Raw genomic sequence first — 144179 nt, 5'->3', positions numbered from 1 at the left:
CGTTCCACTCTATAGCAAAGCTGTCATTAATAGTGTCTGTGGAAAAGAAGGCAGCTATAAAAGCTAATGCATTGGTTACCTATTTTTATGCATCAGCAACAATACTGATGCTTTGTGTTGCCCTTTTTGTGTGGTGATGTTGTGTTGCTGAAGGTCTGGTATTTGCTGTGAATATGGCAGGCGAGTTTGATTGCAGGGTTGAGGACAAGAAAGCCAGACTGAACTGCCATGAATTCTTTTAGTCTTCCCACCACAGACTGTAATTAAACTGTAAAACTCCACAGGAATGAAGTTGGTGCACACACTGGAGTGCTCTCCCACAGATTTTGTCACAATAAATACCTCAGGCCAATGAGAAATATAAAATAAAAGCAAATACAAAAGACACAGCAGTGTTAAATCAATGGGTTCTTTCATTTGTGCTGCATACACTTGGAAAATGGAAAGCTCTGTTTACAAATTTGTCTCCATGACCTTGTCATTTTACGGCAAAAATCTTCAAAGCGTCTTCCTTTTTTCTTCCTTCATTCTTCCTTATTCATTTTTTCGCCTTAATGCAGCACTAGTAAACAGTTGCTGTTATCCTACAGCTGTGTGTTAGTGCATGCATTTCAATTTATGCTAATGTTTGCTGTGCTTTCTTTCAATTGAGAGTGTATATACAAGTTTAATGATGAATTCATTTGCGTTAAAGTAGACTAGGAGAAACACTGTCACCAGTGTGCAGTTTGCAAATAAATGACCCATCCAGTTGAGAAATGTTTTTAAAGCAAAGGATTTAAAACAAAGAACCTGCAGCTTTGAGAGAGCTCAGATTGGTGTGTGTGTGTGTGTGTGTGTGTGTGTGTGTGTGTGTGTGTGTGTGTGTGTGTGTGTGTGTGTGTGTGTGTGTGTGTGTGTGTGTGTGTGTGTGTGTGTGTGTGTGTGTGTGTGTGTGTGTGTGTGTGTGTGTGTGTGTGTGTGTCTTTGATCACAAAAAAACACAAATTTTGTGAAATAAATTTGATTGGTTCTTAATTTTTTTTAAAGGAATTTGGACTCTATTGGGTCACTGAAAACCACTGTTGTAGACAGTCTTGATTAAACGGGTTAGTCGTTCATCTTGGTAAAGATAGTGAGCTAGTTAACCAGTTTGACCTCCTTATCTGGCTTGGTTGAAGCTGTGACTATTTCTGTCGCATTAGACACTGAAGTTTTTATCTGCTGTAGTCCAGGACATGTATTATATGGCAACCTCCAGACAGGAATGCTTGTTAAAGATGGACTTTGGAAGCTCATGAGGGCTGCACACACACAATATAAGGCAGAAGCGTGTCCCTAAGTGTGAAGGAGTAGGCGTGAGGCTTACGTCTCTTCCAGCCCTCCGCAGAAGTGAGCAGCCCCTCATTACACCCAGCTGGAGTTCTGACATGTCCGCTGAGCTGGAAAGAGATCTCCAAAGATCATGGCCGCCAACCTTTCAGCTGATCTCAGATCTTCTCTGAGACGGTCGAGGATAATACAGGCCGGGGGTGTCTGGGTTTGAGCTGTTTTTGGAACAGCAGTAGCAATGAGCCGTCCTCTCTGGTTGTTACCTTCAAGCTTACTCTAGCAGAAGCCTGACAGGTGCTGGACGTAAGGTCTGCCCGACACACAATGACCATAATAGAAGGGGGCAAATCTTGCAGACACTGGTTTAAAGGGCAAAAAAACAAACAAAGGGACAGCAGGGCAACAGGACAGTCTCACAATAAGACAGGAGAATCAGGACTGCTCAACGGCATCCAGCTGATTGAGTGACAGACCGATAGTTTGAGCTCAACCAATCACCTCCCTGCTAAAAAAAAAAACATACAGTATACAGTAGTTTCCCCATTGTTTTGTAATCTGGCAAAATGATTTAGGTGGTCTGTATTGATAGTTTTATGAGGGTTTGGGGCACTTGGGAGGTGGAATATGTTATGTTATGTTATGCAATTTGATATGATCCAGGACAAAATCGTTCTTTATTTTAGTAATTAAATATGCTAACTTTATTTGTTTGTTTGTTTATGTTTGTTTATTATATATATATATATATATATATATATATATATATATATATATATATATATATATTTAATTTAATTTACTATTTTGTGTCTGGTCAAAATGCTTCTCCACAGATAGGGTAGCTTAAATATGTTTCCTCAATCTAACATTACTATGAATTTCCAAGCCTAGCCAAGATGGTTAGGCTAGTCTGTTTTCACACTGTATTTTAATAGTGGTTTTGGGCACTTGTGAGCTAGTCTAGCTGGTCTCTCAGCCTGGCAGGTACCCAAAAACCCTGTGAAACCATCAAAATAGGCAAGCATGACCAGCTTGGCCAGGCTGAGGGACCAGCTAACCACCTTAGGCTGGCTTTGTCGCCAGGGATGTGACCAAGCGATTCCAGGGTTTTTCTTTTTTTTTTTGTTGCTTTTGTAGTGATGACATGTATCTGGCCGTATGTTTGATTCTCTGTGCGGTACTGACCTAAGCAGATGGATGCAGAAGTGTGAATTGCACCTGCAATTGCATGCCAACACTTTTCCCTCTCTCTTTCTCTCTCCGTCTCTGCGGTGGATGGAGCCTGCTGTGAGCACGTGCAGCCCTTTCAGCCTCAGCAGCTCTGAGTTAATGAGCCAAAACACCTAAAGCCAGTGTGCGCGTGTAGGTTTTTTTGGGAGGGGTAGACATTGCATTGAGAGAAGTGTGCGTGATAGAGAACAAGAGAAAAAAATAGTGTGTGTGTGTGTGTGTGTGTGTGTGTGTGTGTGTGTGTGTGTGTGTGTGTGTGTGTGTGTGTGTGTGTGTGTGTGTGTGTGTGTGTGTGTGTGTGTGTGTGTCTGTGTGTGTGTGTGTGTGTGTGTGTGTGTGTGTGTGTGTGTGTGTGTGTGTGTGTGTGTGTGTGTGTCATTGCGTGGGCACTTCTCTCACAGCATAGGTAGGACAGATGGAGACCTACACCAATTATCCGTCACCAGAACCGCTGAATTGCTTAAAGATCTTCACAGGCATAGAGAGGAGAGAGCATATGAGAGAACAATGACACTTGAGAAGGTGACGGCATTGTAGACCCTTCGTGTACAGCGATCTGGGGAGCCTAGCTTGATGCCAACCTCCGTTTAACATTGAGAGAACACTGCGGTACAAAGCATGTTTTTTCCAGCCACAGGGCTCATCTGTAGCCCAACTGCATGGATGAAAAAAACTCAGCTCTGTTTCCACTAACACTTCACAGCCCCCATGCTGGGACCCCACTGAAATTATCTTTCAATCTTCACACAGTGGAGTTTCTGTGTTTAAAATGCACATAATACTCTCATTCTGCATGTCTTCTTTGTCTAATGCTGTGTATTTGAGGAAAAGATCCATGGGAAGGTAGACGTAGTGCCCCCTAGAGACAAAGTGGGCCACCAGACATAGAAATTGACAGAAAGCAGTCAAGCATTAATGTTATTTATTACATTTTTACAATAGAAGAGTGCTGGCCATTAAAAAACAGGCTGGGCTGTAATCATAGACCACTCTATTTACAATAGAAAGTACTTTTTCAATCACACAGAGTCGCCTGGGCTTACATCATGTGCCCTATTCTCGCTCTCCTTTCCCTGTTTTTTCTTTTAATGTAAAACTTTTTTGCTGTGATTACAGGTAAAAGGGCCATGCATAATCGTCAAAAGCAATTATATTGTGGCAGGTCATTCGCTTTAGACCTGTCATTACTCAATGCCAATTCCAGAGCGCCCGTGACAGCCGTGAGTAATGACAGGGGAAAGAGACAAGGCTAGACTTTGAGATGTCCACCTCTAGCTACAGGTTTGAGGGGGTTCACAGAAACGGTAAAGAGGCAGTTAACAGTCGAGAAGATCTCAGTGACAAACCTTCAAGTGAATGGTTTGAAATGTTATGAGTGAATCTGTGATCTGCGGTGTAATGTGATGCAAGGTGTTATCCGTTCACATGGTGTATTTCTAGTATAACCTGTCAGTGCAATACATTTCAAGAGAACAGGTTTAGGTGACACTTTATTTCGATAGTCCACTTTAGACATTCTACTAACTATAAGTAACTTTTCAACTACATGTCAACTAACTCTCATTAGAGTATTAGTAGGCTGTAGTAGACTGTGAGTAGACTGTTAGGTTATGGTTAGGTGTTAGGGTTCAGGTTAGGAGAATAAGTTGACTTGTAGTTGCCAAGTTATTTATAGTCAGTAGAATGTCTGTTGGGGGACCAACAAAATAAAGGTTTAGCAGATATTAAGCAGAAAGTCTACTAATACTCTAATGACAGTTAGTTGACATGTAGCTGCAAAGTTACTTATAGTTAGTAGAATGTCTAAAGAGGACTATCGAAATAAAGTGTTACCCTGGTTTAGCCTGAACAATTTGTGATAATATGATAATGTTCTATAAAAAGTTTTTCTCGATTGCTTAAACACATTTCTTGAGACTATGCCTCGTATTCTCAAAACAGTAAACACAAATCCATAACGTCTCACCCAATTCCCCAAACATCCTATTTTCAGGTCAAAATGAAGGTCTACACTCAAAACCATTCATTCTTGCTGAAAACCTAAACGTTGCCCTCAGACATCACACACAAGTCCTCACAAACACACACACACACTACAACATAGTCTTACACACTGGTGCAATAAATTCTAAACAACATTTCCAAAACTGGTGTGTTACGTTGCTTGTGTTTCCCCCCCCTCACAAACCTTTTCACATGATTAACACAAAATACACAACCAATAGATACATTGGCACATTTTTTTATTCCTTAATGTACTGTACAGACCAAAAAATTATATATGTATATTGTGCCCCAGCATCCTGTCTTTGGTCTGGGACAGGCCAGATAATCTTGTCAGCGTCACAGGCTATATTGGCCCTAGCCAGGCAGCGGGGGTAAAACCTCTTGCATGCCTGTTCCCCGCTGGCCCGCATCAACTTAAAGGGACATTGTGTAGGAATTTCTCCCATCTAGCGGTGAAATTGTATTTTGCATTCAAACGAATTGTGCTCTCCAGCGCCTCGCTTTTTCAAATGCGTGTTGCATCTACGATAGCTGTTATGGACCAAAAAGCTATGACAGGATGTCTTCTAATAACACTTAATTGAGTTTTCCTTCAGGTGAACAGGTTTGTTATTTCAAACAAACTGCGACTTGACACAATGAACAAACGAATGTTACAGTATGAATTACTGACTGACTTGCCGGGGCAGTGAAGCGCCTCTCACTGCTCTGCTCTGCTCCTCCGTTTCTGCTGCTTTCAGTTACGTGACGCTGGCTCTGAACGAAAACGCGTTGTGGAAACGCGTTGGCCTAGTACTTTTTGACCCTCTCTGTTATTATTGTTTTTCAAGATGGCGGAACTACATGGAAGCCTCCGTGGACCTACCCATCACATGTATATAAAGATTATAAATTCTTTGTTTACGAGGATAAGTCAGATAATTGGCAGAGGTATTTGTACACCATTGAGGACATATTTATGAATAAAAATATTGATTTTAGATCATAAAATACCTAAAAAACTACACATTGTCCCTTTAAATATTTGGCAGGCTTGCTCAATTTCTTCGTCTCTGTGTCCTAGAAAAATAGAAGTACGGATTACTGTAACTGTAACGCATCCTTTTTACAAAATGGAAGCATTCAGAAAACTCTATTTGTATGTGAGGCAATTTGATGCATTTCTTTTTACGTATTACAGTAGAATAGGGCAACAGCTACAGTACATGTATGCGTTGTAACAGCACTGTGTACTGCACTCAAGAGTTACAGTAGAGAGCAGCCTGAAGTAAATCTACTGTCTGTTTTTCTCCATGATGGTTCTTATGATCGCGGAGCGACTCAGCGCGACTCGGCTGTACTCGTTGCCCAGGTTCCCTCATAGTGATACCATGGAAAAAGACATGGGCAACTAGTGGCAATCCTTGCCCTTCCCCTTCCTCTTCCTCCAGTCCCTACTTCTCTTCCTTCCTCCTCCACCTCCTACTTTTCCTCATCCTTCACCTCTTCCTCCACTCCTCATCCTTCACTCCAGTGTCCTCAACCTCTTCCTTCATGACTTTCTGGATCCATTGTTCCAAAACCCAATGAACTGACTCTTGCCCTTTTATATATCTTTTGAAGGTTCTGATTGGTGTGTGATCAATTTTGACTCTTATAGTGTTCCACTTGGGTAATTGTATGCTAGTGCTTTCTAAATGACAACATGGTGTAGGCAATGAGAAATGAAGGGATTTGTGTGTAGAGTTTTGCAGTGACAGTTCAACAAATCTAACTTATGTTTCAAAACAGGGGAATAGTGTTTATAGTTTAGGGAATTGGGTGTGCTTTTAAATAAATGGTATCATGGTTTTGACATTTTAGTTCAAAAGCCTGGTTATAGTGTTTTAAGCAATCAAGACAAACTGTAATGTTGCTTATTAATGCTACTATTTTCATTTAGCATTAGGGATTTTAACATAATCCTAAGTAGGGGTGTCACGAAATCCCGGTATTGACGATAACCGTGATATTTAACCATGTTAATTATGGTGTCGCAATACAGCATACTGGTATTGGTGTTGACCGTAATATTTCAAATGAATAGTACACGTATGATAATATGGAACATATTAGAAAGTCACATATGAGCAAAAAAGTCGGACTTGGGCCACATTTACCTGCAGTCTGAATGTAGCCTTTCTCTGATTAAACAAGAAGAGAATTAACACACCATTGCGATAATATTATGGTTTATCTGTGTTTTTCAAGTCATCCCGGGTATTTTCATAAGGATAATATATTTATAATGCAATGGCAATCGACTTAGCCTTTCAGTAGCAAACCTACTTTATCACTATATAACTAAAATAATTTAATTTCTTTTTAATTTCCATTTGACCTTTATTTTTTTTTTAAAGATTTCTAGATATCACAATATACCCTATCCTTATTGTGAATTCTTTTGGCTACGATAACCGTGTAGTAAAAAAATCCGTAATTTAACTTTTTCTGCATATGGCTTAGAGACAAATCTTTTAAGATTCTGAACCTTACTGCAATTTTAGCAGCTCCAGAGATTGACTTATCACTGCCGTAAATGCATTTTGGATTTCTTGTTGCTCCAAATGTCTTGCTAAACTGCTTTTTATCACATGCTCAGGAGACTGTTTCAGGTCAAAGAAACAGTTTTGTTACTGCGCTTTCAAGATAGCAGACTGTCTAAGTATACGGACAGGAGATACTGATATTGTTTTCCACAAAACAGGAACACAAGGAACATAACCCAAGACTGACCCGATATCTTTCTGCAGCTGAATCGCAGAAAGGAGATTACGAATGAACAATGCCGTTTTTCCTCAATTAACTGTCCGGTTAATTAGATTACACCGGTAATGAGTACTGTCTCACAAAGCTAAAGGAGGTCAGAGAGCAAAATAAATTTCATCTGACACTTTAATTAAGTTTCCTCACGAATCAGATGTCATAGTGGCTACGGTTACTTTTTTATTTTGATTAAAAAAAGCCTGTGAGCCTGTGTTCAGAACGTCACGTAGCTGTTGAGCTCTCTGTTTGTCCGTCAACCTTCTCATATTACAGTCACCAGAACCCTAATACCGCGGGCCTGCACTGCCAGGAATAATTGACAGCTACAAATGACCCAGTTTAAGACATGATGGTAAACATGATGGCACATCCTTTCATTTTGAAAATCAATAACACTCTGCAGAGCCTGACGGAAGAAGAGCATAACCGAAAATCCATGTTCCTGACCGTTCCCCTACGACCCTAAGATACACTGAGATTGCAAGGCATTTTGTGGGAGCTGAAAGGAACACCGGGTTTCAGTGAAGTGCTACATAATACTCTGCCAGCTTGGCCGTTTAGAAAAGGGGCAGGGGCCACAAATGTGGTCGCGGATTTGCTAATGGTCCCCGTGTTTCAGTGTGGATATCGCAGAGCGTTTATCAGTAACAGACACCCTTCAGGCCAGATCTTATCTTCTCCCGGAGGGACGATCGAATCCTCCGAACTCTCACTTTTGTCCTGCTCTTTCATATGGCACATCCCTCAAATGATTTTAGCACATCTGCTTTCATACTGTCCCCCATAAGTCATCTGTATATGATGCCTAATCTTTTGTCAAGGTATTGGGCCTGTCCTACTAATTCTGTGTATTAGGCTATATTTTTATCATATAAAATATATTAATTCATATTTATGTTAAAATATATTACTTTTAAGAATAAGATTAGACAGTAAAAGCCGTGTGCGTGCGAGCGTGCGTGTGTGTATATATTTGTATATATGCATGTGTTTGATGGATGGATGGATGGATGGATGAATGGATCAAATTTTAGACATCTGTTTCAAAGCCGTTATTCTAATCACTATAAAAGTATATTGCTCTATTTCTTTTCTTAAAGAGCTCAATCTTGCTTCTTTTTACATCTTGCTACTGTACCTTTATGCCCATCTGAATGAATGCAGTGGGATGTCAGATCGGGGCCTGATTAGATCCCACTGAGCATTTCGGCTGGCGGCCCGTCTCTGCCTTCGGCGTGCTGCGGCCAACAGCAGTGCTGCTGAATGGATTGATCTGTGCCCAGTCAAGCCAGGTCGAGATTGCACAGGGGGAAGAATGTATTCAGGCGTTAAGGTGGTGGCGGCCATTTCCCAACCTCCCTACCAGATCAGAACCGTCTCATTACCCGCCTGCTGTATGACTCCCAAAACCAGCAGCTATCTGGCACTTTTTGCACAGAGATGTTGAAAAAGAAATAAGTCATTGATTGGGGAAGAAAGGGGTGAGAGAAGGACTGCAACAACTGATTGGTAAAAAACAAAACAATAATAATCAAGAACTAATATTATCATTGATTAGTCAGTTCTTTGCAGTGTTTACTAAGAACTTTTGTGGAATACTTGACTTTAAAGTAATGAAAAACATTTCTTTGAAGTAAATTCACATTTGCTTGCAGTTTCTAATCTTATAATGTGAGGATTCCTGTTTTACAAAACAGCATGTAACATCAACCAAGTGATTAAATGTTGCTGTCTGCGTTAAGTTTCAAGTACTTCTTAAACAGTACAACAGAAAGGGAGCTCAATTATTTGAATTAAAACAATGTTTAACATTACATTAAAATCAAATATAGGTTTTAAACTCTCCATAATTAAAACATGAAATCATATTCAAAGTAAGTAATTGTATCACTTAGAAATAAAGTTATGTGCAGCCAGGGATGTTTCAGCGTGACTCATGAATATTAATTAGGTGATGTAACATTTGCCTTGTAGTGGTAATTTTTAGTTGAAAAGCAAATAAAGGGCTCTAGATAGATTAGAATGACCGCTTACAGATTGCACCTTTATTCGATCGATTGGATGCTGATGCAACATGTTGACAGAAGCTTGATATAGTCTTAAAGAGATAGTTCACCTGAAAATGACAATTATGTCATCGTTACTTACCCTCTTGTCATTCTAAAGCTATATGACCTTTTCTTCTGTCAGCAAAAAAGAAGATAATTGTATGTCTTAGTGTTTTTTATACAATGATAATCAGAGGGGTCCGGTGTTGTTTGTTTTGGACCCCATTGATTTTCATTGAATGGACTTTGAATGGAGTTTTTTAAAATATGTTATTTTGTGTTTCACCGAAGAAAGAGACCATACAGGTTTGGAACGACATGAGGACAAATAAATTATGACATTGTCTTAACTTCATAATCCAGACGAAAGAGGCTTGACACAGATGAACACCAGGAATGAAACAAAAATATCAAAAAACTTCAACAAAAGACCAAGAACAGAAGACAACTGAGGGTATAAATACACAGGATGATGAGGAACAGCTGAGACACTAATAAACATAGACACAGGGGAATTGTGATAGACATTTTGTCATTTTCAGGTGAACAATCCCTTTAAAGCCCATTATTTTACTAAGTCGTGCCATGTGGCTGAGCAAAACAAATACATTTAAGATGCCATAAGATGCTTTGTAATCTTTTCCATTAGTACGTAATGTATCTGTTTGTGCATGTATAAGATCTGCAAAGTTACAAAGCTCATAGTCTCCCACAAAAGGAATTTATTCTATCAAGCAGAGAACACTGCTCCATAGTCCAGTCTTGATTGAAGTATAGCTATTAATTATCTCATCCTCATTTTCAGAATCTGACTTGGGGACAAACTGATACAGTAAAACTGACAACATTATTAACTGTTTGTTTACAATTGCTTTAGATGTGTTTGGCCAATCACAGCGCACTTGGTCAGCTGGCCAATCAGAGCACTCTGTGCTTTTTGGATGGAGGTGCTTTGTAGAGCATTTCAGACACACTGAGAATAGATGTTTTGCAATAATGTACAGTATGTGAAAAAGCATGTTAACCTATTCTAGTACACCTTATAAACAAAAAATTAAACTTTTAAAATAGCATTATGTGGCCTCTTTAAAATATAATCATTGCCCAAAAGGTACAAGGATGAAGTTCGAAATTTCTAAAACCAGGAAGCACATGTTCCCCAGTGATCATGCTTGCTACACCCTTAGTCGCAGTACTAAGAGGGGCCTTGCCTTTCCCTGTGATTCATACGATAAATGCTTCTCTGTAAAAGTCGTGCTAGATCATTTTTCATCCACGATCTAGTTCGTGCTCTCTCGTTTTCTCTCTTCTTCAGCATTCTGCTTTCCATCTTTCTGTATTTCAGTGACCAGTGTGTCTATGTGACTATGATTGAGGAAGCAGTAGCTTGTGTCTATGAGAAATTGCCTGGTGTCGCTGAAGAGGCCGTAAATGAGCCTCCTGTGGGTCTTTTCAGACGGCCCTGTAATGGGGCCTTGTTCATATAGAATGGTTGGCACAGTACTTTTGACTGGAAGCGAGAGAAACCGTAATAGTCTACGCAATGAGCTCGGTGAATGGACGCCCAAAATCTGTGTGTGTGTGTGTGTGTGTGTGTGTGTGTGTGTGTGTGTGATTCAGAAGGATAATTCAGTAGAACAATTCAAAAGAATGATTAATTCACAAATTGTACATCACCACTTATGAAAGGCTTGTTCTTCACGCAGAGCTATCTTATAGCGTCAGACGACTTGGAATGTAGAGAATAGACACATATTTACCACAATACACTTTTGCATTCTTTTTGACAACTCTCATTAATTGTAATTGCATTGGGGAATTGTTGCACAGAAAAAAAATAAAGTCATAAAGATTTAGAACGACATGAGTGTCAGTAAATGATGACAGAATTTTAATTTCTATGGTGAACTGTCCCTTTAAGAGTGACCATATTGTTGAGTCAGTGAATTAAACTTGAGAACTGAATCAGATTTGTAAAAGAATCATTCAAATTGTTTTTGTGAACCAGATCAGATTGTTCATTAAGAGAATTATTCAGAAGAACAACTCAAAGGAATGATTCATTCATAAATAAATTTAGCCGCCTCAGTCCGCTTGCCACCAAGGGCGCCCTCCTGCGGCTCCCGCCCCTCCTGCTCGGCCCCAGCAGCAGCCTTCACCCGGGCCGCCAAACGCCAGGCGAAGCGTCGCTCCTGTTACAGGCAGCTCAGAGACGGGTTGCAGTTCTTCCCAGGAGGTGGTTCCAGGGCCACTCCTTCCCCCGGTGGAGGGCCAGGGGAGATTCTTTTCTAAAGGAACTGACAACCCCATCTCTGAGCCCCCAGAGCTCTCTGAAGCCCTGTCAGAGCAGGCCCCCCACGGAACGCTTGTCCTTCCCTGGTCAGGACGCAGCATATGACCGTGCCCCCACACCGGGACTCTCCCATACCACGTCATTCCACCTCGCTGCCCCATCATGGGTACGTCTGTGGTTCATATGACCCCGCTGGTTCAGTTCTTGGGAGCCTGGTTAGAGCTTTCCAACCTGTCCCGCTGGCTCGCGAGAACCATCACGCTCGGCTATGCGATTCAGTTCGCATGGTCTCCTCCCCGCTTCCGGGGAGTCCGCTATACCATGGTAGGTGGCAATGCCCCTGTCATGAGTGCAGAGGTCGCCACCCTACTGGCAAAGGGTGCGATCAAGACTGTCCCTCAAGCCAAAATGAAGTCTGGCTTCTACAGCCCCTACTTCATTGTAGCCAAGAAAACCAGTAGGTTACGATCAATCCTGGTCTGACATAACTGACATAACGTCTGACATAACTGACATAATGTCTCCGTTCTCTCCTCAGGGAACGAGGGTTACATACATAACCGAGATGTTCTTCACACAAAGCTATCATATATAGTTTCAGATGACTACGATTATATTGCACACTTTTCTCGCTGATCACTTTAATGATACTTTAATGGCACTTTTGTATTCTTTTTGCCAATTGCAATTGGAAAAAAATCAACAACTTCAATTTAAAAAAAAGATGTTTCACAGATAAGATGAGATGAAAAAATTATTACAAAATGGGTGAAATATCCCTTTAAGAACTTTTGATTCCAGTGGAAGTTTTCAGTGGCACCTCAACTCCAATGGTTCTCTGTGTATGTCTTAGTATAATGCTATCAGTTCTCAATAGCCGCCTTGTAGTATTTTGAACAACTATGTCAAGAATTCATTGCAATGTGTTTCGTATAAGGAATAGCGAGACCTGCTCACTCAAGTCTATGAGCCTTTTGTTCCGCTATAAAGAGCTCGTCAAGGTCACGTTTGCCTTGCCTTTGCCTTCTCACATGAGTCATATTCATATAAGCTTCTCACATGGTGCATGAATATTCTATGACCAAAGATCTTTCACACTTCAAGTTTACATGCTCCTGCCTGTCTACCCAGAATTCTTAGCTGCGGCTCTTCGATGAATGACATTACTCTTTGCTATTTTTACAGTATTTTAAGCATAATATTAACTTGAGCAAGCACAAGTTTTCTGTCATAATAATACTTGGCCTCTCGCTCAAAACTGCTTTGTTCTCTTTCCATTCGGATGTGTGTTTGGCTATAAAAATGGAATGAATAGCAAACTCTTGTCCCTCGGCAAATCTGCTTTTTAATGTTTCATGATGCATCGTTTGCACAGCAATCAAAACGTTTTGCACCAAACAATGTTTTGCTTGACTGATAACTTTTTTATATTATGGAGTCAAAATTGAAGGTTTGTGGCATTTGGTCCACATTACTGTTAAGGCTGATCTGTATGCTAATGCACTCCTAAACACTGGCAAAATAAGCAATGTAACAGCATATAAATATAACAGCAGATGTAGACACACATTTCTTTTTCCATGATAATGACTATAAATATTCACAATATTTTTGTCATGCCATTTTGATTAAATACCCCCTGCTTCTGACTAGCAATAGCTAGTAGAGGATTAGGTAACACTTTATTTTGATAGTCCACTTTAGACATTCTACTAAATGAAGCTCTAGCATAATTTCTGCCGGGAAGACTCAATTGTTATGTCACTCATTACCTTATCATCTATCCAATCGTGTTCTAATACTTGTGGTATAAAAGATAGGTACTTACACATGTCTGAGTTTGCAGATGCTGACACTTCCGTTTACCTCCATCCTCCCCACCACCACCGAGATGGTTCCTTCCCCTCCGTCCTCCCCACCACCACCAGGATGGTCCCTTCCCGTACCTCACAGGGGGTCGGCTGCGCCCCTGCCTTCGTCTTCAGGCAGGAAATTCAGAGTCCATACTCTCAGATTGCGAGCTACGGACGGGGCGTACGCCAAAGAACTTTATATCATAATATTGCTTGCTGGGCTGTTAATAAATGGTTAATTGTTACAGTATTATTCTCCCGAGTCTTTCTGGTACAACTATAAGTAACTTTGCAACTAACTCTCCTTAGATTATTAATAGACTGTTAGGTTAGGATTACGGTTTGTTGACATGTTACTTATGGCACTTTTCCACTGCATGGCTCACTTTACTAATGCTTTTGCACTGCAGTGTAGTACCGCTTCAAAGTGGGTGGGTTTATAGATCGCTATAGTTGCGCTGCCACCTGGTAAACTGACCACAATGCATTTAGTCATTTTTTTTCAAGTTGCATGCGACGGTCTTTAAAACAAGTCGTTTAAAAAAGTTGTGCGAACAAATGATTGTTCGTTCTGTTGCTGACTATTAAAATCTAGCAGGTTTGGTGTCTCGTGTCGCAAATCCAATGATACTGGTAGTGACAATTCTCTCTGACCAATCAGTGATCTGCAGTGTTTACTAATCACATTTTAGTATCGGTACAGCTCGCTTGAAACCTCGAACGATCTGGTACTAAAAAAAGGTACTAGCTGCCGGTACATTGGAAAACCCCCCAAAAGTGAGCCATACCAAGCCGTACCATGCAGAGGAAAACGGCCACTGTAGATGTCAGTAGAATGTCTGTTTGGGGAGCATCAAAATAAAGTGTTAGTGGATATTAAGCAGACAGTCTACTAATACTCTAATGACTGGTGAACCGAAGTTACTTTTAGTTAGTAGAATTTCTAAAGTGGACTGTCAAAATAAAGTGTTACTGAAGATTATGTTTGGCAGTGTGTGGTGATGCTAGTAGTTTTATCAAAAGAAATGTTACTGAAAGTGTTTTCATGTGGAAACAAAACATGCATGTCAAAACATTTTATGGTTTCAACCAATTCATTATATGTGTTTAGAAGTGTCTCTTTTCCTCATCTTTGCTCTTTTTCTCTGTCGGTAAGTCTTTTTTTCTTTCTTTCTCTGTTGGCGTCGCACTCACTTAGAGGTGTGATTTGACTGGTTCATTCTGTGTAACTGTTCCCAAAAATCATATCTGTCATTCACAGTTTTCAACTTATTTAAAAAAAAAAAATGTAAAAAAAAGATTTAATAATCTTGAAGCATCGTTTTTAACAGTAAACATTTTTTAAATAAAAAATAATAATAGTTTGTACTTAGCACCATGTTCAGGTCAGCGACCTTTTCCTCTTTCTCATTTGTTCCTTCTTTTTTGCTATTTTAATTGCCTAATTTGCATGATCTCCTTTTGTATCTGTCTCTGTGTAATTTTGCTCAACAGATCTCACCATAGAAACAGTTATTGGATTGTGTTTTGCTGTTCGGTCCTGGCAGATCTGGTTTCAATAAAGCCAAGTTATGATGGTATTATATAACTGGTAAATTGTATTGTATTAAGCAATTACGCATTTCAAAACAAAAAACTCTACAGAGTAAATTGTTCATGTAGCAGTGCCAGCTTGTGAGACATGACCCATGAACGCATGTAGGAAAACACATGTTTGGTTTTCTATATTGTGATCATTTGATTTTATAAATCAAATCTGAGCCCAACGGCAGTCTCTCGTTTGTCTTGTTTATCCATAAAGACATTTCCCACAGACATTTTTTGGAAAGGCCAATATTTCTCCATAAAAGGATGCATTCATAAACGCTTGCTCTTTTATTGAGAGCCGTACATTGTTGTGTGTGATTGCAGGGGCTGCTGAAAACCCCTCACGATAACAAGCTGTTTGAATAGGATTTTCATTTGCACAGATAATGCTGTGTTTACTGAGAGCTTCGGGTGTGTGTTGTGATAGAGAGATAGAGCGAGATATGTAGTGGCTAATGCTGCCTTCACGTGCTATTGGTATAATCGTAAATACTAGTTTCCTATAGTTAAAAATTGGGCATGAACACCCTGTCAAGTCGTATTTACCACTGGGAAGCTCGGTTGCTGCTGTGACATGGTATACTCGATTGCTTTTTTCTTCATAACAGCTACATCGCCTTATCTTGTCGTTAAAGTAGTGCATATTTACTAATATAAATAATCATCTGAAGCATATTGAAGCATATGTTTTATACATCAGCAAAAATAGCCTGCATTTGACTGAAATTCCAGAATCATCAGCAAGCTGATTGTCTTGATAGCACAGTGAATGTTTTATAAATGAATGGGAATTTTGGCTGTATTAAGATTTTCCAAATTAACAAATAAGAATAAACCTGGTGTCCTCCATGATTCCTTTTCTTTCCGACAACAAAGCACTTGAATGCGATGAGCATTACATAACGAGAATCACAATTTCCAATAGCATGTGAAGGCCGCATTAGTACAGTATGTGCAAGATTATCACTCAAATGTTTATTGCTTGTTCTGGTGGTTTAATCATTCCGCTCCAAATCTCTTCTTACTTTGCAGAATCTGATTCACAATATAATTATAATTAAAACAATGATTGAATGAACTCAATTGACTGTAGCTCCAGGTTAGGTCCTCTCAAAAATGCGCTAATAAATCCCTCCAACCTCTTCACTTTTCTTTTGGCAGCTTCTTTATTTTTGAGCCGAGGCCATGGCCCCAGAAACACCATAGCGACTCTCTCCGATCCTTTCTTCTCTTTTATCCATGGCTATTTCTTCTTTCCTCAGATTTTAGTCTTTAAACTTTTTTATGTCTGCTAGTTTTCCACTGAGCGTCATAGCTTTAGGCTATTTATACCTAAAATACTTTTATCGGTTCAACGTCCTATTAATATTTTTATTCTTTTCTGAAATTCATTTGACTATGTTGTCAGTTTTTAGAGACAGTCACCAAACACTGAAAGTGACAGCATTCAGACTGATTTCAAGTCTTCTGAAACCTATTTTTTTTCTTTTCATTTCAATGATTTACATTGACCTCTGAAACGAGTTATATAATCAGGTTTTTAGAATGGATAGTTTTCTCTTTTATATTCTGATTGGATGAGTCCACTACTGTATTTGCTTGGCGGAAGAACTGTTTGTTCTGATAATGAATATTAATTGATCTTACTATTTATTCAACATTGCTGTTGCCAACATCTTATTAAAGCAACAAGCCACTCAAACTTCCCTTACCCGGTAAAGTTACTGTAATACACAGCAGTATTGCATTGTTTTTATATTGAACTTTATTAGGTATATCATATGAGTATATACAGATACTGTAGTAGCTAAAGATTTGAGCCCTAAAAGGTTCACGCACCCTAAAGGGCAATCCATGAAACATATATTGCACACTTGAGCAAGGCACTTAACCCCAGCTTAGTCCAGTGGGACGTCTCTGTAACTTAAGATGGTGTGTGTGTGTGTGTGTGTGTGTGTGTGTGTGTGTGTGTGTGTGTGTGTGTGTGTGTGTGTGTGTGTGTGTGTGTGTGTGTGTGTGTGTGTGTGTGTGTGTGTGTGTGTGTGTGTGTGTGTGTGTAATATATAGCAATTCAGCTTTTTTTACAAACCATTAAATCCTAAATGTATGCCAGTTAATTTCCAAAAATGTCCTTTCTCTTTATGTACAAAACCACTTTAAATCCTCAAAACAAGAACAAATCACTTATACTTCTGGGTAAAGAAAAATTTCTCAGAACTCTTGAAATACATTTAGCAGTATTGTGTGCTGGATGGTGCACTTTAAAGCAATTATCATCTTTGAAGAACTTACCAGAAATCTCCACAAGTCAAAACAAAACGACTGTGAGACACCAGTGAGCAGAAAGTCTTCAAACTCTTTTGCAGCAATTAGTATGGAGGGAAAGGTCAGCCACAAGATGACATCACCTGCACCTCGACAAAATAGGTCACCACCCTAATTTGGATCCCTGAGTTGGTGAATGTAACTAGACAGGTTATGAGGTCACTGGCAAGGTGCTGGAAAATTATGGTAATTCTCAAATAGTGGCTATTTTTTTTTTAAAGTATTTCAAAGCATCATTACCCTAAAAATTTTTGTTTATAATAACTTCATAGCACCTATTCATTTATTTATACATTTCACTCACATGAAGAATACTTTCCTGTTTTGCCATCCTTAAACTGTAATTAAATGAATTAAATGAATCCGCATTTAATGGAGGTGGCTATTCACTTTCTAATTCTGTATTTTCCACCTCACACAGAGGTCTCCAGAGTGTGGATTGACTTCGGGTGAGACCAGACGGAAATACCATTATGCACAGAAATTGGATTTATTCAGTTTTGACCACTCAGTGCCCATTCAAGCAGCTATCCCCTGCAGGCTGTGGAAAAATGAGGGGACATAAGGGATGTTTGGAGAGGAGTGCACAACTTCAGCAATTAGAGAGAGAGACTGATAAAAGGTAAGAATTTTGCATGCAAGGATTGTTAATAATCTGATATTTCATATCTGGGCTCGGCAACAAGGATAGACAGTGTGGATTTTGACACAATATCTTAAAGGGTTAGTTCACCCTAAAATTAAAATCAAATCATAATTTACTCACTCTGGTTGTCTTAAATGCCGTAAGCCCTTATTTTTGTTTCAGACCACAAAAGGAGATTTGTTTTTTAATTGTCCCGCTCACGCTTGTCCATATAATGGCAGTGAATAGCAACCAGCATCAAGCTTTTAAAAATAAAAATACAGATTGTTTCAAAACAGCTTTACAGTGATAACAGCAGGCCCGGCGACACGAGGTTACAAATTAAATGTTTAACATTTTAATTCAATTCAATTCAATTCAAATTTATTTGTATAGCGCTTTTCACAATACACATTGTCTCAAAGCAGCTTTACAGAAATTGCATTTCGGAAATGTACATAGAAAAATACAGTTAGTTAATCAAGTATTAATTTATGGCATAACATATCGCCGGCTTTGAGTCGTCTCTTCACAGGCGTCGAGTCGTCTCTTCACAGGCGTTGGGGCATCTGAAGTCTCCGTGAGAGGCTGGATACAAACTGGAGCTGACGAACGCTATTTACCTCGGGACTAGCGTCCCGAGATAACAGCAGAAAGGCAGATGGGAAATAATTAGCATAGCTGATGTTCATAATGTTAATGCATTCGAACCGATTCAGCAGTATCAAAGGTTAAGCATTAAGTGAATGCTTGGTTAAAGAGATGCGTCTTTAATCTAGTTTTAAACTGGGACAGCGAGTCTGAGGCTCGTACAATATCAGGAAGGCTATTCCAGAGTTTAGGAGCTAAATGCGAGAACGCCCTCCCTCCTTTAGTGGACTTAGATATCCTAGGAATGACCAGAAGCCTCGAATTTAGTGATCTTAAAGAGCGCGATGGATTGTATGGCGATAGAAGGTCTGTTAAATACACAGGAGCTAAACCATTTAGGGCTTTATAGGTCAGTAGGAATACTTTGTAATTGATACGTAACTTAATAGGTAACCAGTGTAGAGATGATAAAATAGGTGTTATATGATCATATTTTCTTGATCTAGTAAGAACTCTAGCAGCTGCATTTTGCACTAACTGTAGCTTGTTAATTGAGGATGTAGGACAGCCAGCTAATAAAGCATTACAGTAATCTAGTCTCGAGGTCATGAAAGTATGAACTAACTTTTCTGCATCAGAAACAGATAGCATGTTGCGTAGCTTAGCAATGTTTCTAAGGTGGAAAAAGGCTGTTCTTGTAATATATGAAATATGATTTTCGAAAGTCAAGTTGCGGTCTAGTATAACACCCAGGTCTTTTACTGTAGTGGACAAAGTAACAGGACATCCTTCTAAATTAAAGTTGTATTGTAAGGGATTTTGTGGGTAGTTTTTTGGACCAATAAGTAATACCTCCGTTTTATCTGAATTTAATAGCAGGAAATTACACGTCATCCAGCATTTTATATCATTTAGACACTCTGTCAATTTAGATAAGTTAGTGTTTTCATCTGGTCGTGATGAGATATATAATTGAGTGTCATCAGCATAACAGTGGAAATTAATTCCATGTTTTCTTATAATATTACCAAGTGGCAGCATATATATTGAGAATAGCAGAGGGCCTAACACCGATCCTTGCGGCACTCCATAGTCTACTGACGTTATCTTTGATTTTTCCCCATTTAGACAGACAAAATGGTAACGGTCTGATAAGTAAGATCTAAACCAGCTTAATGCCTGTCCCTGAACACCAGTGTAGTTTTGTAGTCGATCCAGGAGTATTTTATGATCGATAGTGTCGAACGCAGCGCTTAGATCGAGTAGAACTAGTATTGAGATACAGCCTTGGTCAGAAGCTAAAAGTAAATCATTTGTAATTTTAACTAGCGCAGTTTCTGTGCTATGATGCGGTCTGAATCCCGACTGGAATTTTTCATAGATATCATTTTCTTGTAAGAAAGAGCACAATTGAGCGGACACAATTTTTTCTAGTATTTTAGACATAAATGGAAGATTTGAGATGGGTCTGTAATTTGCTAAGTTATTTGGATCTAATTGCGGTTTCTTAATGAGAGGTTTTATTACTGCCAGCTTGAATATTTTTGGAACATGACCTAAAAATAAAGACGAGTTAATAATATTAAGAAGAGGCTCTTCGACTACAGGTAACACTTCTTTCAGTAGTTTAGTGGGTATTGGATCTAATAAACATGTTGTTGGTTTCGATGCAATGATAAGTTTATTTAGCTCTTCCTGTCCTATAGTTGTAAATCGGTGTAGTTGTTCTAGAGGGGCCATAATTGAGGCTGAATCATAAGACATCATAGAGGATTGTATATTTACAATTGTGTTTCGGATGCTTTCTATTTTCTCATTGAAGTAATTCATAAAATCATTACTACTATATTGTAATGGAATATTTTGCTCTGGTGATGTTTGTTTATTTGTTAGTCTAGCCACGGTGTTGAATAAAAACCTTGGATTATTTTGGTTATTTTCTATTAGTTTGTGGAGATGCTCAGCCCTTGCTGCTTTTAGAGCCTTTTTATAACGTGACATACTGTCTTTCCACGCGATTCTAAAGACCTCTAAATTAGTTTGTTTCCATTTACGCTCTAAGTTACGAGTTTCTCTCTTGATTGCATGCGTAGCACTGTTGTACCATGGTGCTTTAGTTTTCTCTCTTACCTTTTTTAATCTAATTGGTGCAACAATATCTAGTGTACTAGAGAACATGGTGCTCAAACTGCTAGTCATTTCCTCTAGTTCATCTGTTTGTTTGGGTGCACTGCGCAGCTGAGATAGATCAGGTAAGCTATTTGAGAATCTATCTATAGTGGTTGGAAGGATTGTTCTGCCTGGTCGATAACGTTGCGCAACGTGACAAATTTCAGCAGTACGTATTATACAAGTTACCATGTAATGATCAGTGAGATCATCACTTTGCGGTATAATATTTAACATTTTAAACGGTATGGTCACATATATGGGATTTTTATTTCTGTGCCCCTGAGAGTATGGTCCCGCATATGGGATTTAGAATGTTCAGTGACATGTGCTATTCATATCAGACAAGCATAGTGGAAGTATAGTTTATCCTATTCTTCTTACAGTTCACCGGCCACTTTCTTACATGTATTTCCGGGAGAAACTGATGACTGACAGGACTCTCTGAACTGCGGCGCAAGGGAACATGGTGGCGCCCATCTCACGTATAGGTCAAGATCAAGATTATTTATAAAGGTATATAATAATATCAGATAGTGGATGACATGGTAAGCAAATTTGTGAATATTTTTAACAAAAAAAGAAAAATGTTAGCATCCTGCAGCTGGGCCTGGATAACAGATAATGCTTTAAAATAATCTTTTAACATGAATGTCCATTAGGGGCTGCTATGCTTCAACTTTTTGAACGTAGAAGTATGACATGCTATAAATTTTATGTGGATAAAGGCATATTTTGTACATGACTACACGACACGTCCTTATAAGGCCTAGTACATTTGTTGTTTTAACCACATTACATCTTGTTATTACGAAAAAATGTGTCGTTTTAACGACATAACATCTCGGACGAGAAAATGTCGTTTTAGAGACAAAAGATCTCGTTATTACGAGAAATATGTTGTTTTAACAACATAACATCTCGTTATTAAGACATAATTGAGTGGAAAAATAATATGTGTGTGGCAGCAATGCGTCACCGTAAGAAAACAGACCGTACAAAAAGATAAAAACCTTTCTCAAATAACAGGATGCGTTAGCAGTGAGCTAAACCACCTCTCTCAGTTTCAGCAACATTCAGTATACATTCAGTGAGCTGAGGCATGGAAGCTCGTCCTTTTGCTGGGTTGGATTAATCTGGTCTGTTCTTGTTCTTTACTGATTGGGTGATAACAGTTCAAATTTATTGGCTGCGGAAAAGACAGGTGGTGATCATTATCATTTAACACTACGCGTCTTGTGACGCGTTATGATACGCGTCATTGGGGACACTGTGCGCCGTGAAAAGTGACGTTACATGAGCATATAGGTATAGCATACACGTTACATTTCGCCGCCTCCGGACCGCCGAAAAATACGTCGTCGTTTACACAATTCCACGGCGCTTTTTAAGGCGTCTCCGCTTTTTGGCGGCGTAAAAAGCGGCGTCCTGGCCGTTCAAACTGCGCTTTTTTACACCGTCTTTTTAACAAAACGAGGTAGGAAAGTGGCGGATTGTGAGCCATTTAGCGTTCCATAATCCGTATATTATTTGTCTGTATCTCTCCAATAAGAATCTATTGGCCCAGATCTCGCGTTTGCCGAGGCAACGTGTAGATAATGGGTCCGCAATATATGCTCAGTGAACCGATCAGACGGGAATTTCCCTTTCTCTTATGATTGTGTGCAAACTAATTATGTGTTTGCAGGCTATTATTGTGGTTCTTTTTGTGTTTGAGATTGTGTTTGAGATTTAATTTTGAGATTTTGAGAAATTAAATTAAATGTTTGTCTGGCTTTGCTGATTTCTGGCTGCATTTAATTGTGATGAAATTAAATGTTGATGTCTGTATTAATACACTATATTCAGCCTTTCACCAAAACCATTTCTACTTGTCTGGTTGATATTTGGCTGCATTTAATTTTTGAGAAAATTAAATATGTATCTGATCTCTGAGGAGTTAGATGTATGTATTAATATAGTATTCAGCCTTTCATCCAGACCGTGTTTACTTGTTGGGTTGATATTTGGCTGCATTTAATTCTGAGGAAATAAATGGTGAAATTCCTGCGGGGAAATTAATAACACCTCATTATACGGTGCCCGTCTCCCTTCGGTACTCTCAGGGGCCGTTCTACCAACCCCATCATCTCGTGTGCTTCGGGGCGCAATGGTCTCCAGTGAGTTCTAGTCTCAGGTGAGCCCTTATCTCAGTTTCCGCCTGGAAATATAGCAGCGCTGGGATTCTCGCCCCCTCCGAGGAGGGTTTTAGAGCAATCAGTTTGGCTGTTCCCTGCCAGTGCGCCGCTTCAGGGCACTGGATTGGTCGCTTGAGTAATACCAGAGACCAGCTTCTAGAGCCTGGGTCTCTTAATTTCTGGGGGGAAGTGTTTAACACCTCACTATATGGAGCCCATTTCCCTTCGATGTCTTCTGGGAGCCGTTCTGCCAACCCTGCTACCTTGTGTGCGTCGGGGCGCAACGGTCTCTGACGAGCCCTTATCTCCGTGTTCGTCCGGAAACGTAGCGGCAATGGGACTGCCGGTTTGCCGTTACTGGGCGACGGACTGACTCCTCAACAACAACTAAATCCAGAAGCCAGTTTCGGGAGACTGGTACCTCTTGTAGAATTTTTGACACCGTGGAAGCTACTGCCAAATATTTCTCGTTAGGTCCTGCAGACCATAGAAAAGGGTTATCATCGGGTCTCATCCACCCAGGTTTATGGGGGTCCTGTGGTCCCGTGATGGGCCCCAAGCAGGTTCTGGTAATGGAAAACCCTGTTGGAAAAAGAGGCCATAGAACATGTACCTCCCTCCATCAAGAACACTGGTTCCCTTTCGAGGGAACTCGCGATGCGTCGATGATGCTTTGGGAACGCCTTTGCGTGACTGAGTCTGAAGCACTACTGTCAACTAGTCCAATGGAATGAATGAAGCGTCACGGGCGGGTGACGTCATGACCAGGAAGATATAAAAGCACATCCGGTGCAATGCTCGCGTCAGCTTTTGTGCCTCAGCAAAGCGCTCTGTGTCAAAACTGTCTGTTATATTTATTGTTGTCTGTCTCTCATTATATTGTATTATGGCGAAACAACTATTCAAAGCCTGTGCTTCTCCTTGCCCTCGTTATATCACGGGTGGAGATACACATGAGCTTTGTGTAGTTTGTTTGGGAGTGGAGCATGCTATGTCAGCCTTCGAGGGGCTCCGCATCCGCATGCTCCGCTCCCGTCTGTCCACATTTGAGGATGATGGACAGGCTCGCGAACCTCGGGGTTCTGGACCCGCGGCTGCCGAGGCAGCTCGGAGAAGGCTCACTTGGGGTTCGCAAATGGATCATTCGGCGGGGTTGGGAACGGACTCTGCCTTATCTCCTCCTTTACCCGAAGGATCCATTGCTCTCTTGCCGGTGTCGGAAGCCCGCGCTGCGGCTTCTTCCGCCCGGGAAGAGAGCCCGTTGCTTCAGTGCTCTAGCTCAGAGGAGGTAGAGTTACTGAGCATCGGTGAGAGTGACACAAACACAAATAAAGAAAGTTCAATAAGGGGAGAGGATTCGCCATCCCTCTCCCCAGCACATGAGGAGCTTATTGAGGTGATAACTCGTGCTGTAGATAAGTTGAGTATTGACTGGCCAGCAGAAAAGAGAGATTCTCGTCCTAAAAGCAAATTAAACGAGCGTTTTCTCACTTCTAATGTTTCATCTTAATCACGGGCCCTTCCATTCTTTCCTGATCTACATAGTGAGCTATGTAGATCATGGAATAAACCATATTCGTCACGTCTTTTTAGTCCCCATGTTCAAACGTATTCAAATATAAAGGGGCTGAAAGATTTTGGTTATGGATCGATGCCCCCAGCGGAATAGACACTCGCGAGCTATCTGTCTCCTGGGTCAGCATCGTCCCTGAAGGATCCCGTGTTGGGGAATAAACCACTAAAGACCACATCTAATTTAGTGGGTTATGCTTATACGGCAGTAGGTCACGCTGGAGCCTGTCTGCACACGATGGCAGTGCTCCAAGCCTATCAGGCAGATCTGCTGGGGGATATAGATAGGAGTGAGGGAGTTAGTCCCGACAAAATTCGAGAACTTCGTCGGGCTACAGATCTTTCTCTCAGAGCTACGAAGGAGACCGCCCGTGCTATTGGGCGGTCTATGGCAGCCCTCGTAGCTACTGAGAGACATCTTTGGGTAAATCTGACAGATATGAAAGATAAAGATCGGGCTTTTCTTTTAGATCCCCTATTTCTCCCTCTGGTCTTTTTGGTGACTCGGTGAATTCGGTTGTTGAAAGATTTCAAGAAAATAAAAAACAATCTGAGGCTTTTTAAAAATTCCTTCCTCGCCGAGTCCATCCCCCTGGGGATGCTGGGCGTGAGCACCCCCAGCCAAGCTCCTCGCACCGTGTGCAACAAAAAATAAGTGTTGCGTCTCGTGCTCCCCCGAATAAATCTTGGGGACCGAGCCAACATTCTCAGCCGAAGTCGGCTAAGTCTAAGCCGGATCTGAGGACCGTACTTATGGCTAGGAAGGCTTCAGCTCAGAAAAGGTCCTGACGCTATGTACGTCAGACCATCGAGGACAGCCCCAACCGGGGTGGAGCGGTGTATACCTCAGAATACGGTGCCCGCTCCACTTCGGGGTCCTCATGGGACCGGTCTGCCAACCCAGCCACCCTTGGTGCTTCGGGGCGCAGTGGTATCCAGCGAAAGTTCGGCGCAATGTCGACTCGACATTGCGTCGGACGTGAGCAATCTGAGGGGGGTTCAAAAATAGTCAGTTCGGTTGTTTCCTGCCAATATGCTTCAGGTTGCCGAAGTGGCTGTTCCTTTAACACCAGAGGCCAGTCTCGAGAGACTGGTAACCTTAGTAGATTTTCTAACAGAGTGGAAGAATCTGTCGAATATATCTCCTTGGGTCCTGCAGATAACAGAGGAAGGTTACAGAATCCAATTTGGTTCTCCTCCGCCTCGTTACAATGGGGTGTTACTAACGGTAGTACATCCCAAGCAGGCTCTGGTAATGGAGCAAGAAGTTCATTCTCTCTTAGCAAAGGGAGCTATAGAACAGGTGTACTCCCCCAACAGAGAATCGGGGTTTTACAGCCGATACTTCATTGTTCCAAAAAAGGATGGGGGGTTGCGTCCAATTTTAGATCTTCGTTTGCTGAATCGTGCGGTCATGAAATTTAAATTCAAGATGCTCACAATCAAACAGATAGTGACTCAAATCAGATCCGAGGACTGGTTTGTCACGATAGATCTGAAGGACGCTTACTTCCATATCTCCATCCTCCCTCCACACAGGATGTTCCTGAGGTTTTCTTTCAGGGGCAAAGAATACCAATATCGGGTGCTTCCATTCGGTCTAGCTCTGTCACCCCGCACATTCACGAAGTGCGTAGATGCAGCTCTGGCCCCGTTCAGGCTGAAGGACATACGCATTCTGAACTACATCGACGACTGGCTGATTCTGGCGGAATCAGAACAGTCAGCGGTTCGGCATCGAGATGTCGTTCTCGCTCATATGAAGAAATTGGGGTTGAGACTCAATGCCAAGAAGAGTGTGCTTTCTCCACTACAGAGAACCACTTTCCTTGGTGTGGTATGGGATTCAGTCACGATGTGGGCCACACTATCGCCCGTTCGTGTAGCTGCTATCATCACAGCCACAAAAGAGTTGAAGCTAGGCCAGTCACGCACTGCAAAACAGTTCGAGAGGGGAATGGAGACTCCACCCCAAGGCGGTGGAGCTCATTTTGGAATTTTACGGCCAAGCAGAAGTGGATCTGTTTGCGTCTCAGCATACGACGCACTGTCCACTTTGGTTCTCCCTCACGCAACCAGCCCCCTTGGGGTTGGACGCTATGGTACAGACGTGGCCGAGGCTACGTCTGTACCCATTTCCCCCTGTTGCTCTGCTCCCAGGAGTTCTGGAGAGAGTCCGCCAGGACGGAGTAAGTCTATTATTAGTTGCTCCACGCTGGCCGAGTCGTTTTTGGTTTGCGGACCTAATTCATCTCCTAGACGGCCCTCCTTTCGAGATTCCTGTCAGGAGAGACATTCTGTCTCAGGCAGGGGGCACAATATTTCACCCCCGACTGGAGATTTGGAACCTATGGGTTTGGCCTCTGAGGGGGCCCAACTTTTAGAGAGTGGTCTCTCGACTGAGGCCGTTGAGACTATTCTTAGCTCCAGAGCTCCAGCCACAAGGAAATTATATATTCTTAAGTGGAAAGTTTTCACGTCTTGGTGTCACCAACAGCAGCGAGATCCAGTTAACTGTTCAGTCAACACAGTACTTGAGTTTCTCCAGTCTCGTTTCACGTCAGGTTTATGTCATTCTACCTTAAAGGTTTACGTGGCGGCCATTGCGGCTTTCCACGCCCCTGTGGGTATTACATCTTCGGGTCAAGACCCCCTGATTATTCGTTTCCTTCGTGGCACCTTGAGGTTGAGGCCTGCAGTTCGAACTAGGGTGCCGGCATGGGATCTGGCCATAGTTTTGGAAGGCCTGTCTGGGGCTCCCTTCGAGCCCCTAGATTTAGTTTCAGAAAAATTTCTGACTTTCAAGACTATCTTTCTGTTAGCCATTTCATCCCTAAAAAGAGTCGGAGACCTTCAGGCTCTTTCTGTGTCTCCCACCTGTTTGGAATTTGCACCGGGTATGGTTAAGGCGTTCTTATACCCTAAGAAGGGTTACGTCCCTAAGGTGCCAACCAATATTCCAAGGCCTATTGTACTGCAGGCATTCTGTCCTCCTCCGTTTAAATCTTCGGACCAGGAAAAACTGAATCACTTGTGTCCAGTGCGAGCACTGGACACTTATGTCCACAGGGCTGCCCCGTGGAGGAGATCTGATCAGTTGTTTGTCTGTTTTGGTTCACCTGTTTTGGTTCACCTTCCTGCTTCTAAACAGACAATCAGTAAGTGGATAGTCGAGGCTATTTCTCTTGCATATGAGTCCTCTGGCCAGCCATGTCCTTTGGTGGTCAGAGCTCACTCTACCCGAAGTATGGTTGCCTCTAAAGCCCTCTTATCAGGAGTTTCCCTTCAGGAGGTTTGTGATGCGGCGGGTTGGTCCTCGCCGCTAACATTTGTGAGGTTTTATAGCCTGGACCTGGAAGCTGCCCCAGGACTTAATTTGCCGACAGTTTTATCATCTGGCATTTTGTAATTATGGCGTACTGGGTATTATCGTTCCCAAAGCGTCATCGACGCATCGCGAGTTCCCTCGAAAGGGAACGTCTCAGGTTACGACTGTAACCCTAGTTCCCTGAGAAGGGACCGAGACGATGCGTCTCCCTGCCATACTTCCTGCATCCCTGCGATCGACTTTGCTTCGGCTCTATAAGCTAACGCGAGCATCCGTCACCCGCCCGTGACGCTTCATTCATTCCATTGGACTAGTTGACAGTAGTGCTTCAGACTCAGTCACGCAAAGGCGTTCCCAAAGCGTCATCGACGCATCGTCTCGTTCCCTTCTCAGGGAACTAGAGTTACAGTCGTAACCTGAGACGGTTTTACAGTCGGTATTATTCCAAAGAAGGATTGCGGGTTGCGTCCCATTTTGGATCTGAGATTTCTGAAAGAGTCAGTCATTCAGCTAAAGTTCAAAATGTTAACACTGAGACAAATCGTGCCACAGATCATATCCGAGGACTGGTTTTTCACGATAGATCTCAAGGACGCATACTTCCACATTTCCATCCTTCCATATCACAGGAAGTTCCTGAGGTTTGCTTTCGGGGGCAAAGCATACCAATATTGAGTTCTTCTGTTCGGCCTAGCACTATCACCCTGCACTTTCCCGATCAGTCGCATCAGTTGACGGTTCGGCATCTAGATGTCGTTCTCGCCCACAGGAAAGAGTTGGGTTATGGCTAAATGCCAAAAAGAGTGTGCTTTCTCCTCTACCTAGGCATGGTTTGGGACTCCATGCCGACTCCATGTCTATATCGATGTAGGCATACCTCTCACCTGCATGAATAGAGTACATCCTTTCGGCTGTGAAAAGAATAAAGCTAGGCCTGTCACTCACTGTAAAACAGTTTCAGAGACTGTGGGGTCTGATGGCAGCAGTGTCCAACATGATGCCTTTTGGCCTATTGTACATGAGACCCCTACAGTGGTTGCTCAGGACCAAAGGGTTTCCCTGAGGGGCACGCAGCAATGCTTACGTGCCCTAGTTATGTGGAAGAAGCCTTGGTTCTTGTTCCAGGGTGTGCTGTGCAGGGAGCTAATTGTCGTCACTTAACGCTAACGACGGATGCTTCCCTCACGGGCTGGGGAGCGATCATGGATGGTCGCTTGGAGCCCGTGGACAGGTCACCATCTCACCTGGCACTTAATCACCTGGTGATGATGGCTCAGGCCCTACATCCCTGGGCACCAGATTCAGGGAGCAGACATCCTGTCGAGGCAGGGACTGAGGCCCAGGGAAGGGAGAATCCACCCCGAGGTGGTGAAGCTCATATGGAGTTGCAGACGTGGCTGTACTGCATCTGTACATGGTTTCCCTGATTGTTCTACTTCCGTGAGTTCTGGAGAACAGAGTTATGGAAGTGTGGGTTTGGCCTCTAATGGGGGCCCAACTCATAGACTCAGGTCTCTCAACTGAGGTTGTTGAGTCCACGATCACTCTAGTCTAGAGCTTCCTGCACAGGAAACAAACCGGTTTCCTCCGTGGTGTGTTGGAGCAGGAGGAGTATACCATAGCGTCATCTCGACAAAACGTCTCATTCCAGCTTCAGGGAACCGAGGTTACAGTCGTAACCGAGGCGTTTTTAATTTAGTTCATTTATATACTGTATATAGCCACTCTTGAGAAAACAGTGATGTCAACGTACAGCTCAATCATATAATGGTGTCAATGCAAGCAGATCAATAATATTGTTGAATATTAAGTGTATCACAGACTGGTATCACAGAATGGTCCAATGTTACTTGTAGAGAAAATAGACAGTAAATAGACAGTTCCACTGTCGATAAATTTACTTGCTGGCTTCCCAAATAATGAATTGCAACAGCGATAATCAAAAAAAATGTGAACAAACGGACCAAACGGTTTACTTTGTAAACTCTGTTCAGTGCGAGTGCCAAATGCTCGAACATGACCAGTCATTTACGCCATCATCCCTACACGGGAGTTGATAGCGTGCGAGCGCAGGCGAGACCTGAACTGCACATGTTACTGTTTAAAACTAAACTCATTTAAGCTTTGCCAATGTAAACATTCAAGAGCAAGATGTGAAAGAAAACTTTATTTCATTTGTATCTTTGCTCTATTGTATTTATTTGTGCTTTTGCTTGTGGTTAGATTATTTGTTCTTAATTTCTTTATTTTATTTGACAGTAGTCTTTTTTCCCCTAAAGATAGAACATACCAAACCATCACGAAACCGTGACCCTAAAACCTTGATACAAACCGAACCATGAGCTATTTGGACCGTTGCACCCCTACAATATATGGATATGGGGTATATTATAGGGCTTGGTCGAAAAAAAAATGAAATGGAATTTAATATTTAAAGAAAATCCTGACTATCTTTTAGTCAGGATATTTTATTTTTTATTTATATAATTTATTTAATTTAATTTATTTATACATCCCTAATTATGTAGCCTACAAGTTGTATGTATTTTATGTATTCATGCGAGCTTAAACAATTGGTTTTCTGTGATGTATTAAACAATGTTGTTGCTGTTACCGGCAGAATTTTTTAATTTTTTATTGTTGAGCCCCGCACGTGATGGTCCCTGATTTTGTTTAATCCAATTAATGAATGTAAAACCTTAAAAAATAACAAGTTGATTTATGCCAGCAATCCACTTGAGAGCCACATCTTAAATATCATCGGCCTGATTTATTCCAGGGCTCTTTTAAACGACGTCTCTCTGGGGATTGAGAGCGAGATGACAAGAGAGAGGGGCGTAAATGTGAAGCACTCTCGTTTGTCAAGCATATTGTCCTACACTCTGGCAGGCGGACAAGGCGCAGGCTGCTTAATTTGCTCAACGTTCATAATTTACTTACTCAGAATTTCAAATCAGCTGAAATGGGGTGAGGGCCCTTTTCTCACCATCCCACGCGTGATCAAGGTTAGGTGATATCAGTGCTCAGTGTCAATGTCACCAGACAGATGAATCACAATCAGAGGATGAGAGCATTCGCTGAGAGAGAATAGTGTTCATTCACTTATTGTGTCAAAATGTGCATACTACCCATTATAGTACGCAAGATTAGTGCATCTCAAATAATATTAGGTTGAAAATAAAATGCCAAATGTACCCAGATGGCACACTATTCCCGATGGATTTGCAAATTATCGGTCCACGCATGCTTTTCAAGCTAATATACACAGAACTCCAAAAGTCTTCTTGTGACATGAAAACAATACATTGGTAGGTCTCAAAGGTAATCTTTTGAACTTTTTTTTACTACACTATTTACTTTAGTGTGTATAGTATACTGTAAGTTAACAAACTGTGACAGCCAGAAAGAGAGAGAGTGTTTATTATATCTTCTCGTGAATAGCTCTACTAATAAATTCATGATTGTTTGTCTTCACAGGAGAAAATGCCCTTTGCAGACTATTCATGTGCAGACTATATTCTGCATTTCCACAATAGCAAAAATGAAACCTGGGGGGTGCTGAATGTATTCATATTGTGCTGGTACAAGTGAAATTTAAAAATCTGGCTTGAAATATTTTTCAAATGTAATCTTCACTGCAAGCAATGAAAGTACACGGGGAAATTGCCAAACACACATTGTTATTCTTAGTATGACAGTTATTGTCGGCTTGTTCAGTTTTGTCGTCTTTTGTGTTGATAAGCACTACATCTCACTGGGGCTCTCAGTCTTTGCCATCCCCCCCTCCCCCCCTTCAGTCTCTCTCTCTCTCTCTCTCTCTCTCTCTCTCTCTCTCTCTCTCTCTCTCTCTCTCTCTCTCTCTCTCTCTCTCTCTCTCCTGTCACCCTGAGGGTGTTGAGTTCGGCAGTGTGGGGAATCTAGTGGAACTCTAAAGTTGACACTCTTTTTCTGTCTCTCTGCTGTTCTTCTCTCCTTCTGTCTACCTGTCTACCTCGCTTTCCTCTCTCACACTTCCAGTCGTGAAACAGTGAGCAGTAAGACAAACGTGTTGATGGACAAATTATCTCTCTGTCTTTACAGTCATGGTCAGAATTAATGGCACCCCTGGTAAATATGATCAAAACTGGGTGTAAAAAATAAATCTGCATCGTTTATCCTTTTGATCTTTCATTCAAAAAATTTCCAAAAATGTAACCTTTCATTGAAGTAAAAGAATTGAAAGTGGAGGGGAAATCACATTATAAAATAAATGTTTTTCTCCAAAACACGTTGGCCACAATTATTGGAACCCTTTTATTAAATACTTTTTGCAATCTCCTTTTTTTAAGATAACAGCTCTGAGTTTTCTCCTAAAATGTCTGGTGAGTTTGGAGAACACCTGACAGGAGATCAGAGACCATTCCTCTATACGAATCTCTCCAGATCCTGTAGATTCCCAGATCCATGTTGGTGCTTCTCCTCTTCAGTTCACTCAACTCATCAGGTCAGGGAACTGGGACGGTCATGGCAGAAGCTTCATTTTGTGCTCTGTAACACATTGTGTTGATTTTGATATTTGTTTTGGATCGTTGTCCAGATGGAAGATCCAAACATGGCCCATTATAAGATTTCTAGCAGAAGCTGTCAGGTTTAGATTTTTTATCTGTTGATATTTGATAGAATCCACGATGCCATGTATCTGAACAAGAAGTCCAGGACCTCCATCAGAAAAATATGCCCACAACATTAAAGATCCAACGGTACATTAAATTGTACACATGGGGTACTTTTTATCCTTGTGTGCACCAAACCCATCTAGCGTGTTTGCTGCCAAAAAGCTCTTTTTTTAGTTTCATCTGACCACAGAACCATGTGCCGTTTAAAGTTCCAGTCATTCTGACAACTGAATATGCTGGAGTTTGTTTTTGGACGAGCGAGGAGGATTTTTCTTGAAACCCTCCCAAACAACATGTGGTGATGTAGGGGTTGTTTGATTTTTTTTAAATAGGCTTTCTGACCCCAAGACTCAAGTAATCTCTGTAATTCTCCATCTGTGATCCTTGAAGAATCTCTGGCCACTCAAACTGTGCATTACGGCAATATAGACACACATCCTCTTCCTGGCAGATTCATAACATCTTTAGTTGATTGTAACTTCTTAGTTATTGCCCTGATGGTCAAAATGGGGATTTTCAATTCTTTAGCTATTTTCTGACAGCCACTTTCTATTTTGTGATGTTCAACAATCTTTTGATGCACATCAGAACAATATTCTTTGGTTTTACTCATTGTGATGGATGAATAAGGGAATTTGGCCTTTGTGTTTCCTCATATTTAAACTCCTGTGAAACAAGAAGTCATAGCTAGACAGTTTCATGTTCCTAGTCACCCTGGTGTGTCAAAAAAGGTAAATATTAATGGGAATATACTTCAGAGATATTTGACTCGTAAAAAATTCTAGGGGTACCAATAATTGTGGCCAACGTGTTTTGGAGAAAAACATTTATTTCATAATGTGATTTCCCCCCCACTTTCAATTCTTTTACTTCAATGAAAGGTTAGATTTTTGCAGATTTTTTGAATGAAAGATCAAAAGGATAAACGATGCAGATTTATTTTTTATAGCCAGTTTTGATCATATTTACCAGGAGTGCCATTAATTCTGACCATGACTGTATAAAGCCAGGTGAATCCTTTCAAGCAAGCATTCTTACATCCATCTAAAAGCCACAAACATACATTTGTGACTCAAAAGGTCTTTCCCAGGCCAAGCAGGGAGAGTGGATGAGATGGGAGAGTGTGGAACAACGCAAAATGGGCTGGCAAGACCTTTGGTCAATGGAAGAGAGTAGGATCAGTTTCCTTATTAGGTCAACATATGATGTTCTCCCATCACCGCAGAACCTAAACCTCTGGGTAGGAGAGGATCCATCTTGTCCTTTGTGTTCATCACCTGCCACGTTAAGGCACATTTTGACAGGATGTAAGGTGGCTCTTAGCCAGGGTCGGTTTACGTGGCGCCATGACCAAGTATTGCGATGTTTGGCTTTAGCATTGGAAGGCAAGCGTAGTATGACCAATAAATTGCCGCCTGTTCTAGCAAAACATTACACGCAGAAGACAATATTCCTCCGCCCAGGCGAGCAACCACCAAGAAAAGGTGCTAACACCAATTCTCGCCCAGGACAACTGGAAGCTGCTAGGGACTGGAAGATGCTGGTTGATCTTGATCAACGGCTTATTTTTCCACCTGAGATTGCCACCACTAACCTACGGCCAGATATTGTTTTGTGGTCTGGATCAGCACGCATTGTTCAACTGATAGAGTTAACAGTGCCATGGGAGGATGCGGTAGATGAGGCATATGAGAGGAAGAAACTGCGGTATGCTCATCTGGCCACTGAAGCAGAACAGCGAGGATGGAGAGTCCAGGTTTATCCAGTGGAAGTGGGTTGTCATGGTTTTGTGGCACACTCTACAACCCGGTTCCTCAGAGACGTCGGATTCAGTGGCCAAGAGTTGCGTCGTACAGTAAAGAACTTATCTGAAGCAGCAGAAAGGAGCAGCAACTGGCTGTGGTTGAGACGGAAAGATTCTAGCTGGCTGTGTACAGGCCGCCATGCTACGGTTTCGTAGAATTCTTGAAAACTTGAAAGGTCTGTTGGTTTATTTGTATAGGTTGTATAGTATTTACAGTCATTACGTTCCTGTGTATATTGCGTGAATGACGGGTGGTTGGGCAGATATTGTGTTTTGCGGTAGGTGGTATGCCATACGGAACCGTTGCCACTGAAACTGCATATTAACGCACCAGTGGGGCTCGACAGCCTTAGTCAAACGGGTTGGCGCGTATGGTTGGGTTGCGGAGAGATTGTGAGATTGTGGTTAGGTCTCAGCAGCAACTGTTGGTTTATTTGTATAGGTTGTATAGTATTTACAGTCATTACGTTCCTGTATATATTGCGTGAATGACGGGTGGTTGGGCAGATATTGTGTTTTGTGGTAGGTGGTATGCCACACGGAACCGTTGCCACTGAAACTGCATATTAACGCACCAGTGGGGCTCGACAGCCTTAGTCAAACGGGTTGGCGCGTATGGTTGGGTTGCGGTGAGATTGTGGTTAGGTCTCAGCAGCAACTGTTGGTTTATTTGTATAGGTTGTATAGTATTTACAGTCATTACGTTCCTGTGTATATTGCGTGAATGACGGGTGGTTGGGCAGATATTGTGTTTTGTGGTAGGTGGTATGCCATACGGAACCGTTGCCACTGAAACTGCATATTAACGCACCAGTGGGGCTCGACAGCCTTAGTCAAACGGGTTGGCGCGTATGGTTGGGTTGCGGAGAGATTGTGAGATTGTGGTTAGGTCTCAGCAGCAAGAGGGAAGTAGAGGTCAGTAAGCTGGGCTGAGTTGAGTGGGGGACGGAGGGGGGTGACTCTGGGACGCCAGAGTCACTGTCGAGCCCTCTTGAGGTGTCGTGGGCTAGTCGACGAAACACTGAGGACGGAAGTTGCCCACTTGAAGACCCTAGAGATGTTCCCTACTCCGCTCAATCCAGAGGGTTGTTATGGGGGACCGCACTGTGGTTGCAGCCGTTGTGTGTGCTGACGCGCAATACACTGTATTAACACCAGACAGAAGATTCACGTCACTAGATGGAAAGAAGCGTAAATGGATGGTGAAGCATAGGTTACTGTAAAGCTACGTCTTAGTTGGTGATTATCTTGGCGAAAGCCGAGTACAAATCAGCATGAAGTTTTAACATCTACTCTCGTGTAATGGAAATCATTTCCTGTTTACAATTCAGGGCTTTGGGGTCTATATGACCCCAACAATTGATAGAGTAATTGTACAAAAAATATACATTTTTATTCATACAAATAATATATCATTTTTTTACTTCTTTACTTTGTTTACTTCTAATCTATTCATTAATGCTGTGTTTTGGGAGATATGAAGTACTTTTTTACCTATTTACTGCAGAATTCCTCCACTACACCATTAGCATACGTTTGAAATATTATTTTTTTATGAAAAAAACACATTAATGATGATCAAATTTAAATGGGAATTGTTTCTGGATATTGGTCTAGGTGTTAGATGCATAATTCTGCCATCTGCTGGTTAGATGTTTTTTTGTAGATAATATGTTTTTAGCCTTAAAGTGTAATTACCATCTACTTCCAGCAGAGGCCCCATAGAGATCCATTCATTTTTCTGGATGTGACTTACTGCTCTTATAACAGGCTTAAAATACATTAAATCAGTATTTTGTCAAAGTTTAGAATTATTTTTGTTGTTGTTTGAGGTCTTTTGAAGTATCTTGTTATTGCAATAATGCTATATAAATTTTGCAGTAATGGCAAATAAATTTGCAATAATGCCACAAGTTACAACTAAAAGAAAATACTTGATTGCAATTTCATATTATTTCAATTATCGAAATGTATAAAATGATTAACTTTAGAATCAGAAATTAATTTTCAAAAGGAAATAAAAACAAAAAACATACAGCTATAGGCGGATATGAACAGGAGTGAAGAATAAACACCTGTGTCTGTGTGTGTTTGTGTGTGCATACGTGCGTGTGTGTGTGTGTGTGTGTGTGTAATCATGCTCATTCCACATTGTTTTTTTCTCTAATGCCTGGCCTTCATTTATGTGTGAACATTTTTAGATTCATGCTGGAATTATTGATTTTATTTCCCAATTTCTATGAAAATGCTCTCTTTTGCTGTCACACCTGTTTGTTTGTTTGTTTGTTTGTGTGTCTCTCTGTCTGTATGTTATGTGTGTGCAGTCACGTTCTTTCCATATTACATTTGTGCTCTCATATCATACCTTCATTTGTGTGTGAAAATTTTTAGATTTATGCAGAAATTATTGATTTTATTCTGTGTGTGTATTTGTGTCTGTGTGGGCACACATGTGTGTGTGTTAATGTTCATTCCCACATTGCATTAGTGATCTAGTACCAGGTGTCACGGACACACACACAGGAAATGTAAGATCCAATAGCAATTTATTGGGTTAATCCGTAATCATAATCCAAATCAGGCAAAAGGTCAAAATCCAACAAAGGCAGTCCAGAAAACATGAAACACGAAACAGTACAGGCATGGAAACATGGAAGTGCACGGACATCAAACAAGGACTCCATGACAAACACTGACACAGACAGGGTATAAAACAAAGAACTAACAATGAATAACAGGTAACAGCTGGGTACAATGATGACGGGGAACAGCTGAGTGCAATGAACAGTGATTGGTACAGACAAGGATTGTGGGGGATGCAGTTCCAGAGTGAATGGTGACAGTATGGGGAAGAGACCTCTAGTGGACACCCGGGGAACACAAACCAGACACTGTGACATAACCCCCCCTCTACGGAGCGGCTACCAGACGCTCCAAGACCCACAAAGAACAAACAAAACAAGAGTCCAGGAGGGAGGTGGAACGGTGGAGGATCAGGGGGAGGGATGGGGGGCCAGGTCCATGGAAGGGAACAGAAACAGGGGGTGATGGTTTAGCCAGCGGCCAGGGCGACGAGGACCCCTCGGGCGGCCAGGGCGGCGAGGACCCCTCGGGCGGCCAGGGCGGCGAGGACCCCTCGGGCGGCCAGGGCGGCGAGGACCCCTCGGGCGGCCAGGGCGGCGAGGACCCCTCGGGCGGCCAGGGGGGCGAGGACCCCTCGGGCGGCCAGGGGGGTGAAGACTCTGGGCTGGACGGGACCAGCGGTGAAGTCTCTGGGCTGGATGGGACCAGCGATGAAAGCTCTGGGCTGGACGGGACCAGCGGTGAAGGCTCTGGGAGAGCGCTGGCGAGCAGCTTGAGCGGAGCTGGCAAGGCGAGGCGTCTGGGTGAAGCCGTCAGGGCAAGACGCTTGGGTGGCGCGTCAGGGATGGCAGTCACCTCTGGAATGGTGTCTGGGTTAGGAGCCACCAGACAAGTCATTGAGGAGACCTTTCTCCTCCTCCTCCGTCTCCGGACCACCGGACTCGGGACCACCGGAACTAGGACCACCGGACTCGGGACCACCGGAACTGGGGCCACCGGAACTGGGGCCACCGGACTCGGGACCACTGGAACAGGGACCATCGGACTCGGGACCACCGGAACAGTCACGGAGGAAATCCTCCTCCGTTTAGGGACCACCGGAACCAGCTGTGAAGGGTGAGGCGGTGGAATGACGGTAGGAAGCTCCAGTGTGGAAGCCATCTTGTCTGGTGACACCGGCAACGAGTCGGCCACTCCTTTTGGAAATCTAAGCCCAACTGATATATCCCACCTGCTGCGGGAATGAAGATATCCGACAAAGCCGTCAAAGTCCAGTATCTCCAGTCCCCTCATTTCCCAGGCTGGCAAGGGATCATCAAGGCAGCAATTAAAAAGGTCTTTCAAAGCTGCATCATTATATCCCATGCCTGCTGAAAGAGTCAAAAATGTCTGAGCCAGACAACCCACCGTCTGGCCCTGCTGACGTAGTGACATCAAATTCTTGACTCGTCCCCTCCTCTCCTTCTCCGTGTTGAGGGAAAGGATGCGAAACCCCATAATGCTGGATCTATAAATGATGGACTCCTTCTGTCACGGACACACACACAGGAAATGTAAGATCCAATAGCAATTTATTGGGGTAATCCGTAATCATAATCCAAGTCAGGCAAAAGGTCAAAATCCAACAAAGGCAGTCCAGAAAACACGAAACACGAAACACGAAACACGAAACACGAAACACGAAACACGAAACACGAAACACGAAACACGAAACACGAAACACGAAACAGTACAGGCATGGAAACATGGAAGTGCACGGACATCAAACAAGGACTCCATGACAAACACTGACACAGACAGGGTATAAAACAAAGAACTAACAATGAATAACAGGTAACAGCTGGGTACAATGATGACGGGGAACAGCTGAGTGCAATGAACAGTGATTGGTACAGACAAGGATTGTGGGGGATGCAGTTCCAGAGTGAATGGTGACAGTATGGGGAAGAGACCTCTAGTGGACACCCGGGGAACACAAACCAGACACTGTGACACCAGGCCTTCATTTATGTGTGAGAATTTTCAAATTTATGCAGGAATTATTTGATTTTATTTGCCAATTTCAATAAAAATGCTTTCTATTGGAGTCATACGTTTATGTGTGTTTGTGTGCGCGTACACGTGTGTGTGCAAGTGATCATGTTCGTTCCACATTGCATTTGTGCTCTAGTACCAGGACTTCATTGCGGTATGTAAATTTTCAGATTTATTCTGGATTTATCGATTTTTTTGACAAATGAAAAATAAAAAACAAATTTTTTTCGATTTTCCCATTCATTTCAATGTGGGGTCATATTGACCCCGAAGACCAGAAGTGTAAAAAATGTTTTTACGTACCTATAGAACCACCGAATCAAGCCCAGTTTTTTTGTGTGTGTATAGATAGATAATGTAGGAAAAGTTACCAAATCTTATTCCACTGAGATGAAGGGAACCATTTTTTTTACTAAGGAAACGTCGATTGGGGTCATATAGACCCCAGTGTCCAATTCAGGGTTAATATTTCAAGAAAGACTTGTGTCTTATACACTTGTATGAATGTGTATTTTCCTTACAAAAGTGCACAAAGGTAACCTTTATTTTCAGCAAAATTTTATTGTTACTATAGTGATTGTTACGAGAGTAAGAATGCAGCGACTTTATATTGCCATCACTGTTATCAAAAATAAATAAGTAAATAAAATAAAAATTAACCCTTAACTTTAGGTAGTTGAAAAGGTAATAATACAGTCTAAATAATTAAAGCAGTTAAATAATTAAAGCAATTTTGCTTAAAATTATTAAAGCAATTATAAATAATTAAATTAACATTTAATGTGCATTGTGCATGGTTTTGGCTATTTCATTCAGTCTTTAAAAATCAGAACGAAAATGTAAAATGGACATTTTAAAAAAATGTAATTTTAATATTTATTACAATTTAAGAAATGTTAATATTTAACAAACATTTTAGGTGCCTTTTACAGTCCTGTTCCCCAGTCCTGTTCCCCATGTACATGTACTTTTTATAGTAATTGCAATAACTGGGTAATAACTGGACTAACCCTGAACCTACCCCTAAACCTAACCTGAACCCATGTACCTTATTTTACCCAATACTTTCTCCGGCAAGTACACTGTAAGTACACACAATTATAAACTACATGTACTTACTATAGGTTGGAGGTTAGGGTTATGGTTTGTATTTGAGTTATTGACTTGTAGTTAAGCATCATTTAACTGTTTTAAGTAGGCTACATCACCTTAAAATGAAGTGTTACCATCTCCTTAGAGCCCAACACAGCAACATTGACTCTCCCAATATTATGAGTTTGAGGCAGTAACTACAGTATGGTGTTTTGGCAGTTACCATGCTAATTTTCCCTAAGAGCTTTGCCTTTACATACTAGGTGTGTGTATGTGAGAGTGTGTAGCCTTTAAATGTGACATTTGCTGTTTAAATGACAACATTCTAGACTTCTTTCAAACCTAATAGCACCTTAGCCGTTTGGTCTGAGCTGTGGCCTCTGTCCTCTGCACTTCCTCATATGGATACTCCAGTAAATTACCAATTAACGCAGTTATGCCAGCCCCACTATCACATAGCACACACTGGGGGCTTGTCAAAAGTAAATGACTTTATGTCCACCATGGACGCGGATTAATGAGCTAGGGAGGGAGCCCGCGGCTCTTCAGTTGAGTTTTTCTGTAAATGGCAGCTTGGAGAGCCTAGAAGAGGCATACTGATGCAGCACAGGTAACAGAGCAAGCAGGTGTTTATTAAAGCTAGAGTCATTCACAGTCAATTACCCTTTCACTCAGAACAGTAGGGGACTGTTCGCTGAGAGCCCTGCCACCAAACACACATAAAACCACTCGCGTGTACATACAGACACAAATGACATAGCTTTCCCCATTCACAGTATCAGCAGAAGTTCACTTCACTTGATACAATCGCTCGTTTGGAACGGCCTGTAATGTCAGCAAAACACAGACATGAGCTATATATTAGGAGTTTCAGGATATAATAACATATATACACTACTGTTCAAAAGTTTGGGGTCAGTATAAGATTAATTTTAAGAAATTAAAACTTTTATTTAGCATTTAAATTGGTAAAAAGTGACAGTAAAGACATTTATAATAAAAACATTCTTTTGAACTCTCTATTCATTAAAGAATCCTTTAAAAACAAACAACAACAAAAAAAAACTTCTCTTTAGCACCAAATCAGCATATTAACATGATTTCTGAAGGTTTACGTGACACTGGAGACTGGATTAAGTCTTTGAAAAGAAAATTAGATTTTTTACACAAACAATTAAAGTGCCCCTAATATGCTTTTTCGGAAATCACCTTTCATGTAGTGTGTAATATAGCTGTTTGTGGATGTAAAATGTCTGCAAAGTTACAAAGATCAAAGAGCAAGATAAATGGAGTTATTGCCTCCCAAAAGAAAGAACTGATTCTGAACTGTCGTCGTAAGTCCTGTCTTAATTCCTGCACAAAACTACATAGGTTTGTATCAAATTTGTATAATGCCAGCCTATGGTCTTCATTGGCTGTCAAGAACAACATCTACTTTGACCCTCCCACAAACACTGTAGTTGTAGCCGAGAACTAGAAGAGATTGTTTCATGTTGTCGACATGTCGAGAAGATGCACTTTTCAGTGCTGCGAATCCAAATCTACTTTGCATGCACTTCCAAATTGATACGGTAAAAACGATGCCATCATTGCTAGTTGTATCATTGTTTATCAAGTGCAGAGGAAGCCTCTGAAGCTGAAATCCAGACATGGTAATGGGCGTTTTGATTTCGACATACACTGCATTCATTAGACCAATTACAACAAACGGCTCTCGGAAAGAAAGACTACTCTTCAGAGAGAAACAATCCTTTATCGAACCGTTTAGACACTGTGAGAAAAGAAGTGATGCTGCAATAGTGGTGCAGTGAGGACATATTTTTGTAGGGCGAGCCAGAAGTTAGCATCACCCTAGTTCCCTCTACAAAAACCCAAAAGGATTTTTCAATTGGCTTTTGGATTATTGCAGAAAATAAGGTCTGTGAATAACTAAAGCTTATGATTCTCACACGTTTTGTTTCATAGTGATAAAAATAAACAAATAAACACAACTTTTATTAATTTTGACACGTAAATACAATACAAACGACACCACGGTCACATGACTTCTACGTCACCATCACTAAGCTTCTGACAACTCTTATAGTCTTTGTTTAAAAACAATTTCCCTGAAAGTTCAGGTTATAACAGTTTGGAAGACCACAATTATACAATGCAAAGCTGTGAAAGCGGACTAGTGACTAGATGAGTTTAGCTGTTCGGCTTGATGACGTTTAATGTCACCGACAACCTGTGTTCCCATTTAGCCACTTGTTAGCAAACACCTTTTGCACAAGTAAAAGCTTTTAAAACACTAGAAGTTATTACTGATGTATTTTGTATTGTATAATAAAACATATTGAGCTTGTGTCCACCACAGATCTTAATTCAAGCATTTAACCAAAAACCCATTCAACAACTCATTGACTTCTGGACAATGGAACCGAAAGTGCTAAAATGCTAATATGCTAAAATGCTAATTGGCCTACAAAAATACATCATCCCTGCACCACTCTATATTTGAGAAAATTTGAGAAAACTCATTGACTTCTGGACAATGGAACCAGAAGTGTTAAAATGCTAATATGCTAAAATGCTAATTGGCCTACAAAAATACATTATCCCTGCACCATTCTATATTTGAGAAAATTAAAGTGCCTTTTGGCCTTGGATGCATATAGGTTGGTTTAAGATGGGGGGTTTTTCCCCCACCATATGTTGTATAATTGATTAAGCCTAATATAATTTGTTATTAAAAAAAATTTAATTTGATTAATATGATATTGACCAACATACCCACTCAAACTGAACATGCACTGACACAAAGTGCAATAAAAACTAAAGAAATCCAATTGCACTTGGGGCCTTTTTACACTTAATGCTGATTGATCAGATTTGCTGTGATTGGATATGTATATTGGATTTTATACTTGACCACTTAAATGTGTCCCTGCGGATTTAAATCCGTTCACATCTGCTCATGCCTCATGGCTCATTTATAATCTGGCCAATCAGGCCAATTATCCTTGCACCAGCAGACACCAGCCAACAGACACATCGTCAGGTTTTGTCTGTGTCTGTGTTACAGCTGTCTGTGTTTGTCAGGTTGGGGAATGTCTGAGAAGAGTAATCTGGTCATTGTCCACATCGGTCGGCATCTGTCGGTGCAGTGTGAATTGTCCTAAACGGAACAGTTCAAACAATCAATTACTGACCCTTATGTTTAAAAATTTTATTCTTATGAGTCTATTCTGATGCGCATTCACAAAACCGACAAGGTGCATGGAAAAGACAATAATACTTGATGAACACAAAACCAATAAAGAATAGATTTCTTCCAGCTTCATATTTTGATTCTTTGATTTTTCCACTTCACAATTAACAGTACACTCCTAATGGGACAAAACTGATTAACAGTCAGCTATGACAGAAACAAAAACCAATACCCCGCAATTCCAATAAGAAAAAAAAGACATTTCGGTTTGGATCAACATTGTATTTTTAAGGGTGAGTTGGTCCTGATAATTCTGTAAACTGTGTAATAGCAACTTGTATTTTTCCCAGAAAAACAGTGTGATTCTCTGCCTCATCAGACACAGCATTTGGTTATTAAATCATATCAGGGAAACAATGGAAATAGTGTGTTGCTAATATTGTTTATGACTTACTGCAAGCAAGGCTCGCTCTCTCTCTCTCTCTCTCTCTCTCTCTCTCTCTCTCTCTCTCTCTCTCTCTCTCGCTCTCTCTCATTTACACACTGCTGTAGAGGGGCATGTCTGCCCTCTACTGTTCAGACATCTTACAGCCACATTGATATTTCACACATCACCTTTGGTTCATCAAGAGCATTTGGAGAAAGAGTTGAGAAAACTATTTATTCCTGAGCTGTGCTCAAAGCTGAGAGCTGAAAATTCAAGCTGGGACGGACAGAAAAAAACAATTGGGTCTGATTCTGTTGCTCAGCTCCATGTTTAGGAATTGGGTTTGATTCAATCCAATCTCCCGACCTACAGTATATAAACCGTTCATGAGCTACGCCATTCAACTTTGATTGGCTAACATGAAATAGAGGCACGAACAAATAAAGACTGGTTTGAGGTCCAGTCGATAAGACCACGTTATTTGTGCTGTGAACCTAAGAATGTTTCAGTCAAGGGTAAAACTGAAGCATTTATGATCACAATAGGTGAAATATGATTCTTTTAAAAGTGTCGGCTACAACTTTTTTGCGATCTGTCATAGATGCTTTCTCAATGCAGCAATGTGTGTGTGTGTGTGTGTGTGTGTGTGTGTGTGTGTGTGTGTGTGTGTGTGCGCGCGTGTGTGTGTGTGTGTGTGTGTGTGTGTGTGTGTGTGTGTGTGTGTGTGTGTGTGTGTGTGTGTGTGTGTGTGTGTGTGTGTGTGTTGCTGTCCAGCAAGATGCTGTCTCTGAAGCAGAACAGAAGTAATGAAGCTTTTCTGCTCGAGAGAGAGAGTCTTCAGTCTACCTGGTCTTGAATTCTCTCTCTCTCTCTTGCTCTCTCTCTCTCTCTCTCTTCAATCATGCTCTAGAATGAAGTCTCTTCTTTCACGAGAGACTGACCACACTGATGAGCTCTGATAGGAGAGATCCCCCCTATGAACTGAACCCAGAATTATCCCACCGTTCCTGCAGCATTGTGGGAGACCATTAATCAGTGTCCCAAGGCAAGGATTATAGTTCAATTATTGGGCTCAGTGACAAGTGTAGTGTTTATCACAATATATATTGACCGGATGTGTACTGTGCAATAGAAATGGCATCAACTGAAAAGATGTTGAAATAGAGGTTGAGTTCTATAGGTAGAAAAACAGTTGTGTTTGTGCTCTTCATGCACTATTGTACGCTACAGTCAATGATAATTGGCTCTATACTACTAAAGCAAAAAATTAGAAATGCATGAAAATTTCTTTACAGAAAATGCATGTCTACATTGCAATTTAGAGTGATCTGTTATCAGAGGTGATTGTGTCCAAGTAATGGATTTCAGAATTTTCATTTCATGTACAAATCACGCAGTTAGCTAACAATGTAATTGTAATTATAACAAGTTGTGAACATTATGATTACAATAAAGAGAATGTAGCATTGGTGCATGTTGATTCAGAGTTTGCATCATCTAAAGCCCTTGCAGGAGTTGGAGTCCTCTTTTCAGGTGGTGGGTCATCTGAAGTCTTCATAAGAGGCTGCATCCAAACTGGAACTCTCTAGTAGCTCAGAGAAATACTCTAAAACAGAAAAGCAAATGGAAAATAATTAGTGTAGCTGCTGTTCATAACATCTCAAGCAAAGATAAGCATATGCATTTGATCTGATATATGACTGGAATACAAGGTTATGATATATGTTTACGTGAATGCTTGTCTAAAGAGATTCGTCTTCTTTAGTCTACATTTAAACTGGGATAGTGTCTCTGAGCCCGAATATCATCAGGAAGGCTATTCCAGAGTTTAGGAGCCAAATGCGAAAACCCTCTCCCTCCTTTAGAGGATATCCTAACCAAAAGTCCAGAGTTTTGTGACCGTAAAGAGCGTGATGGATTTTAGGGCTATAAAAGAGATTATAAAATTGGTTTTATATGATCATATTTTTTTTGACCAGGTAAGAACTCTAGCAGCTACATTTTGGACTAATTGTAGCTTGTTTATTGAGGATGCAGGACAACCAGCTAGTAATGCGCTACAGTAATCTTGAGGTCATGAATGCATGTACTAACTTGTATCTGAAATGGATAAATTGTTTCGTAGCTTAGCAATGTTTCTGAGGTGGAAGAAGGCTGTTTTTGTAACATATGAAATAGGATTTTCGAAAGACAAGTTGCCGTCAAATATAACACAGATCTTTTACTGAGGATGTAGTAACAGTACATCCTTCTAAATGCAAATTGTGTTCTAAGAGATTCTGTGTACAAGATTTTGATCCAATAATTAACACCTCAGTCTTATCCAAATTTAATAAAAGAAAATTACAGGTCATCCAATGTTTTATATCTTTAACATACTCTTTCAACTTGGATAATTTAGAGATTTCATTTGGTCGTGATGAAATATATAACTGAGTATCATGGGCATAACAGTAAAAACTAATTCCATGTTTTCTTATTAGCAGGTGGCAGCATATTGAAAATAACAGAGCCTGTCACAGATCCTTGCAGCACTCCATAATTTACCTGTCCTTAAATACCTGTCATTTTGTAGTCGATCTAAGAGTATTTTATGATCTATAGTGTCGGACGCAGCACTAAGATCAAGTATAACTAGTATTGAGATGCAGCATTGGTCAGAAGCAAGAAGTAAGTCTTTTGTAATTTTAATTAGGGCTGTTTCTATGCTATGATGGGTTCTGAATCTGGACTGAAATCTTTTTTTTTTATGATGTTTGAACTTTCTATTTCTATCTAGATCCAAAGTTTAAAAAATCGAAAGATAGAAATTCAATGCAATCTCCAAAAATACTTTCTGAAATGATTTTTCCTTTGATATATTGTGAGATTTTTTTAAGGATATTAAACTAGAGCACTAGTCAAAGACACTCCATCAAACCTAATAGCAGATAAAGGCTGATAGGTCCTAAAGCTACTTTCGTCAAGAATAAAGTGTTTCATTGTGAAGCGTTTTCTAATTGAAGCCCTTTCTTTTCTGTAAAGTCCTCTCAGGTGTGGGTCTACAGGTGTGACCGTGACAAGGGGATATTTCTCTGCTGGTGGTCTTTAGACAGGAGGAATATCCCGTTGTTGTAAGAAGTTTTAGAGAGGCATACAGGATTACGCATGGTTTGAGCTCAGAGCTTTCTATAGCCCTTATGTGTGTTCAGTCTGCAGGTCTCCTTCAAGCCACAGAGCTTTGAAGCTTTTACAGTCCTCCTGCAGTGATGTTCAAAGAACAGCCCTCTCTCTCCTCTGCCTCCTTCATTACTCTGCTCCTCCAGTCCTCTCACCCACTCCTTCTATATCATTAATAACTGGCTATGACTCCTGTGATGCAGGAAGGGCCTTTAAATAATGAATAAGCTTTCCTCAATAGGAAGTTCTATCCTATTGTCTTGAGTGCTTGAAACAAAGGTGGAGATGAAAGGACAATGCTTCTGTGGATAAATCTGAACTGGATTCAGCTTATGTTTGTCAAAAGAGATACTATAAAATCTGACATCAACAAGATTGAAAGAGCTTTATATTAAAATACTAAAACAAAAGAGAACGTCAATCCATTTGTTTTAGTGACATTGTAATTTTACATACTGTATTACTAAATTAAATAAAAAAAAATGACGTTTTGATCTTACTGAAGAAAACTGCAAAATACTTTGAAAATGTAAAATAACTGAGTTATAATTTAATAAAAATGTATATTATATTTAACAAGACAATACAATAACTTGCACAGTAAAATATTGTTAAATTACCACAATGTGCGGGGGAAGTGTTCACAGAAGTGACATTTGATTATATTTATGTTTTTTCTAATTTTATACATTCCAGTATGTGTTGTACATGTTCGATTTCAATGTATTGCATTTTTTACTATCATATTTATTACTCTGGTGTGTTAACTTTGCTCTGTCTATACTTATTTCTTAGCTACTGTTTTTGTCCATGATCTAGTTTTGTAGTTCAGATGGTTGGGATATTAACATTATATCAGTTACTGAAATATGCAGATATGAGCTTTCTGAAACATTGTCTCTGGCAACTGCAGCTGCTGTGTGCTATGTGGGACACTGCAGATAATAACTGGATTAATAAATCTTAAAAAAAAAATATCTATTATATTTTGATCCTACGTTCCTTTGGAAAACCACTCTATCGGTTGCGGGTGAGTCAGTAGGGTGTTAAAATATCAAGCGATGCTTGCAAAACAAAGTGAAGAGAAACATAGATATTTAAAGTGAGCCACAAAATGATGGCCTAGTTCAACATCTGACAGTATGAATCATCATGTGCCCTACTTCTGTGTTAGCACTTGGCACTCTGAGAATCTGTCTGAGAATCTGTCCTTTCCCCTTTAGGCATCTTGTACACTGAGAACTCAACAAGGTGTCTGTCCCAATCACAATGCCAAAACAAACCGCATACAATGAATGTAGGGAAAGGACACTGTACATTATCTGCATGAGAGATAACAGTAGATTGATCGTTTTGTGTAATTTTGTGATATTTATTTGTGGTTATGTAGGTCATTTAGGAAGTTCAGTGTCACGTTTTCTCCTTCATGGCTGTGAGAGCAGTTTCAGGTGTCAGACACATGAAAACGTGACCCTTAAGACTCCCTAAACAATGAGAACAATCAAATGAGGTTAATCTGCTGTAAAGTCACCTGACAATGTAAAGGTCAGACATTATTCATCTGACAGGTCACAGTAAAATTATATTAGACCGTGATCAGGTTGCATTTCAGATTTCCATATTGACATTGCAATATAGACACCCAAAAATCCCCTTTTGCAGAATGAATTTGCATGACCCACATTAGTTAGGCTCTTTTTTTCAGTATATAAGGGCAAACCACCTCATAGACAACTTTTAAATATGTATTTATACCTTTCTGACCTTACATGCAATTAATAGTTGACCTCTGGCATGTTTTGAAGTGTGCTTATTATAATTCAAACGCAAAAGGCCCAAATGATATTTTTAGGCTAATTCCATTTCCATTGCAGATGTCATGATTTTATGCTAATAAGTAAGAATCCACTCGAGGAGACAGTGATTTGTTCTTGTACCAGCAGCAGTCTTTATTCATATGAAGCATGCATTAATGGATGAATCACAAATATACATCTATACTTTTAAGAGCTCAGCCTGCCATTGGAATTATGATACTAAGAGCCAAAAGATAACTTCAGATCAAAAAATCTACGCATTGCTGCACTCTCCTCCAGCTCACTTTCATTCAAAATTGCTTTCATTTCCATTTCTTTATTTATGAAGTTGTACAAGCAGAAGGAATCTGTAATACTCTGCTACGTGTTCAAACCTGTGGATTTAAAAGTTACAAATTGTAAATTGCAAATGCAGGGATGTTTTTGGCTGTACATGAGTATATTTTAGATTCTGGGGTGTCAACATTTCATGAGGGTTAAGCATAAAGAGTACTCTTTAATAAATAACACATACAGTTTAACATTTTGTTAGGTATTAGGAACTGTCTTAAAGAGCTCTCTCACTTGCAAACACTCCACACACGTTCAAATACATATTTTTTTGTGTTTTACAGGTACCACAGCTTGTGGGATTGGATTCATTTGATGGGTCAGTCAATACTTTCCCTTTTAATGCACTTCGATTCGAAAACACAAAAAAATTATATTGCCTTATCTAAAAGCTAAGGATTAAAGCTCTGTTTTGGTTGTGCTTTAACATGCACACTGTAAGACAAACAAAAATAGAAGAAAAACGAATTAGGCACTGGCAATTTTCTGCCAGCATATGTAGATGTTAAGTTTACATACATTTCCTTCAATCCTAAAACACAGCACAATCCAATGCATAATCAAAAATACATGTGAAAAGTCAATACGGAAAAGTCCTTCATATTAACACACTACATTGTGTCCTATTTTTACAGACTTTTCTTTGTGTATCCCAAGATCCAAGCTACACTTAAACGCAGGTTTCATGTTCAGAGCTGATGAAGTGCACTGTTGCTCTTCTAAACCACATTATGCTATGATTATTCACCAAGAAAAAAACAGTTCTACGCTGAGCCCTGCTCAGCCCTCCAGCGGTGGGAGATCCTCTCTTGGAGCAGGGCATCTCAGCTCACCGGAGCATTTTTGAAGGTGGATTGTGCCAGTGTCTTTTGTAGAATAGTGCTCCCATTCCCACGACCATGATGCAGGCGAATGCCAGGATTCCCACAGCTACGCCGAGACCCACAGAGGAGTCCACAGGTTTTTTCATGCTGATTGACACATCTGAGATGCAAAGACATATGAGGTCAGATTGACTAAGCTACACTCTAAAAAATGCTTGGTTGTTTCAACTCAACTTTGGGTCAAAAATTCGACAAACCCAGCCGTTTGGTTACATTTTGAAATTACATTTATAACCCAATGTTTTTGGTTTGTCCATATTTGACCCAAAGTTGGGTTAAAACAACCTAGCATTTTTAGTGTAGCTGTTCAAAAGTTTAGAGGAAGCTATTTATTTTGAAAGAAATCACTACTTTTGTTCAGCAATTAATGGTATTTATAAATGTTATAAAAAAAAATATTTCAAATTAATTGTGTTTTGAAATCCAGTTTCCACATCAAAATTAAGCAGCACAGCTGTTCTCAACATTGATAATAATAATTGTTTCTAAAGCACCAAATCAGCATAATTAGAATGATTTCTGAAGGATCATGTGACACTGAAGACTGGAGTAATTATGCTGAAAATTCAGCTTTGCCATCACAGGAATACATTTCATATTACAACGTTTAAAAATATAATAAAATAGAACAATAACACAGCATTACTGTTTTTTTTGATCAAATAAATTGACACTTGGTAACCTTAAGAGACTTTATTTTAAAAACTTTAAAAACCTTACTGACCCCAAACTTTTGAAGGACATTTTAAAGCTACTCAAGGGAGCAATATATTTATAAAATATAATTACAAATTTATCTTCAAAATATATAATCTAATAATTCTATTATTATTATTATTATTATTATTATTATTATTGTTATTACTTTTATTATTATAGTAAATTCATTTATTCATAAGAGTTTTTCTTTGGCCTAAAAAATATTAAGGGTTTTTAACTTGATCTTGATTAGGGTCAACATTAAATTAAAACAGCTACATTTAAATACTTTTTTTTTTTTAAATAGAATATGATGTCTAAAACAGTGGTAGACAGCAGTGGTTACTGTACATTCATCTATACAAAGATCTGCCTCACATACGTTTCTATTTTTATCTTGTTCATTCACATGATTTATCTGAACAAATTGATTCACTAAAACAAATCAACACTACATATAAACATTCTAAAAGAGAGCGCTTGATCATTGCCTATGTTTGCTAGGTTCATTTAGTATTGAATCCCCAACACTGGACAAATATTACATGTTTTATAAATCAAACAGTTAATGCTCACCTTCCTCTTTTGTTGCCACCACTGAAATGAAATAAACAGAATGGAGTCAGTTTCTCAGAAAGCAATACAGGCAACTTAAAACTCAGTAGTGTTATTAATGATTTTTTTTTTCAAAAGGGGAAGAAACGTACCGTTCTCTGCACGTATGATGATGGCTGGTGATGTGATGGTAGTGCTGTCTGTGACTCCATTTGAAGGAGTAATGGGAGCAACGTCTCTCCTTTTTCGTTTGCGACATTGCTGTGAAAAGAGCCATAGATCCTGGTTAGTCCAAAAAGTGTCTCGGCCAATATTTGTCTGGGTAGGTGAACTGTATGTGTGTGTTGATATTTTTGTGGGGCAGTGGGGGAAAAAATTGCAAAGCTTGGCCAAACCACTGTATAGTGACATTAACAGATGATACAGCATTATACAAACAATATGATCCAAACCAAGCCAAAAAGTGTTTCTATACTGACTTAATTTAAATTCTAACAGGCTGATTTAAGAAGAAATGATGTAAATGGGGAGTTTATGTTGTATGTGTGTATGTGTTTACCCTAAATGTAGCGCAGGTTGATATTTCACACAGTCGTGTGATGCAGTGCAGATAGTACGTCGACACTGTCTGGTTCTGCTGCTCTGTAAAGCGGAAGGCAGGGAACGAGAACCGAGCAAGCTGCATCTCCCCGTTCACCAGCATTTTAGTGAGCCGATCCATTTCACAACTAATCAAACAAATCATCAGACTAATTATTCTGTCTCAGGCCCTCCAAACACTTTCAGACAGATTTTATCATTACAAACATGGCTTTTGTACATGGTGCAATGGTATTATGTTGTTTTGGACATGTACGCTGACTTCATACATGTACATACATGTACATACACCATGATATATGACTACAGTAATTGTCCAGTACTAGGGATGCACCGATATGAAATCATTTTTGAGAGCCTGATTACAAAAACAAAAGTCTCACCATAGAAGCCATGTCCCAAGCACACAATTATAATGTTCTCATTACAATTTTATGTAGCTTATATGACAGACTTGTCATACTTTTTTTTTCCTTTTTTGACCTGATTCCAATGATATTTCAAGCAATTCAAAACCATCATGGCGAACAGTGCGCATCTGAAGTTTCTCAGCTGAAGGATATAATAAATTATTTATTGACTTTGATTATCGGCCAAATATTCTTATTGTAACATATATGAGCAGATCACGATATGGATGGCCGACAAATACTAAGGTATTTGACACCATCACTGCACCATTGTACCGTCACAATAAATTTTCAAGGGTTGACATACAACACAACCGCATGATACTGCATTATGTTTGTAGTTTGTGTTAAATTTTGCATTGGATTTATTTGATGGGTCAGTCAATACTTTCACTTTTATTGCACTTCAATTAAAAATTTAAGATAATTCATATTGCCTTATCTATAAGCTAAGGGTACTGCATTATGATTGTAGTTTGGGTTAAAAAACATATTAAAACAATATATTAAAAAGATATAAATTGTTATATAATAATATTAAAAATACTAGTTTTATAATTAAACTTACGGCACGAAGAGGTTGAAGAAGTTCTTGCTGGTGGGTGCGTTGGAAACGGAGGCAAAGCATCTGTCCAGCAGCAAAAAGTACCTGTGAAAGACATAATAATGGTCAACTTCAACACAAAACGACCAGATTTACTGCCATGATGATACTCAATGAAACATGTATTACTGGGAGGTCAAGTTGGTGGCCTCCACTTGCACAAACACATTTGTCCTCAGCTCAATACCAATGGGAGGCATTTGGAGAGGCTGGGTGTAGTTTATGTCCTGAGAAATTAGACAAAATAAATTCAGATAAATAAATATTTGATATTAGCCTTTGTTTCTAGCTGATCTAATCTATGGATTCATGAAGGTTAAGGATTGACATACACTGAAGAGTCTTAGGTTCAGAGTGCTGATGAAACTGCCATTGTTGTCTTTTACTGCAATCGAGGAGGACGACCTTTGAGAAGACAGAACAAGGTTAAAGATGACTTGAAACAGCTTACAATTACTCAACGTTGACAACTCACAGACTAAACATGTGTATAGTCTATGTGTCATAGTGTTTCTCTATTGTGAATTTGATATTGTCTCCCTGTCCCTTGAGGACAACAACATCGATGGATTGGATTGGATCGAATGTGTTGTTGGAGTGATATTACACCAAGACGCTTATTCCCCAATGAGTTTTGTTCATTTATCCCAGGTAAATATATCTTGCACTTGGTTTGCTATAGCGTGAGAGAAAATGAGTTCTTACACATCCACTCGAGTGTTGTTGATCAGGTACTCCAGAGGATAGGAGCACGAGTAGTAGTACTTCAGCTCGGCATTATACGTCACAGTGCCTGTTGTGATGTCACTCGACCGTACAACTCCACTGATGTTGACCGTCTCAATGTTGGAGAAATCTGAGAATACGCCTGTCCCAGCACTCTGATACGTCTGGGGAGAAAAGTTAGAAATGAACTGCATCTAATGCTGTAAAAAAAAAACAAATGGACCCTTTAGTTTAGACTTTGTGTAAAAATATATTTTCTGGAATTTTTGCAGTATCAGAATACTTCTGTACACCGCCTTTTTTATATTTTGTGTATTTACTAGCAATGTCTGAGTGAAAATTGTCTCTAAATCAATTTTTTCTTCTTCAGTGTATTACTCACGATAAAATTGCTGCCACAGGCATTGGTTGAGTTAAGCGGGAACCTAAATCGGGCCACTGGAGGTGAGACTGTAGTGTCGACGGTCCCCTTGCAATTTGGGTTATTTATGACATTGTTGAGGATCAACTCTGTTTCGTTGTAGCCAGTGTATAGAACAGGACAGAATCTGATGGCCAGACTGATGTATTCCGTTCCACATTCCACCGAGATGTCTGTGTACTCTGTCGTGACAAGAACGACCGGATTAGTTGTACAAAAACTGACATAAAGTCTTACTTGAGGCCCAAAAAAAAACATTTAAATCGAATTAACAATTTTTGTTCATCAGAATTTCAACCTTCTGTGTGATTCATCAAAATTATAAATCAAAACTATACCTGGATGTCTGTAATCTGATCCACAATCGCTCTGTGTTAACTGAAAGCTTTTGTCGAATTTTGTAGCTAGGAGGACGAGGAAAATGTTGAGGAGAATATATTTCCTGTTGTTTCCTGAATGTGAACCTGTTCATGGAAGAAAATAACACCATATTCAAAATCAGTTAGTCACCATTGGTACATCCAGGAGCTCAGAGTATATCCCACAGTTACACGTCCTAGCACACGTACACACCTTGTATCATGCTTGCGGTTGGCTTTGGTATCCTCTGCCTGTGAGATCTTCTTGCGAATCAAGAGTCTTTTTATAGAGCACTTTCCTTTGTTGGATGGGATTGAATGAAATAAGGTCAGAGAAGTTTGGTGTGTCCCCTGCTCAGGACCAGCCCTTTTTGTGAATAAAGTCCCAGAGTCGACTGCCTGAGGGCACTTGCTGAAACTCTACACATGGAGACATCTCTAAAGACATGCAGTTGACAATGGCCTGGTTTCTATGTCTACTTTACTTAAACAAGGATACCCTTGGCACGTTAATATAAAACCTCACGGAGTAAGTGTCGTGCCCCAGGGAGTGGAGACAATACGGCAATGGCTCTTTTAACACTGTACGAAATGTCAGGTATCTTTATGTTGATCCAAAGGTAATTCTAGAAACACAATAAATAAGGATTGTAATGCAAACACGCATGATTTAGCAATGTACGTCTAAGCATGCGACTGTTTTAATGGATTTTTTTTTTTTTGATAGACAGCTGAGTTATTTGCTGTCGTTGTTTGTTTACTTGTTATTCGAGGATTATCTGTTTCCATGGTAACATTGTTTTCTTTAGACAAGGGTTTCTCCGATATAACATTGTCAGGCATTGTTACCTGATTTCTTCAAAATGTTAAAGGAAACTATACTCTTGACATATCAATTGAAATATATAGAATATTATATTAACATAACCTGACACCATAGAAGAGCTCAAATCAGAGCTCCTCATAATAAAAGATATATTATATTTTTGTTTCTATTATTTATTAAAGCTACAATATATAAGATTTTTCTAATACAATATCCAAAAATCACTTGCACAGTGAGATATATTTCCTGCAGTTGTGTACTAACAATATCCCAAAAGTTCCCAAAGATTTTTAATTTCAGAGAAATTACAATCCAATTTTAAATAATGGCTCGTCCATGATCACTTGTCGCCTGTCAATGGCGTAATATCTGCGTGATCCCCCGTACTGCAATAGTAACCATGGCGACAGACGTGGACAACTGCGTTAAACGTCTAGCGGCACGCTCACGCTGTTGTTGTTTCGTTCAAACATTATGGACCATGGCAAGCAGACTTTGGGACAAAAGGAGAAATAAAACAAGGATCAATGTCAGCGTGGCGTTTTCGAGATGCCGAGAGCTCCACTTCCATGACAAACTTCAACTCGACAGAGACGCCGCTCTTGCATGTACTTTATTAGACAGGTGAGCAAATGTACATAAAACGAATCAATGTTATATAGCTCAACATGATGAAATGTTAGAATATGATCAGTATGTTATTCTAATGTTGATCTAGCTCACTGCTAGTCTCGTACAGCCAACAAACTAACACATAGAATAACATTATAACTTTCAACACACTCAAATGCAGTTTAGTGTGATAGTGTAGACCAAGTGAAACAGCGCTGCGTTACCTCACAAGTTTTATTCATCAAATAAACTGACATGTGTGAGTAGTAATTCAGCACTTGCGGGTAGTTCGGTAGAATGAAATGTCCTTATTCCTTTATACCTGCAGGACTCGCGTGTGTTGCTGATATCTGTCTCTCATTAGCAATCGCGTCCTGCTTCATACCACAGTCATGTTAAAAACATCGATGTATTCACTCATCCATAAACATTATTAGATCCATCAGCATGACGACAAGTTCCATAATTCCGCTTAAGCGTCATCAACCAGCGCCTTTGTTATTGTAAGAAGTTAGCGACCCCTAGCGGTGAAAATAATTACATATTGTAGCTTTAAGTTAGTAATCAATCAATTAATAATAATACAATTATTATGTTAATATTATTTTGAAAATATAACATTGAATCTATCTATCTATCTGTGTCTATCTGTCTGTCTATATTTACAGAACATATCTATCTATCTATCTATCTATACTTACAGAACATATCCATCCATCTGTCTATACTTACAGAACATCCATCTATCTATCTATCTATCTATCTATCTATCTATCTATCTATCTATCTATCTATCTATCTATCTGTCTATCTGTCTGTCTGTCTATACTTACAGAACATTTCCATCTGTCTGTCCATCCATTCTGATAGAATTTTATCTATCTATCTATCTATCTATCTATCTATCTATCTATCTATCTATCTATCTATCTATCTATCTATCTATCTGTCTGTCTGTCTGTCTGTCTATACTTACAACATGCATATTTCTGCTTTTTTATACAGGTATACTTTGACAAAACTGTTGCAACAACTTATATAATAATGATTTGGCAAACTATTTGCACAAATTCATTCTGCCCATGTTTCATAAATTAAGCCCACTGGGCATTGTCGGATAAACAATTAAATAGATCAGAAATCAGACAACATAATTGCAAGGGTGAGGAAAACATTCATTAAGCACATCTCAGTGCACTCCGGGGCTTTGTTTTGACTGTCATCCCTTCACAGTAATATCTCAATTTAGTCCTGAGTCACTTTGTTTGGTTGATCCAATTCTTTTCAAAATACAAATAATACCATCAAGCTTGACAAAATACCACATGTTCCCAGTTAATGCTTATTAGTCACTTAACACTTATACACCAACTATTCTTATTCCACCAACAGTATCCTGCTTTACTTCAAGTCTGACATGACAGAAATAATCACATAACCTATGGCTCATTCCTTATACACTTGTCTTAGTAGACTAAATCTGTTATCACATATCAACAGGTCCAAAAGAAGGGCAATCTCTGCGTGTCAACACTGTTAAGTGGTGTGAGATGGTCAGTGGATTATTCTGTAATGAGAGGGCGCTACTTTAAGCTGCAAACTAAGCACTTTGTTTCAGCACTTTTCTTTTCTTTTCTTTCTCTGTGCAATGAGCCATAGATCCAGATAAATCTGTGGAGAATCACATGGGTTTAATATAGCTTAAGCATGACCCCTGCCCGTGTCAGATGCCAAAAGTGTGAGATCTTCTTCAAAACAGATTTCTTTTTGGCATCCACTTGTAAATATGATGCTATAGACAAAGATCTGGTAGCTTTCACTGCTAGGGTCAAATAATAGGTTGAATGACAATGATATCTTTAGATCATAATTCTCATTTACTGCCATAAGGCTACACGGCCTTGGAATATTGGAAACTTTTAATCGGCAAAACTTTAATTTGTAGCCTCCTTTATAATATAACACAATAGGCCCATCATTTATTTTTGCAATAAATACAATACTCTACTGCTTCAATTTTTATTAATGCTTTTATTCAGCAAGAATGTATTAAATGGATCAAAAGTGACAGTAAAGACATAATGTTACAAAATATTTCTAATAAAAATAAAGGCTGTTCTGAAAGAGATCTTAAAAAAAAACACAGAACCAGTGTTTTCAACATTGATAATACAAAATGTTTCTTGAGCACCAAATTAGCATATTAGAATGATTTCCGAATTATCATGTGACACTGAAGACTGAAGTTTATTTATAAAATATAATTTTTATACATACACAATTTTATATTTAATAATAACATTTATCAAAAATGTGATAAATTCATATTGATTTAATAATATAATTTAAAGACTATATATATATATATATATATATATATATATATATATATATATATATATATATATATATATATATATATATATATATACTATTTTTCTGTAATTGGAATTCAGAATGGCACTTCCTTGTGTTAAAAGCTGAGTTTGTGTGATGGGGTTTGTGCTCATGGTCACTTAAATCAAAAGAGCTAATCCTTATATTCTATGCTGACACTCAACCCTTCTTTATGGCAGATGAGGATATTCATGTCAGGAACAAAAGTGGATTTTTATTTAAGAAGGGCATCCTTGTATATCACCATGGAAACCAGCATTGACACAAATACAATAATAGGCTTACATAAAGTTTCAGTAATATGATGGATTCACACGGAAATATCATTATACTTTTATATAAAATATGGTACCTGAATGATCACCATGGTATTGGTAAAACATGTCGAAAATATATGTTGTTTGCTGACAGTTTCTCGACAGCTTTGCCTTTACACTTCTACCAGCTCTATACGGGGATTTATCCTCTAATGAATTGTTTGTTTTTCATATCCAGATAGGACGTGATGTCTCATTCCTGCCCTTCTGTACCTTTGATTTCTTCTCAAATTGGGCCATTCATTCATTATGCCAAAATCCCATTCATATTTTCCACTGATGTCAAAGATAATAAAACTGGAAGTCTTCAAAAGTCTGATATGAATACAGGCTCTTTGTTTAGCTGGCATCATGATTACTACGATCATTGTGAAGAGCTTTAAAAGCTTGCTTTTTACAACATGACAGCACTGAATACAATAGAACTGAGTAATGGATTGTGATCCCTGTCTGTTTTGTAATTATTACTCAAAATCGCCAAACTAAATATTCATAAGCACATCTGAATTTACTTTATTGTTAAAAAACTAGGAAAAAAAGACCTACAAAGTAATACAAATGTGTGTTTGGGGGGATAATAACATGTGTTGTTACATTTAATTAAATTATCTTGGACATAAATTCCATTCAAATATCTTTAATAAAAAAAGAATAACTAACACTGAAAATTAGAGTATGTGAAACTAACTGCTAAGACTCATTACTGTTCAGTTGTTATCACAGAGACATATGCATACTAATAAGTAAAAACAAATAAACTAAAAATATCTTAAATAGTCTTCGCATCCAATCACATAGCATAGTGATCTAGGTTGCTGCTCGACTTAATTAAATTCGTTCCCTATGGTCTCTCTCTCAAACTAATTATTGCAAAGAGTCATGCACTTGGAATCACTGGTGTCCCATGATCCTTTGTGCCGTCGTGATGAATGGACTCCTCACATTCCATCCTATAGCCTCTAATATTCTCACTGAACTAGAAATATGTGTTTGGCAGGTCTATTAGATACCTCAGCTTATGTTCTTCATGTAACTGATCTTAAACCCTGCAATAATGAAGTGAGGGGCTGGGGTATTAACTTTAAGTTACACTGCACCAACAGATCCGGATCAATTGACATTTCAAATTAAATACTTGTAAAACAGTTCGCTGCTCTGTTGATAAGTTCATTTACAAGAGTAATTAAATAAAGTGTGTAAAAGAAAATTGGAATAGTTCACCCAAAAATGAAGATTCTGTCTCGATTTTTTTATATATTTTACACGAGTACATGAATGCAGACCATGAGCACTTGGACATTAAAGTGAATGTGCTCAGTTAATTTGTTATAAACACTGACTAGCTTGCTTACCAAGATTGTGGATAGTTCACCCAAAAATGAAAATTCTGTCATCATTTATTCACCCTCAAGTTGTTCTAAACCTTTATGAATTTCTTTCTTCTACTGAACACAAAAGATATTTTGAAGAATACGGGTAACCATATTAACCACAAAGTAGTTGAGTTGGATAGTAAATTGTGGTCAAAACAATGACAAAATTATTCATTGGACCAAAAATTGCGCTTGGTGGTTGTTGCTTATGTTGAGCAAATCTTTTTAGATTTATACTGACACCTAGTGTTGTGGATGCAGATATACACAAAATCAATGTTTTCAGTTACCAATGCCATTGTAATGCATCACCAGCCATCATTAACTTGTTCCATTAGCAAAATAGTCCAATAACAGAGGCGTTACTGAGATAAAGTCAGTAGTAGCCCTTTCAGCTGGTAATGTGATCTCAACATGGCAACCCCTAAATTAGTTTGAGCTATATATATATAACTGAAATCTCAGTTTTCTTTGTAATGAGGGGGGAAAAAATTACTGAGTGCACCTTTTAAGTGCGTTCTTCCTGTTTATTTTTGTGTGAGAATCGTTTCAAATTCAGCCTCTAATGGTTTAGGATTGTGTGTTATGTAAAGTTACGGGAATGAGAATAGCTGTACCGATGCTTTGTAACCAAAAATAGGGAAACTGTGTGTTAGCTAAAGGCTGAGTAGAGTGGTATTATGATATTATTCCCTGTATGGCATGATTGTGTGTAACCGAAAGGCTCCGCACAAAGGTATTGTTGTATTGTTTTGCTGACTGAACAGCCGTGTATGTGTTTAGCTGAACGCTGGGTTGTGTGTTCCTGACAGAGGAGTTGGTGGCGTCTGTTTCCCCCTCAGCAGTGACAGAGACAGGATGAAGAAACACATGCTCATAACGCCAAGGATTGCGATGGCAGAAATCAAGGCACTCGTCACTGAATTCATTTTGAATGGAGGTCCGTTTAACTGTGCTGAAACACACACACACACACACACACACACACAGTGTTAAGAAGACTTCATAGAATATGTAACCCACCGTTCAAACGCTTATCGCGCCACTCTTTCTTTCAATCCTCTTGTACATTTCTTGATAACACCACCTGCTTCTACCCTCTATTAACTTCTCACTGTTGGAAACCGTTCAACTCATCGTTATTTTGGTCATGGTTTTAAGCCGTGACATCCTTTGAGGAAAAAAACATTACTCTATATTTTCAGGACGGAGTAAGCGTGCTTTTATCCTCCATCAGAAATGCTACAGCTCAGAGATAGAAGAATTTAGCCTCCTTTTAAAAGAACTAAAGTGGAGGAAAAAGTAAGCCTTACCTAGTTGGGAATTATTGGTGGGAGTTTCATCTGTGGACAGAGGAAAATTGTTTTAGTGAGATGGCACATTTATTGCCCAAAGACTAATTTAAAGTGCTAAATCATGTCTCATTTACATAACTTACAGTGATAAGATAAAATAACTTACAGTGTACTCAAAGTTGACTTTTTAGCAGTTTCTCTGGGAATCATACCTGTGAGCTACTAGTACTACATTATAGTTTATATCGTACCACTTCTGGTGATGATGGGTCCAGCGGTCATGACTGCGTTGTCAGAGGCCACACCGGTTCTTTCCGACGTGTCCCTTTTCTTCCTCTTACCACAGATCTGTCAGGATGCCAATATTTGTGAGTAATAAATGAACACAGTTCCAACTTGAAGTTTGGCTGCTTTTATATCAAACACATTTATTAAATAAAGCACATTAAATAAAGGAAATTAAGCCTATTATTAATAACCAATTACGATTTTTTTTTATAACAGAATACTTTCCTTACAAATTCTCATTACTTTAACTGAGCTGTTTTTATGATTCCCTTTATTCTCACTTGTGACTCATATTCTTAGCATAAATTAAAGCCAGTAAAACCAACCAAAACTGCATGACGCATATATAACTTGCCGTTTTAATTTATTTTCACATTAAAAACTATTCAATTTTTTGCAATAACTATGTCCTTTTTGTTTGTTTGTTTGTGTTTTCTATATTTACTTCTGAAGGATCTCGTGACACATTTAAGACCGGAGTAATGGCTGCTGAAAATTCAGCTTTGCCATTACAGGAATAAATGACATTTAAAAAAAGATTAAAATAGAAAATGGATTTTTAAATTGTAACAATATTTCACAATAATGCTGTTTTACTGTATTTTTGAAAAAAACAAACTGTATTTTTGATTGAGCATAAGAAACTCCTTTTTTTTTAAAAAAACATTTTAAAAAAACTCCACAAATAAATAAATTATATGAATGAATAAATAATTTTAAAAAATCATGAAAATATTTTTTTCTTCAGGTTTTAGGGTGAAGTATGACCCAGACATGTTGACACGTTTCACCTAAAGCAGCCATACTTACAGGCAAGAGCAGGGGGCAGTCGTCAGAGCGACACAGCTTGGTTACGCAGTGCAGAAACACAGTGGACATTTTCTGGTTCTTGTGCTTGACAAAGCGGAACACCTCAAAGGAGAAGCGGCCCATCTGGCTTTTCCCGTTCTCAAACACTGTTGTCTGCGGGTCCTTATCGCATCTGCTGGACCAGAGACAAGATACTCCTAGCATTCAGCTTCAGTTCTGTTTGTATAGACCCACATATGTGCAAGCACACCAACATATCTGAAGAAAACATGGAATTACCCAAAGAAAAGGTCATATCGGAGTTCATCATTAGGATTCCCAGAGGGAGTCGTGTAACAGTAGTCCATCAGAACGTTCCACCTGTGGAGAGTGACATGCGTGAATCAGTCACTAAAACATGGATGCTTGAATAGGAAACCGCCCTATACGACCAAACCACTGTTGTTTCATATAGAAGTAATTTGTCTTATCTCTACTCGGGACCCATAATAATCTTTCCCATTCATTTTAGTGGCGCCCTTCCCTGGCCCTAAACAAGGCCTGCATTGAGTCACTCAGCATTCTTCCTTTAATTGGCTAAACTAGTTCTGGATCTATTAGATATAAGAGAAGGGGTCATTTAGGGAAGTACTCTAACAATGCAGTGAAAGTCGAAAGACATTGTGTCTGTCTCAATTTACATTTGACCACCATCAGATCGTTCAGTATTCAGTATCACATCTACAGTATGTTTTAGTATGTTAGGCCTCCTTGCAAGATACTCTACTAAGATAGGTTTGTGTAACTGTAGTTTACCTCCTGTCTAGGTTGGTTGCTTTTACGGCGGCGAACACTCGTGTCTTCAAAGTAAGTCCAGACATTGGGATGGCAAGATGCTGGATGTATGTGGAGTCCTTAGACATTGAACACCACAGATTAGGATCCCACACATTTTTGCTGAAAAATTATTTAATTATTTGCTATGTACACACACACACACAAACACACACACACACATATATATATATATATATATAAACCGCTATATACAATAAATATATTATTTATATATTCTTTAAAATCATTTAAGAAATGAATTATAAATCATTTTTATTATTATAAACTGTTTAAGAAAAAACGTTGGAAGTCTCTACTATAGAAATGAGTGAAATATAGCAAAAAACTAAATTGACATAGACTGGTCTGAACTGGACACATTCCATTATTTCAATAATTATCAAAAACAGAAGAACAAGACTTAGTTTATGTATTAACTCAGTGCAAAAGACGTAGATAGATCTCTATGTATCGCTTAATTAAAAATGATACTGATGTTCTACATGTACTCACATTGTATAGAAGTAAATTCAGCGTGCTCACAAAAGTGCCATTGCTGTCCTTCACCGATATCGCAGCAGCTGACCTTCGAACAAAAGAAGCTATTAAAACATAATAAATATATTTTGCAGGCCAATTAATTCTGAAAGGAAAACTTGTGTAATAGTTTTTCCTGATTTACTGTCTGATGTCCTTGTAATCAACCGCGCATTAGGTTTTACAACATATTCGTTGTGCATACTAATTTAATTATGCCTCACCATTCAGCCCATTAAATCTGAACAGTAAGTGCTAAATATTTTACAACATGCAATTTGTTACCTTTTTATCTTCCCTCAAAATATTGTGAATAATTTAGCTTGGATTTAAAAAAATAATAATGCATTGGTTTTGAAATGAAGCCGACTTACGAAGCAAGCTGTGTGTTGTTGACCAGGTATTCCAGTGGGTAACTACAACTGAACTTGTAAAGCAGTCCTGGTAGGTAGCTGATGACCGTTGGGGGATCCGGAGTGTCAATGTATCCAGCTATATTCCCAATCTGAACCAGGGAAAGATTCCCATATGCGTTGGGCCCCTGAGCTGTTGAGACCTACAGACACATTGGCACTAAACTGTGATTGCTCTTCCTGAAACTAATGTACCTTCACCTCCATAATCCTCAGCCTTTTTATCAATGCCGGATCTCTGCAGTCACCAAACCAAAGATAAATCCACCTCACCACAGATGTTCTTCATTTATAATGGCCAAACTGTCATAGACAGAATACTGTCCCTCCAAACACAAGCTGTTTTTTGGCATTTACTGTAACCAATGTGTTTTCCTACTAATGACTGAACCTGAAAGAAAAGTTCCTTTAAGGGATATGCTAATGTGAGCAGTTTGAAAATTGTGAAAACAGGTAGTTTCTTACCACCAGTGCGTTTCCGCAAGACTCCAACGTGCTGAGACTGATGCTGAAGAGTACAACCGTTGGGAACGTGTTGTTGTTGATGAACCCTCGGCAGTGGGAATCACCGTGACGCCCGTTCAGGGCCAGGTCAGTGTCGGTGTAGCCAGAGAAAAGCACTGGGCAAAAATTTATCTTCAGCGTAATGGTTTGCACTCCACAATACACGCTGATGTCCCGCTCAGCTGTTGAGAGAGAATGAGATATAATTAATTATGTGTCACTGATTAAATGCTTATACAAAAAAAAGAGAGAGCTCACTCACCGGGAAAGCGGCTGTGAAAGTTGGCATCGCAGTTGAACCCATTGAATTGCGCATTGACTATAAAAGTTTTACTTACAAGCAAAAGAATCACACACAAACGTTCCATTTCAGCGCCTGAGAAAGACAATGTATGAGCAAATTCTTTGGATTCATCAGAAGATGCTTCTTTTTCTGAAATCAGAGAAGAAATGAATGATTAGACTCTCTTCAAAAGGTAATTTGACTGCATTGTTCTGTAATTATGCTATTAAAGTTGAAGAAAACGGATAGAAAATGAGAAATCTGATACTTTTGTTGGTGCTTCTGTTCAATTTGAAACCAATTATGAACGTAAATTGCTCTGAAGTGCTATTGCACAAGCTTTGGGAACAAATCGACTCACCTGAATTTATATATTCAAAAAGCTGCAAATCTATTCAAACAGATTCACTTCCTGTATGTATTTGTTAGTATGATGCTTTTACACAGAGTTCTGCGTGTTTCACCCTGACCTTGGTCCAGTTCTCCCCTCCGTCTGCTTTAGCATCCCTCACTCCGTTTCGGAAGACTCACCCGTTTCCCTGGCAGCTGTAGAATCAGCGGTACTCCATCTGTTCTCGGCTGTGGCGCGAGACTGACTGGATTACCCAGCATCCCGGCAAAACAACTAGAAACACGGCCTTGCTCCGAGGAAAAAAAATAAACATAAGAGATTCATTATTTGAACACGTCAACAGCAAAAGCGCTGTCTGGGGGAACATGGGAAAGTCCATCAAAAGTGAATGTGTTATACAAATCCTTTCACAGGCCCAGAAACATGAGCAGGTTTTGAAGTTTCCCACTCATATCCTTTCTGCTTGATCTTGCTTTGTCAGCGCTCACAAGTGGCCCCACGCCGCATGTGGTCTGGGGGGGTGGAATTATCTTTTCATCGGCTCCGGGACTGGGCTCGTCGCTGACTGAGCTGGCCTTTCTGTGTGCCAGGACGGTCTGGGTCGGGACCAGGATTGTCTGGACGCTTTAGATGCTTTGTTTGGCCCGGCTCAGTCAGCACTTCCCCAGCCGCCTCTCATGATGGTATCCCACCTGTCCCACCTTTTCGACTGCTACTCTTGGCCTTACGTCAATTGTTGGCTAATGTATATAGAATCTATATCACAAAAATGGGGTCTTCTGTGAATAAACACTCATGTTTCCAATATCTGCATACTTCTAGTGATGAATGCCTGTTCCAACCCTTTCAAATTTATAGCAGACTAATATTTCATTAAATTAGCTGCCATTTAAACATCATCATTTTTAAAATGCCTTTAATCTGCATGATTAATGGCCTTGGAAATGTCTCTACGGTCCATCCTTGCAGCAAAAGGGGAAACTTGAATGATTTCATTGTCCGTTCTTACCTGATTAATCAAAGCTCAAGATGTTCGGGCTGCAGGCCAGCTCCAGCTGCAATACATCATCAAAAAGTCGCTTGTCAATCTGTGCAAAATACAAGAAATCCAAAGGAGAAGAATTTTCAAAAGTATGCAATACCATCCCAAACTGTTAAAATCCTAAATCCTCCTCGGATATTACAGAGACACGAATCGGATGAAACTCTGAGCCCCTTCGGCTAGAGCTCTGACGAAGTTTGCCTCACGTCTTAGAATTTCTTCAGATGGAAGGGGATTGTGGGTAAAATGGAGCTGTTCGTCTATAGCGGGGCAATTCAGTACTTGCGATAAGTATCTCTATTTATGCGCTTCCAGCAAATGTCATTCTTTCATTTTTCACACTTGAATGTCTCTATATGGCAGGCTATAGTGCTGTTTATCAGTGTGGCACAATCTCATTCACCTTGGCAAGATATCAGGGCAAGCAGAACTGTAAGGATTTCCACATCATGTATTATTGCATTAACATTCTAGGATCGCATTTGAGACAATGGGAAATAATTTGGCATTCTTTTAACATCTTCAATTTATTAGATTAAATTAAGCTATGCCTGTGCAAAATAAAAGCATTTATTTATTGCAAAACGGCATCCTTGGACAATATAAGCCTTTTAAAACTTTGTATATGTTCTTGAGCGTTTGACTAGCTATTCATTGCTCAATTAATGGGTCTAGAACAATTACAGGATGGTTTTATAGTTTACGAATGTGTTTTGGGCTCATTTTAAACACTAAATAGAATGATGAAATGTGTTTTGGGCTCATTTTAAACACTAAATAGAATGATGAAATGTCCGATCAAAGCCACCGGTAGGAATTATGTTTACGAACACAATTATACCTTATCGCAACACAAAGGCTGTATCTATTTTTATTTGGCTGGCATTTGGTCTTGCTCCATTTTCTTGCATTTTTTATTTATCTGATGACTATTTAGAGTGCAATGAATAATGTGGGTCATTACGAGGTTAGTGAAAAAATCAGTAATGCAATATAAAACCGACAATAACAGGAATGACAATGGCATATCTAACCTTTCTTGAGGTCTTTAGAGTAACCATCAATAATATTTGATCATCCTCTCTGAACAGAATACTATCTGCATATCTTGTATCATAAATCAGACTATAGTTTCTGAGAAAATGCATGACTCTTTCTTAACAGGGTACAAGTAATTACTGTTTTTCTACTAGCCATGTGAAATGCGATCAGTTGGCTGGCAAGCAGGTGTCAGGCCCAGTGCATCAATCACTGCGGCCTGCATGGAATTAGGAACTATGAGCAATCTGTCTCTGTTTGGTTGTCGTGGCTATCCGGCAGACAGGATACGTCTGGTCTAGTGAGAAGGATAAAAAAGTAAAAGAGGAATTTTAAACAAGGGAGTACACTGTTGGTGGCATGCAAACCACACATTTTGTTAATTGCCTCTGTCTCTCTCAAAGTGTCACCATGTGACCACCACCAAGTGTCTTCTTGATGAAGAAGAAGAAGACTGAAGAATGCAGACTCAAAATATATACAAGGTTTAATTCAAAAGCAAGTACAAAGACGTAACAGCGTCCAACAGAAACACATACAACAACCGACAACCACAGACTGAAAACAAAGGAACTAAATACACAGAGATAATGAAATGATAACGAACAGGTGTGATGATAAGATGAGTGTCCAAGACAACTGATGACTGGCGGGAAACAGAAACACATGTGACTAATGAAAACAAACAAAGTCCATGAAAACAGAAACTAAAAACAAACAAAACTGACGGCGTGAGAAACACAGATTCTGTTTGCTTTGCTGCTTAATTGTGCCATGTTTATTCATAAGGGTTTTTAACTGGAGGCACAGTTAATTTAAACTTATTATTATGTAAATTTGATTTGAAATCTTACTGAAATGATTTAAGGCCACAAATTGGCTGTTAATGTTGCAATTCAGCCTACATTAGAAAGATTTTGATGGGGCTAACTGAAAATTAAGTTCTATAAAACATTAGAAATATACGAAAATAATCATCATAATACATAGGGACCAGAAATACCTACATAAGGGCACGTCCTAATCTTGCTGAGTTGATATTTTGTTGATCCTGGAATAACATTACAATATTTAGTCCTAACCAGGCCCTAACCCCTACCTAACCCTATAAGTTATCCATCAGAGGGAAATGATAGTGAATAATGCTGATGTAGAAGCATCTAACCCTGGTTGTAAACCTAAACTTGAGATAAACTGCAAACGTGTCCCTCAAATCTGATTGGTTGATTGGAATGTTGTTCCAGGATCAACAAAGATGTTGATCCAGGAACATATTGCACTTGGTGAAATCAGGTTCTGCAAAATAAGGACGGATAACACAGCTGAAATAGTTTCAAAATGTTCACCATGTTTCTAATATGGAAACAAGTAAGCTGTGTGCAGACAGAGAGATCGCGTGTGAAAAAGAGAGAGGAAAGTCTGTCAGTGACAGCTCTCTGGCCTCTGTCGAGTACAGCGCAGATGAAAATGTCTTTTCTCTTTTCTGTAGATTGTATTGTCTGTCACAGCGGCCAACTTGGTTACCTCCTAACTGTTCCTGTCAGCAAAGAGAACATTGCTTGTCATCTATGCAAGCCTTCATCCTACACAGAAACAGTTGTATCTGCTGTTGAATGGGGTCATATAGCACATGCTACAGAGAAAAAAAAACATATCCAACATATCACTTTTCTCCTCACACCCTTCTAATGACCTAATACACTCAATAAGTTATAACAACATATGTTTTTACATTGCTTTAACTCATTAAAGCAAGTTAAGCTATTTTCAACTTTTCTTATAAGTTATACAAGATTCAAATCATTTTTAAGTCAGTAATGCAATTTAAGTTGAAATGACTTAAATTTTTAAGTACAATCAACTTGGATGTTTAAGGCATCAACTTTTTTTCACAGTGTAGTTGTCTTTGAGGTAAATCTCTTTCTTTAAATGTCCAGTTTCACAATTCAGACATTTCTATTAAGAATAAGATATGTGAATATGTTTTGTGAAATACATGACTTTCACAAGGTTAACTTAAGAATGCTTGAAGCAATAATTTTAGGTCATGAATAAGCAATATTAATGAACATCTTAATTAGATCAGGTTCAATGATATGATTAATTAATTTGTCATTTTTACATTGTTTTAATAATTTTTTATTGTAAATATTTTACATTTTGTCTAAATGTTCTTTAAAAAAAATGATTTTCATTTATAAGGGTTTATACTGAGCGCTACTGTGTAAAAACCACTCTGAAGCAGGAGGGAGTTTATAGAGTTCAATCACTGCTGGACAGCGTTTGAGGAAACTTTTGTGGATGTGAGAGATCTCTATTGGACTAAACAGACAGAAAAGCTGTGTTTCTGGTCCCAGGTGGTAGAAATCACAGGATGCCTTATTGTTCATGTGTGAAACACAAGCCATGTGGTATTCAGACCTGAGGGACACACCTTTTCATTATGAGCCATATCTATAACCAGCTCTCTCCTCACAGACAGAGATTAATAATAATAAAAAAACAGCATACAAAATATCAGTGTGTCAGGACTGTAATGCAGGATCTCAAATCTCAGTAGCCTATCTATCTGCATTTTTAATAATAATATTAACAATAATTAATATTATAAGTTACAAATAATTATATGAAATAAAAAAGCAGTGTCAATAAGGCAAATAACAAAAGCTATTAAAATTTTGCATATATTGTAAAAGGATCCCCAACTTTTTAAATAAAACTACTACTATAAATAAAAATAATAATAAGTAGTAGTAGTTGTAGAATAAAAATAATCATTTCATATAAAAAATTATTATAAAGAAAGTGTCAGTACTTTAATGCAGATAATAAAAGCTATTATCATTTTTGAGTAGATGTCAAAGTATCCTGAAAGTTAAAGATAATACTTGTGCAAAATATAAATACAAACTATTTAACTTTCTATAATAAGGTACAGATATCAGTAATAATGATAATAACAATTATTATTATTTTTCTAAAACTTATATATTGTGAATATATTAAAATTGGTGTATCAGTACGGTAATGCAGAAAATAATGAAAAACTGAATTTTTCTATATTATTATTATTTAGGGTATTGTTTTTAATAATACAAGCTATTAGCATTTGGTGAAGATTGCATGTCAAAGGATCCTGAAAGTTATATATTATATTTATTATGTAAAATATAAATAGAATCTCTGAAACTCGTGAAATGTTGTTCAGTATTCTGGTAGAATAGGAACTGTAAATAGAAAAATATGACATGCACCTGCGATCTCTCAAATGGATGTTGTCAAGATGCTCTTGAAAGTTTGTGGACAAGGACATAGAGACCTGCATGTCCATATCGCCCTCTACCGGTGAAACTGCAACACAATGAACACTGATGCCACCTGTGCAATGCTGTTGATAAAAGTCAATCTGCTCGGCCCATTTAACACAGACGAGCCTCGTCCTGAAACCGATCAGTGCTTTTGGCATTGTGCATTAGTGGCTCATTCAATCTCTGAGACCTTCCCCTCTCATTTCCCTAATTACACCAGTGAGCTGAATATTGGCATGCTTTTACACTATGCACATATCAAAAATGCTTTTAAAAAGTGTGGACAGGCTGGCTATTTACATGGTGCACTAAAAAAAAACGACTACTTTAAATTATTTTTCTTGAAAACCCTCATTCACGTGGATTCCCTTTAACTCACCCCCACTTTCTATTTTTCTGAACACAGGAAGATATTCACAAAATGCTGGCGCATATTTGTACTTGTATGCAGTCAATATTGGAATGCACCAAGCTGAATAAGACATACAGGGCATTCCAGAACAGCTTAGTTTCTGCAAGCAGGGACACTTACAAACTGAACACATTCAGCATATGGTCAAAATAAGTATAATCAACTAATGTAAAATGCGTCAATTATTTAAGCTCAGTATTGATTGACACTATTCTTTTTTCTCAAGTAATGTCTTCTGTACTTGCATATTTTTATCACTAGATGTCTCCCTTTTGTAATGCATTTAGTAAGGTCAGAAAGCCAAAGCTGAGGGAAATTCATGTAAAATGCTTTATGTAGCCTATTTGATTGCCTCACACAAGTCAAACAGATCGAAAGCAATATTAAGTAATTTGTATTAATTGATCATAAATGATGAAAACTGGAAAACTTTTTTTATTCTAGATTATAATATTAGATAAGATTACTATATTATTGTGAAGATTTCAAATGAATACTGGGTATGTGTGTATACATACTTTCTAAACTACTTGTAATATATATAACCAACATATTTAATTATTTCTCACTGTTAGGCTAAATAGAGACATTTAATAATGACATGTCTATAATGGTAAGAATAATATTTAAGAAGAAGTAAGAAAGTATATCACAGTCACAATATAAAACCATGAAATTTTGTTGGATAAATTCCGTCACGTGAACCGTCGCCCTGGTAGATAATACACAGAATCTGTACATCTTGAGCCGCCATTTTGGCTCACAAGCGAAATCGTAGTGCTCACTTTCTACGTAGATTGAGGACCCCTGCCTGATGGTTAGAGCCAACATGGCGTCGTTACGCACAAACCATCCAACATCCATATAAACCTTGGGAGGATCCTCTGAAAAGAGGAACCAGACCCGCCATTTTCCTACGAGCCTTTTAAACCCAGCAGGGGGAGGCAAGATCCGATAGGAGAGCCACTGAGGAGGAAAAAGGGGGAGTTAGAGAGAGAGAGGGCGAGAGGAGAGGGCGAGTGCGTGACAGAGGGGCTGAGAGAGAGGACGCTGCTGTTAATAGAGGAGGAGACGTTTGGTACGTAAATGTCTCGATCAGCTGACGGCACACAGAGAGCAAACTTCATTTGGACTCTCTAAAGAGCCGGATGCGTCTTCCTCGTAATCTCATTTCTTTTCTCCCTTTTTTCCCAGTCAGGTGGCGGAACAGCGCACATCCCAGGGAATACCAGCATTGTCGTTGGATTTAACAGCACGAGTAGATTCATTTTCCCCCCTCTTTTGTTGTTTTCCCCCTTTTTCTGTTTGTTTAAAACTGCCAAGATGTCTGGACAAAGCATAACGGATCGGATAACGGCAGCGCAACACAGCGTTACCGGTTCCGCGGTGTCCAAAACGGTGTGCAAGGCGACCACGCACGAAGTCATGGGGCCAAAGAAGAAGCATTTGGATTGTAAGTGTCATGGGATTTTGTACTATGTTGATATCGGACCCGCGTTTGAAAGTTACGTCAGTCACTCGTCGCCGTGGGAACGAGAGGTTCGGGGCTCGAGGCCTGCAAACGATTCCCGTTCAGTGTTGCTCGTTTTATTTAAACGGCTTCCTCCAGCGACCTTTGCTGATGTTCAACCTGTGACTAGTTATCATTTGTGTCCCTTTTGCATGGAGTTTTCAGATAGCATGAGTACAGTGCAGCGCATTTAATGATTTAACTTGCTAACTAATAATTAACCACATTTGAAAAATGAGCCCATCTGCTGTCTAATTAGGACACTTGCAGATTGAGTCGAATGGATTCATTGATAAATCTGATGACCGCAAACAAACGTTCATTTGCTGCAAAAGAAAATCACTCATACTTTGTCTTTTAATTTGGCAAAACGAAAATACAGCATGTTTTATTAGTCACCTCACCATATGACTATTGTGGTTTTCTTACAGGAATGGTTAAAAATAACATGCTGTCATTATTTCCTCAACAGCTATATATATTATACACTATTATAAGCTGCTCTTTTCCATACAGTGAAAATGATAGGAATCACAGCTGTCAAGCATGATTTTCAGTGATGAACAAAAGGAATAGTTCACCCAAAAATGAAAATTCTGTCATTAATTACTCACCCTCATGTCGTTCCAAACCCGTAAGACTTCTTCGGAATTACTAATCTTCGGAATGAAATTTGAGAGCTTTCTGTCCCTCCATAGACAGCTAGGCAACTACCACTTTAACACTTCAAAAAGTTCATAAAGAGATCGTAAAACTAGTCCATATGAATTGAGTGGTTTAGTCCAAATTTTCTGTAGAGACTTGATCGCTTTATATGAAGAACAGATTTAATTTAGGCTTTCATTCACATTTAAACATTGATCCGCGAACATAAACAAGCTCAAGAACCTAAACAGAAGCTCAAGCGAACCTGCTTGACGCGTGAGTACAAACCCTCTGATTCTTTCGGAAGCTCAAACGTGCTGCGTAACACGAGAATGAACCTCATTGGTTCTTGCGGAAGCCCAAACGTTCTGCATAAAAGCTCTTTTATACTCCAGTTCGGATGCGTGCACGGACTACTTGCATTTATACTACTGAAAGTGTATGCTGGGGTCCGCTCGGTGGACGTGTTCCACACATTCGCAGTAGATCGGCGTGTACACTTTCACACACGCAATTTCCCTCCTCGAATTATTGCACATCTGGCTGTCTTTATATTGTTTTAACAACGGATTGTAGAGGTGTAGGTTGCGATGGACTTCTTCACACAGCCTCTCTTCAAATTCTACGTCCATGTTGTTTTCCAGCGCATGCGCAGTTGGTGTTTTTGTAGGATAGTGAAAATTGTCTCTAATTACTAACCCTCATGCCATTCCAAACCCGTAAGACTTTCGTCACTATCCTACAAAAGCACCAACTGCTGGCGCTTGCGCTAGAAAACAACATGGACGTAGAATTTGAAGAGAGAATGTGTGAAGTCACACAAAAAATGGGAGGCATGCGGACCCTCGCTCATGTTGAAAGTATAACAGAGCCTTAACATGAGAATGAACCTCATAGGTTCTTGCTGAAGCTCAAACATGCTGCGTAACACGAGAATGAACCTCATTGGTTCTTGTTGAAGCTCAAACGGGCTGCGTAACACGAGAATGAACCTCATTGGTTCTTGCTGAAGCTCAAACGTGCTGCGTAACACGAGAATGAACCTCATTGGTTCTTGCTTGAGCTCAAACGTGCTGCGTAACACGAGAATGAACTTCATTGGTTCTTGCTGAAGCTCAAACGTGCTGCGTAACACGAGAATGAACCTCACTGGTTCTTGCTGAAGCTCAAACGTGCTGCGTATAACACGAGAATGAACTTCATTGGTTCTTGCTGAAGCTCAAACGTGCTGCGTAACATGAGAATGAACCTCATTGGTTCTTGCTGAAGCTCAAACGTATGGCGTAACACGAAAATGAACCTCATTGGTTCTTGCTGAAGCTCAAACGTGCTGCGTAACACGAGAATGAACCTTATTAGTTCTTGCTGAAGCTCAAACGTGCTGCGTAACACGAGAATGAACTTCATTGGTTCTTGCTGAAGCTCAAACGTGCTGCGTATAACACGAGAATGAACCTCATTGGTTCTTGCTGAAGCTCAAACGTGCTGCGTAACACGAGAATGAACCTCATTGGTTCTTGCTGAAGCTCAAACGTGCTGCGTATAACACGAGAATGAACCTCATTGGTTCTTGCTGAAGCTCAAACGTATGGCGTAACACGAAAATGAACCTCATTGGTTCTTGCTGAAGCTCAAACGTGCTGCGTAACACGAGAATGAACTTCATTGGTTCTTGCTGAAGCTCAAACGTGCTGCGTATAACACGAGAATGAACCTCATTGGTTCTTGCTGAAGCTCAAACGTGCTGCGTAACACGAGAATGAACCTCATTGGTTCTTGCTGAAGCTCAAACGTGCTGCGTATAACACGAGAATGAACCTCATTGGTTCTTGCTGAAGCTCAAACGTGCTGCGTATAACACGAGAATGAACCTCATTGGTTCTTGCTGAAGCGCAAACGTGCTGCAAAACACGAGAATGAACTTCATTGGTTCTCGAACTTCAAGCGAACATACTTGAGCTTCTGTTTACCATAACTGATGTGTGAGATGATGAATGTTTATATGTAAATAAAATGCGTATTGGTATCACATAAAGCGATCGAGTCTCTTCAGAAAATTTGGAATAAACCACTCAATTCACATGGATTAGTTATATGATCTCTTAATGAACTTTTGAAGTGTCAAAGAAAGTGGTTGTTGCATAGCTGTCTATGGAGGGACAGAAAGCTTTTAGATTTCATCAAAAAGATCTTCATTTGTGTTCCTTACAGTTTTGGAATGACATCAGGGTAATTAATGAGAGAATTTTCATTTTTGGGTGAACTGTCCCTTTACATAGTTTTTTTTCTTCACACACAGCTATCCAGTTGCTTTAAAAGACTTGGAAAATATAGTTTATAACTAAAGTGTATGGATTGTATTTCATGGTACTTTTTGGAACTTAAGTTGACAGGTGTAGTCCTCATCCACTTACATTGTATGCAAAAGAGCAGCTTGGACATTATAATACTGACAGACTTTGGAGTCTGCCACAGACCTTATAGTTTTTCAGTTCTTTGGTTAAGGTTCATGTCACAATTAAAGTGAAGAACATGCTGGCTGTTAGAAGTTATGCAACATTCCTACTGTGGCTGGTGTTTATAGAGGACTGTGTTGTAATTGGCTCAATCTTGGCAGCGGCTCAACTCATGAGACAATTCTGTCATGTTAACTTTTAACTTTTTATGTAGATATTTTTATGCAGATCACTTTTTATGTAATATTTATTGCTGAGTGATATTTTCCTCAGTCTCCCACAGGTGCTGGTGCTGACAGGTCTCATAGTGCCTGAATGATGGCCAGTGGTTTTTTTTTATAATTCTAAGGAAGAATGGGCTCATTTAGGAGCCAGGACCCATCTTGACCAATACAGTCCTGTGATTGTTTGACTGTTTAGTGAGATCTGAAGCCTTTGAATAACTCAAACTGTACTTGGAAATTAATCAACTGTAGTTTGTTCTTAGATATATTATATATTATTATATATTTATTGCAGTAAAATGCTTGATTTTTGATCATTGTGTGTGTGTATTTTTGCACAAATGTCGGTGAATGTGGCACCATGATTTGAGTCAAATCAAGGGTGGTGGCACCGCCACATCAAGTCTTTCACCGCACACTGCTTGTTTACATATAGCTTTTTGCTTTCGTTCCCACCCTACAGTGCTAATTTCCTCATGGCAAAACTATTTTTAGCTAGGTCTTGACAATACAGAATGGCATGTGTGCTGCCAGACAGTTTTTAAAGGGGAAGAGAGAAGTTCTGAACTCTAAGACTAAGTGGAGGTTAGGCGTAATTACTCTCCTCCCTTAAAAGTATGTGCTTATGTTAAGTTCTTTGCGATCATTACGTCAAGAACATTGTTCCACTGTAGGCCGCTTACCCTTAGGTTAGTTCCCGTAGCGTGGAGAGTGTGTGTGATGAGGTCTTGTAGGTATGTCAGGGCAGCAGTGCGTATGTGCCTGGAGTTTCCTTTGGGACAGAAATAGCAGTACGTTTCACTCTCCTTCTGTTTGATTGAACATAAGATACGACTCCGTCCCCCAGTCTCTTTGATTTGGGCCGGGTTTCCGGGGTAGGGAGAACATTCCTCTTCAACTACCCTTATTCCTGAAATGACCATGCTGGCTGAAATATGTCCTCCAATTGTTTCTTCATGTTTTAGTTTAGGAAAACATTTTAGGTAAAAACAACATAGTAAAAAAAATAGTAATTCAGTTACGTTTAGTCACAAAAATGTCTTTGTACTTTCACTGTAATCTGATATACAGAAAAATAAAGAGACCGTTATTTGGTCAATTTAAAAAAAAATCCCAGAATGTAAGTTTAATTTTTGGCTTATTACGAAGTTTGAGTTTACCTATTTAAGACTAACTTGTCTTTGTTATTGCAGAGGGTTGCTGTGCCTTATGCAGTACATTATTTTATGTCCATATATGGATGTCGGCTTCTGTTCCATAATGTCCACCATTATTAGTCAGTAAGGCTTAACTGTGTTCAGTTACATTTAGCCTAATACAGAGAACTCACTATACTGCTCAAGCTTTACTAAATGTAATGCTGGTTCAAATGTGTAATTTCTTCTCTGCTAGCAATTTGAAAATACTAACACCCCCTCCATCTGCTAATGGCTGGGCAATCAGTTAAATATAACATTTTGCATGCTTCACCTTTTAAAGGGATAGTGCCCCCCAAAATGAAAATTGTCATCAATTATGTATTATTTTTAATGTAACCTGAGATATTCCTCCAGAACAAACCTCATTTGCTAAATTTGACGTAGGCTACTCCATGTATGTGTGTTGATCAATGTTAATGCATAATAATAAGTGAATAATAAAAAAAAATGTAATCTGTCATATAAAGCATTAAACCTCTTAATTTATTCATATTTTTTATACAATGTGTTTATGAAACATCAAAGTTTTGGTAAAATAGACTTCCAGTAGAGGGACATCTCTGATTTTATTCAAAATATATTTATTTGTGTTTCAGATATGAACTAAACTGTTTTGGAATGACATTAGGATGAGTATGCTAAATTATGAAAGAATTTTAATTTGATGAACTATGCCTAATTTCATTTTAAATCAGCATGATACTATATTGTAATGCACCTAATCTATCTATTTTTTTTTTTAGAAAAAATATTTTACTAGAAATTATTTTGATTTTTATATTGCCTATTTTGTTTCTGCAACTTCTATAATTGTGTGTTTGAATGCATATATGTTTTTTTATTTGATCTTTACAGTCCATCGACATTTTACGGATTCTTAATAATGGCCCATGGATATAAATAACGTGCAAACTTCCTTATGTGTGGTGATGGTGAGAGATTGCATGAGAGATTGAATGGTTAGTTGCTGAATTTATTTAAAGGTGATCATCATCACACACACACACACCACCGACATCAACCACAGACCTTCCACTGTTGTATTTCCATGACTTGTTGAAGCCATGTTGGCTGGCCTTCCGTGCCCCAGTGCTGTGTAAGCAAGTTCTGTGGGATCAAGGCTTATTCTGGGTCCTCATTCATATGAGTCAGTTCTGCAATATGATAGACACTTCCTAGAACACAAACGCGCACAAACATACTCACTCACTCACTTATCTTTACATATTTAAGATACACAGCCACTCCTAGCAAACTTTGTGCTTGAATTGAATTAACTCATGTGTTTTTCATCAGATAGCTTTATTTCGCACAACTGCAAAGCTCTTCTGGGCAGCATGTAGAAGAATGTTTGAGATTACACTGCGTGATAAACACTATATAGTGTACTTAATTGGAATTTCGGAATGTAATCAAAGCAAAAATATTGTTTTGTCCGCCTGGTTACTGCTGAAGTTTTTCAGGATGTGAAATGGATCTTGTCTGATGAACCGTCAGACAGCCAGCGGAAATCGGATCAGTTTTGTTGTAATCGTAGATTAAAGTGCTCTCATCTTGATTGGTGTTCCTACTGTTTAGTATCCATATTTGCAAATACATACTTAAGCCCAATTTTGAGGTTGAAGTCATGGAAATTGCAGTCTGAAAGCACCCTGAGCGTCTGTGCATCTACCAGGTTTTAGGGTGGGAAAGCTTATGTAGCGTTGACTGTAGCATTCTCATCCCATCAGCGTGGTTACAACACCCTTAAAATTTCATCTGCTCCAAGTTCAACACAGTGACCCCTCGGATTTATGGTGTCCGATCTCTCTGGCAGAGATCCACTGTAAGTCAGTCATGTGAGTGTGTGTGTGTGTGTCTGTACCTGTGTATAAATGTAGCATGTGACGAGTAAGGCTTCAAATGACAGTCGGTTAGAAAGAGTGCTGACTCGCTGCCCTGCTGTGTGTGAATAGAGACCAGTACCGCTTTTAGAGTCACTATTTGAACCTCCTAGCCGAGCCCTAAAGCATTTGTAGTTGGCTTTCTTAGTGTTCCATTTCCTAAATTATTGACCCAGTATGCCATTAGCAAAGTGCCTCTTTACCTCACCAGTTTTAAGTGATCAGATATTATGTAACTAGTCACACCAACCCAAATACAGCAGAGATAGAAAGGTTACGATGCCCTCCTTACTGCTTTTTGTGTGATGATGACAGATATTTAGGGCATGAACGGATCTTTCTGATGGGTCGCACTCACCAAGCATCACAAAACAGTTCCAGAATAAGTTTAGTCAAAACTAGTACTAGTTGGACTGTTTCTTTCAACATGATTTCTGTTGTTCATTCATGTTTATATCGTGCTATAACTAGTAGTAACGACAAAGAGGTGGTCGGTTTACATGCGCACCAGTGATGCGCGAGTTGATCACCCGCGGTCACGAGTCATCCAAATTATTTTTAATGATATTCGGGTCGCGGTCAGTCGGGTCGTTTGAAATAAAGATTCCAATTAAACCTTTGCAATTTATATAGCCTAGTACTATATAGACACAAATTTCTATGAAATACATAGGCCTACACTTTATTGTAGGGCTGAAACGATTCCTCGAGTTACTCGATTGCAAAAATTCCTTGAGGCTAAAACTCTGCCTCGAAGCCTCATTAAATTCCTATGACGCGCACTATACGCGCGGCGCAGGGATTTGATTGTTTCACACGGACCGTTTATTCACACGGACCTGTTCAGGAAGCATATATTTTGAATTTAGTTGGCGCGATGGCGGAGAATAAATATGTAAATAAACTGCAGAAATTGTCTAAAGTGTGGGATCATTACACACTTAATTCGCTTACATTTAACTCGCTGAAACAAGGTAACGTAGTCTAAGCCTATTGATGTTCGCTGATTTTAATCCCATACTGTATTTGTAGCAATGTCGTGATGCAGTTTGACTAGATATGATTTTTAGCTTTGATGACATTTTTAAGTAGTAAACGTAATTATCACGTTCAATTGCAAGACTATAGCCTAAAAAAAGAACCCCTTCTCACACACACACACACGCCAGTCAGACCAATTGCAGCAATGCATCACATATGCTTAAACTTGTATGAAGCCAAGCAACAATCATTTCAGCATGCATTCACTGTACACACCGGGACGTGATGGAGGAACAAATATTGTATTGCAGTCTTTGCGAGACCTTGTTTGTATTTCACGTCTGCCAAATAGTTACAGACAACAACAAAAAATTAAAGTCCCCAGCCTGTTGGTTTTTAATAAAGATTCGGAGTACTCATTTTTCAGTTAAAACGCACAGAACAAAAAGTGCGTCAGCTTTTACTGTGTGTTCAACAACAAGTCACGTTACAGCTCTTCTTCAGCGTTAAACTACCAGAATACACAAATATGCTTAGATGCTTAGAGTGGTTATATTATAACATCTTAAGGAAAATTTACATATGAGATAGCTTTATAACTTGCATACTATATAACTTATAACAGCTTTAACTGAAATAGACACAAGTTTAATATAACTATTCTGTTAATAAAACACACACACAAATAAAATATCCGATTAATCGATCGATTAAGTGCTAGATTAATCGATTACAAAAAGAATCGATAGCTGCAGCCCTACTTTATTTGGCTGAATAACTGGCACGAAGATTAACGCACAAGCTCAGTATGCCTGTTCGTGGTCAGTCAATAGCCGTGTGTGGTGTCCAAGTTTGTAAATAAAGACTAAATGGCAGCGTCTGATATATTTGTATAGCGATTTATTCAGGAGTGCCGTGAGGCATTATTTCGGCCTTTGTGCTTGCGCTGGCCAGTGGAAAAGCGGCTAATGGGTGAAGATGGCATGAAGACGACTGTGCATTCGCGAGATGGACGTATGCGCATTAGGCTACTCTATTTGTTCTGTGTTTTCTTTCTAAACAGTTAGGCTATGTTTAGGTGGTATTTTACATGTTTTCATCACGCAATCATGTTTTTGATGCGGTGGTGACGCGTTCACGTAACATGATGTAAGGGTGGCGGTGGCGCTGCCGATAAAGCACCTAAAAGCTGTCACAAAGAACTGGCAAAAGCAATGAATGATTATGAATATGTCAATATAGCAAGGAGACATTTGAATTATTTATTAATAAAGATGAAGTATGCAGGTAATGTTTTGCCCTTTGAGGTCTGTATCATTTGACAACAGGCCACGATTGTAATTTTTATATTGTTTAAATTCCTCTTATGTAAGTGATCATTAATGTTGATTGTGTAAATGCATATGCTGACAATGAGTAATGTGATGGACATGGTTGCCAACCTTGATTACCTAGTTGAAGTGAAACTTTCTTCTTGACGGCTGAATACATCACACACTATGCTAGTATTATTTTTAAATGGTATCAGCTCAACCTTATCAGAGCCTAACATGCAAAAGAATCATCAGGAATAAACAAATATTCTCCGAAAACATTGGACACTATACAATATTTTCAGTATTATAAAGTAGCCCTATTTTAATGTTTATTACACCTGAATAGTGAATAGACTCAATAGATCTCTTGCGCTCCTAAAAGCTTATGTCGACAAAATAGTAGCAGCAGGTAAATACAGATAAAATGAAAAAACAAACATAACTTAATATCAGTAAAATGAAATAGAAAGCTGCGCTTACAGACGCTCACATTCAATCATGTAAACACAACACTGACGTCTTCACTTCCAGGTCACAAAGCTGTCAATCAAAAACTCAGTAGCCAATGAGAACACACTGCTACTAGCCCCGCCCCCACGAGAGATATGTGTCAGAATTGCGAACGAAAACTCGGGGAGCGTAAACGAAAACTTGAGAAGCGTAACTGAAAACTCTGGAAGCGCATTTGTAAGTTCAGATCAGCGAACGAAATATGAGAAATAGTTAGCAAAACATTCTGTGTATTAAGAACGAAGTAAAAAAATGTTCCCGCGATTTATTCTTTTTCAGTTTCAAAGATATTTTTTTCAGTTTCAATTTTTTTCAATAAGTTACGTTCATTATTATTGGCACAAAAGTAATTCCATATATTTCCCTCATATTAAATATAAAACGCATGTGTTACTGATATTTTTCTAATGTCTGGACTCCTTTAAGGGGTAGCCTATGGATAAACAGACGTTTCAATATATTGGTATGCTATTAAATGCATTTTCTGAGAATTTATATTTCAAGTTTTGACTGCAAATGTCACGTCCATACGCTGGAATTCCCCAATTTTAAATAATCTATCCTCAACTAGTTTTGTGGTTTAGGTCTACGTATTTTATAATGTTAACTTTAAATTCAAATAATACTAACAGTAATTTAAAGATGTGGTAGCATTGGATCTGGACGGGAAGGATAACTCTTGGAGTTGGAAGGGGTGTGTCGCGATTCTGCAGGTTCGTGGATCTGAGTGTTTGATATCGCATATCGTTACAGCCTTAGAATGTTAAGTTCTACTACTGTATATCTATTTTGGTGAAAGTAACTCAAAAGTAATACAGGATAATGTAACGCATTGCAATTCTGAGACAGTAATATTGTAAGGTAATGAATTACTTTTAAAAAACAGTAGGCTAACAAGTAGGCCCAATGTATAATGTATTACAGTTTGGAAGTAACTTGCACAACACTGACTACTTTTAAAAAAAGGCGGGTCAGGAAGCGGGTCGGGTACAATATTTTCTTTTCTTTTTTTTGCGGTCCGAGTTGCGAGCGGTTAGTTGAAAACGTTGGTCGGGTGCGGGTTGTTTATACATTGACCCGCGCATCACTGATGCGCACCACATTGAAGAGCACCATAAGACAAGGCTTAAGCTAGTCCCAGACTAAAATGTAAGTTTGATCCTTTTTAATTGAAAGCAACTTGCACTGACATATCTTAAAATGTTAGTGCCATTGTTTTGTCTCATGACACACACCAGTAATGTTTTTTTCTAAGACACGTTATTAAAGCTATTCGAATCCCCTAATTGAACTAAGGCTTAATCCTGGCTTAAGCCCAATTTATACTTCTGCGTCGAACTTACGCCGTAGCTACGCCGTAGGCTGTGCGAAGCGCGCATACCCTTCGGTGTACCCTGACGTGCACCTCTCCAAAAATGTAACAACGCGTCAATTCTACGCAGACGCAAGCGCTGTGATTGATCTGCTCAAACCGCTTCCTCGGGTTTCACATGCTCACTCTGCGTGCGTCAACGTGGACAACGACGCAGAAGTATAAATTAAAACCAAAGCGTAGGCTACGGCGTAGAGGCTCCGGCGTAGGTCCGACGCAGAAGTATAAATCAGCCTTTAGTCTAAGCCCTGTCTGTGAAACTGGGCCTTATCGTTTTAATTTCATAATAACATTGACAGAATTATTATTATTTTTGAACTGAGTTAGAACAGGGAGTTGATCAGCATTCCTGCTCCCAGATATCTCACAAACTCCAGACTGCAAAGTGTCTTGTCCTGGATGAACCCAGTGGGCCAGTTCAAGATACTTCCTGCATTCTTGTAGGCCGCCAACTATTCAAAATCTAAACAGCCAACAGGAAGTTGTTCCGTTAATCAGAAAAATGTCGGGAGCTGATTAGACGGGAGATGTCTGCAGATAGGAGAGTGTAGTGACTTGGGTCGCAAGAGTTTTGTTCTTTCAGCAATCATGCTACTTCATTCTGAACGTCACTGTCTAAATAGGGGAAAAGTCCAGTGGGGAAGCAGTCCGAGTGATTTAGATTTTCTGTTTGTCATATAAAAAAAAACATTTGCTTGTTTGACATTTTGTTCCCAAGTTTTTTTTTTTGTTTGTTTTTTTGGCACATCCATGTTTATGTGTGGTGTGTTTCCCCGATTTCTTTGCAGCTGTCTCATTCATTCTCCCTGTTGATTCTCTCTCTCTCTCTACCTCTCTCTCTACCTCTCTCTACCTCCACTTCCTCGACATGCTCGGGATTCTACACTGAAGTCAAGCCTGCATTCCAACCCAGATATGTTCTTCTTCCTCTAGCCAGTGAGCTCTGTACATGTGGCATTTTTCTTTGCTGTTACTGGTGCTGAACGGATGTTTGCCACATGGTCTGCATTGAGAGCAATATTGGTTGGTTATGGGTTTTGAAAAGTGATTCACATGCAGCACTTAATTATTCTATATGTATATGTGTGCTTCCCACTGATTTGAAATATACTTGCGGTGGTAGTCGGACAGACGTCATTTTGATTACATAACATTATGCTCTATTAATATGCATTTAAAATGATGCATTGATATTACAGCATTTAAATGGTTTTGTTTCATTGTTGACTGCTATTGTAATTTCACGTCAAATTGAGACGCATAATAATAATTAAGTCTTTTGTATTTATCTATTGCCATTTCAGGCTAAATGCTAACGTTGGCTAAGCTACCTGTGGTGCTGTTCTCACTTCCTCATTTTCTTAAACTATTTTCTTAAAACATCTATTAATACTCATGTCTGTTGAGTAAATGCATGACAAATTATTACGTTAGCCTTAGCTAACTTAGTCTTTTTATTTCTAACTGCCACAGGCCCAAAATAGTATAGTTGCTGCTTTTTGAAGTTTTTTTTTTTTTAATGATTTTAGTTTTAGAAAATTATAATAACCTTGATACTAGTAAAATCTATATATTGAATAATATGTGTAAAATAATTTTCTTAGTCTCTTCTTCCTGTGGGGGAACATCACAGCCAGAAACTACAATAGTTTACTATGAATTAAATGAAAATGAACTTTAATTAAATATAGTTTATTGTGTAACCAAAATAGGAGTAATGACGACAAAAAAAATACACATAATGTGTGACTTTCAATTATAATCAAGCCCTAAATACTCCGGGACTCCTATTTTGAAATGTTTATACTATTGTGGACTGATCCTTCAAATTCAGATGATGGAGATTATATATGAATTCTTTTATCTGTTTAAAACGGATTACAATAAAGACTATAAAGTAAGCATTGTCATAATTCATCAACTCGATTTCATAAGCAATCGCTTGGCATAAATGTGCACTATTCACTGATTTCGAAGCACTTTGATGCAGTCTGAAACGCTGTTGCGCGAGTCTGTAGAATGCCCAATAGCACTGCCTTTTGACATTGCAATGCTCGATTTATCGTGATTTATTCATCCCCCAAATATAGGACATCTTAAAATGATCAAGACGTTTGTTTTATCATTTCATCTATTGAAGACTTTTTATGACGTTAAATTTAAGAAAGCTCGCCGGAGGGAATTTGACTTAAACTATTTAGAGAAGCACAGGTTACTGTATCTAATCTGATATTACCTGATAACTCTCAAGAGGTCTTGACCAAGTCTTTGACCCGTGTTATTGGTCTTTCCCTTTCCGTCCAGGTTAGTCTTCAGGTACAGTAGGCCCTTTGTGTATCGTGTTTATGTGATGCAGAGCAGGATGCTATCTTCTATCTGTCTTCGAGTTAAAGCCTTTGAATCAGGGGAGCAATCATTCACTTAATGGTTTCCTGTCCTCTGCCCTCACAAATGGGTCTGCCTGAAGCGGAACAGAGCCCAGATGGAGAAATATACCCATGTCGGCCTCACTATTCTCCATCACTGTTTGTTTCTACCTGTTTTTTTGTCTGTTTCTTGGTCTGTAGCCTCTTGCCGTTTGTCCACTTCAGGGATCAGAGAGTCTAAATAGCTCCATCATCAGTCTGTTTTATGACCGACCGTTTTAAAGGATTCATGTTGAATCGGTTTCCCTTCTAAGAACTGCAGGAAGTTTGCATTATCCTGTTGCTTATTCAACTGTTCTCCTGTCCTAATCCAAAAAGAAATGTTTTTAAGACTAGAGACCATTATTCTGTATTGATGCCATTAGGACCTCAAGTTTATTGTTGCTCCACAAACATCATCCATCTGTTTAGCTTTGTAAACAGAAAAAACGTGATTTTCATCAGGCACACAATGCATTAATATATGACAGTATGTTGCCCAGCCCATCACTAACATTGAGATCAATGTCCCTTGACAATCAACATTTCTCCTTGTTAATTATTAACGTTAGCCACTCTCTCCTGATATTGATGCATTATGAAATGCAAATGAGCCAATGACAAATAAGGATGTGTGAGATCTTTAAAATATCTATTATAAAATGCAAGTGGAAAGTTCTTGAAGTGTAATTGTTAGTCGTTCAACGGATCTCAAAACTAAAGGTCTGTATCATATTACGTTTTTGAGTCATGGATCGTATACTTTTTCCGGTCAGCAAGAAAAAGATAAATAATTAGGGGGCAAATGTTACTTTGCCTTCCATTGATTAACTAAAGCACACTATAGGCTTTGATACCAAAGCAAAACTACTAGCCTAACTAATGAAGTTCAAAGATTATTAAAGGCAAGTGAACAGTCTGTAGAAAAATAAGGACAAAACAAATACACTAATTACAAGCATAGATAAATATAACAAAGTTACAAATAAAGTAAGGTCTAACCGTAGTATTCAAGTACAGAAATGTAATATTTTGGCCTAAACACTATAGTGTTCACTGTATACGTTTATATTAATCCTTGTTAAAGCTCTGTTCTGTTGTTTGATTCACATTGACAGACAGCAGCAGGTATTTATAGGCTGCTGTCACTTTAAGAGTGAATGCACGGATCAAATATAATACACATCCGATTTCTTTCTCAACTGTTTACATTCACTTTAGACATAACCGACTGCATTTATGAGAATACTTGCAAAGACTGGTATTTTGTGTGTGTATTAGACATCCCAAGTCTCCCGGAAGTTCCGGGAGTCTCCCACATATTAAAACATCCCGGAATCTAGAGCTTGCAAGCTCCAAACCAAAAGACTTTGCGTGTGTGTGCTAATGTGCGTGTGTGCCTCATGAAGCGCATGTAAACCCAACCCCCCGTCCGTCCATCCATCAACAAAACCGAAATATAAATATAGAATAATACTTCCTGCATATTGGTTACACTGTGATGACTTGGACTTGATGACTTGGCAGACAAACATTTACACTTATTTAAAAAATTAAAAACCAGTAATAATAAGAATTAAATATTTAGCCATATAATTACACTACCATCCAAAAGTTTGGGGTCATTAAAATGTAATTTTTTTTTAAATTAAATTAATAATTTTGATAATAAGAATTGTTTCTTGAGCACCAGATCAACATATTAGAATGATTTCTGAAGGATCATGTAACACTGACAAATGTTGAAGTTTAGCCAATACAGGAATAAATTGCATTTTGAAATATATTAAAATAGTTTGATCAAATAATTGCAGCCTTTGGTATAAGAGACTTACATTAAACGTTAAAAATCTTACCAACCAACCCCAAACTTTTAAACAGTAATTTGTTTGTTTATTCATCTCCGAGACACCACAAAACTGTAAACATGTTCATCACAGAAGAGGTATATTGCAGTCATTGACTGTATGAATTAAATTTATGTATTTTTAATTAAACTTGATTAATTCGGACAAAATGAGTGTGTCTTGTCATTGACTCAAATGCAAATACACTGTTTGTTACCATAAGGAAATGGGTATTTATTGATGTAGTTTTGCATATTTCAACCTTAATCAATGGGTGGGTCAGGTCTAAAATAAATACTTTTTCCATTACTAGGTTATACCACAGCAGTGACACTGTTATTAAGTTTCGAAGCACACGATACATTTTACATTAATAGAACATGAATATTGTCATCATTTACTCACCCTTATGTTGTTTCAAATCCATTTTGAGTTTCTCTCTTCTATAGAACTCAAAAATAAGAACACCCCCCCCCCCCCCCACCCCCCAATGAATTTTACAGTAATAGAGACTCGAGCTTTCAGTATTTTAAAAAGTTGCAAAGAAGCATCTTAAATGTATAGCATTTGTGCTCTATATTCCAAGTTCTTCAGAGTTCAAATAAAACAAAGGTTTGGGTTGACATGAGGTTGAGTAAATGATGACAATTCAAATTTTTGTGTGAGCTATCCCTTTAATATCGACCTTTTCCTCCAACATATTTTATGGATGCAAATAAAGTCAGTGTTGACACTGAGAGAACACTGTCAGTGCATATTTTGGAGTGTGACTACTTTGAATATTGCATTATTTACCCTGGAGGCATTTCAGAACATGAGCACCAATGACAGAATAATGTGGATATTTTATTAGACAAGAAGTTTGGAATTATTATTATTATTTACTTTTTTTTTTTGCTTTCAAGTAGGCTGAGCTTCAAGGAAAATGTCAGATGCTTTAATGTTCAGGCAGAGCAGGTCACATGACTGGTTTGTTACTCATCACGTGACCATCACATGGTTGGATATGCAACCCCTAGGCCATCAATTATGTCTGTCTCCACTCCAGAGAGATAGAGATACAGACTGGGTGGGTCTAGATTGGAAATGACTCCTATAGATCTCTCATTTCTCCTTTCAAATGTGCTTGTTGGCTACATAAGGGAGTGTAGGGTAAACCCGACAGTGTCTGGTTACCCTGGCGTAGGACGATAACACCATCAAACATCAAGTCCACGTCGTCTTCTGGCTTTGATCTTTCACTTGAGCCCCATGGACGTGTACACTTTCAGCGCCGTCATGCTCAGCACAGGCGTTTTGTGTTGGCTCTGAAAAGTCTTTTGTTGTCACGTGGCCAAGCCTTTGTTCAGGTTTAAATGCTGGATGTTATCTGTAAAAGAGAGGGGATTCTGTTGACCACCCATGCTCACTGTGCAGCATTTTTTTTCACAATCCCACTTCAAAAGGCTGCGTATGCACTAATATTGGCTGGCAATTTGTTGGGCAGAGTGCAATTACTTGTTTGTCTTTGAAATGGGTTGTAGAAAGGGGTGGAAGTGGCCTTTTCATTTAAGTATGTCTAGAAGTGGTTTCTATGAAAGCTTAAAAAAGCGAATTATCTCAAAATTCTAACTTTTTCCTTATGGTTGTGAGTTTGTATATCACAGTTCTGAGTTCATATCTAAACTCGTAACTGCGAAGGGGAAAACAAGTCCGAATTGTGAGATTTAATTTTGCAATTCTGAGGAAAAAAATGTTAATTGTGAAATATAAATTTGCAGTTATATGTATTTATTTGTATTCTGTGGCAGAAACCAGTTTCCATGGTTTTCTCTTTCATTTGATTCCCGGAAACATTATGATGATATACCCGTTCAGATCTGATTCCCAGTGGAGAGAGAGGCTGCGTTTGTCCTCCTTCGCCGTCTGTGGGAGGTTTCATGAATGGCATGATAAGCTGCAGCTCTGAATGAGTCTCACAGTGTCGGTGGCGTAGAGAACGCCTTGAGGGATCCCGCTCTTGCTCTCGGAGCGCAGATGGCTGTGTAGCCCAGCCAAAGAACTAATAATGCACAGGATATCTATCCGTGTCTCTCACACTCACCATGTCAGCTCTAAATGCTAACGCACTGAGCAGTTGCACCTTAGCATCACACACGTTCACAGAGGCAGATGGTTCTCTGGAAACAGCAGCTATTTCACTAGTTTAGCCGACTTTTTTTATATAATGTCACTAAATTGGAAGCTGTGGCAGTGAGTTTGAAGGTTAACAGGGCACAGAAGTTTCACGCCTCTACCCATTTTTATGTTTTTTTTTTACGCAAATGGTCTTGTACATTTAGTCAATATTTTGTCATGCTATTTTGATTAATTTTCTTACTGCTAATGGCATTATAAGAATGATTGACTAATCATTTTGAAGGTTAAAAGGATACAGAAGCTTCATGAATCAAGTAATTGTTATTTTTTTACACAAACAGGGTTCCCACGGGTCCTCGAAATCCTTGAAAGTTTGTGAATATGAAAAAAAGATTTTTTAGGCCCTGGAAAGTTTTTGAAAATAAACATACATAGATACAGGTCCTTGAAAATACTTGAATTTATTTTGTGCAAGAAGTTTTCTGTGAAAAATTCCATATTATTCCCTCCGGTCAGCTAATGTGTTATTTCGTCAACACTTCGTGGCCTATGCAATATGCATACTAGCTTGCTTGATTTACGTTACTTACTCATTTACACGTTACGTTAAGTGTTTTCCGCGTGAGGTAGCCTACTTTGTGTTGTACGTTGCTATGACGTTCCCACACGCAAAACTGTAACAATGTATCTTACAAGGTAACATGATGTAACCTTGCTCTCACGTGAAATGGGTCCCCACATTAAGTCCTTGAATTTGAGGATATTGGACCTGGAAAGTCCTTGAAAGGTTCTTGAATTTGAAGTTAACCAAGGCGTGGGAACCCTGACAAATGTCTTGTACATCATGAAGTACATTTTTAGTCATTCATTTTCTCAATGGCATTATAATAATGATTGACTAATAATTTGTCAACCAAAATAATGCAAAAAAATCGAATTAAAATCTTTTTAAAAAATGCTTGTAATTTTGTTGATGAGATTCACAAAGGCGAGTTTTTTTTTTTTTTTTACTTGCAATACAATATGCAATGGGATTAAAGACCAACGAGCTTTTGTCACTGCAAGTGATAACTTCTGAATATTATTATTTTTTCTCCAGTGAATTCAGTAATAAATCCAAGTAAAAAAGGCTACATTTATTTAATCAAAAATACAGTAAAAACAGTAACATTGTGAATATTATTACAATTTAAAATGACTGCTTTTAATAATAATAATAATAAGTTAAGTAATTTATTCCTGTGACCTCAAAGCTGAATTTTCAGCATCGTTCCTCAGTGTCACATGATCCTTCAGAAATAATTAAATATGCTGATGTGGTGCTCAAGAATTTTTTTTATTAATAGCATCGTTGAGAGAACTTGTGCTTCTTCATATTTTTGTGGAAACATGATCTTTTTTTTCAACATTTGAGTAGAAAGTAAGGATTTTATTGTTTATCTTTTGTAACATTTTAAATGTCTTTGCTGTCGCATTTGGTCAATTCAATGCATCCATGCTGAATAAAAGTAATAATTTCTTTAAAAAAGTCGTAGACAATTGAATCACAGTGTCTGTGTCAACCATTGACCACCTTGTTGTCTTTATGTCAGTATCATCATCTGTCATCATCTGTCATAACCCATCAGTTGACCACTAGTTTGGACACGGTCTATGCCTTTTGAAGAAATCTGGAATGGAAGGGTTCTAACAAATGTTAACAAGCCAAAACGGTTTTAGTTATTTTGGGCACAAATATAAACGCTGTGATGGTTTGAATTATTAACACCTTGACCTCCTTCTACTCTCTCTCACCAGATCTGATCCAGTGCACCAACGAGATGAATGTGAACATCCCTCAGCTGGCCGACACGCTGTTCGAGCGCACCACCAATACCAGCTGGGTGGTCGTGTTTAAATCTCTCATCTCCACACACCACATTATGGTCTACGGCAATGAGGTCAGCTATTTTTATTTACATTTTGAGGTCTTTTAATTTACTACTTTTTTTTTTTTTTTTAAATCATGGCCACTCTTTTTAATGATTAATGATTCAGAATACTTTCAGAACATAAGGAATTAGAACTGTGGCTTTTAGTCTCAAAAATGCTTCTGTGTCATTTTTGACGCTTTACAACTCTAGTCAACACTGAAAAAGAGTGGCCAGGATTCACCTTTTGTGTTCATAGAAGAAAGTAAGTCAAGTTTGAAATGACACGAGTAATTAATAACTGAATTTTCATTTTTTGGTGAACTAATCCTTTGACTGTTGGTATTTTCAGCAGTGTTTGATGATAGTTTTGTTTTAGGTCTTTAGCTAAAGCATTTAAACAGCACATGTGCCACAGTCAATCAATTTTACCCTTGTGCCTTTGACAATACTATTTATTTGCATGGTGACTAATTTCAGAATAAATTGAAACATGAACTCTTTGTTCTTCATGTTGACAGAGATTTGTACAATACCTGGCCTCCAGAAACACATTATTCAACCTCAGTAATTTTTTGGACAAAAGCGGGTTACAAGGTAAGTGCTTTCAGCCCAACACCTCATTACTCATTCTGTTTTTCCAAGCACATTGCAGCTTCGTTATCTATTTTCATGAGCAACCAAACCTATGACAAATGCAGAAATTATAAAATATTTGAGGAGCTGACAGAACATGGGCTGTCTTTTCCCAGTTCTATAATTTTAGTGTTAGTCATGGTCAGATGTGGTGTTGGAGGGTCTGCAGTGGAAGAATTAGGTCCTGTTTCTCGCTTTCTGTTTGTCTATCTGCTCTTCTCTCCCTGAACTCACTTTTGGGACCTGCTCGGCAACATGGCGGACTTTCAGCTTAAATAAAGCACTAGTGGTTTTATTTACCCAAGGTTTTTCCCATGTTAAGAAGCTGCCTGGCAGCCAGCAATCACAGGAGGCAGCAGGGGAATCAGAGGAGAGTCTTTCAAGACGGGCTCTGGGCCCATTTTCTGAAAGTGACTAGAACTTCCTGGCTCAGATGTTCTTTCTGAGGCACCCTGCAAAATTTCACCTTGATCCTACAAAGAGTTTTTGTCATTGCTGGGCATTTTACTTCATATATATTTTTTTATTTTCTACAGCCATTGTGTCCTAGTACTGTACATTCATGATGTTAAAGACAAGAAGTAAAATACAGTACACATCTGCACAAAAAAAAAGAAAGAAAAATATTAGAAATTTTACTAAATGAATAGAACACACAACGACACACACACACACACACACACACACACACACACATATATATATATATATATTTATTTATATTATTATATATATTTATATATTTTTTTTAATGTTACATTTATAAAATATTTAAGAATTTAAAATGCCAAACAGTGACTTTCATGGACATTTTTGAGTGATGCAATGAATAACTGAATCAGTGTTTTAAAAAACAAAGAAAGACATAGTTTGTACAAATGAATTGACAGAAATTAAACATTCTACTAGAATTTTTGGCTACTGAGGATGAAATACTTCAAATATCTCTGTTTTCTTGTTCTCATACTTGCATAATTATTGTGGAAGCCATATTTCTAATACTTTTATGTGTTGTATCTTTTGGCTTTAGTATGCTTGTATTTGAGGCTCATGACTAGCGGCATAGACTAGTACACATCACGATGATCTGTCAGATAAAGCTTACGGGTTCTAGGCTGTGTCATGCATTATGCTAACCCTGTGGAAACCGGAAAGTTTTTTCCTCTTATCAATAAAAATGAGTCACAATCATACTGAAATATTGTGCTTAGGATTCAACTAAAACATTAAGGACTTAAATTTTTATATATCTAGAATCAGAACACAAGGATATAGTTTGCTGTATGACTAAGTTCAACAACCCGAGGGTCGCTGTGAACATGTTCTGTTCTTCGTGCAGGATATGACATGTCCACCTTCATCCGGAGGTACAGCCGCTACCTGAACGAAAAAGCAGTCTCATACAGACAAGTGGCTTTTGACTTCACAAAAGTAAAACGAGGGTAAGTCTATTTTCTAATTCTTAAAGGGGAAGGGTTACCCAAAAATGAGAACTCTCATTTACTCTTTAATGATTTGTGTTGTCGTTTTTGTTGTCAAAGGGCGGATGGTGTAATGAGAACTATGAACACAGAGAAGCTCCTAAAGACAATCCCCATTATCCAAAACCAGATGGATGCGCTCCTCGACTTCAACGTGAGTTTATGATGACATCAGTTAGACTTTGCTACATGTCCGGCAGCAGATTGACCTTTCGTCAGTGGACCTTTTTCCACTTGTTTTTGTAGAATTATCAGTTCCTGCAGCATGATCGTTCCAAATCAAATTGAGTTTGGCTTGTTTTGTGTCTGCAGGTAAATGCCAATGAGCTCACAAACGGGGTCATTAACGCTGCATTCATGCTTCTGTTTAAAGACGCCATCCGACTGTTTGCGGCCTATAATGAAGGGATAATCAACTTGCTTGGTGAGCTGTTATTTTACATGAGCTTTCAAAACTCACTGTGGGCTGCCCTACATATTGGCTTTTACCAGTTATCTCTGCTGTTGGTTCCTGTTACAGAGACCTTTAAACTTACAATATCAACACACTCATCAACAGCTTCATAGGACTCTGACCTGACACGTCACTCAGTTTTATTACGGCTTGTTTATTGCCCGAAAGTTGTACCTCATAAAACAAACCCTTCATGTACATATCGGTAGTCTCAGAATTTATTTTTTGAGCCAGGTAAGATCAACATTACTGTTTAGGGCAGTAAAACCGAGCAAATTTCAACTTGAAGAGATGATTAGCTAGAGAATGTGATTATAAAGATTATATAAAGATATAAAGATTGATCATTTGATGTTGAGAACCCAGAATTTAATAACGAAACATTAAAGTAGGGTTGCACAAGTAATTAAGATATGATTGAAATGAAGAAAGTATTTTTTTTTTATAAATATAAAAATAAATAATAAAGAATTTTTTTTTCATTAGACAATTACAGGTATTTTTGAGGTGAATGGGTTCCAAACAAAAACTGGACTGAATCAACTAAAGTGCAACAAAAAGAGTTCCCGAGTCCATTTTCAAATTCATGTGAATGAAGAGATCTGTGTGTGCCTGAAAAGAGATTGCCAAAAGACATTGCTTTCTTGCTAAGTATTTCCAAGGCCTGTTGAAGAGCTGCTGTTTTATTGTGATTTAATTCTGCCTTATTTTGTATGTATGATATCTAAGTAGCAGCAATATGAGATTATCATATTGCAGTTCAAATCGCTACTGCAGTGTTTGTTAAAACAGCAGCCCTACTTAGAGTGTTTGTGTTGGATGGCTCTATACAGTGGCTTCGTTCAGTGGTTACATGTTGGAAGAGAGTTTCTGTGAGAGACTGACACACTAGTGAGAGCTGCTTTGGGTCATGTTGTGATGACAGATGCCAAGCATAACTCGGTCTAGTGAAGTCACATAGTGAAGCAAGCTAGCCCCCTGAAAATGTGGTGGGAAACAGAAATGGAAAACAATCTAAAAATCTGACTTCATACCTTTCCCCATCTGCAGAGAAGTACTTTGACATGAAGAAAGCCCAGTGTAAAGAAGGCCTGGACATCTATAAGAAATTCCTCACTCGAATGACGAGAATCTCAGAGTTTCTCAAAGTGGCAGAGGTAAGATTGTGTAAGCCAGCGTATATAATGAGCCAAAATGCATGGGGCATACATTAAAAAAAAACTTTCCTGCTCATTACAGCAAGTGGGAATCGATCGAGGGGACATACCGGACCTGTCACAGGTGAGGACACAAATATATTGGCCTTGGTTTTGAGGAAAAACTTACACTGACTGACTGTCTTCCCTTTCGGCCTATCGGCTACTTATCTGTCACTATTCTTCCTGCAAGACAAGGCTTGAGCTCCACAGCTAAACTTAGCACGGCTACATTAGATTTAAACGAGTGCGAGTTGTAGAACTCTCTAACCTGCAGTTACCTAGAAATCTTAATACTTAACATGAGTTATACATGGAAAAGTCATGTGAGAGTTCTAAAACTGCAGCTAATTTGCTTGTGCAGTGCTGCTGAAAACCCCTGATGCATGAGGACATCTCTGCATGACACTGTGGGGGAAACTGTTCTAACTGTCCTTAATGCTTGATTCATACAGCACATAAAGGTGTGATACTGTAAGCAGCTTACAGGTTTGAGACAGAATCAGGTTTAGGTTTGATTTATCTTGTTTTTTGTTTCTTTTCAACAACTACGTTTTTACGTGTTTGTGTGTTGAGGAGACCGTATTAAAAAGAATGTGACTCATTTTGTAAGATTGCAGCAGGGCATAATCATCATTGGATATTGAGGGGAACCTATCCCATTTAATATTAAAGGTCGTAATCAGTTAATATTAGTTTTTCATTGGATGATTTTTTAACATTTATATACCACCCCTATATATATATATATATATATATATATATATATATATTGCAGTGAGATTTAAAAAAAAAAGTTTTAGGTTTGCAAACTCTTTGGGGTTGTTTTATTCTGCTTCACTATTTTGCAGTTTCTGGAATATTCTGAAAACACCTTTCTTAAACTACCACCTTTATATTCTGTATCTTTCCTTATCTTTCGTTTTCAGTTCACAGTTTGTGTAAGTACCTGCATCTCACTCTCTTCTCTCTGTGTTTCGAAGCCTTTGGTTTGTACCTTTGCATGCTATCTGTGTTTTTGTACAGTAGTGATTCTCCAATTAGGGGGACATTCATATTTGTTGTATGTTTTTTTTTTTTTTGTATTTTAAAAAAATTATATAAAAATGTACTGATTTTCAGTTAATTCAGTATTTATATAAACAAATTAATAATTTTTGTAATAATTGATAATATAGCATGACTGTACCCAATATTTTGTCAATATCATCATGCCGAACATTTTAGAAAACATTTTTTCAAAAACAAAATAAAAGGTTCTATTTAGGTATAATTTAATGGAAAATGATGAGAAACAAATATGAATCATTTTAAAATCTTAATCTGAGTAGCTTTATGTGTCAGTTCCAAACTAAACTAATCTTATTTTATTTATTTATTTAATCTTTTTTATTTCCATGAATCTTTTTTTATTTGTACTTTTTAAAAATCAGTTTGTTTATATCAAGTCCAAAACTTATTAAAGGGTTCATAACATTACAAAAAATGTTCCTTATATTTTGACATATAAGAGGTCTTTGGATCTGAGGATTATGTTTGTTTGGAGCATTTGATATCAGAATGCCTCATTTACAAAACAATGTAATGGAGAGTTCGCAAAGAAACATTTGTTAAAAGAAAAAGCGGCCCACTGTATTGGATATGACAGCAGCTATACATTTTTGTTGTTGTTGTTGTTGTTGTTATAACCTCAAAAAAAAAAGTCATTACCACTTTAAACCTTTTCTCCAAAATGTGACGCATCAAATTGTAACATCATTACCATAAAGTACAACATGAAAAACTTTCAAAATCTAGTGGAAGGTTGTTCTTAGTTAGGTTTAAGTGTTTCCAGGATGTTTAATTTGTCAAGATTTCATGTTGTTGAACGTGCCCCCAATTGAATGATCGCCCGTACTGTATGTTGTGTGTGCATATTTGTTCTGTGGTCTGTGAGTGTGTAAGATAATGTAATGTTTCCATTCCTCCAGGCCCCTAGTAGCCTTCTGGACGCCCTCGAGCAGCATTTGGCTTCATTAGAGGGGAAAAAGGTCAAAGACTCCACAGCCGCCAGCAGGTACAGTGATTTGCAAGCAGTTCATTTTGAACTTTCTAGTATGTGAGGGGGTTGTTGTCTTCATCCTCTGCATTCATGCATGGATCTGTGTGTGTGGGAGAGGTGTTTCAGGGAGTTTTGTGTCAGGTTAGAAAAGTTCTGTGCAGTTTTTTAAAGTAAGGGGGATTTTCAAAAGTGTTAGATTTTTATGCTGACAACAATATAATACTGACATCGATATTGAAAATGTGCGTGTGTGTGTGTTTTGGTACAATTTAATGTTGTTTTGTTTGTTTTTAACTTGTAATTTTTTTGGGTCTGTTCTGATTGATACAAAAGTGATACTTTTTAAAATATTAAATCTTTCTTTCTCTCTCATATTCTGCACGGTGAACATGTAATAAATATTGTAGCTATATATATATATAGCTACAATATTTATTACATGTGCACCATGCAAAATATGAGAGAGAAAGAAAGATTTAATATTAAATATATAAATATAAAAAAATATAAATATTTTTTTCAAGTAGTAGAAGTATTGCTATCTTCTGCCTGGTCATAAATGGTACATAATTTGATGAACCATTTAAATTTCTTATATTATTCAATACAACATATACTTCTAGGACAATCAGTCAACTGTGTTTAACCTAAGTTGCACAGGAGGAACTTACAGGAATTTGATGACTTGCAGTTTGGATGTAGGCTAAAAAAATGCAAGCTTTGCTAACATTGAACCCTGGATTTCCACAAAAAGAGTCAAAGTAGGTTCCTGTAGCGGAAGCAGTAAAAATGTGCTCTGTGCCAATGCTAGTAGCGCTGATTTCCACTAATACAACCCTTGTGTTTTCAACAGTGGCATGTTTACTGAATATGATCCTCTGTCTGTCTTTCCACTCAGAGCCAGTACGCTGTCCAATGCGGTGTCCTCCTTGGCCAACACGGGTATCTCTTTCACCAAAGTTGATGAGAGGGAAAAGCAGGCTGCTCTGGAGGAGGAGCAGGCTCGATTAAAGGCACTTAAGGTACGTAACGACCATCTACATCAGGTTTTATAAAACCTGATTAAATTGTGGCATACACGATTAACAAGGCAGTTAACCTGTTTGGTTTTTCCAACACCAAGGAGCAGCGTTTGAAGGAACTGTCCAAGAAGCCCTCCACATCCTCCACGACTGCAGCATCTCCCGTTTCAACGGCGACGGGAACCATCAGTACCGTCCAAGCCATTGACCTGTTCTCCACATCCAGTAGCTTTGCTAACAGGTAATAGTTTTATATATTTACAGTTTAGGATGAGTAAGATTTTTTATTTTTTATTAATACTCTTATTCAGCAGAAATGCTTTATATTGACCGAAAGTGACAGTAAAATAGAATACAATGTATCAGTTTTCAGAAAAATATTAAGCAGCACAACTCTTATCAATATTGATTAAAAAAAGGAAATGTTGAGCAGCAAATCAGCATATTAGAATGGTTTCTGAAGGATCATGTGACACTGAAGACTGGAGTAATGATGCTGACAATTCAGCTTTGCCATCACAGAAATAAATAAAATTTTAAAATATATAAACTTAGAAAACAGTTATTTTAAACTGTAATATTTCATATTGTTGTTTTTATTGTATTTTTGATCAGTTAAATGCAGCTTTGGTGAGCAGAAGACATTTAAAAACATTTAAAATAAAAAATTCTCACTGACTCCAAACTTTGGAACAATGGTGTTTATATGTACATTTTTCTCTACTTGTTGAATATAATTTTAATTGTTACACACAATCTGTATTAAAATAATATTTGTAAAAATATATAAAAATTACAAATTATATTATATGTTTTGATTTTTTTTTTTATATACTGTACAAGTTGAAATATGTCAATGCCATTTTATGTTGATTTTAAATAACAGCAAAGTTTTCAGCCAGTTAGATTGTGGGCAGAACTAATTTCTGTATATTTAATGATTGATTCCACAGTCTTTCTGTTCTGATGATACACGGCTGGTAGTGATTATTTTCCCAGTTGGTGCATGAGTGCACATGTGCAATCGTTTGGCAATCTTCAGCTTTTAGTGTTTTATTAGGGCTCTGTGTAGGACTACACAGTGACGGCAAGTTAAACTCAGCAATTACGTTACAGGCGTGTGTGCTTATAATGATGATGTCATCCAGAGAGCAACGGGAACATGCGTTATTAATGGTTCTTGCTAAGGCGAACATCAATATTACTATTATTATTGCGGTTAGGGGTTTGTTCAAATCAGATTAATCTCTGCTGTCCTGAAACTGTGTGGCTTTGTGTAGAAAAGAAAAAAAACTGTTTAAAATCAGTCTCCGGTTCTCGTTTGTGCTGTAAGTGTGTGAATTCCTGGCCAGACAGGATTTGGCTGTGAATGAGGTATTGATTGCATGTGAATTCCCCCCCCACCCCCCCCCAAGTCTCCACTTTAAGCACTTCAAATCAACATGCCAAGTTGGTCTTTGCCATATAACTGTGAAACGCTTGCCGCTTAGACTGCCGTTTAATGGAAGACATTAATGTGATTCGTGTGTTTGTGTGTTTCTGTGTTTGTCTGGCTCCAGTACTCCGAAGGTGCCGAACGATCTGTTGGACCTGCAACCCGCGTTCCAGCCCTCCCTGCCTCTCTCCACCGGCCTGCCTTTAGCCAACACATGGGGAGGTGAGCGGGTCACACCACAGGAACTCACAGATCTGCATTAATATGTATCTCAAAGAAATCGAGCTTACATCAACAGTCTTCTCCTCTGAAGCCATGAATTTTCCCTCTGGATTTTTATCTTTGAGGAAAGAAACCATGTTCTTGTTGCGAGCATCTAAATAACATGGAAACTGTAAAATGAGGGGCTAATTTTTAACCAAAAGAGCTGATAGGCTGTGTAACATGATATTTAACCTGATGGAACTGATGTAATATTGGTTTCCGATGTTAGCCGGGCAGATCCAGAAAAGGCCTGCAGCTTTCAGCGTTTATTGAATTATACTAGGTAAAACGCGCGCGGCAGCTTTTCCAGATGTATTATCTTGATGTGAGTTGAAGCTCGTTGGAGTTTCAAGCAGGCTTTACACTTTTCAACACCAGAGTGCTGTCATGTCCTACTGCATTTAAAGGAATAGCTCACCTAAAAATTATAAATCTGTAATCATTTATTCATCCCCATGTTGTTCCAAACCCATATGAGCTTCATTCCGTGGAACACAAAATGAGACATTTTAGATGGCTATCCTGGCCAAACTTCTCCAAGATAATGGAACAAATGTAAACTTGGGTTGTCACGCTCCAAAAACTCCTTGTAAAAGTGATCCTTTCGGCTTGTTCCAAGACTTGGACCAAAATGTGTGAGTAAATGTGAGTTTTCATTTTTGGGTGAACTAGTCGTTTAATATTAGGTTAACATGTTAACAGTGAAAATGATAGCTAGAAGAGGTATACGTAGGTGTTAATAGATGTTAAATTTCACATTGGATTTGGGGATATATATTATATAAAACATGAAATCAATCTTTGATTATTTTTTAAACTTCTTTTTATTAAATATTTGTAGTAAATAAAAGCTGCATTTCAGCTGTAAATTTGTACTTAATAATATTTAATATGGTGTGTATTTTCTTAATTAATTTTTTGTATGTTTCATATATAAATACACACACATAATAGAGTAAGTTTTTTTATTTTTTATTGTTTAGTACAATTTTAAAGCTGCAAATCAAGCTAAAGTTTTATTGGACCTTATGCATATCCAGTAAAATATTTTTTATGGATTTGCAGTTTTAAAGTTTTACAATAATAAGTAATGAGTAACAATAATACTATTTAATATTGTGTGCTTAAATATTTATGCATTTAATCATTTTAGTACAACTTTAAAGCTGCAAATCACACTAAGGTTTACTCAATTTATTTGATTGCCAGTCAAATACAATTTTATGCATTCTAATATTTGTCCAGATTCATTCCTGTCCATTTAGCTTGGATGCACCATTTATGTTACATATACATAACAACCCGTGTCATTCAGTCCAGTGAGATGGTAGTTGATTTACATCTGAAAGCATCCAAGTCTAGACCAAACAGACTCCACCTCATTTGTCTGTTAGTCTCTTTTTGCATGTTCTCTCTCTCTCTTGCTCTCTCTCTCTCTCTCTCTCTCTAACCTCTTTTTGTTATTTTCTGTTTCTGTCTTGTCTTTGGCCGTGTAGATCCTTTCACGTCTACAGAGGCTGTTGACGACTCCATTCCAAACTTAAATCCTTTCCTTACAAAACCTGTTGTTGATCCTGTCCATCTGCCTGTTGTGTCTTCGGATGCTGTTAGTTTTTCCTCTAGGACACCCAGTCATGAAATGTTCGGTGGTAAACGGCTGTTCTTTTCTCTCATGTAGTGCACTGTTTGCTTTCTTTCGCCTGCTGCGTGGTAGTCCGTTTTCCCTCCTCTTTCATTTTTTTCCTGAATGCTCCACCACATCAAGTGTACAAAGACCAGCTGGGCAGTGACCCGAGTTAACCCTTAAAATATCTGATACGTTAGTCTCAAATTCATATCGGCTGTGTACTCAAAACCTAGTGAGCTGCCTACCTAGACAGTATTTTTAGATCTAACTCAAAACTTCAAAAGCGCCTATAATGCCCAAAGAGGTTGTCTGTGAAGGCAGAGCTGAATAAAATACTACATATGTTGTATTCAGGTTATACTACTGAATTCAATATTTTCATAAAAAATTAATTACATTTCACATTCTAATTAGTTAAATAGTATGTAAAACAGTCTATTAAGCATTAAATGTTTTATATAGAATTATACAGTAATGTTTATATAATATTACTATATATTAACGTTATGATTTTACTTTAAGGACTCTATTTTAACGATCTAAGCGTATGTGTCCGAATCCACTTTTTTGCTAGTTTAAAGATGGGAAAAATGGTCTGCGGATGGTCTAAAAGGGTTGTCCCTATTAACTTTATGAGTTATGGGTTTGTTGTGGCCGTAACGTTCATTAATCAAGAGTCTCATCTACGGGACAAAGTGTACGCGTGTTGTGGACCCGCCTATGGGCGCACATTACTAACAAATATTGCTCCATTGACCAGGTTTCAGTTGGTCAATGGCACAGTCTATTTCAGTTGCCTCAAAATAGCAACGTGCCAACAATGCGCCTGAACACACCTCGTTTTCAGACAATTTAAACAACGTTGCGCAGGACGTGAAAAAGATAACTGCGTCGGGCTGAAACTAGCAAAAAACACTTGCTTCGCACCTGGCGCCGCATTGCGCCAGGTGTATGTTAGGGCCCAATTACTTTATTACATGCTTAATTAATTGCTTTTTAGTTATGCCAATCATGAAATTATTTATTTATTTTATTTTTCATTTTCGATATGTACAATGTTTTAAATTCATTGATGCACACAACAGCAGTGACAAAAAAATAAAATAGAAAAAATAAAATAAAAAATAAGGTATCATCAGTGGAAATTAATAAAAAATTTATCAAGTCAAGCGCATTGCATTGTGGGATACAGTGATTCTTGCAGTGATTCTTGCAGTTGTACTTGGGTTGTATACTGCACATGTAAATCATACCAAATTATAATTTATAAAATTGTCAAATGCAATGTATACTGCAAAGATGGTAAGAGAAGTATGCTATTCTGAACACAGCTTAGGTTTTGAAAAACAGCCAGTGTGTGTTTGTTTGTGAATGTGTGTATGCCTTTCTATGGTTGTCAAATCAATAAAGGAAGTTTAGCTTCTGTGAGTTTGTTCTATGCTGAGGACATTATTTATTATGTTCTCGGAGCGAACAATAACATATTTGAGAGAGTGACAGACAGATGTTTTGTTGCTACTGTAAAGCGTGTTTGTGTTTATACAGCTGCAATAAGGTGACTTAGCTTTTATGGTCTAGTAATGCTGGTCTAATATGAATAAATGAGTGTGATCAAGAGTGAGAATGGCTGTTATCAAGTACAAATTAACTGCTTAAAAATGTATGTGCCCTATTTGTGTTTGTTGGTCCTTTTTGCCCACACTTAACCTCAAATAATTGCTTTTTATATGGTGATTTTTCTGTTTGGGTCTTTATGATGGTCTCTGGACCACCTTACTCAAAAACCTGCTTGGTTGTGCTTTGCTGCCCTTTTCCTTTACCCTTTTCTATTTCTCCCATCCTTAGAGTGTTAAGTTTTAAAGTTTTTCCCAAATGTCAATTTCATTTCTTGGTTCTCCAGATAATTACAATCCCTTTATTGATTCGAGCAGTTCGGTTGCGTCACCCGTCGAGCCCTCTGCTCGGATGGGCTGCTTCCTCTCAGGTACAGACGTCCCAGTGTGATTTATGTTTTCTGACCTCAGGAAACATAGTGACGTTGTTTCCCCTCTGAGTGCTTTTTACCTCCCCAAAAAAATGTAACTGCGGTTTTGTTTTATCTTCACCCTATTTACTTAAATATAGAGTACGCAAGCTTTGTATCATTTCTTTCCTGATATTAGTTTTGCTTCTTTATTGGATATTCCTGTCTCACTTGACTAATTTTCCCATTTCTGGCTCTCCTGTGCTTTTATTGGGCCTGTCAGACTCGTTCTGTTCTCCGGCTGCCTACCCTAACACTCCTCTCTTCCACTCTGAGCCCTCCGCTGTAGCTGGACTATTCGGAGGTAGGTGTCGTCCCTCCAGCCTGTCTATCTTTCTGTGCCCTACAGCTGTCTCTTGTCCTTTTTTGTTCCATTCACAGGTGGGCTTTTGTTGAGCTGGTAGGAACAGGTTGAAAGTAGATTCAGACATTCGGCTCACAGTTCCAGTTTGCAACATGTTTTCAACTTTTATCATTAACATCATTTTTTTTAAATAGGGTTGCCATTTTAATAGTTTACCTTAATTAAGTCCAATTAATTATTAATTGGAATAGTTAAAAATAACAATTAATCAGTATAATTGTATGTTAATTCCAAAAAAGGCTTTTTCCCTCAATGTCACATTGGCAATGGTATTCTAGTATTATTTATATACTTTCATGTATGTGTATGTATAATAATTTTTTATTAAACACATGTATTTGTTAATATTTAGAATTTTTATTTTTTTTATTTTATTTTTAGTCATATGCCTTTGTCATTTTATTGTTTTTTTATTTAATTCTATTTAGCTTTAATATATTTTTAATTTCACTTTTAGTGATTTTTAGTACTTCAACTTTAATTTCAACTTTCATTTGATTTCAGTTATTTGGCTGGGCAACATTTATAATTTTGTTTCTCATCCAATGTTTATATTTTATTTTGCTTATTTAATTTAATTAGTCTAAATGTCACAATTTATTTAATTTAATTAAATAATAAAAAATATAGAAAAGTAAGAATAATATAAAATCTAGTGAATTTTACCTATATTTATATTTTATTAGTTATTGTAAATAGCTCATAGTCATTTAGGATAGTAGTTGAAACTTTACAGGTACAATGAAGGGGAATAAATGAGGAGCTTTTATCTGACAGGATAGATTGGCATGATGAAGTTGATGCTGTTGTTTGTTAAAGTTAAATAGCTGCTTTTTTGTTGTTGCTACAATCATGTTGTGGGCGTAACCCAGTCAAACAGCTGACATTTTTGGAAGTCTCTCGACTACAACAGAAATAATTCATTTAAATTAATGATGGCAATTATGCATTACACATGAACTGGAAGAAAACATTAACCACTGTTTAAAATTACTTTTCTGGTATTCTTTCAGCCATAACGTGTAGGTGAAACAGCCTGTGGTGTTTTTTTTTAGGTCTGACCTTGTTTTCTCTAACACAGGGTTCTCTGCACCTCCCGCCGCCCAGCCTCCCAGTTCGACAGGCCTTAATGTCGACTTTGACTCCGTGTTCGGCAATAAGTCGGCCGCCAACAGCACAGACTCGACTGGTAAGAGAGATGTTAACCCAGTTGCTGTGACTCACTCATTGCTTTTCTCTCCACATGATGCTTCACATCCATCATACTGCTGAAAGCCAATGTGTTTTGGGGGCCCAGAGCCTTTTTGGAGTGGATCTTTGGACCGTGCTTCAGCTAGCTGTGTGATTTTCATAAGAAAAGGGATCACAATGTGATTAAGCACTTGATCTCTTTTGTGTCTTGTTCTGAATACTGCATGTTTGGAACTTACTTTTCAAACACGCATCTTATTACACTGCACTGACAAAATCACACATTAGGCTTCTCATAAAGCAACCTTGTAGCATTAATTTGCTTGAATCTTGGTTTCATTGAGTCTTAGTTTTGGTATAATCCATGAGCACGCTAAAACGTTGAGCCTTGATGCTCATATTGACAACTCAGTTTTGAATCCAGCTCACAACACATAATAAAAAATAAATAAAACCAATCAATTTTAAATTAAAAACTTACTGTCTTAATACACATTCTTGGTCTTTTCAAGCATGTTATTTTAAAGGGAAAAAATATGGTACATTACAGAAGTTGACTTGAATTTAGCTTAAATTTCTAAGCATTTATTTTATTGTGAATCTGTGTCGTGTCAAAAAAAGACCACCATTGAGTTGCACAATCATATTTTGGGATGTTCCTCATCCTGTCCTCTTTTTCTCCTCTCACTGTGTGGTTTGATCTGTTTGGACGCTGGCTTTGCATGGCACTGCATGTCTGGGTGAGTTGACTTCACAAGATTTTATCCACATTCTTTCACTTTTCAGTCCTGCAACATTTGCTCTGAGGCCAGCTGCCTCTTGCTCCACCCAACCTAATTGTGCTTTTTGTGTTTGTGTGTGTTGTCTGCATTTTTTTCCCTCTCCCATTCCCTCTCCTCTGTTTGTTTAAGATGATATTTTAGGTGGCCTCCTGAAACCCACAGTGGCCTCTCCCAACCAGGGCCTGACGCCCAGCGCCCAAGCAGGCAAACTGGTTTCCGATGACTTGGATTCCTCCCTGGCCAACCTTGTGGGCAGTAAGCGTCCTGTTCTTGTTATGTCAAGCGAACTCTGTTTTAGGGCTCCACGATTAATTTAAATAAAATTGGCTTAGTGCAGTTATTGAATAACAAAGACTGAAATTTAATTTAAAAAATGCGCTGCGTGTTTCAGAGTGAAGCATGGCACACATGCAGCTCATGATCATGTTTTCAGTGTCTCAGAGCAGCTCGGTTTATAGTTATCAAAATCCCCCCCCAAATCATGCAGCCCTGTCTGTATTCTGGTAGTAATAATCAGGAACAGCATAGGCAGATATATTTATTGATATAGTATGTTAAAAAGGTGAATTAAGCATTATGCAATGGCTGGCATAGTCCTAACAAGTTTTTCTCTCTCTCTCTTTTATTTATTTATTTTTTTATAGATCTCGGTATTGGAAATGGAACAATGAAGAAGTATGAACATTTACGGTTGATCTCAATCTAAATTCATAGTGTTCTTCAAAGTTTATCATGATTGTTTCTTCTGTTCCTCCTCAGTGACATGCACTGGATTCAACCCGGAGAGAAGAAGTTGACTGGAGGAACCAACTGGCAACCAAAGATGGCTCCAACCACAACATGGAACCCTGCCACTATGGTGAGGAAACAATATGTGCTTTCTCTTACTCAAATGAAACAAAACTCATGTTAGAAACAGCTGTCATAAACCAATGGACGGATAATAGTTGGAGATCCTCCACTGATTCTGAATCATGGGCTCTGTTCCAAACCCTGATGAGCTCCCTCGCTATCTACATGGGCAGCTACCCTTCTAAGACAGCATCATAAGTGACTGAATTGAAGCATTGTACATTAGCAAAAACTAATTTCATGTGACCAAAATGGCAGTCCAATGATTGGATGATGTAGTATACAGACAGAAAAAGACTAGATAACATTTATAGGCTGACATTTGTTCTGTAGGTGTACAATGATCAATAGAGACTTCTATCTCTTTAAACATTTGCTCAACATGTTTTATTGTAATGTAATGGAACTTTGACTCATTTGGCTGAGCTAACAACTTGATATTTTAGACAAATGTTGGATAAAATAGTATTTTAACTAGTAGTACTATTTTCTAGCAGTACTTATCAGGATACTTTTCATTATTATTAATATTTTTATTACTGTTGTTTTTTTTGTTTTTTAGCGGGGTTGTCACAATGCATACTGGTATTGCCTTATTTCTGAAATATATATGCAATTCTGCTTTTATTTTGACCAAATTGAGGTATAATATAAAACAACATGATTTTGCTGCCTACTTGTTGTCTAGGTATGCTGCACATTAGTTTTTGGAAAAGAGCTATAATCCACCCTCAAAAACAGCTGGAATGTATTGTCTTGTCTGTGTTTACAATGTGTTTGTGTGAGCTTACAATGCGAGATGTTAGTGTGTTGTATGCCCTCTAATTGTGTTTGTTGCGTTGTATAACTGTTCTCGTCCGGGGGATAAACAGAACGGCATGCTTTTCCCACAATACGTAAGTCAAATTGTTGACTTGAACGTTTCTCTGAAACGCATGAGATTATTAACCCCACCGCACTTTGCTTTGGTCACAGTTTAAGACCTTTGCGTGTGTTTGAGTGACCAAAATTGCACTGAAACCCATGAGCTGATCTAACAAAATGTTTTCTCGGCATGGCTGACAGCTCTCTTCTTCTTTTACCCTTCCCTCATCGGTTTCATTTGTTCATCGCCATCAGCAAACAACTGTAGTCATTCTGGTGTGAATCAATGGGTTAGTGTTTCCAGTGCAAGGTTTACTGGACAATGTGCAAAGTCCAATACAATGTACGCCCAACTGTTTGATTCAGATCCATATCGTGCCTTGGTAAACGTTCTGATGGAAACACTTCCACCAGAGATTTTTTTTTCTTAAACAGGATATTGATGGATTTATAAGTACATCAAGCATGATTTAGTCCCATTAAATCCTGCAGAGTTAAATGTTTCTCCTAAGAATGCAGTACAGCTGAACTCATTGCTTACCCTAGTCTAAATACAAGTTTACATTTCCATGTTTACATTGTACCGTTAGTATCTTAATGAGATTCCACAGCTCTGCCAGCATATTTACTTTTCATCATCTTGAGATTCATTTTAATTTGTTCTGATTCGGTGTGATATACACAGAAAAGCACACATGGTTTAGGTCCGATAGATTCACAACAGTGTTCAGAGAATTTGTAAAACTTTAAAGATTGGGGATCTTTAAGATTATTTTTTTTTCTCCCCAAAACTGGTATGCTCACTAAGGCTGCGTTTATTTGATCAAACGTATGGTAAAAACATAATATTCTAAAATATTATTGCAGTTTAAAACCGTTTAATATAATTATTACTTATTACAAAGGTAATTTATTTTAGCACATAACTTTTTAGTCTTCAGTGTCTCATGATCCTTCAGAAATCATTCTAATATGCAGATTTAGTGCTCAAGAAAAATTTCTTATCAATGTTGAAAATTATTGTGATATTTGAGGACATATACACTTTTTTTCAGGATTCCTTAATTAATAGAAAGTTGAAAAGAACAACACTTATTTGAAAAATATTTTTGTAACAATGTAGAAGTCTTTACTGTCACTTTTGTTGAATTTAAAGGGAAAATTAGCATGAACAATGAAATATATGTCAATTAATTAAATATCTTTTTACTTTTATCCATCACAGCTTCGTAAAGGGTTTTATGACATCTCCTCTGCTTTTTCAGAAGTTGTCATAGTTCATGGGTAAATTACCCTGTGTTCGATAAAAATGTTTATTTAACAATTTATTGATCATTTGGTCACCATCATTGAATTTAGGAGGCCGTTCAGAGGAGCGAAGCACCAGAGGAAATAATAGTGTGTCTGTGGCTACCGAAGGCCTTTTTGAGAATCTCACAGCTCTTTCACAAAGAGCTTCTCTCTTCCACCAGAGCTCTGCACCTGCAACTAATCACTCTGCCTTCAAAGAGGTCACACACACACACACAAACTCTTTCTCGCTCTCTTCCTCTTTATCTCCTTGCCTATATTCCTGTTTTGATGCTCTGTGTGTAAAGACATCTTTAATGTTTCCCAGATGTGAGCGACTCTCCATGAAGAGAGAAAGCTAAAATACTGAAGTAGAATAAATTTAGAAAAGAGCATTCTGTTAGTCCACTTGCACAAAGTTGCCTTTGTTCACTGAGCGCTGTGTGTAAACGTGGAAACTGAGATGGCGTGTCTGGGCCAGTTGTGATCTCATGGCTGCACGAGTGGAAATTTCTCACTTAAGGTGTTCAGAAGAATCGCTCTCTCATGCTAAAAAAAACCTGATGATGTTTCACCTGTGGCATTTCTGTTCTAACATCAAATGTGTCCTCCTAGGCTCCCTCAGTCATGGCCTTCCCTGCCACGACGCCCACAGGAATGATGGGATACACAATGGTGAGTAGAAATTACTGCATTACTCACCCCATCAGTGTCAGAAGTATTATCTTTTCTACTCCTGTATATTTGGAGACTGCAGTGATGCTGTCAGTCCGCACCGGTATAGTGTGGGTGTGCAGAACACGATAAAGGGCTCTCTAGAGCTCCAAGCACCTCTTCATTGAGTGCATTGAGACTTCTTTTTTTTCTTTTCTGTGCTTTATTCATCATGTTTGCGGGTTTTTCTGCATTGCTTTCTCCTCCATGAGCTCTTAGCTTTAAGAAAAAAAGATGGGCATCATTGAGTGTTTCACATGTTCTGGATGGTCTAGTCGGTGTTTGTTTAGTTATTTATTAAAGGTGCTCAAAGCGATGTCACGCGTTTTTTAGGCCAAAACATTTTTTGTCACATACAACAAACATCTCCTCACTATCCGCTAGCTGCCTGTCCCCTGAACACACTGTAAATAAAAAACGCAGTCTCTGCAGACACCCCAGGCTCCACAAACGGCAACAAAAACAAACTGGGCTTACCCACACCACGAAACATAACAAACTGTTCCAGCCAATAACCGATAAGAAGGGTTTGGTGGGTTAGTCCGCGGATGAGGAGGAGAGAGGGTCTAGCTAGCCTTCGTTTTGTTTGACAATACTTTAAACGTCAACAAGAAGTGATGTCACCCGACATCGCTTAGAGCACCTTTAAGCATGAGCGGGAACCAACGTAATAATTCTGGTGTAGCTCCTTATTTTATTCATAATTATACAATTTAATTAACAATTTAATTATGTTTATTAATTAATTTAAGTATGAAAGAGATCCTGATGTAGCACCTAATAATTATATTAATAATAGTGTAGCAATGTTCAGGGAAGGAGGCGGGAACCGGCGAACAATCAAAATAAACTTTATTTCAAATAAAATAAACAAACCAAAATACCGCCAGCAGCCCCTCGCGGACGACTGCTGGCTACCGAAAATAAATGTACTGCCAGCAGCCCCTCGCGGACGACAGCTGGCTAAAATAAAATACAAACACGAAAAACCAAACACAACTAAAATACAGGCCTGTTCCTCTCTCGATCATCAACGTCGTCGCTCCTCCTTTATGCTTCCGCTCCTCCGTGAGAGATGCGAGACCGGTGTGCCTCACAGGTGCTGCTCATTAGCAATCGCACCACCGGCCTCACGCCGTTCTCTCACGTCCCTCGGCCGTCCTGTTCACCACAAATAGATTTGTAATTTTATTTAATTAAATAAAATTGTTATTGTTGTTGTTATTGTTAATGATAGAAATATATTGTAATTAATAATAATAATTTTATTTTAAATTATAATAAAATTTAATGCATTATTCATTTTATTATTATTTGCATTTAAATCCACTGGGACTGAGGGGGCACATGGACATGGAGCTTTTATCTATAATCAACACTGAGTCTTTCCTTTCCTCTTTTAGAGTTTTACATTATACTCGATAATAGAGGTTGAGTAAGCCATACAGGTAAAGCAGCGCGGGCCGTGGTTAATGGTTAAAAAAGAGGCGCTTTGTCAATGGTGCTTTTCAAAAACAGCATCTGCACTTACATAACTGCTATTATGACTCATAAATTTTAAATTCTCCAGGCCAAATCTTGTATTTACCTTAGTTTTTCCTGTTAAGAGTTACCCCCCCCGCCCCCCTCTTTCTGTGTGTAACTCTTCCTGTCTGCTGTGTGTTCTGTAGCTCAGGTGGAGTTAAACATTAACTTAAGTCTGATCAGATATGAACATTGAGTTCAGACTGGCTCACATTCCTCTTTGCTGAGTTTCAGTACTGTCAAACACAATGTGAACAGAGGAACTCTGTAAACCATTGGCATTTAAAGTTCCAGATGCTAACATTCTGTCCCAAAAGTCATGACAGGACAAAGTCATGACATTGCTTTCTGTTTCTTTATCCCTTTAATTTTTAGTTTTTTTCCCTCTTTCTAGCCGCCTCAAATGGGCTCCATGACCATGATGACCCAGCCTACCATGATGTACACGCAGCCTGTGATGCGGCCGGCCAATCCCTTTGGCCCAATCTCAGGGGCACAGGTATAACCTCACGCCATAATAAGGTTACAAATCAAGTTTGGAAGCCTTAAGTTGTGGTCAGATTTACTGTTGTGTTGACGAATTTTCGCAGACAAAATCCGATAATTTCTAAAGGAATTCACACGATCTGGATTCCCCATGCAGATTTCAAATGGAAGTTGGTCATGCAAATTTGCCACTTTTCCCAACAAAGTTGCTTGATTTGAAAGTGATTTCTGTGCGAGTTCTGCTTCCTCACTAAACTATAGATAACAGACAATTGATCTTTTTTGCCTGTGAAATTTGGGTAATGTGACCACACCTTAATCCATTTTAGAGCACAGTAGTTATCCATAGGTCTCTACAGTTTTTGCATTTATCCAGCCTCATGATTCTTTTCGGAATAAAGCCATCAGCTCTACCCTGACTGATCATGCTCTGTTCTAGAAGCCGCTCTAGAACGCCAGAGGCTTTATTCAGAATGCGCTGTAGTTAGTTCACCCTCATGTGCCATCGCAGCGCTGTTCTGAAAATGAAAGCTAGCATGGTGGCCTTCACGCATCTCTGGGGAAGCATATGTATTCCACAATCGCACCTAAATCTCAGCTCGAAATACATATGGTGTCCCCCGCCACTCCTGCTTCATTTCTGTAGTAGTGTTACCACAGGAAATCAGTACCATCGTGCAGCCTTGCAGAACGAGAAGGATTTTAGTAGCTAGCAAACAACCTTTCTCTTTCTGAACCTCTTTTATTCTCTAGCCTGTCTGGCTCTGAATTTTCCTCTTGTGTGTGTGTGTGGCTGTCCTCGGACCCCTTCAATCTTTCTCGTTCTTTCTAAACTAGCTCTCTACAGCCTCTAGTCCTTCCAGTTCAAGTCCTCTCAGAGCTCCGGGACAGGACCCTTTTGCACAGCTGTCTTTGAAGGATTTCCTTTAAAGCGTCTTTAGGTACAGCATGTCTGCTGTGTGTGTTTGTCTGTGATCGGCGCTTCTTGCTTTATTGTTTCTATTGTCAAAACTCTTACCCCTGTTTTTCTATGTGCTGCAATACTTATTTTCTCTATATCCATCATTATGATGTGATTTGTAACAGTTCAGCTTGTTGAAGTGATCTTCCTTAAAACGGAGGCATTTTTACAGAGCTCTTGAAGTTCATATACAAATCATGCTTGATTTTGTTCTGTTTCTCCCTGGGATTTAAAGAGGTCATATCATCCAGAATTAAATCTTTTAACGTCATAATGTAATTGAAGTAGTGATAGATATTTTCTTCAGTGTTGTGACGTACATCCAAATTATCTTATTTTTCTTATCGAAAAAGAAAAAATGTTGGGCGGGTCTTGGTTCTGTGCATCGGTTGTTGATTGGATCGAGGCAGATCTGAGTGTGAGCTTGCAGTTGATTGTGAGAAAGGGACAGAGTTTAAGCAGAGTAATTGATTGGTGAAGTCTGGCATACGTCACCAGAGAAACAAAAAAGATAATTTCAGTCCAGTCAAATCTTTTATGTTGCACATTTCAGTGTGAATTTTCTAAATCTGTTGGAATGTGATGCAGGATTTGCATAGTAGTAGATATCTTGTTCAAGCTAATCAAGAAAGCTTTTCTTAACAGTTAACATTGTTAAGCTAGTATGCTATGCTGTTAGCTTGCTAACTAAAGGCTATTGCACAAAGAGAAGGAAAAGTTTGTGTAAAGTAATTTTTTATCTTTGGGGTGCTGCAATCAATTTATTGCTGTTGTTCATTTTACATGCGGAGGGGGTGTGTCTTAAAGCACCAGCATTAAATCTCAAAGTATACTTAAAGGTAGGTAATTTTCAGAGAGGCTAGCAATGGTGAGCTAGCTTTGAAAGCATGAGATCCCACCCTCCCTTCAGAGCGCTCTTCAAAGCCATGCCTCCAAAACACATGAACTGCAAAGCATCATTAGAGACGGCGATAAATTACCTCGGCTCAAAGCACATGATAATGAACATAACTTAAAGAGCACTGACCTGTACCACCTGACTGCTGCAGATTAATTTTGCCATTAACAGTGTTGCCTTTGAAACGCATAAATTCAAGTCACTTAACTGATCCGAGTATAACGTCACAGGTTTTAAATTTCTTTCAAATTACTGTAGTTATGTTGTGAGCGCAGCATCAGCTGGTTGTTTTGGTTCATGAGGAACTGTAAAAGGCGGCTACTGTTTTGTTTGTGGTGATCGGTGACTAACGTCTCTCAAACTCTGCATTGCATGAGCTAAGTGTACAGTAGAAATATCTGGCTGTGCATGTACAGCACATGCTTATGATGAAATGTCGTTTACTGTACTCTGCGTGAAAATAGGAGTGTACTTTGGGCTTAAAACATTGGTTATTTAATGCATTAGTAATGTTTTTTTTTCTCAAATAAAATTGGAAAATGTGATATGACACCTTTAAATTATTCATTTTTTTCTAAGGTTATCTTGAGTTGCAGCCTCATACTCATCTCATCATTGATTTGTTGCTTCACTCGATGCATTTGCATATTTAGTTCATTTTGTGACTCTAAAATCAGAATATTCAGTCAGTCATCAAACAAACATTTTGTCCTGGACACTGCCATAATGGTTCTGTTATCATAATGTGTTATAAAATCAAATAAAGAGATAAAGAAACAAGTCCTGAAATGTCTGTTGACGGCACCAGTAATATGCGTTTCTCTGATTCCAGATGCAGTTCATGTAGGTGAAGGAGGGTCGACGCTTCCCAAGGATGAATTATACAGCAAATCTCAAACCTTTAATCTCTCTCCAGTTGGCTGTTCGGCACTTCAAGGAGAGTTCTGCCCCAGTACAAACCTGTACAGGAATCAGAGGGAGGGGTGGGAGCATTATGGGATACATTGGGTGGGGTTGGGAGGGGTAAGACTTTGTTGCCCAGATATGAGGACACAGCGCTCTCATTTTGTAATTTGTCTAATGCGGTAACAGTTATTGTACCGATCTGCGTCAGTAACGAAACACAAGGGTGAGTGCAGGAATGTGGTGGGTTTTCACAAACACAGCTTCACTTTTTTCCATGGAATGGAGAACCGAGGGATCGGGATTTGGGTGAAGTTGTCTTTATCCGATCATCAAGCAAGCATTACCTGATTTAACCATCTCCAATTAGAAATTCTAACATCGGTTTCTATTATTTCAATTTTTTTATGTTATGACATTTGCAGTAGACATTCCTTGTGTATTGTCTGTATTTATTTATGATTTACCCATTGAGGACTGTTTTTTCTTTCTTTAAAGCTCTTCCTTATGGGAGGTGTTTCGAATTATGCGTTCGTATGGGTATGATTGGTAGTATAATTCGGATTTGAGTGACTGAATTATGAAATATATATATATATATATATAAAAATGGGGGGAAATGGACACCTATAAACTGACTGATACAGCACTAAGTATTCTCAGAAGCAGTTGTATGTCTAGTGCAATTTCTTTGTTGCTCAAATGCTCACCGCCCTCCATTTGTAACGGACATAGGATAAAATATACAAATCATTATGCCACATAGTCAGTTCTGTGCCCCGGGTGGGGGTGGGAGGTTGTGGGTTCGAGAGGGAGCATTTAGCAAAGCACTACATTTGTGATTCAGTGGCATTGCATTTGGGGAAGATCTGTATTGCTTTCTGCTTGGCATGTCATTATTTTACATTTGACAGTTATATGGCTGCCTTTTCAACTTGAATGTGCAGAGTCGCCTTTGTTTTCGGGCCACCCAAAAGCAGTTGGGTGTGTGTGTTTGTGGGTGCGAGTGTGTAAATGTGAGTGAGAAACGCAGTTTGCTGTCGGTATTGGATGGGGTCGGTAGTGTCTAGCTGTAGGTCCTGTAGCGTGAAGAAAGGGGGCACTGTTGATCAGTGCTCAGTGTACATAAAACAGGCCCTGTCCAGTAGGGAAGTACACAAAGGGTGGTCCGAATATGAGGGTGATTCTATCCATTGATTTAGCATATATACTGCATCATCCCTGCAGATTCTATTTTGTTTATATGACAACAAAAAAATGAAGCAGAATTTGGGTGATTTTCAAATAAAGTGCATCTTCCACAGAATTAAGTGTTTCTTTACTTATTGATCACATTTTTTTTAATGTTGTGTGTGTGTGATATTTTTTTTGGAATCCATGAAAATTGTCATTCATGGATTTTAATTATCATCGAACAACTGCTGAATTTCACAGGTGTTGTATACAGATGCATCAGATTCTCCAGACTGTGAAGCTGACTGCTGAAACTTTCTATTGATGATCTTTGTTGTAATCGGCCACTTTGCAGTTTGCAACAGGTCAAAGGTCATCTCCTCGCTCGCATCCACAGGGTTGTTCGGTGGTGGGTGCAGGGGGGATGCTTTACCTATCACGCACAACAGTCTCCGCCCCAGCAAGTCCAGGTGCATCGCCCCCTTAACACAAACACAAATGCAGCTTGCTTAAAGAGGGTTTAAGATTGGCTTCATTAACAAGGGTGGTGACTGTTCCCCATCCGTGCTCATTTCATCTATATTCTAGCCCATGATGCCTGGAACTGGCAGCGGGAAAATCACTAACACTGTTTCCACAGGCCTTATCTCCCTTATGTGCCACTAAGAGGGCCTATTTAAGATTTGCTGCCTTTGGCAGAGAGCCTTTTTGGGTACTTTACCGGATAATATCTGTTATAAACCGTTTGGAGGTGGTGTTGCTAATCAAAAATTAATGAGTGTTTATTGATTCCATCTTCACTCTGAATGTGACCAGGTGGGGCGAACACAACTAGCATTGTCTATGAATATAGTACAATTAATTTACCGGGAAAGTAGTCTGCCTACTGTACATCTCGTTGAGGTCAGGTGGGGTGGAAGGAGTTGTGCCATCACAGGCGGTAGCATCTCTTTTGTGTTGAGCCTCTTCAGCTAACAGCTGGAGGGAATACGGGGGTTTGTTGACCAATGCTGGTATAAAATTGACATTGAGTTATTAATAAGCATTTGCTGGCTAACATCAATGTGTGTGGCTATTGGCTCTATAATTGTGCACTCAGAGGCCATTAAGTTTAAACTGCTGAGGACATGAAGTTTTGAGCGCTAATGAAAACACTGATCCCCTGTAATAATGTAATGACAAGACTTCCTCTACTTTGAGAGCATTTGGAGCGGGCTGAACTGTGCTAGTATTCAGAGAGCTATAAAAGTCTCCCAAACTGGTAATACTGGGCTGTGGTAGATTATTTAAAGTGTTGTACTTATATGATTACAATAAAAGTCTTATTGCTTTGTTGAATTTTAGTTGGTCAAAGAAGAGTTTAGTGCTAATTAAATGGAGCTGGTCAGTTTGTAGTCTTGAATCTCAGAGGAAAATTAACGTATATTTCCTATGGGATTTTTTAAAATGGCGGTTATTGATTTGAGTAATAGGTGCATTCACATTAGCACAATTTCTCAGACATTAAAGGTATTTTTCGTGGTCAATAGTGTACAGATAAATGAAGCATAGTTCACACAGAAGTCACCTTTACACCAAGCAGCTTTCTGTTGGTCAATGTGGTGAATCCATGTGACCAACTCAAAATATTTGGGAAATATTTCACCGTCACAGGAATCCACACAATTGGATATTTTATCGAAATGACCCGTTTTTGCTGACAAAATTTGCAGAGAAACGTTAACTGTGACTGGACCTTTACTGTTCAGGCAACAAATCAGGCAACTGTTGTAATCCTTATATAGTATCCTTTTTGTTCCCAAGTTACACCTTAGAATAGTTGTTAGGGTTTGAGACTGTTTTCCATTAGACAATCAGCATTGTCATGTCACATTTCTAACTCCAGGCTAGAGTAACTATGCTGGTGATTTGGCTCAAAACAATCTGATGGCACAACTGAGGTCCCTTAAACAAAGATGATAGATGAACAAAGATTTCAAATCACATACTTCCAAGAGTCCGAACTACTGCCATTTAAATAAATGGGAATCCTAATGGCTTTCTCCACCATTCATACTTATGCTACTCTTCTTTCCTGTTTTAGTATTTCAACGGTTATGGCGCCATCTATTGGTTATAAAAAGGCAATGCTGCTTAGTGAAAGCACAAGGTGTTCAGTTAAGTCTTGTTTTTTATTCTTAGACTGAACACTGCTATTATAAGCGATGTTTGGATTACCTGATGTTTCCTCGAGGCTTATTTTCATTATGTTCCTGTCCATACTACGGGTGTCATGGGACCCAACGCTAGCAGATTGCGCAAGAAATTCATCATCTTGGCTGAGGGAAACAAGAGAACACTATGAATTCAAACTTTATGGTCCAAAAAATCTCAGAGCTTCAAAGTCAAACTCATACTTGATCAGAGGATCATCCATACGGAGTATTTGAAAAAGATTATCAACATGTTCCAGGTTTTCCTTTTCTAACTGCTGGATTGTGGATTCCAACACTGCGACAAGGTTAATATATAGGGGAACCTGACATGGGAGATCAGCTGCACTTTATAATCTTTGCACGTACGATAGGATGTAAGTATGATAAAACCTAAATCTAGACCACACCTGTTTAATCAGCTGAATATTTTCTTTAATCAATGATTTACTGTCTTCATCAAGGTTTTCAGTTGCTCTCTGAAACACAAAGACAGTTTCAGTACCTCAGAACATATATAGGCCTACTAGACAATGTGTCGGCAGACTGCAGTACCTTTAAGGCAAGCTGATTTATAACCTCGATACTCTGTGCTTCCTTTTGCTTGTTTTTTTCAACAGCTGCAGCCAGAGATCTCTGAAAATGTTCTGATTTTTTTTTAATTAAATTATTATTTCTGTTATATAATTTAAACAATAATGTTGTGGCCATAACTTTACATACATCTGCAAAATGTTAATAATTTCAAATAGATGGATCGTTTTATTAGTTATGCCCTGAATAGGCTCTTTCACATAGCACATGTTTACATAATCCACAAACATTATTATTCAATTTACACAAACCAGTACAAAAGTTTACATAAACTTGATTCTTAATACTGTGGTTTATACTTGGAAGATCTACGACTGTTTTGTGATAGTTCATAGATTTTTCTTCAGTTTAACTGCCCAGGACACGAAAGGAACTCATAAACAACTATCACTAAATAAATAAAAGTCATGGATCATCAAGATAATGACATACAGTATTAAGATTAATAAGCTTTTCTTTTTTCAAATAAATTTAGCTGTTATTTGTCTTGTTGGCTAAATGTACACATCTGTTATGTGACAGTTTATTTAGGGCGGTAATAAATAATAATAATTATATATAACTGCGGATTTTGCAAGATGTATGTAAATGTATGACCACAACTGTATGAAATATAATAAAGTATTTAAACTTATTAGATATTTGTGTTCTGATTGCTGTAAAGTTAAAGCAGAAGATGGAAAACGCACCTGATAACTCCTGGAAAATTATTTGTGTAAAGGCAATATTTTTTTCCAGTTTTTCTATCTTTTGATGGTCTTTAATGCTGCCCTCGTTTTTGTACTGTAGCCGTTCCTGCCTGTCCGTCTGCAGTTCCTCCACTTGCACCTGCAGCCTTGCAAGTTTACAGCGTAGTTCTCTCTCACACAAATACACACACGACAAACATTACAACACCGCGTAAACCATACAAGAAAAGGCTCACTATATAATAATGAATAAAAGTAGCTATTCAGTACCAATACGTGTTGTGCGCTATATTTCAAGTGTTCGATAGCCATTGTTGCTTTGTATGATGAACAGACCAGTCAGCGACTCGATAACCTGTTCAATATGTGAATCAATCAGATCGTGTTTATGAACTGGATCGACTGTTTCGCTGAGAAGATCCGAATTTTGATTGATTGATTCATTCGTCGCTAGCAACTTCTCATGAACACATCAATACAAAGCTATCATATATGGCTTTAAATGTGAAATTAAGCCTATAAATCATATTGAATTGTTCTATAATTTTTATGGAATTTTGAAGCTTGAAATATGGGGACATTCTAAAAACGTGGAAAAAGCTCAACGTGGCAAATGACCCGAATTAAGACATGATAAAACATTAAAATCAGTACTACACCTTATCAATGATGAATATATACAGGCAAGGATGAGCCCAGAATTTGAACGCAACGTGCTAGATTGCATGTTAAGCTTTATTATTATTATTATTATGGTTTTCTATGGGAAAAACCTAATTTGAAACTTTTGCGCGTATTCTGGGTTCATCTGAATTTGATATTTAAAACGTCTTTATACATTAAAGTCACCATGAACACCAGAATTGACAATTCTTATTTTTTATATTGCATTATTTATTATCAACGATTTATTCATTCACACTTTTTTTTCATGCATGGGCCCTTGTAATGTTTTTTTATCATCAAAAATTACGCTTCTTTTAAAGCTTGAAAGACTACCAAGTCCAATAGGCCATAACTACTGAATGTTATAACTGAAAAGAAGGCCCAATACATTTTGTGTGCGTGTGTGTGTTCCACAGAAGAAAGAAAGTAAGTAAGCTAACAGTTAACGTAAATGACGACAGACTTCATTTTTGAGTGTACTATTCCATCAAATCGTTGTTGTGTCACTCTGGTACCTTCTAGTTGTTTCTCTTGGTCTTGTTTTTTCTCCAGGTTCTCATGAGTCGTTTGTTTCACCTGATCTTCATCTTCTCGTTGTCTTTGCTCCAGGTTCCTCTCCAGCTCCTTTATCAGTTTATTTAGTTCACACTCGTGACGTGTCTTCTCTTCTCTCAGCTGCTCCTGCTGCAGATACATGTGTTTGAATTTAGCCTTTTCTCCTCGTCATCATCATCCTCACCAATATTAGGGTCACCACTTACCAGCTTTAACAGTTTTTGCTGCTTATCTTCTAGTTGGCACATTTCATCCTTAGAATCTTGAATTTCTTTCTTTTTAACCTGAATTCTATTAGAAATAAATTAAGATAACATTAGACTATTCAATTACGGGAATAAAAACGCAAAGTAGCCTAGATTAAGACAATATTGAGCACTGTACTAACTGGAACTGTATGAAGGCCTCTGTTAGAGATGTTGTATCTAATGTCTTGCTCATTTTCAGTTATAACGTTACACAAGTTGTTCACATCCTAGATATGAAAAACAAACAAAACAACAACATTTATTAAACCTTTCAACAGGCCGTGTTAATAATCTGTGGGTAAGAGAGATATTTACCGTTGAGCTGCGAGTGTTTTCTTATTTATTCTACGTATTAATATTTACCTTATCGGAAATGTTTACACGTTGTTGTTATGGAGACGTACGGTGGCCCAGTAGTGCCCAACACAACGAAATTTAAAAAGCAAACATAAGTTCACAACAAAACGAAATTAAGCCACAACAAAACGAAATTAAGCCACAACACAACGAAATGAATCCACAACACAACGGAAAAAGTACAACACAACGGAAATGAGCCACAACACAACGGAAAATATACAACACAAGGAAATAAAGCCGCAACACAACAGAAATGCTCCCGACCACTAGAGGGCTCTCGGAGCGTGATAAAGTAAGTTTTCCACATAGACATACGTTAATAAATATAGACGCTTACATTTATCAACCGATTTCAGTGGTTTGTACGTTGTGTACAAAACGTTTCATCTCTAGTTATTTAAATCTCGATAGTTAGACTTATAAAATATTTTTTTAATAAGGAATTGTCAAAGCTCAGAGTCAGGCTTGTCATGTATTTGGCTTTTTATTCTTGAATTAGAAGACCCCCATACCGAGATATAATAAAAAATTCAAATTAAATTAAATAAAGTTTTCTTGTGGAAAAAGCATTTTCTGTCTTTAACCCGATTTTAGCTTTTGTTGTGCTTAGAATTGACCGCCATTGAGAAAATGAAATAGGCAAATACAAATCATACCGGCAGCTAGGCTGCTTTCTGTATTTTTAGCACTACAATTATAGATATTTACAGATAGATACTCCAAATATACAATAACAAAGATAACCGATGTATCCTTTATAATAATAGCGTACATGATACAACTACAGTGCAATGCAAATAGTAAATATAAGATATAGTGAGAAGTAATAGTAATTAGTTTAGTGTATAGTAATAACATAAAAAAACAGTAGGGCGTATACAGCAAATAAAATAGTAATGAATAGTATAATTATATAAGTACAATATAATAATAATAATATATTGATAATAACATATAGTTTAAGTATAATACTATAATAATAGCAATAGAATATGAAATATCAATGACAGAATATAGACAATAAAAATAATAAGTTAAATAGTGACTATTAAATAGTGAATATTAAATTATTTAACAGCATATAATAGATTGATAATCGCAAGTAGTAGGCCTATAAAAATTATAATAAAATTAATAATAAATATTAAAAAAAAATAATAATAATAGCAAATAGTACAATGTAATATCAATTGCAAACATAGTCAATTAAAGGGTTAGTTCACCCAAAAATGAAAATTCTGTCAGTATTTACTCACCCTCATGTTGTTCAAACCCATTAAGACCTTCGTTCATCTTCGGAACACGAATTAAGATATTTTTGATGAAATCTGAGAGCTGGATCACTCCTCCATATAGTCCATAGGCTTCTTCAGGGATTGAACTTGCCGGCCTCGAAAAGTTATTAAACACATCGTTAAAATAGTCCAAGTGACTACCGTGGCTCAATCTTAAGTTAATCGAAGAGAATACTTTTCGTGCGCAAAAATAACGACTTTATTTCGACGATTCATTTCCTTGTCTGTGGGCCTCGAGCCAGTTCACTAGTGTAATAGATAGCCTAAGTCCCTCCCGTTCCGTCAGCATCTGTATTCACTCACTTCATTTCGTTCACTCCTTGCAGATATAGTGCACTCAACTGCCATACACTATATAGGGATTAGTGAATGAGTGAACGAGTGAGCGGTTTCGGACACAGCTATTGTATGTCAACCATCTAGTACTAGTCAATGGCGGGAGACAACAAATATTTGTATCCCGTTTGAATTGTGCCCTGAATACATATGATGTTTGTCAATTTAAAAGATACATTTTAAAGTCAAGAAAGTCTCAGTTTGATGTAAAACTGTTGAGGTATAAGACTGTGAAAATACGTAATTACAAAGACTATAAACCCAAAATGCGCTTACCTTTTCTCTCAATGAATGAAGCTAACTTTACTGAAGCTAACGTCTGTCATGTTTTCTATAGTCTAACGTTATAATCGTAACGTTACGCCGTCATGCCTGTGTGTTTTGTACCAGACTGCACACACACGAGCTTGGTGACTTACATAGTGCGAGACGAGAGATGTAGTTCATTGAGTGATTTTCACATAAAACTAAATGTTACTCTTCTGTTTTATGACAAACTGTGACTTTCTTGACTTTCATAATTATCTTTCAAACTGACAAACATCATATGTGTAATTCAGGGCACAGTTCAGACGGAATAAAAAGATAAGTTGTCTCTCGCCATTGACTACCGTACAAATTTTTTCCGAAATAAGGTCCCATGAGCCGGAAGCAGAGGGGAGGGACTTAGGCTCTCTATAGCAAATGCTTCTGTTGTTGTACGTCACACGCATCACCCATGTGACCAGCGTCGGCCAATAGTGAACCTACGTGTGAAATAGCTCTACGGAATCACACTAAATTAACTGACTGGAGGCCCATAGAGAAGGAAATGAATAGTTGAAATAAAGTCGTTATTTTTGTTTGTTTTTGCGCACAAAAAGTATTCTCGTTGCTTGATAAACTTAAGATTGAGCCACGGTAGTCACTTGGACTATTTTAACAATTTCTTTAATAACTTTTCGGGGCTGGCAAGTTTCAATCCCTGAAGAAGCCTATGTAGGAGTATGTGGGAGTGATCCAGCTCTCAGATTTCATCAAAAATATCTTAATTCGTGTTCCGAAGATGAACGGGGTTGGAACAACATGAGGGTGAGTAAATACTGACAGAATTTTCTATTTTAGTCTGACTGACTCCAATGGCCAACTAAAGTTACTATTACTAGACCCCTTTTCAGTTAGTAAACATGGTGACGTTTTTTGTGGGCGGAGCTTAGGTGGAGGCAGAACGATCCCTCTAGCCACTTCACTAACGTTAGTTTGCAAGTTTTGTTAGCTTGTTTTTTTAACAATGACTGGAGAAAATCTGATTTTATCTGTAATGTGCAAGGTCACTCACTGTCCAGGACCGTGATTGTTATTTGCAAAAGTAAATTTTAACGGACGGAACCAGATTGGCTGACGCCAACCAGCCAACCAGATTGGCTGACAGATTGGCTGACACGCTCACTCAATGGATGGACGATCTGACAAGATTAACGTTAAAGGGTTAGTTCACCCAAAAATGAAAATGATGTCATTAATGACTCACCCTCATGACGTTCCAAGCCCGTAAGACCTCCGTTCATCTTCAGAACACAGTTTAAGATATTTTAGATTCAGTCCGAGAGCTTTCTGTCCCTCCATTGAAAATGTATGAACGGTGTACTGTCCTTGTCCAGAAAGGAAATAAAGACATCATCAAAGTAGTCCATGTGACATCAGTGGGTTAGTTAGAATGTTTTGAAGCATCGGAAATACATTTTGGTCCAAAAATAACAAAAACTAGGACTTTATTCAGCATTGTATTGTCTTCCGGTTCTGTTGTGGATCCGCGTTCAGTGACGCTGCTGACGTGTGTCTGGTGCGCCCGAGCTTTGTTTACAGTCTGAGGGAGACGCACGCTGGAAACAAAACAATCTTCACAAACATGTCTAAGGATTTCCACACAGAGGAAGACTTGCATTTTTTTGCCCAGCCATATTTATTTGAACCCGAATACACGGACGCACCAGATACACGTCAGCAGCGTCTTACGTCATCAGCGTCACTGCGGACTCGTGAACGCGGATCCCTAACAGAACCGGAAGACAATACAATGCTGAATAAATCCATAGTTTTTGTTATTTTTGGACCAAAATGTATTTCCGATGCTTCAAAACATTCTAACTAACCCACTGATGTCACATGGACTACTTTGATGATGTCTTTATTTTCTTTCTGGACAAGGACAGTATACCGTTCATACATTTTCAATGGAGGGACAGAAAGCTCTCGAACTAAATCTAAAACATCTTAAACTGTGTTCTGAAGATGAACGGAGGTCTTATGGGCTTGGAGCGACATGAGGGTGAGTCATTAATGACATCATTTTCATTTTTGGGTGAACTAACCCTTTAACGCTAGGCTACCTCCGGTTGAGTGGCCTGACTTCTACACTTATCCGATAGAGAAACAGAGCGTAAAGAGAAACTGAGGGCATATAAATCTTTAGATGCCTATAACTATGTGATGAATGGTCATGTACAAGACTTGTGTGGTACGATCCGCAGTTCTGCCTAGCCAGCACCAAGAAGACAACCATGTAAAGAGTGACATTACGGTGCAATTTTAATGATGTGAATATTTTCTAGAAATAAAAATTCCAGATACAGCATATTCATTTTTCATTGATTCTAGCACCCAACAACACAACAAGGTGACATTTAATAATAATAATACTAATTTAAGCTCCTTATTATGTAGCCGATTCTGTGCTGGTTTGTATTTGCCGCCTCCAGTTTCCCCTTTGTCTCCAGTAGCACCTCAATGCAGCTATAGCCGTGACGTAATTGTGACGTCGGCGCAAAAGGGGTCTACACTAAGTCCCTCCCCTCTGCTTCCCTGCTCATTGGACCTTAATTCGGAAAAAAAAAATGAATGGTAGTCAATGGCGAGAGACAACTTATCTTTTTATTCCGTCTGAAGTGTGCCCTGAATTACACATATGGTGTTTGTCAATTTAAAAGATAATGAAAGTCAAGAAAGTCTAAGTTTGTCATAAAATAGAAGAGTAACATTTAGTTTTATGTGAAAATCACTCTATGAACTAGCCTACATCTCTCGTCTCGCACTATGTTCGTCACCAAGCTCGTGTGTGTATGGCAAGCCGTTTTAACTTTTATTCATTTCCAGGATATGAATTCTTGATATCAACAATTCAATTGTTGATATCAACAATTACATTTTTGATATCAACAATTTAATTATTGATATCAACAATTTAATTATTGATATCAACAATTTAATTCTTGTGTGCAGTCTGGTACAAAACACACAGGCATGACGGCGTAACGTTACGATTATAACGTTAGACTATAGAAAAAAACAGAATCAAATGTTCAGTCTTGCTTGTGAAATGTAATTCCCCGAGAACTGTTTTCAATTGTGCGGCGATTTGTACAGCCCCAAGCAAGCAGCACACGAAGCAGGCATTTTTCTCAATTCCCGTTATGAGAGTTATGGGAAAGTTGCCCTCCGTAATAAGGCGGCGCCGTTGGCGTAGGCCTACGATCCAGCGGTCAAATAGGGCGTCTATGTATTATGCATTATGTCTATGGTTTTCCATGCTACTGACCTATAGAGTCAACAGTCTAGAAAAATATATCTCGAAATATTTCGACTTTAATCTCGAAAGGCTAGATTTTTTTTTACATTGCGGTTCAGGGCTTCCGTACTAACCATAGTGCCAGGGTTGACTTTTTATTTTTTAAAGCTCAATGTCCAACATTACAGTTACCTCAGGTCATGCACTGTGCTTATTCATTTCGACTTAAATCAAATAAGTCTATTAATTTTATTCTGAACCGTATGATGTTGCTGGATAAATTATACACATTAAGCACATCCCAGCAAACAAATTTAGGTTCTGGGAACGTTCTAGGAACGTTAGTTTTTGGTTCCCAGAACGTTCCTAGAACGTTCCCGGAACGTTTTCCTTACGTTATAAAAATGGAACCTAAAAATACCTACATGGAACGTTCCTATAACGTTCTTGTTTGGTTCCCAAAAAAATAACCTCATGGGACCATTCGGGAACGTTAGGGGAACGTTCTGTGTTTGCTGGGATTTGGCAAAATGTGTTTACTGCTTAGTTTGTTTTATTTAACACAGGCCTATAGGCTGCTACATCATAATATCAGAATATTCGATATACGTGCATTGCATAGTAGCTATATAATTTATTTTTTTATTTTTAAGGCGTAATGCTTAAAGTTTGGGGAGGTAAATGTTAACTATTCACGTTCATTAAACATTGATTCACAGGGAGTGGAGAGACGTCTGTAAAGAAAGGTTGTAGTAGTGCCGCTATAGAGGATGTTTAATTTTCATACATAAGATAGCCTACAAATACGTGTCTCATTCCATTATGCACAGGCTGTTTTGTGCTGTCATCGAGAGGACATAATATAATTAAACAATGATGCATATGGCACGTGCGTGTGATAGAATTAGAAGTTTATAAAAGTGACAGAGCGTGACCACGCCTTTATGAGCTCCCACAGGGGACGTGTATCAACACTTAGTTAACCTCCTACCTAGACAGCATCTGGATATCGTTCGGAACACACCACAAGTTCATCTACTCAGCGTTTTTAGCCCTTACTAGGTGTTGACACAATCAGAGTGGAGGAGCCCCCCCACACACACCGGTTGACACACGCCTCACTTTAAGGCTGGATACTTCGATGCTGCAAGTGTCTGGCAAAGGGATTATTACCTTCCCCTGGTGCGGGTGTTTCAGATGTTTCAGTGACAGTGTTGGAAAAATAACGCGGTCCAGCAGCCACGGGATTGAGGTAATCTTTCTTTTTTTCAGCTGTTTTATTTAGCCTTAATACTTACCGTTTTTGCTTTTTAAGATTTTTACTTCACTTAACAGTTTCCCTGCAATGGGTTTGAAGTTGTGCTGCATGCTACGACAGGGATGGGTTCTGTTTCAACAGGCGCTCATTTCATTATGTTGTTTTCATGTCTGGAATTTTTTGTTTTTTATCTCTGGAGCCATTCTGAATGTTTTCTCATTTCCTGCTTCCCTGATCTGTTAATGCGTGTAAAGCTATTTAGGAAAGAATGCAGAGTATTATTTATTTACATCCAGATCAAACAGTGATTAGTTACATGACTCCACAATGGTCCTTAAGGTTATAGTCTCTGCATCAGTTTATTACATTTTCTTCCACAGAAAAAAATAATAGCCTACCCATTTAAAGCATGCCTTGGTTTAAGATGTATTTTTTTGTGTTTTTAACAAACACTGAAACTCATGTTCCACTTGATAATGAGTCTGTTCAGAGCTGAACGTTGTCATGTTATATAGTTGTAAATTGACAATGCTGGTATAACAAAACATGTAGTAAAAAACAACAACTGTGGAAAAAACCCCAGATGCTTAAAACCCTTTCAAAACGGTTTGTAACATGGTAAAACACAACTCTGAGGCCTGTTGAATAAACTGCTTAGACTTGCCTTAAACGTTAGTCATCTAAATTTTTTCTTCAAGACTGGTCCTAAATTTTTTAAGTCAGCTACATTAAAAGGTAGATGAGTCTAATTTGAATTGGACCAGTAAGACTGATTGTCCCTTTGTCAATTGCTAGCTAGTCAAACTATTCTTAAAACACAGTCTTAACATAGTGGCTAAGTTTATGCAACTGGCCCCTGGCCTGTAAAAATGAATCCAAACCATGTGGCAACTCTTTGTTATGGTACATGCCCCAAAGGGATGTGGAATAGACAAACGGTTAACATGCATTATTAATGTTTACTGTGTTTGGATTAAACTAGTTCTTCTCTCTCTTTCGGCAATGATGCACCCCTTGAAAAATTATGATTTAGAGAGTCTGCCTTAGGCAGTTTATCCCTCCAACTTTGTCATGACATGCCTTTCTCAGAACAACTGGGCACTTTAATGCTTTGTCATTTTGTAAACTGATATGAACTGAGATAAATCATTTAGTGATGTATTTTGAGGTTAGATAAAAAATATAAATATTCAAAATTAGTCATTATTTAAAAATGTCTAATGACTAGAGAATTTTATTATACATTCATATTAGCATACTAGCAAGCTTGGAACAAAGATTTTTTTCAGGCGTTTTTTAAGGAAATGACTCAATCAAGAAAATGACTCGGGAACAGGTTTCCAAAATAGGAAAGTAACAACAAACTTCCTCTTTGGCTGGAATGTGTGGAGGCTGTACGACGTCCAGATATGCCCATGCAAGAGTCTGGTAGAAACATGTTGATGTTCACGTAACCCGTTATAATCTATTATAAACATGCTACATTAAATGAAGCCTGATTGCATTCAATTATGCAAACCAAACATATCTGACAGGATAGCCTGAAATCTGAGTATAGATTGTCAAGATAAAATATGTATGCACGCATAAAGAAACAATCAAACAAACTTCAAATCATTTATTTATGAAACTGTGTCTTGCAAAAGGCTTTTAATTGTTTTAGACTTTTGTAAACTATTTCCAAGACATTTTAAATATGATTTATCTATAAAAATCACTGGCAAAATTCAGCGAGAAGGAATTTGTCTCTTATTAGTGTACAAAGTTCTTATTGGGCTTTTTTTTAAATATATTTCTCAAATTGGTAATGTTACCTTATCCATATATGTGGAATTCTGCCAAATGGGCATTCCATCCAAAAATATCATGATTCCAGTTATTTAAAATGGTTTAGTCATATTCCTACTTTTTCGTGGATTTTAAACTGTCTCGCAGAAAAGCAGACTGTTCAAATTGATACCATTTGTGTTGCCACCATTTGAGTTAAGTGAAATTTGATTAAGGAATAAAAGAGTCTTTGACTGTGCTCTCCGCTCTCAGAAGCAATGATACCCATACCCTCAGATAGTCACCTGACAATGCCATGTCACATGTCCAGTGTTGTTGAGCACATACTGTATGGACCGGCACTGATTCGGAGACACAGTATGTCATTTCAAATGTTTAGGGAAGCGTAGAAGATGCTCGAAGCAGACGTCTTGAAAGCCCAGCTCATGGAATCATTAGGAACAATAAGGATCATGTGATGTCTTAATGGTCAGAGGAATTCACAGGGAAAACATTTCTTTGTGAGCTGAGCTTATACTTTGGTAAATATTTATGGTTATTGCTGAATTAGCTGAAACGTTTGCTGTGTGTCTGGTGCAGGTGTTACAAGTCTCCTCTGATGGTCTCCATGATGTGATGGCGTGACTTATCAAGCATCAGCCTTCAAGTTACCTTACTTGATGACACTTTTATTGAACAAGTCAGAGGCGATCTGAGACTCATCTGCCATTGCTTACCCTGAAGCCATTCATCATGATTGACTTGAGTTATCTGACAGAGGAAGAGCAAGAGATGATCCTGACTGTGCTGAAGAGGGACGCAGAGCTCAAGAAGTTGGAAGAACAGAGGATTAAGTGAGTTCAAGCAAAAGATTCTTGGTGGATTAAGTCAAACGTTATATATACTCTAATAGGCCTTTCACACAGAACATTCCACATTTCAACTGTACTACTTTTCCGTTGTATTTCTTTATAAACAGATACCTTTCACCAGAGCGATCGCATCCCGTGTCTTTTGTGCCTCGCTCATGCTCCAAAAGTGTTGCTCTAAAGTTAAAATAAATTAACTATCAGAATAAACATATTTTATTTAAAATAAATACATTAAGACCTTTTTTTTTTATTCTCTCATCGTTTGCAGTGTCTCACACATAACACTGTGGTTTCAACTTTTAAACTCAAAAACCATGTGTCAAATAAAACTGTACAATTTTTGCCAAATTTTAATTTCTCACTTGGGAGGCAGATGCCAACATAAACAGGGCATGAAATTCCCTCATCCCTCAAAAACATGAACAAAAAGTATGAAAGAAAATTATAAAAGAAATTATGACCTATAGGGGAGAATAGGGGTTACTGTTTTAGTGTGGTGGTATTTGCCATTTGATGTCTAACATAATGTCTGGGCCCTGAAAGAAACAAAATCAGTTTCAGTTCTCACAGATAAACTGTTACAGATAAACAGTAATTTGTTTACAGTTCAGAGAATGTCTGGAATTTGTCCATGTGGATCTCACTGCTTAAGCTCACTGTAACGTTGAGACTTCAGGGAGTTTTTTTTCCAATGCCCGTTTTTTATATGACAGTTGTAAGTCTATTTTCATACAAATAAACCAAGGATTTTGTCCTGTCTTTTCAGGCAGCTTCGAAAGTCTGAGAGAGACAGAGGCAGGCTGAAGTACTTGACTGGGGATTGGTTTTACGAGACAAAGTACCACAGACACAGAGAGAAGATCCATGGCTCCGACATCATCAGAGCGTCCATGAGACAGAGGAAACCCGTGACGATATGTAAGTGTTGCCAGCAGACAGAATCGGGTAGAATCTCTGTTCACGTCTCTCATTATTTCCATTGCATGTAGCCAGTCCCTGATTAGCACCTGAATTCAGTGTTTGCATCACTGTTTTTCTGCTTTATATCACCATATTTTCACCATAGCATTTATCAAATGTAGTTCCATTAGACATTTGACGTGTACTTGTGTGTGTAAATGCATGTTTGAGCATAACAACGAGTCTCTTACTGCAGTGGAACTCTCTCAAATATGGTCTGAGAAATCCAGTTGTGTTTATGGTGAGAAGAAAGATGTGTACATCCCTCCAGAGCTTTCAGGAGTCATTGACGATCCTTCTACACAATCACAGTATGAGAGGTGAGCTTTTGGTGACATGTATATTTAGACATGTATATTTATGATTAGGATAATTCTAGTAGAATGTTTCATTTGATTAAAACAGTGCACTATGTGCTAGATTATTGTTGATTTTTGTGATCATATTTTTAAGCAATGAAGTATTTTTGATTATGATTCTAGCTATAAACATTATAAATGTTTTGTAATTAGATGTATGTGTTCATGCTCCTATTTTTCATGTCATAGTCGAGGTAAGGCACGAGCAAAGAAAAAACAAAACACTGTGTAACAGTTACAACTAGTAGACCTTTATATAAGCACATGACATGTTAGTCTATACATTTTAGTTAGATTTATATTTGTGTTCTAGAGTGTGTATACACTACCGTTCAAAAGTACGCTCACCCAGGCTGGATATATTTGATCTTTTTTTTTTTAGCAGCCATTACTCTTATCTTCAATGTCATATGATTATTTAGTAATTATTTTTAATGTGCTAAAATCCTTGTTAAATAGAAAGTTCAAAAGAACATAAATTATTTGGAATAGAAATATTTTGTAACATTATAAATGTCTACTGTTAATTTTGATCAATTTACTGTCATTTTGCTCAATAAAAGAACCCCCCCCCCCCCAAAAAAACATAAAATAAAAATAAATAACAAAAAGCCCACTAACCCCTAAGCTTTTGAACAGTAGTGCGTAAATTGTAAAAACATTATTTAGAATATTTTCATTGGAAAGGGTAAAACATTTAATGTTTAATTATTAGAAATGCCATGAACATAACAGTAATAAATGACAGTATTAAAACTACAAAATAGAAGTTACGGTCACACTTTAGTTTTGGATCCAATTCTCACTATTAAATACAACCTTTTGCTCAATAAATTCATAATTACTGTTTATTAATAGTTAGTAAGTTAATAGTTAGCTCTTGCAAAATACGGCATTGTTATATGCTTTATAAATACTAATAAACAGCCAATATCTTTTGCAATATGCATGCTAATAAGTAACTATTTAATAGTAGGAATTGGACCCTAAACTAAAGTGTTACAGAAATTTCTAAGCTCAAAATTGCATTTCTGTTGTATCAAGCACATGCCATTGTTCTACTTGATTAAAGGATTGTACGGCGCCTCTGCCCTTTCAACAACCCAACACTGCACCCGCCCATTAGCTGTTCATGACAGCCTTAATTCTGTAGACACTAGCTTTAAAAGCTCTCATATCACAGCTCATGTAGAACTCTACGAACTCACCAGTTCAAGAATGCTTGTTTATGTGAATTTGATGGAAATTCAGGCGTGAACCTGTGATATGTAGGCCCAATGTAATCTGTAGGGCAACCCTTTCCCATGCAGTCAGACAGGGTTGGTGCGGGGAATCTGGAGCCAGTAAGCTGCTTCAGGGGTCAGATTTCACGTGCTGCTGTTTTCCCTCTGTCTGACAACATGTAATGGCATTATACACTCACATCACAGCATGGAAACAAATGTTGTCCCTACTTAAGTGCTTGCTGAATCTTGTGACTTTCCATTTGGTTCGGGACCAGCGCCATGAAGATGTATTGATGATTCAAATATATTGATTACATTATGCTGAACTGTTGTTCACAATGATCAGTGCACAAAGCTCTCAATGGCCTGCTGGTTTTTATCATGTTGGTGAATTTTTCCTTCTTTCGTGAATCTGTTTGTCCATATCACCTCATACAGGGTGGATGATGAAGCCCAGCAGGAAAGACCTCAAATCAAGGTACACTACAGAAAATCCACTAAGATCATTTTGCTGAATTTTATTCATGATCATTTTTTATGGTTTTGTTGATTTCATTAAATTTGTTATGTAGCCTAGGCAGAATCCATTCAATAGTGTGCGATTGCAGAGAGATGAAGCAAGACTTAACAATGGAGTAAAGGAGGCCAACCAGACACTTGCTGAGGGTGAGAATATCTTCTCAATTTATCCTCAAATTGATTTTTGTGACTTAATTTATCAGACATTATGGGCCTCTTTTTAAAAGTTGATAACTTTATAGTTAATTCAATTAAATAATGTAATCAACCTACTGGAACTACTAAAATCTGTTTTGTAATTTTTACAAATTATATGGGGATTTTTATAAAATTTTGTAGTGAAATTGTATTGTACTGATTATCTAATATAAAAAATTGCCTATATTTAATTGACAACTTACAGAGCCCCGCACATGACATGCGGACAAAAATATATCGTTGCCATGAATTAACAATCCGTTCCGGACAATTAATACGACGTATTAATTTGTTCTCTCGATTTTAGTAAATCGTGGCTATGTTGTACTAGTTCGTTCCCTTGTTTTAGTAACTAAGTTAAGTAACTTTAGTAACTAACTACTAAGTTTTAGTTGACAAAACATCAGTGATTTACAGTTTTTACTGTAGCATATTTAGCATTTTTATTCAAATTCATTTTTTTTTTACAGCATATATACGATCTCTGAGCTTTTGACAGATTTTTCTGTGTGACTGCCACAGATTTAACATTTTTGTGATGGTTTTGATACTGTTCAGTGTTCAGTGCAATAATACATAAGGTAACAGATTGTATTTGTTGTATTTTTAATGGAGTGGATGTTCTGAAGAGCAAATGGTCAGAACATATTTCTTGCAAGCACAGTAAGTTTGTTTGACTGATCGCCATTGAGAACAGCATGTTTACCTCTTCTGGGCTATGGTGTTGGCTTGACATGCATAGCAACTGAATGCTCTCTGCATGCATACTGTATATGGATACTGCATACTGCATGCAAAACCAGTATTTGGTCACACATTTAATGCTATATTTGCATTATATGTTGGCAACAAAAAAATGTTGGTCTCCGGTTTTTGATTATGAAAGTATCAAAAGCTTCTTAACAAATTATTTGAGAAATTGTAAACACTCAATGTTTGTTTGTACAAGTACAACAATAGAGTAGGTTTTTAGCATTTAACTATTCCCCTGTTTGTATAATATAATAGTACAGTATAGTATAATATAGAATAACTAAGCTGTAGTATTAACATTGATATTGAATGTAATGTGTGGCATTTAGCTTTATTAAAATACATCTGGAAAAGTGGCGTTAATTAAAATTTACTGGTCAAAAGATTTTCGTAGAAAATTGAAGCTCTTGTAGTGGTCTGAGTAATGGAGCTGCCAACTTTTAAGAAGATTATACAAAGAATTATGTTGTTCTAAGTAGTTAAGCTGCCACGCATGACCAGTCTGTACCACATACATAGATGGTACATATTTTATTAACTTATTATTATTCTGTAGTCAGGCTAGTATTATTGTCATGAGTGCAAAGGTCAATATAAAAGTTGTGAATATTTGGAATAGGACGCAAATACATAAACCGTAAACATGATCATGTGACTAGACTATTAGCTAGAAGACTTAATACTGCTATCATATTCCTTGGTTGCTTGCAAACTTTAATCTAGTGCATTCCGTCTCATTGCTATACCATTAAAGTGTAATTAATTAACAGATAGTGTACTGTTATGAACAGTAACATAACTGTTAAATTAAATGCAAATTGAATTCATTTTGAAAATGAATTCACTTTTTTGTGCATGTATGTGTCTATGCCCCTTCTTTTACTGCTTCATTACTATTGTATTATTTTCCAGAGCCCTTTTTTCCAGCTGAGAGCTACACACTCCATCACACTACTTTAAACACAGACAACCCTGACACCCATGTAGCAACTCAATGCAAACCTGTGCCAAAAAAGAGACTGCTGCTGTATTCCTGTAAGGACTCTTCCCTGGACACTGGCAGCAGTGATAATGGAGTTCGACAGGTCATGACCCCTGCTCCCAGAGGCATCCTGAAGCAAAATGGGTCCAGTTGTAGCTCTACCGACTCTCTGCGACTCCACATTCCCAACAACAATGGCAGCAGCAGTCAGTCTTCTGCTACCGTCAGCCCCATCAGTCCTGAAACTCCCTTCAGCCCTCCTCTTTCCCCCTGCTCAGTGCACTCTGCTTCAGGGTGGTTAGATAGGAAACAAGTCCACTTCACCTCCGTTGTCGGTCCTATAGAGAGAGTACAAGGAGAGCACAGTGTGCTGGAAGAAGATTGGAGTCCTGTGTTGGACCAGGATAGAAGTCATATTAGAGAAAACGGTAACGTAGTTGTAGCCACACAAAGTACTTAAAGGGATCGTTCACCTAGAAAAAAAATTCTGTCATTTACACACTCTCATGTCGTTCCAAACTGGTAAAACACTTTCTTTCTCCTGTGGAAAGTGTTTTTGTCTATTTAATTGAACATTGGAAATACATTGTATGAAATAAACCCCACACACAAACAGAGAAATGTATAAAAAATGTGTATTTTGTGTACCACAGAAAGTCTGTCTGGTTTGCAACAACATGAGGGTGCAGGTAAATGAAGAGTTTTCTATTTTGGGTGAACCAACACTTATAAAGCAGGGAATTAGCATTGCAGTCTCAGACTTTCCCACTTCCTGTGGTTACAAGGTTACAAACTGCTTTCTGAAGTCCCCTTAAAAATCACGAGCGTCCCCACATGATGAGCATTGAGCCTACAGAAAGGTTGGGGGAAGGACAGGTAGATTGGTTGTCTAACCGGACTCCTCAAAATAGTTGTGACTGAGAAAGGCTTAATTGAAAACTTTTTTGGTAAGACACCCTGATTATTTCAATATAATTAAACCCTAAAAAAATAATCTGAGTGAGTTAATCAGCCACCAAATCTATCAACCTGTGATTCAGTTGTTCACATGCTAACACATTAATACATCCTCGTACTAACTGAATGTGCGTGCATACCTCGTACATACAACACATGGCTTCTGATGAATGCTTGTTGGTATATGTATGTTGATTAATCTGCAAATGGTGATTAGTAAATAAGCACTGCAAGAAATGACTATTATCTGAGTGTTTACTGGAATTTTAATGTGCAGTATGATCATCTGATGACAGGAATCATGGTCAGACGTAATTGAAATGTAATAATATTTTTGGACGTCATTGTTCTATCTCAAAGTATTATTCACTTTCTGTCAATTTTATGCAAATATATAACTTTCCAACTTGTGATTGTCTCCACTGTAGATCATCATGAGCTTTATGGTGAGCCTCAGTCCTCACAGGTGTCCAACATCCACAGCTTTACTGAAGTCACAGGTAAGGCCATTGAGTTGAGCGCAGAGTGCCAGACTGATAAGGTTACAGTGGAAGAGGGTCGCTCAATTTCCAAAATACTTGAATGGTTTGGGAAAGGCTCTCGAGATGGAAAGCTGAAAGAGTCGCCAGTCAAGAGAGAGATGAATGAAGAGGAACAAAAAGAAAGCCCAGAAGCCAAGTCAGAAAATTCAGCGTCTCCAGTTGACCAGCCAAAGACCAAGCCACCACCAAAGCCCCGTAGGGGGCTTTTTGCATTGTTTTCGAGAGCAGAGAAAAAAGACAAGATCCCAGAAGTTCAAGCATCTGACAAAGATGTGATAAGTCGAGCTAAAACAGAAAGTTTAGAACGTGAACCATCTTGCACTTTGAGGCCTGAGGCAGATGATAATATACTTCAGCAGACCTCTGTTCCTACAGAGAGCAGGATGGCTGAAATATTAAAAAATAAAAACAAACCAGTCAGACTTGTATGTGAAGATACTCCTCAAAGAGAGAAGTTTTACCAAGGTGAGGTATCACCAGGAAAAATGGCCAACCTGAAGTCATTCTGGGAAAGGGGGGACAGAGGACCTAAAATACTAAGCATTAAAAAAGAACCTGAGGTAGAAGAAAGTGAGACATCTCAGCTTAGTGGGAATTATCACAACACTTTAGACAGAAGGTTGTCAGATTCAAACACCAGCCCATCAAAACCCAAACCCAGTGATCCCAACCCAGTTGATGTAGAATTTACAACAGGTGAGATTTCTTCAGGCTCACCTAGAAGATCCTCCTGTGGTATTGATAAATTAGCCATATTGTCACATGAAGATGGGAACCCTTCTAGTTTGGACAGCAATAAGGTCTCAGAAGGCTCAAGTAGTGAACTACAAACTCTTACAGTGAAAATTAATGTCAAACTGTCACCCAGTTCACTGCTAAAATATAAAGATAATTCTCTGGCCAGTGATCTACAGAAAAAGTCAATCTGCAGGGATATATCAGACCTGAAGAAGGAAATCTCCACCTCCAAAATGTCCCTCAGTCAACAGGAAGATAAAGTCTCGATCAATGATCTCAAGTCATTTTGGGAGAAAGAAAAAAGTGGCCTTAAAGTAATTGTAGGCTCACCAACATGTACAGCTAATGTTAAAGAGCCGTACACCGAGTCATCTCCAAAACGTTCTTCAGTAGGACTTCCTGAACCCCAGTTCGACATCAGGTCAAACAGCCCAAGTTCCCTGGACAGAATGAGCTTCAACGAGGTTGGTTTGATTGTACCAAAAGAGAAGGAAAAGACTGAAGAAAAACAAAGAAGTCCATTTAGAATGCCATCACAAGACCTTCAAGATATCAGAGGTAGGGTTTCATACGTCACCACGAATATTTCTAATTTTAAACAATCCGTTTCAGACAAATACTCAAAGCCAAGTCCACCATCATCTCCCCTCAGAAGTCTCCCTCCAAAAGGTCAACATGATAAGCCACAGTCCACTGACATTTACCAACCAAAAGACCAAGATCAAACCAGCACGTCCAGCCCATTACGACAGTCTAAAGTACCTCGTAGAGATTCATATCCAAACAAAGAGTCCAAGAAGGATGGTTCTCCCTTAAGAACCTTTGCGATAGATATCAATCCCGGCGACAGGAGTCCATGTGATGTTAGGGTTAAATCAGGGAAAGCTAGGTTGTGTACCTCTCCTGAACACCAAGGGAAGACTCCAGAAGGATGGAGGGATGATAGGCCCATCATTCTTAAAGAACGAAAGCTGTCAGCAGACTCTCTGACCCGGTTTTATATTCCCCTGAGTTTACACCATTACCTCGGCGTACGCGAGCAGACGGTCTTAGATGAAAGAGAACAGGTTAAGGTGCAAGCATGTGGGACTTTTGAACAGGTGAACCAAGGCATAGTGAGCAATGAGAGCTCCCCTTCTCGACACTCCCTGCCTGAATCGGAGGAGATCACCTTTGACTCCTCAGGGAGCTCCACACCTGAAGCCTGGTCAATCTCACACACCAGTTCATACTGTGAGCTCACCTCTCCATTTTGGTTCAGTCTAGTTTCAGTAGAAAAGGCGCTGATTGGTTCTGTGATTTTTGTGGAAGCAGGGTTTATGTTTATGTCCTTAAAATAAGTGCTCAGTGTGACCTAAGAAACATGTCCTACTTGATACTTTGCTCAAGTAAGATGCTCAACTTTTTTAGGCATAATAAAATTATCTATTCATTGTTCTGGACCACATCAATTTCTACAGGTTTATGACTTTGTAAGCCCTGCCTCTACTTTCTTCAATGATCTAATTCAGTAATCAGAACTTATTTTCTTTAAAATAATGAAAATTCCGTCAAATTCCTGGTAAGTTTCATTTTATAACATGGTGTGTGAAATATTAATCTTTTACAGTTACAGTCAAATTAACAAATGTACCCATGGCACTGATCATAAATCATCTTACAATCATTAGTCTTTGTTAATTTATTAAAATGCATTTTTATATTTCATAATTATTTTATGTTTTATAATTGTTTGTTTTAAGTATATAACTAATATTGAATTCTGTATTATGTGAATTATATAGTTGTTTATGCATTCTACTAGTAGTTTTTAGGTCATGTTAAACAACATGCATTGTACATATACATTTCAAAAGCTATATCAACCAAATGGTGTAATTCCTCCGGTTTACCACTTTAAAATAGTGTTTTCAGTACTACTATTTATATATAATGTATCCGTGTTCTTCTTTTGTATGGTTTGCTGATTCCTTCTTGATATGGGCTGTTACAGGGGACAGTGAGGATGACGGCCCTGTCAAAGCTGCTCTGGAACGAGCCAATGCCAGACCCATATCTATTTCCAGAAGTCTAGAGGACCTGGCATCCACACGTAAGTTTCCTTTCTCTTTCCTATAGTATGCTTTGTTGACTTCTTATTCAAAATAAAGTCAAACATGTTTTGATGTTTGGGGATCATGCTGTCTTGGTCCTGTAGGAGTGACAGACTCTTTTGCCCTCTGCTGGACATTTTTTTTATAACTCTCAACGTCTCTAACCCAATCAAACAATAGTATACACAATATGTTTCTAAAGCATTTTTATTATATGCTTTATTGCATTTGTGCTATTTATTTATTTGTTTATTTATTTTTCTTATTTATTTATTTATTTATTTATTAATACTTTGCCATATAAACCAAGAAGAGAGATGGAAGACTGACCCAAGGAGTGATGTCGGGATGAGTATGGAAAATGGTAAATATGAGTCTTTTCCCTTTTTTAAAATAAATAAATAATGTATTTTAAAACTTTTTCAATGTTTTTATTGTCCTCTGCGATGTAAACTGATGTTTCTTGGTTAGAGATGTTTCTAGAAGTAAGCCCATGACATTAAATTATAGCATTAAGGCCATTAAAAGTCCTTTTCATAATTGACCCTTGGTCTTTCATGTATAGTTCACTGTCTGAATTGGCTTAGGGAATGCATTACTTGACACATGAAAATTTGATGAGCTTTTGGAGTAATACCAATGGTTAAAGGCGGTTTGCATCCCATACAACCTGAATCATGTATCTAATGGTGAGGTAGATGTGGTAACTAAATACATTATTTATATAAAATATCAAATGTGCTCTCCAAAATGAACAATTCTAGATGCAAACTCTTCAGAATTCATTATTTCCACTAAAACCCAAGATTTATTCCATCTGTATCTGGATGGATCCAGAATATGTGTCCATTAAGTGCCTCTTTTTCATTGGTCTAAGTGTCTGCAGTCACTCCCAACATCAAAACGTCCTTCTCCGACCCAGAACAGGTGAAGATGATGAGTATGTCTGTACCTGCATTCATGCAACAAGAGGTAAAATACGAACCAAAACTCATAAGCCTACAACTAACAGCTTTTACACTGGATTATTTCTAAAATATCATAGTTTATATTTTACCTTTATCACAATAGCTAAACACCAACATTCACTGCCTTTATTAACCTGCATAAATGCCAACCATCTCCTGTCTAATAGATGGATTGCGAAAACAGTGACTGTGCATCAGTGAGCAGTTTCCACTATGACAGATTGAGAACATGCAACACTCCTTCTAATTTTAACACTTGCTCTGAGACGGCCTCCGGTTCCTCCGTATGTGAACCCAGTCTTTAATGCAACCCAATGATGCTAAATAGAACTAATATCACTCTGATATAATACAAATGAACATATTCATCTATTTATTCCACACTATGATAACATGCTATTATGAATACATTTCTATACAGATCTGTGTCTTTGTGTGGGTTATGTATAGGTCACTGGCAGTGTAATGAGCATCTACAGTAGTGATTTTTGTAATGTGGAGGTGAAAGGTACAATCCAGTTCGCCATTCACTATGTACAAAAACTGGCAGAGTTTCACATCTTTGTTGTGCAGTGCAAGGACCTCGCCGTAGCTGATGTTAAGAGGAACCGATCTGATCCGTAAGTGGGGTTGAGGGAAAAAACACCAAATAATATTTCTTACCAGGAGAATATGGCTTTTCTCTAGCTATAAAAATGGATTAACAATAATACATGCACTTTGTTTGATTTAACTGAACTTTAGGTATGTTAAATGTTACTTGTTACCTGACAAAGCAAAATATGGAAAGAAAAAAACATGCGTGAGAAAGAAGACTCTGGACCCCGCTTACAATGAAATCCTACGGGTATGACAATTCTAAACTTCTTGAGATATGTTTATAAATTGGATAATCATAGTTGTCATTTCTGTGCAGTTTAAGATTCCAATCGAGACGCTGAAAACTCAGAAGCTGAACATCTCTGTGTGGCACAATGAATCGTTTGGGCGTAATAGCTTTCTTGGAGAGGTTGAGGTTGATCTGGCCGAATGGGATTTCAATAACACGCAAATGAATGAATATCTACTCAAAGGAAGGGTAAGATAACAATAGTCATGTCTATTGGGTCAGGATAACCTGTTTAGATAGTTCAGGGCTCTTTAAACTTATTTGTTACTTAAGGGTATGGGATCACGTTTGTTGCACTGCATCTGCCACTGTCTTTCTTTATCGACCCAGGTTCAGGTTCCCATCAGCCCAAAACATTCTGTCGGTGGCGAGGAAATGAGTGCAGAGATTAAAGTAGCTCTCCGTTTTCTCCTGCAGACTTCTCCCAGTAAGTTATTGATGCTGACATTTATGATGATGCCTCTTTTTATTTGACTAAAAAACGTTTTTAGAACCATCTGCCTTTCTGATAGCATGTTTATTATGTAGGTCACAAGAACAAGGGGAACGGTGAGGTGCAAATATGGGTGAAAGAATGCAAGAATCTGCCTATTTCCAGGGGTGTTGCCATTGACCCATTTGTCAAATGGTATCAATAGCTATTTTATTGGATACATTTGTATTTGTGATTTGTGTTGGAGTGTTAGATGTGGAATGCCCATGTGTGTGAATTCTGCCTTTTCAGTGCAGTCCTCCCAGATGCCAGCCGAAAAAACCGCCAGAAGACCAGAGTGTTGAAGAGGTCTTCTAACCCAGTGTTTAACCACACCATGGTGTATGATGGCTTCAGACAAGAGGACCTCAAAGAGGCCTGTGTGGAGCTTACAGTGTGGGATCATGACAGACTCAACAACCACTTCATTGGTGGTATTAGACTGGGAAATGGAACAGGTAATTAAAGGGGCAATTACATTATTAAAGGAATAGTTCTGCCAAAAATGAAAATTAGCCCATGATTTACTCACCCTCAAGCCATCCTAGGTGTATATGACATTCTTCTTTCAGACAAATACAATCGGAGAAATTTTAAAAAATATCCTGGCTCTTCCCATCTTTATAATGGCAATGACCGGCTGTATATATTTTGAAGTCCATCAAAATACATTAATCCATCATAAAAGTGCTCCACACTTGTGCTCAAAAGGGCTCTGGGGGGTTAATAAAGGCCTTCTGAAGTGAAGCGATGCATTCGTGTAAGAAAAATATCTATATTTAAAACTTTATCGACTAGAATAACTAGCTTCCGACAGATGGCCATACGCATCAATTTACGGCGAAAGAGTACCTCGACGCATTGAAGCGCAGAATAAATAGAGCAAAACAAAACACCAGTCACAAATTAGAAGTCTAAAACAACAATTTTTAAAGAGAAATTTAAAGATAAGGAGCTTGATAAAGAGATAAGGAGCTTGAGTTTGTTGCCCAGCCCTGTTTGTTTGAACCGCGAGAGGCGTCAAAGCTTACGCTACTCCTACATCCTACATCATACATCGTCAAGAGTTACTCTTTTGGCGTAAGTCGACTTGCGTAGGTCGTCTGCCGGAAGCTAGTTATTTTAGTCGATAAAGTTTTAAATATGAATATTTTCCTTACACAAACACATCACTTCACTTCAGAAGGCCTTTATTAAACCCCCAGAGCTGTGTGGATTACTTTTATTTTGATGGACTTCAAAAATTATACAGCCGATCATTGCCATTATAAAGCTTGGAAGAGCCAGACTTTTTTCTTTTTCTTTTAAATAACTCAGACTGTATTTGTCTGAAAGAAGAATGTCATATACACCTAGGATGACTAGAGTGTGAGTAAATCATGGGCTAATTTTCATTTTTGTGGTGAACTCAACTATCCCTTGAAGAAAATTAAATTGAAAAATGACAATTTTATCTTATTGCAGGTAAAAGTTATGGCACTGAAGTGAACTGGATGGACTCTAACGCTGCTGAAGCAAGCCTGTGGGAAAGAATGATGCAATCTCAAAATGAATGGGTGGAAGATATGTTACCTTTGAGAATGATGGTCATGGCAAGAATGTCTAGATAGTAAGAAAATGAGGCATGGTGACACTTTTGAACATATACATAAAAAAATGAGTGTGAAGTTGTGAACATGAAGAAAACAGTATTTAGGAAGACACTTTGTAATGTTAAATATATATAAACTAACTTGGTGGTTCTTGCCATGAGGAAAACAAAGAGAATGAAAATTATAATATTCCTATTATTGTAAAGTATGTAGGTTTGATGTATTTACAACTAAATAAAATATGCTGCAAATAAGTTAAATATACTGGTATAGTTTGTGAGGTACATTGAAAGACTATCCTAAGCCATTGTCATTTTAATAAACTTTAAATTGTCCAACTACCATCACTTTTATTTTTAAATTTTGAATACCTAGTTGCCTAATAAATATGAAGTGCATTTTTGTATGTGTGGAAACAACTACAGCCAGTATTAGACAACATGTAACTGCCAAAGTAACTTGACAGCAACACGTTCTGAAAAAAAACGAAAACAAAAAACCTTTCGTTGCTCCTCCTCCACCCGTATTTCCAGAAGTGTCGCGATATCTTTGGATTCGCCATTTTAGTTCCTCTCTCTCAGTGTCGTTGTAAGTTCGTTGCTTCCACTTGGGTTTGCTACATCTGAGCTTAAATACATTTTCTATCCTGTAAAATCATTTTTCTCGGATTCTTTTTTTCCATCCAATCATCGTCACAAGACATCATTATACAATTTAAGGTAAGTCGCTTCGGTTATAAACGAAAATATGTGTAGTTTTCTTTGCTTGAGGAAACTGCTTTGTCACGCGGACAAAGGCGCGCTGCTGCGGCCTGTTAACCAAAACCACTACGAACATTGTAATCAATATTAATAGGTTCTTCATGTGTCAATTATAATATCAAACATGGTGATAAAATACCAAAATCTTGATGTTTTGTTAGATATTGTTTGCTAACAGCAGAAATAGGTTAACTTTTCTGTTCTGTAACTGTTACGTATTTTCATTACTCTTTTATGCGATCCTTTAAGCCCTAAAGCGTTAACGCACGTTAGTTAAAATGTATTTGACTGATCCTCGTGTTTCTTTTGTCGAATATAGAAGGACATATGTGGTGGATTGACTGCTCCTGTTATTCACTTTT

The 144179-nt window shown here is 38.3% G+C and overlaps 6 protein-coding genes across 58 annotated transcripts in view; 3 read left to right on the top strand and 3 right to left on the bottom strand.

Moving 5' to 3' along the window:
- Positions 1–48771: 48771 nt before the first annotated feature.
- LOC143749527 (zona pellucida-like domain-containing protein 1) lies at positions 48772–54540 on the bottom strand. Its single transcript, XM_077241992.1, has 11 exons — positions 54467–54540; positions 54232–54357; positions 53855–54075; positions 53452–53636; positions 53079–53151; positions 52876–52973; positions 52711–52791; positions 51692–51860; positions 51285–51393; positions 51154–51174; positions 48772–49978 (listed from the first exon to the last, which is right to left on the bottom strand). Exons 1-11 carry the CDS (start codon positions 54474–54476, stop codon positions 49824–49826), a joined length of 1248 nt encoding a protein of 415 aa, XP_077098107.1. The 5' UTR covers positions 54477–54540; the 3' UTR covers positions 48772–49823.
- A 3741-nt stretch (positions 54541–58281) lies between these two features.
- Positions 58282–66343, bottom strand: zpld1a (zona pellucida-like domain containing 1a). 3 transcript variants are annotated; one of them, XM_077242536.1, is made up of 13 exons: positions 66218–66343; positions 66085–66130; positions 65255–65831; positions 64703–64873; positions 64402–64622; positions 63898–64079; positions 63500–63572; positions 62966–63063; positions 62450–62530; positions 62171–62342; positions 61324–61420; positions 61091–61120; positions 58282–60732 (listed from the first exon to the last, which is right to left on the bottom strand). In XM_077242536.1, the coding sequence occupies exons 4-13, from the start codon at positions 64806–64808 to the stop codon at positions 60557–60559; spliced, it is 1236 nt and encodes a 411-aa protein (XP_077098651.1). In that variant the 5' UTR covers positions 64809–64873; positions 65255–65831; positions 66085–66130; positions 66218–66343; the 3' UTR covers positions 58282–60556. The 3 variants fall into 3 exon arrangements, 2 of the variants coding, with proteins under 2 accessions (XP_077098651.1, XP_077098650.1); XR_013207085.1 differs by lacking the exons at positions 66085–66130; positions 66218–66343 and having other exon boundaries at positions 58282–59827; positions 59886–60732; positions 65255–65794; XM_077242535.1 differs by lacking the exons at positions 66085–66130; positions 66218–66343 and having other exon boundaries at positions 62171–62345; positions 65255–65795.
- Positions 66344–71696: 5353 nt separating this feature from the next.
- Positions 71697–114803, top strand: picalma (phosphatidylinositol binding clathrin assembly protein a). 20 transcript variants are annotated; one of them, XM_077242521.1, is made up of 25 exons: positions 71697–71953; positions 72070–72328; positions 91139–91281; positions 91773–91848; positions 93227–93329; positions 93429–93522; positions 93681–93792; positions 94873–94979; positions 95062–95103; positions 96989–97074; positions 97958–98081; positions 98183–98322; positions 99641–99738; positions 101277–101429; positions 103308–103391; positions 103654–103734; positions 104876–104983; positions 105930–106022; positions 106412–106442; positions 106527–106626; positions 107492–107515; positions 109389–109448; positions 111406–111510; positions 112335–112438; positions 114189–114803. In XM_077242521.1, exons 2-24 carry the CDS (start codon positions 72199–72201, stop codon positions 112425–112427), a joined length of 2187 nt encoding a protein of 728 aa, XP_077098636.1. In that variant the 5' UTR covers positions 71697–71953; positions 72070–72198; the 3' UTR covers positions 112428–112438; positions 114189–114803. The 20 variants fall into 20 exon arrangements, 19 of the variants coding, with proteins under 19 accessions (XP_077098636.1, XP_077098634.1, XP_077098631.1 ...); XM_077242519.1 differs by having other exon boundaries at positions 105909–106022; XM_077242516.1 differs by having other exon boundaries at positions 71699–71953; positions 72074–72328; positions 105897–106022.
- A 757-nt stretch (positions 114804–115560) lies between these two features.
- On the bottom strand, positions 115561–122301 carry ccdc83 (coiled-coil domain containing 83). 3 transcript variants are annotated; one of them, XM_077242538.1, is made up of 10 exons: positions 121993–122301; positions 120335–120419; positions 120089–120257; positions 118908–119075; positions 118180–118271; positions 118035–118103; positions 117829–117950; positions 117650–117750; positions 116300–116442; positions 115561–115914 (listed from the first exon to the last, which is right to left on the bottom strand). In XM_077242538.1, the coding sequence occupies exons 2-10, from the start codon at positions 120374–120376 to the stop codon at positions 115660–115662; spliced, it is 1161 nt and encodes a 386-aa protein (XP_077098653.1). In that variant the 5' UTR covers positions 120377–120419; positions 121993–122301; the 3' UTR covers positions 115561–115659. The 3 variants fall into 3 exon arrangements, with proteins under 3 accessions (XP_077098653.1, XP_077098654.1, XP_077098652.1); XM_077242539.1 differs by lacking the exon at positions 121993–122301 and adding an exon at positions 120740–120862; XM_077242537.1 differs by lacking the exon at positions 121993–122301 and adding an exon at positions 120517–120575.
- A 4468-nt stretch (positions 122302–126769) lies between these two features.
- On the top strand, positions 126770–143398 carry sytl2a (synaptotagmin-like 2a). 28 transcript variants are annotated; one of them, XM_077242453.1, is made up of 20 exons: positions 126795–127163; positions 129537–129790; positions 130575–130726; positions 130965–131088; positions 132792–132831; positions 132926–133019; positions 133686–133733; positions 134736–135233; positions 136191–136262; positions 139036–139134; positions 139446–139499; positions 140013–140107; positions 140271–140387; positions 140554–140723; positions 140848–140950; positions 141020–141181; positions 141323–141419; positions 141521–141620; positions 141717–141922; positions 142929–143398. In XM_077242453.1, the coding sequence occupies exons 2-20, from the start codon at positions 129690–129692 to the stop codon at positions 143072–143074; spliced, it is 2478 nt and encodes an 825-aa protein (XP_077098568.1). In that variant the 5' UTR covers positions 126795–127163; positions 129537–129689; the 3' UTR covers positions 143075–143398. The 28 variants fall into 28 exon arrangements, with proteins under 28 accessions (XP_077098557.1, XP_077098555.1, XP_077098556.1 ...); XM_077242442.1 differs by lacking the exon at positions 133686–133733 and having other exon boundaries at positions 126770–127163; positions 136191–138275; positions 139449–139499; positions 140013–140062; XM_077242440.1 differs by lacking the exon at positions 133686–133733 and having other exon boundaries at positions 126770–127163; positions 136191–138275; positions 139449–139499.
- Positions 143399–143618: 220 nt separating this feature from the next.
- crebzf (CREB/ATF bZIP transcription factor) overlaps positions 143619–144179 on the top strand; it is a 3406-nt gene continuing 2845 nt past the window's right edge. For all 3 annotated transcript variants that reach the window (XM_077242544.1, XM_077242543.1, XM_077242542.1), the window contains exon 1: positions 143619–143775. The gene's annotated coding sequence lies outside the window, so the exon portion shown is untranslated. The remainder of the gene's footprint in view (positions 143776–144179) is intronic.

This window comes from Siphateles boraxobius, unplaced genomic scaffold (genome assembly GCF_051911475.1).
Source record: "Siphateles boraxobius isolate OS27281-9 unplaced genomic scaffold, OSU_SipBor_1 25, whole genome shotgun sequence".
NCBI lineage: Eukaryota > Metazoa > Chordata > Actinopteri > Cypriniformes > Leuciscidae > Siphateles > Siphateles boraxobius.
The sequence above is the reverse complement of the archived record's forward strand: the minus strand, read 5'-3'. Positions and strand labels throughout refer to the sequence as shown.

Bases quoted from the DNA above. Each gene is read 5' to 3' on its own strand.
- sytl2a (XM_077242439.1), top strand. From the start codon at position 129,690: ATGATTGACTTGAGTTATCTGACAGAGGAAGAGCAAGAGATGATCCTG. The intron at 133,020-134,735 runs GTGAGAATATCT...ATTATTTTCCAG, and splicing joins CAACCAGACACTTGCTGAGG to AGCCCTTTTTTCCAGCTGAG. The intron at 140,724-140,847 runs GTAAGTGGGGTT...ACTGAACTTTAG, and splicing joins AAGAGGAACCGATCTGATCC to GTATGTTAAATGTTACTTGT.
- picalma (XM_077242516.1), top strand. From the start codon at position 72,199: ATGTCTGGACAAAGCATAACGGATCGGATAACGGCAGCGCAACACAGC. The intron at 106,443-106,526 runs GTATGAACATTT...GTTCCTCCTCAG, and splicing joins GGAAATGGAACAATGAAGAA to TGACATGCACTGGATTCAAC. The intron at 106,627-107,491 runs GTGAGGAAACAA...GGGGATAAACAG, and splicing joins CATGGAACCCTGCCACTATG to AACGGCATGCTTTTCCCACA.
- ccdc83 (XM_077242537.1), bottom strand. From the start codon at position 120,569: ATGAGCAAGACATTAGATACAACATCTCTAACAGAGGCCTTCATACAG. The intron at 120,420-120,516 runs GTTAGTACAGTG...TATTTCTAATAG, and splicing joins GAGGCCTTCATACAGTTCCA to AATTCAGGTTAAAAAGAAAG. The intron at 117,751-117,828 runs GTATGAGTTTGA...TGTTTCCCTCAG, and splicing joins ATGGATGATCCTCTGATCAA to CCAAGATGATGAATTTCTTG.
- LOC143749527 (XM_077241992.1), bottom strand. The intron at 53,152-53,451 runs GTAAGAACTCAT...GTCTTCTCAAAG, and splicing joins AACAACACTCGAGTGGATGT to GTCGTCCTCCTCGATTGCAG. The intron at 51,861-52,710 runs GTAAGTTTAATT...TTGTTTGATTAG, and splicing joins TTCTTCAACCTCTTCGTGCC to TTGTGAAATGGATCGGCTCA.
- zpld1a (XM_077242535.1), bottom strand. From the start codon at position 64,808: ATGGAACGTTTGTGTGTGATTCTTTTGCTTGTAAGTAAAACTTTTATA. The intron at 61,121-61,323 runs GTACGATATAAA...CTCTGTCCACAG, and splicing joins ACCCATCATCACCAGAAGTG to ATGAAACTCCCACCAATAAT. The intron at 60,733-61,090 runs GTAAGGCTTACT...TGTGTGTTTCAG, and splicing joins CACCAATAATTCCCAACTAG to CACAGTTAAACGGACCTCCA.